Here is a 144,179-nt window from a genome sequence, read left to right as displayed (position 1 = left end):
TTCGAGGGTCACAGTTGTGTGTACGTACTGCGACACAGTACTCTGCAGGGGGGAGAGACTTCGTAGTGCTTTTGAGACTATTGTCTCAGAGCACGAGAAGACCTGCTCACTACCCAAATAAAACCCACTCTACATCTTCCTCTCTCAGCTTGCCCTTTCTTATCCGTGTGGTTGGTGTCCCCCCTTTACCCTCCTTTCCCCTCCTCTCCTAGTGTGTTGTGTATAAAAAAACAAAAAAAATATAAAATAACAACATTTTAAAAAAAATAAGGCTCTTTTCAGAGCCGCCTTTCACAGTTAAAAAATAGAAGTGAAAATAAATGAAGCAGGGCCCTTTGTATTTTTTAGAAGTCTGCGGACAGTCCCCGGACATCTAAAATTTTGGGGTGCTACCCTATCAAAACCATTGCAATTTTCTCTGGGAGGAAGTGGTGGCTCTGAAAAGAGCCTTTGGGAGGTGTTTGTGTTTCATAAATTATAAATACTCAACGCCTACTTCAAAATGGATGCTGTCATTCTAAAAAAGGTTGCAATGCATTTTATATGTTTTTAGAAAAATCTGATTGCCAGCATAAATTAGATGTACTCCATCCCTGCAAAAAATGTATGTACTACGAAACATAACATTTTCATTGTGAAAAGAGGACATGCCAAAATCTCTTAGAAAGGCACAAACAGCCTTATTGACATTGCGCCTTGCTTTCTCCCTTTGTGGACCAAATGAAGAAGAACGAAGCCACATTTGTCTCTGCACAATCCGTGATAAAATTACTTGAGAATTTGGAAACATGTCCATGACCTTCCCAAGTCCTTCTTTCATTGCAAATTACAAAGAAATTCAAGACACATGTCCTAAACTGTTCCCTCCACAATTAATCATAATTATACTTGGATGTTGCTCTGTATCCAAAGTAGCACAGAGAGGTAACAAGTCCAACCACTTAATTCTACGTACTCCATGCCAGTGTACTTCGACATGTGGAAATCCAAGATCTACAGCTACTCCACAGGTTTCTGCATGCACCTTCAACCAATGTATCCACAAGTCTCCCAAAATCCAAACAATCTGTTTTCTGAAACACACAGCCATAGCTATCTGTTCTTCTCTCAGCAAAAAGAGTATCTGAGAAACTCTCTCCTGGCACAACACACCCACTAAACTTTCCTGACCAATCCCTTTTAGTGCTCATTCTCATTTGCATGACTTCTGAACCCAAAAATCCCCGGATGTAACACCCGATGTCCCCGAACTACCGCCATGTCCGCAGACATATTGTAACATGAACAGCCCTTCTACCATTTCCAGTTGACTCTCTGTGCCATTCCCTCATTGGATGTAGCTAAGAAGTCGCATGACCATCCACCAATCACATTTAAGACCTCTACATCTAACTGCATCATCATAGATCAGCACTGCAAATGTACTGTGAATCTCTCTGAGTACAAGTGTCATATCATTGGCAAGCACCATCTAACAAGAAATACTGTACTAGTCTCCAAGATTTCTACTTGCAGCTCCATGCATATCCCTATGCATGAACACAAACTACAGGTATGCATATTTTCTGTACAGTACATGAACACATTTTCTAACTGACTTTTAGCTTGTATAATCTGTCAAATGAATCTACTGTATTTTTTTCAACTGTCACTTACAAATCTTTATACTATGTAATTTCTTTATCCACACACACACTCAAATCATGTTAAACTAACATTTTTGAAATGAAATATATAGACTACATATAGTCAAACAAAATTGCATGCACACTCTATGTTCAAATCTCAAACAATAATACTTGTGCAATTACATAATTTTTTAAAAATGTCTTTATTTATTTAATTACTTACATTTATATAGGACAAGCAGCCCATGACATTGAGGCACTATTGCTTGGAAGAGCTTAGTTACAGGAATAATGGTATTCAGTGGTACATTATAAATTTCACAAGACATAGTAAAGATATTTTGTTTGCTGCAGTTAGTCATTGCAATACAATTTGTTCATTAAGAACATATCATATGTATTCAACTGGTGCGATGTATCGTATGTAAATAAGATAGTTTTAATGGTTTTGAGGAAGGCTCTGAGGATTTCAATTAAAACATCAATGTCTAAATTAAAAACAGTGCTATATACAAACAAAATTACTAATTTGTTTCTTTTACAATTGCAGTGAAGACCATTCTTCTGAAAAGAAGCAACCGAATTTGAAGTACAAAGATCAACTAAGAAGTAACCTGTTCATTTTAGAAAAAAGTAAGTAGAAGATCACCATAATATTTGTATTATTACTCAAACACACTGTAAGGTTAATTCATGCTATTTCTGTGCCTAAAAATAGAGATTGTGCACCATTCTGTCCAAAAATCCCCATGTCTTAAACAGCGATTTACAGCCAGAATGGCCCAAAAATTCCTATTTTTCGACACACAAATTACCCAACTCAACCGCTAGAATTTAGATGTTATAGAACAAACAACTGTTTTAATTGTATAGCATTAGATATACTATTTATACTTCTCCACGCCACTAGCTTACTTTTTTTCTGTCATCTGAACCCCAGTTTAGTAACACATTAGTTCAAGAATACCCATCCCTACTAGTTGTAGTTCCCAATGCACAATCACACACCGTTACATACATCTTTATCATCTTACTCAAACACTCATGCACACAGCACACATACATTGCGGAACACCCAAACCCATACCTTTTTTTTTTCAACAGACCCTAAAGAATGCCTACCAAAAATCAACTCCGTAGAAAGCAACGCAGAAGTAGAACACATGAAAATAAAAGTGTCCAACATAAGCATCCATCTCTAGCACAATTTGTAAAAAAAAGTTGAAACAAAACAGCTAATACAGTCATTCAGTGAAACAAAAGAAGTTTCAAGTACAAAAACTTTGACTCCTCTATAAAAATGTAAACCAAACCAAAAAACAAGCTATCACTACAGATAAAACTGCTTCTTTAAATCTTGATATAGTTCAAAGTAAGCATACCAAGAAAAGTATTTTAGCCAAAATGTTCTGTCACAAAGTCCTTCGAAATCTTATAAAAACAGGAGAGAAACCAGGTTCAACGCTTAAAACCTATCGTAGGAAATTTATCTTAGAAGCGTTGATAGACAGTGCAATTCTTCTCAAAAGAAAGTTATTTATTTTAGTATTAAACAAAAGGAAACCACTAACAAAACTAATAACTAAATTACAAAAAAGACTTCTCAATAAGCGAAATATCAACAGAAAGAACTTCTTAAGTATCTGTGGAGGTGAATGGAGTCTGTCAAGTATCGGCGGAAATCATCAGTGTTAGGACGCCGTAATTATCCGGCTTCCACGGCTTCCACGAGACCTAATACTTGTGGTTCTCGTATTTGCCGACGAACGGTGGTTACGGTCCCTTTAAGACCTCGTCTGCCGGGAGCTTGGAAGTTGGCATGGAGACGATGGCATCCTCTCACATCTTTCACTTTTCCCCATACACGTTGAAAGACGTATAGTGATCATGTGACTATTATTTAAGCCACGCCTATGCGTTTTGCCGGCGCTTCTGAATCTTGTATTCTAGCGGCTTGCTTTCTCTCGTATCCAGGTTCTTGTCCCTTTTGCCTTGTTTTCCTGCTCTTCGACCTCGGACTGCCTTCGGACCCGACTTGCTTACTCCTTTGTACTTTTGCTGCCAGTCCTGCTCATCGACCTCGGATCGTCCACGGACCTGCATTGCTTACTCCTTTGTACTTTTGCTGCCAGCCCTGCTCATCGACCTCGGATCGTCCACGGACCTGCATTGCTTACTCCTTTGTACTTTTGCTGCCAGCCCTGCTCTTCGTCCTCGGACCGTCCACGGACCTGCCCTGCTACTCATTTGTACTGTCTCCCGCTTACCGTTTTTTCTCCTTCATTGGAACTCTGCACCATTGGTACACGGACTAGAGACTGTCTTTATTGTACCTTTAGGCGTCCTCGTGCCGTCGGGTTAGATTTTGCTCTTTGGACATTCAGCTTGGATCTTCACCCTGCTTCTTGATTTGCCTTCATTTCTGGATTGATTTCCTGGTCCTTTAGTTTTGGGTTTGCCACTACCTTACTTCTTATTCCTTCCTGGGGATATTCGGAGATTCAGAGATTCTGAAGAACCGCACAGGTTAGTGGTTGGTTTCTATTTTGATGTCTGCATTTTTGGCATAGAGTCGCATCTGTGTGATTATTGCTCTTATTGCAGCTGTCTGGGGGTCTTGCCTGTTCACCTTGAGAAGACATCCCGTTCCAGTATCCTGTTCCATGCGGTTCTGGATTCTTCATTGGCATTCCATCTTTCCGCCAATCAATTGTTCTGGTTGTTCATTGTACTGACTAGTTCGGTAGATTGGCGAGAAGAATTCCTCGGCTACACTATGAGGGCAAGAGCGCTACTGACATATTCAGAAGCCTTCTATATAAATGGATGCCAATGAGTCTTTGACAGCCATCATGCAATTGGTGGCGGATTTACGCAGTGAAATGGCTAATGCCCATGCTGCCACCGAAAGACGCATTGATGAGCTACAGGCTGGTTTTCAGCCCACCGGTGCTGGGGCGCCTTCGCCCGCTGTGGCATCGGGTTCTGGGCTATCTCCTGCCCGTTCTGACACTGGGCCAGTGTACATGACTGCTCAGTTTCCCTTGGCTCCACCAGAGCGGTTTCTAGGTGACCCTAAGGCCTATCGAACCTTCCTTAACCAGTGTAGGTTACACTTTCTATGTAGGCCTGCCTCGTTTCCAGATTCAACCACTAAAGCGGCCTTCTTATTGTCACACTTGGGTGGTACGGCGGCGGCGGCATGGGCCAATCCACTATTGGAAGAGGGCAGTCACCTCTTGTACAATTGTGACGCGTTGATTGAGGCTATGAGTCGGGTTTTTGATACGCGGTATGCTACGCAAGCCACCGACTTACAGTTATTGGCCTTACAGCAGGGAACTTCTACCCTGTTGGCTTACTTAGCCAAGTTTAATCAAATGGTTGCCGAAACTAGTTGGCCAGAGGAGAAGAAGGCATCCTTATTTTACAAAGGGTTGTCTGATTCCCTTAAAGATACTCTATCCACGGTACCGGTAATCCCTACAGTGTTCTTTGAATTGGTTGACTTGGTACTCCAAATTGACTCTAGACAAGCAGAGAGAAGGGGGGAACAGAGACCGCTTCCTCCTCTTACGACCGCCACGTCAAATCCTGCCACCGGGTCCTCAGAACCAATGCAAATCGGAGCATTGCGGGGACCGTTGTCAGCAGAAACAAGGGAACACAGGAAAAAGAACGGCCTTTGTTTCTATTGTGGGCCATCAGATCATTTACTACGATCATGTACTAAGAAACCTGTTAAGAAACAGGGAAACGCAAAAGCCCGGCAATAGAAGGGGTTCAGTTGCCGGGTGGTTCTTGCAGCAACCCCCTCATGTCTACACCTTACTGTTTATCCGTCACTCTTAATTCCACCTCCCTCGGTAGGCGGGTGATTCCAGTTGTTTTGGATTCAGGTGCCACGGGGAACTATATTGACGGTGATTATGCTCGAGAGCTGGGTATACAGATTGTTTCCAAAGACTACCCCGAGGTCGTGAATGCGGTCGATGGCTCAACCCTGGTTTCTGGTCTAGTGACTGAGCGTACTGCTACTTTGGTCATGAGGACGGAATGTGGGCATACTGAAGAGATCTCTTTTGACCTGATTGCCGCCCCACAGCTTAAAGTTATCCTGGGGCTTCCTTGGTTGAAACTACACAACCCCGTGGTGGATTGGCAGTCGGGGAAGTGAACTTCCTTTCAGAACATTGTGACCAGTTCTGTTTGACATCAGTTCAGAGAAACTCTAGCCCAAGCCATGCTCTCATGCATTCCGCCTCCAGGATAGGGGCTGTTCTTAACACTCAATTACCCTCAGAGTATCGAGAATATCGGGATGTCTTTGACGCAAGTGGGGCAGAAATCCTTCCACCCCACAGGCCTTTTGATTGTCCTATAGAATTGGTTCCTGGGGCCAAGATACCATCTGGTAGGATTTATTCGTTAACACCCAAGGAGGATGTAATCCTTAAGGAATACATCGACAAATCTTTAAAATCCGGCTTCATTCGGCCTTCGCGTTCTCCGGCAGCTTCCCCTCTGTTTTTTGTTCCAAAGAAGGAGGGAGACCTTCGCCCTTGTATCGACTATCGGGCCTTGAATGCTGTCACGGTCAGGAACCAATACCCGATTCCTCTGATATCAGTCTTGCTTGATCAGCTCGGCTCGGCCAAGTTCTTTTCCAAGTTAGACTTACGTGGGGCTTACAACCTTGTACGCATACGTGAAGGGGACGAATGGAAGACCGCCTTTAAAACTAAATACGGTCTATACGAATACACTGTAATGCCCTTTGGTCTAAGTAACGCCCCCGCCACTTTCCAGTTCTTCATAAATGAAGTCTTTCATGACATGTTGGATCAATATCTGATTGTTTATCTAGATGACATTCTGATTTACTCCCCCAACCATGAAACCCATGTTGTTCATGTCAGTAGAATCTTACAACGTCTGCGGGACAATCATTTATATGCTAAACTGGAAAAGTGTCTCTTCCACGTACAAGAGGTCGAGTTCCTTGGCTTTAACATCACCAACAAAGGAGTCAAGATGAGCAGATCTAAGGTCTCTGCTATTCTGGATTGGCCGGTTCCCAACAATCTGAAGGCGTTGCAATCCTTTTTAGGTTTTGCAAACTTTTATCGACGTTTTGTTCAAGACTTTTCAGCCATTGTCTGTCCCCTTACGGCTCTGACTAGCTCTAAGAGATCTTTCCATTGGAATGGGGAGGATCAGAAGGCGTTTGATTCTCTGAAGTCCGCCTTCACCTCAGCACCGGTGCTCCAGCATCCGGACCTAACCCAACCGTTCATAGTCGAGGCTGATGCTTTGGATGTTGCTTTGGGTGCTATCCTGTCCCAACATTGCCCAGATGATGCAGGTTTACATCCAGTAGCCTTTCATTCCAGAAAGTTAACGCCTTATGAAAGGAATTATACTATCACGGAGCGCGAATTGTTGGCTATCAGGGACGCCTTCTTGGTTTGGAGGCATCATTTGTTGGGTTCTCAAGTGCCTGTTCAGGTGTTCACGGATCATAGGAATCTCTTGGCTCTTCACTCAGTGAAATGCACCACTGCAGGGCATGCTCGTTGGCATGAATTCTTTTCAATGTTTGATTTCACTATTTCCTATCCTCCTGGTTCTCAGAATTCTAAAGCGGATGCTCTCTCTCGTCTACATGGACCCGCCAAATCCTCTCACGCCACTGGTGTACCTTTCTTACCCACTCAGGTGGTGTGTGGTTGCTCTTTACGTCCGTCACTTAAGTCCTTTATACAGGAATGGCTTCGAAACGATCCGCCAGAAGTAGCCAAATACAGACTGGAGATCTTAAATTCATTGCCCTATAACCAGGGTAAAATATTCCTGCCTACTCTAGGGACGCGACGTACTGCTATACAATGGTGTCATGATTCATCTCTGGCTGCTCATCCAGGTATTAGGAAGACGGTTGATCTACTAAAAAGATGGTGTTGGTGGCCATCTTTATTGCAGGATGTTACTGATTACATAAATACATGTTCGGTTTGTGCTCAGTGTAAGACATCACATGGCAAACCCGTGGGTTTGCTACAACCTATGCCTCTTCCAGATCGCCCTTGGTCCTCCATTTCCATGGATTTCGTTGTGGAACTACCTGTGGTGGAAGGTTTTGATACTATTTGGGTGGTCATCGACTATTTTACCAAAATGGCACTATTTGTACCTTGTCAAGGGATCCCTACTGCTCCTAAACTGGCAGATCTCTTTCTGCGGAACGTGTTTAAGTTGTTCGGTCTTCCTTCTATAATCATCTCCGACCGCGGTCCTCAGTTTACTTCACGCTTTTGGAGAGCCTTGTCGGCTGCTTTAGGTATTGAAGCTCGGTTTTCAAGTGCTTATCATCCTCAGACGGATGGGCAGACCGAACGTCTGAATGCTACTATGGAACAGTATATAAGATGTCTCATCTTTCAGCGTCAGGACGATTGGCTTTCGGTACTGTCTATGGCCGAATTTGCCTATAATAATTCACTCCACACTGCTACACAGGTTTCTCCTTTCTTTGCCCTTTATGGACAACATCCACGTTCCTTGCCTCTTGCCGCTGAACTGCCGGCTCACAACCCTACTGCCCTTGCCTGTGTTAGGGACATTTCCGGCACCCATGTCCAGGTTAAAAGACAGTTGTTGGAGGCTCAGAACAGGACCAAGTTTTATGCAGACCGGCATCGTACCCCCGCTCCGGTGTATCTCCCAGGCATGAATGTGTGGTTATCTACACGCAATTTACGCCTGCCTGGTCAGAGGAAGTTGCTTCCACGTTTTGTCGGGCCATATGCTATATCGCATGTCATTAACCCGGCAGTGGTGAGTTTGGTTCTCCCACGTTCGTGGAAACTTCACCCAGTATTCCACGTGTCTTTGATCAAACCATGCCATCTTGATACCCGTCTTCCCTCCCATCCTCCGCCTGTCAGGGTTCGGGGTGCTGTGGAGTATGAGGTTTCAGCGATCTTGGACACCAAGGTTCGGAACGGTAAAAGACTCTACTATGTTGACTGGAAGGGTTATGGTCCGGAGGATCGCACCTGGGAACCATATGAGAACATACATGCCCCGGTTTTGTTGTCCCGTTTTTGGAAATCTCGGAGTGTGTGGGCCTCTTTGGGGAAGGAAACTGTCAAGTATCGGCGGAAATCATCAGTGTTAGGACGCCGTAATTATCCGGCTTCCACGGCTTCCACGAGACCTAATACTTGTGGTCCTCGTATTTGCCGACGAACGGTGGTTACGGTCCCTTTAAGATCTCGTCTGCCGGGAGCTTGGAAGTTGGCATGGAGACGATGGTGTCCTCTCACGTCTTTCACTTTTCCCCGTACACGTTTAAAGACGTATAGTGATCATGTGACTATTATTTAAGCCACGCCTATGCGTTTTGCCGGCGCTTCTGAATCTTGTATTCTAGCGGCTTGCTTTCTCTCGTATCCAGGTTCTTGTCCCTTTTGCCTTGTTTTCCTGCTCTTCCACCTCGGACTGCCTTCGGATCCGACTTGCTTACTCCTTTGTACTTTTGCTGCCAGTCCTGCTCATCGACCTCGGATCGTCCACGGACCTGCATTGCTTACTCCTTTGTACTTTTGCTGCCAGCCCTGCTCATCAACCTCGGATCGTCCACGGACCTGCATTGCTTACTCCTTTGTACTTTTGCTGCCAGCCCTGCTCTTCGACCTCGGACCGTCCACGGACATGCCCTGCTACTCATTTGTACTGTCTCCCGCTTACCGTTTTTTCTCCTGCATTGGAACTCTGCACCATTGGTACACGGACTAGAGACTGTCTTTATTGTACCTTTAGGCGTCCTCGTGCCGTCGGGTTAGATTTTGCTCTTTGGACATTCAGCTTGGATCTTCACCCTGCTTCTTGCTTTGCCTTCATTTCTGGATTGATTTCCTGGTCCTTTAGTTTTGGGTTTGCCACTACCTTACTTCTTATTCCTTCCTGGGGATATTCGGAGATTCAGAGATTCTGAAGAACCGCACAGGTTAGTGGTTGGTTTCTATTTTGATGTCTGCATTTTTGGCATAGAGTCGCATCTGTGTGATTATTGCTCTTATTGCAGCTGTCTGGGGGTCTTGCCTGTTCACCTTGAGAAGACATCCCGTTCCAGTATCCTGTTCCATGCGGTTCTGGATTCTTCATTGGCATTCCATCTTTCCGCCAATCAATTGTTCTGGTTGTTCATTGTACTGACTAGTTTGGTAGATTGGCGAGAAGAATTCCTCTGCTACACTACGAGGGCAAGAGCGCTACTGACAGAGTCACTCTACGAGCACAGAACCATACTTTAATGAAGAAGCGTACAAACAAAAGCAAACAAATACAATTGCCATACATAGCAGTGGTCGAGGTTATGAAAAAGTTAATAATACCATAATGGAACAAGAAGTACTCCTTACAAAAATATGTCCTGAAAACTTAAAATTACCCCTCCATTCAACTGAATCAGAACGTCTAGTGTACAAATGGCCATGCAAATGGCCATGCACTCAATCAATATGTGAAAAGCAAAGACAAAATCAAAATTAAACTACTGCAAAATATGTATACCGGTCCAGTACACAAATACACAGGACTACAAGGACATTCATTGGCCTGCATTACAGGACCTACTTGCAAAACCACCTTCCATGATATCAAAAGGATATCAACACATCATTCAACTATATTAAATCTAGTTTATAAACTGTACTATGCTAAATGTCCTGCTTTAGCACTAGCCAATTTAAGTAACATTCTTCTACATGGTACAACAAAAGACCTACTAGAAGAAATCGACTATATCCAGAAAAAATATTTTGGAAGTAAAACCCACTTACGAATGAAATAGCTGTAAACCAAATTAGTAACAATTCTACACATGGCAACCTTTTACTACACACATACAAAAAAGGAATACTAAAATTTCAAAGTACATCAGCTGAAGTACCAAACCATGTGTGTGTATTTTGCTGCAGAACTTTTTATAAAAGTAACACAAAAACTGTAGACCTATCATACAAAATAGAAGACAATGAAGATTCTAAATGGTTTGAATTAGCTCTCTGGCTTATAGCAGAAAACAAATACGAAATAACTGACCCCTTAATACTTTGTAGTTATTGCACTACAAAACTTGACAACAACCAAACTCCTTCACGTGCTATCACAAATAATTTGGAATTATATCCACTACCAAAACCCCTTCAACAACTTAATTTATATGAGAGCATCATAATTCAAACAGTGCACCCATTTCAAACAATAATACGCCTTCAACCAAAAACTGCAAAATTACCTCCCTCTGAATTAGTGAAAGGTATTCATGGAAAAGTAGTGTATTTACCGTTAGATCTAAAAGAAAATGTGCCCACTCTAGGAGTGCAATGTCCAATGCAACAATCTTTAATTATCTTGGTAAATGGAGTACCTACAAAAGACAAAAAAATGTGGCAACAGGTGGTAGATTTACATAAAGTTAGAGAAGCCTTGCAATATCTTAAAGAGAATAATGAATATTACAAAGAAATTAATATTGAAGAAAACTTGAAGGATACAACTGAAATAATTCAAGAGACACAAGAAGCTGGTCAATTTGAGCTCCTAGATCCTGCTACAATATCAAACACTTTAGACCATTATACAATTCATCCATTGCACTCTAATGACACCATAGAAGATGCACTGGAAATGTACCAAATGCGTCAAACAAAAGGATCACCAATCAGCATATGGGAAAAAAGTATAGAAGCACATGCTTTTCCTCTACTCTTTCCTACTGGCAAAGGAGGAAGGTACGATGATAGACCTATTCAAATATCAGCATCAGAATACCACTCATTACGGATGTATTCTGAAGATCCCAGATTTAGACAAAACGTGGAATACATATTCCACCTACTCTTTGAAAGTGAACTAGCAACTTTATGTTACGGAGTTGCACACACATTAAAATCAGGATCACACTTTCAAAATATGACAGCTACACAATTATTACAAAAAGTGCAGCAAAAAGATGAGGTTTTATATCAAATATTACAAATCTATTAGCAAATATGCGTGGTACTAAAGAGTACTGGTTTCAACGTCACGGAGATGTACGTTGTATGATCAGAAACCTTGGCCCACCCACTTGGTTTGTTACATTAAGTTGTGCAGAATATGCATGGGAAGATGTACATGATTACCTACGCATATCAAACAAAAACAAAACAAACATAGATATACTAACACCTGGAGAACTTTGTTCTCTGGATCCTGTTAATGTTTCAAGATATTTTCACCATCGCTTCATTGCTATGCTACATTTTATTTGTAATAAAACGGTCCTTCCCATGGAGAAGTGCAACAATTCTTTTGGAGAAAAGAATACCAAGCCAGAGGAGCACCACATATCCACATGCTTTTATGGATTAAAGATGCTCCTAAATTTGGCCAAGACGGTGATGCCACTGTTTTACAGTTTATTGAAAAATATGTCACTTGCGAAATTCCATCGGAATCCAAAAATAGTGATCTTCATGCACAAATTTTACAATTTCAAAGACACAAATGTGGCAAATATTGTCGTCGCAAATACAAAAACAAAGGGAAATACTACACCAAATGCCGATTTAGTTTCCCTAGACCAGTTACAAATACAGGTCAAGTGAACAACCTCATGTCTTCAGTTAGACATAGTGTTAAAGGTAAGTCACCTAAAAATACATATTACATAAAAAGAAAAGAAGAATAAAAATATATCAATGATTACAATGCAATCATTGCCCACTTATGGAATGCAAACATAGATGTGCAGTACATTGCAGACAATTCTACTGCAGTTGCACAATATGTCACAGCATACTTAACCAAAGCAGAATAGACAGAGCTGCAAGACCTCTGGAATGACCTGTCATCAGATAAAACAGTGTCTCAAAAATTATACAGCTTGGGCATAAAAATGCTGTCCCATAGAGAATGTGGATCCTATGAAGCAGCTGATCATTTAACTGGTACTGCACTGTATGGTAAATCTGAAAATATAGTATAGCTAAGTCTTGGTCCAGCTAAATCTAGAAAAAGAGTTCTAAAATTATACGAAGATATAGAAACAATAGCCAAACATGATCCCAACAGCCAAGACATTTTAAAAAACAATTTATTGGACACATACTACCCAAACAGGAGTACCACTTTGGAAATCATGTGTCTATACCACATAGCCCAAAACTACACATACAAAAATAATATAAAACCTGATGAAAAAAACGATAAATACAGAGTGACAAACTGTGAAGGCAGCTTAGTAAAACTCACCAAACCAAATTGAATCAATCATATCAAATTGTCATTAAAGACTCCTCAAAATAAAGAAGTATATTACATGTCCCTGCTACAACTCTTTAAACCATGGAGAAAAGAAGAAGAAATACTAGATAAGTATGACTCATATGAAGACACTTTCAAATCAAATGAAAGCACTATAACTGATGTAAACTTTACACAGTACAAAACAATGTTGCACAATGAACAGCAACACGAAGAAGAACTCCAGGCCCAACTAGATAAGAACACTCCTGACAGTAGTCAACCTTCTGTAACAGGAAGCCAAGAACCACTGGGAGAGCCACTAATAACAAATGAGGCAGAATTAGCTGTGATAGAAGTAGAAAACACCATGTGTCAGTATGAAGATAAAGAAGACTTAACTATACCACAATCAAAACTAAACAATGAACAACATAGCATTTTTCAAAAAGTAACAAAAGAAATTGCACATGGTGTATAACATGAAAACAAAGAAAGCACCTGCCAAAATTACAAACCTATACTATTGTACGTCAGTGGTGAAGCTGGTTCTGGCAAAACATTCCTAATCAAAATCATCAGTAAGTTCCTTCAACAATTGACAAACAACAAACTGTCAGCTGTTGTCACTGCCCCCACAGGTGTAGCTGCCTTCAACATAGGTGGTGTCACTTTACACCAATTACTACTCCTGCCAGTAGAAGACCTAAACAAATTAGACTATTACAAACTTTCTACAGAAGCTGCAATGGAACTATGAAGAGTATTGAAACAAATTAAAATGCTTCTAATAGATGAAGTGAGCATGGTGTCCAACCTAATGTTGGCTTTGATTCACCTCAGATTACAAGAAGTACTCAAAACAAACTATGAAGAGCTCTTTGCAGGAAAACACATTATTGTTTTCGGAGATCTTCTTCAATTGACACCAGTAAAAGGTGAGCCTATTTTTAAAACATTAGGACACAAACTCTGCCATAAAACTGTTGGCAGCATTGGAAATGTCAGCCTTTGGCAACATTTCCAATACAGAGAATTAACAGAAAACATGCAGCAATCTGCAGATCTCACTTATGCCAACATCTTAAAAAGTATCAGAGTTGGTATACTTTCTAAAGAAGCAGAAGCAATATTGAAAACCCGGCACATTCATGCACCTTATGGTGATAATGCATGTGCTACAGATGTTATGGAACAATTAGCCCACAAAAATGTCAATTGTATGGCCTTAATGCCAACTCTTGCAAGCTGTTTCAAATTCAATGAAATAATGTTAAGTAAAGAAATGCAACCAATAATGGAAATTAGCGCCACAAGCAAACTAGATGTACATGGTATGACACTACCCATGTGTGACCAAGCCACAACACGACTAAATAGTTTAGAAAAATCAATCTCAAACACAGCAGGATTAGAAAAGATATTAAAATTATCCTTGAATTGCAGAGTAATGCTTAAACTTAACCTTGACGTGGACCAAGGACTAGTTAATGGAGCACTGGGTACAGTTGTTGGCTTTCAAACCTACCCACGTGACAACAAAATTCAGTTTGTCACTATTCTCTTTGACAAACTTTCAGAAGTAAAAAGGATAGGATGCTCAACAGCTTGATTCCTTCTCTTCAAAGACAGGTATGTACGCAGAGAACAATTTTCTCTAACTCTTGCATACGCAGTCACCATTCATAAATCACAAGGTCTTACCCTAGACAAAGCAATGATAGACATTGGTAACACAGTCTTTAAAGAAGGCATGAGCTACGTAGAACGGTCACGCTTACGTACACTTGACAGTCTATTTCTAATCAACGTTGATGCAAGCAAAGTAAACGCTGATATGCCTTGCATTTTAGAATACAATAGACTTCGCTCACTATACACCCCCCATCTAAACACATATTCTGTACCACAAAAAGTAAAACGTTGTAAAAGAAAACAGAAATGCAACAGGATGTCACTGCAAATCCTCCAAAGAGAGTAAAAGAAACTAAAACTTCATCAAGTACCACAAACATAAAAGAACCCATTAGGCAAAGTAAACCAGGTACTTCATCAAAGATGGAAGACAAACTAAAAAAAAAATCAATCAGATACAGAACTACCTGGTCCATTTAAACTCTCAAATATAGTTGGAGTAAGTTGCTACGCAAATGTAGCAATGAATATTCTTTTTCAATTGCCACCAATTGTTGACAACATTTACTTACACAGTACAGACCAATTGTGTTTGCAAATATTAGTACTTCACAGAAATGCAACAAACAATCCTGATAACACGTATAGTGTTTATGGAATAAGACAACAATTGGACTACTGTGCTGGAATGGTGAAATTCACTATAAACTCACAGGAAGATCCACAAGAATTTCTAATGTACTTAATACAAGTACTGGAAAATAAAAACATACCTATAAATGGAATCTTCCAGATTTCATACATGTGGAAACATACATGCACTCTCTGAAACAATGTGACACAAGAAGAAATCCCCAATGAACGCTTCATATATATATATATATATATATATATATATATATATATATATATATATATATATATATATATATATATATATCAATACCTAATTGTGAATCCATTCCACCATTCCATTTCAGCAACTTGTACAAAATGCAAACCATGGTAGATTATGTACTACCTTCAATTCGAATAATCGCTCCACATTATTAATACAAACACATAGTAGTACCAAAAAAAACTGCAAGCTGACTGGATTCACACATGGTCAAATATTACTTGGTTAGAAAACCTTCACAACAATAGGTATAATCTACGACGCAGGAGCCACAACCAATTCATGGCACTACAGTGCATAAATAAAAAAGAAATGTGGATGGTTTGAATGTAATGATAATACCATTACTCTAAAGCAGAGATTACCAGCAAATCTTACAAACGCTTATTTAATGTTCTTAAAACCAAAATTTGATAACTAAACTGTACTTAAACCTTAAGTAAACTTATAGTAAAAAAATATAAACTGTTAGAATATTCCAAAAGCTATCTAACTGGCCAAAGATTCTACAACAACTAATCAGATAAATGATTACCACTAAATTAGAGCAAAGAATAGACAGTTAGAATACGCCAATTGGTATCTAACTGTCCCAAAATTTAACAATATCCAAACAGATAAATCAATACCACTAAAATATATCAAAAAATAGACAGAATACGCCTACTGGTATCTAACTGCTCCAATATTTTACAATATCCAAACAAATAAATAATATGTTACTGCTCCAAAAAACTGCAACAAGCCAATGTATAAAGCATTAGCCAGAAACAACAAGTGAACACTGAAAACAAACAAACAAAAAAACTGTAGCATAACAGAAAACGTTTTTTTTAATCCAACATGGATTTTTTTTTTTCCCACAGACCCAATCATTTTAGCAACTAACACAGAAACTGAGAAAATTGCACAGTACTCTGGTTTGTAATCTACTAAATATGAGGGTCCAAAAAAATAAAATTGTTGATTATACAATGTAATAAGTCATTACAAAATACTAATACTAACATGCTATTTTCTTTTATCACAGAAATGAACAAGAAATACATGTACTCCACTTACTAAACCAAACAGCAAGTATATTATAATAAGTACAACCATCGCAGCATATCACACCCATAGTGGCTTATAACTTTGTTCCTTATAAATTTGTTTTTGACTCAAAGTTATAAGCAACTATGAGTGTGATATGCTGCGGTGGTTGTGGCCAGGTCATAGAGTCTTGGGTGCATGGCCAGATGGCCATGCACCCAAGACTCAATGCCCTGGCCACAAACACCGCAGCATATCACACCCATAGAGTCAACCATTTCAACTATGGCCTATGGAAACTTTTAATGTCCGCAGATATTATGAGTGTTCTTAGAACACTTTCAACTTGCCAGCGAACAATACGGACAGAGTCCTCAGAACACCCCCATTTTTTATTTGCAAACATTTCAGGACACTGCGAGTGTTCTTAGAACACATGCAACTTGCCAGCGAACAATACGGAGAGCGTCTTCAGGACACCCCCTATGAACATTTCAGGACACCGCAACAGTTCTTAGAACACTTTCAACTTGACAACAAACAATACGGACAGCGTCCTCAGAACACCCCCATTTTGTTTATTTGCGAACATTTGAGGACATCGTGAGTGTTCTTAGAACACATTCAACTTGCCATCGAACAATACGGACAGCGTCCTCAGGACACCCCCATTTTGTTTATTTACAAACAATTCAGGACACCACGAGTGTTCTTAGAACACATTCAAATTGCCACAGAACAATACGGACAGCATCCTCAGGACACCCCCATTTTGTTTATTTGCGAAAATTTCAGGACACCGCGAGTGTTCTTAGAACACATTCAACTTGCCATCGAACAATATGGACAGCGTCCTCAGGACACCCCCCATTTTGTTTATTTACGAACATTTCAGGATACCACGAGTGTTCTTAGAACACATTCAACTTGCCAGAGAACAATACGGACAGCGTCCTCAGGACACCCCCTAAGAACATTTCAGGACACAGCGAGTCTTCTTAGAACATTTTAAACTTGACAACGAACAAAACGGACAGCGTCCTCAGAACACCCCCATTTTGTTTATTTACGAACATTTCAGGACACTGCGAGTGTTCTTAGAACACATTCAACTTGCCAGCGAACAATACTGGCAGCGTCCTCAGAACACCCCCATTTTTTTTATTTGCAAACATTTCAGGACACCACAAGTGTTTTTAGAACACATTCAACTTGCCAGCGAACAATACGGACAGCGTCTTCAGGACACCCCCTACGAACATTTTAGGACACCTCAAGTGTTCTTAGAACACTTTCAACTTGACAACAAACAATACGGACAGCGTCCTCAGGACACCCCCATTTTGTTTATTTGCGAACATTTCAGGACATTGTGAGTGTTCTTAGAACACATTCAAATTGCCACAGAACAATACGGACAGCATCCTCAGGACACCCCCATTTTGTTTATTTGCGAACATTTCAGGACACCACGAGTGTTCTTAGAACACATTCAACTTGCCAGAGAACAATACGGACAGCGTCCTCAGAACACCCCCTACGAACATTTCAGGACACCGCAAGTGTTCTTAGAACATTTTAAACTTGACAACGAACAAAACGGACAGCGTCCTCAGAACACCCCCATTTTGTTTATTTACGAACATTTCAGGACACTGCGAGTGTTCTTAGAACACATTCAACTTGCCAGGAACAATATGGACAGCGTCCTCAGAACACCCCCATTTTTTTATTTGCGAACATTTCAGGACACCGCAAGTGTTCTTAGAACACATTCAACTTGCCAGCAAACAATACGGACAGCGTCTTCAGGACACCCCCTACGAACATTTTAGGACACCTCAAGTGTTCTTAGAACACTTTCAACTTGACAACAAACAATACGGACAGCGTCCTCAGGACACCCCCATTTTGTTTATTTGCGAACATTTCAGGACATCGTGAGTGTTCTTAGAACACATTCAAATTGCCACAGAACAATACGGACAGCTTCCTCAGGACACCCCCATTTTGTTTATTTGCGAACATTTCAGGACACCACGAGTGTTCTTAGAACACATTCAAATTGCCACGAAACAATACGGACAGCATCCTCAGGACACCCCCATTTTGTTTATTTGCAAACATTTCAGGACATACAACAATGGGGTGTTGTTTCTTCATTAAGATGTTCGGTCTGATTAATATAAGAGACATGTATTTACCACCGTAGCAATGTGGTGCTGCTATTGCTGCTATTGCAGTACTATATTGCAATTTAAGATTCATTACATCAGTATTTGTTCATCTAATGTGATGTTTGAGTTTGAATACTTTGAGCACTTGCACTTTGAATAGCTTCTGTAAATATATTGTGACTTGCTGTATAGGATCATTAAGAGAATATTTCCCTTTTAGTATGTATTAGTCACGTCTAGCAACTATAACTACGGTGGTAAATACATGTCTCTTATATTAATCAGACCGAACATCTTAATGGATATGCACTTTCATAGATAAATACAATTGCAATGGAAATTATTCTGAGCATATGAAAGCCTTATACATAGAATTGTACTAAAAGAGATATAGTTCTTCTCCACTAGAGGGCACTATGTCCCACATCTATATAGGAGAGCTCTGGTGTTTTAAGAGTTTGTTGTTGTGCCGTCTTTGGCTTTCAGAGCAACACAAACCCAGGGACGTAATGGGTTAAACTCTTGTCAAGGTTGATAAAGTTTACCCATGGTATAGAAAGGTGCACTAGCGCAATCAAACACAAGTAAATGTTTAAAGAAATTCATAATTTTAATTAGGGAAATGCAACGTGGAGCGAGGAGTTTTCTGTCCCTTTACTCGCATACTAAGATGGCACATATTTTATGGCCATTGTATTGTGTTCATAGTGAACACAATGACTATATAGTCATTCTACTATGATGGCCCGCTTGATGTAAGTTTCAATGCGGTATTTAGCGATCACGTGATCAGAGACAATGAGAGGGGGGAGGAGCTGCTCGCTCGAGTTGCTTTCCTTAAGTTTTAAATGGGTTGTGTTTACACGGATGTGGAGTTTGATCAGCCTGAGGAAGCCTGGTATATCCAGGCGGAACGCGTGGCGATTTTCCACCCTGGGGGGTGAGTGTTGTTTAAACCTGTATGCCATGGGAAGGTTTTGATGTATACCTACCCTTTATTGCATATTTTGCACAGTTGGTCGCTTGTTTTTATAATGAATAAAAACGAAGTATTTTTGTAAGAAGGTGGTTTGGTCTTGAGTGCTGGGAATATTTCTGACATATTTTGTGGTTTTTTTTGCAGTGTTACAACCCTCCATTTATATGTGTTTTTCTATATATATATATATATATATACTGAAAAAAGCTTCAGTGAAAAGAGAATGAAGGTGAGCTGATTTACGCAACAACACCCTTGAAATTCAGCAGGTGTGGTAAGTGATAACTCAGCGACCCCTGTTGCAAAGCTGATGAACACAAGCGTGATATTACAGAAGGGATTGACAATGACATACACAATGGCAGCATGTGGGACATCTAGACGGAAGGCATAGAGTTAAGATGAACATCACTTCCCACACCCAATTCATTTTAAGGGTTTGATTGTGATGAGTCATCTGCCCCTAATTCTCTCTTACGTAAAGTGTTTTCAGTAAATTATATATTTCTTTAAATATTTTAACATTTTCTCAAACTTACAAAGCACATTAAATGATTCTCCATAAAATATGTGGGGTGTTGTTTCTTCATGTAAATTATATACTATAAGAAAAGAAGAATTTATTATTTCAATGAGCTCTGTATAAATTACATTATTTGTTAATATTGAAAGAGGTGTTGTTTACCATTAGAGTTAGTGTGTTTGCCATTTCTCTTAAAATAAAAAAAGTGATGTTTGTTTATAAGAAATTATGAATTGTACAAAAAGGTATATTTGGGTGCCGTAAATATAAGCATGTTGTTTTATGTATATGTTTTTGTTGGTTGAAGGGTACAACATTTTCTATTGTCCCCTGTGCTTCTGGGTCTTGTTGATGGTAACTGTTGTCCTGGTACCTTCACACTGACCGCAGACTCTAGAGCAGCCACATTGCGGGTGAGTGCGATTTTTAGGTGTAATCATTAAAAAATAGGTATTAGGAACTTTTAGCAGATTAAATAGGGTCTGGTAAAAACCTATGAAATTCAGCAAAAAAAGTTTGTTCAAGGGACGTTATGGTTAAGTTGCACTAACAAAAACCTATGAAATTCAGTGAAAAAACTTTGTTAAAGGGATGTTATGGTTGCAAGTTAAACCCAAAAACCCCAGAAATATGCCAGTTATAGTAAGCTAAGCAACCATAACTCACGCCACCACCGTGCACTTCAAAGACTAACACCCAGGACATCACTGATGACATCACAAATGTCACTGATGACATCACATATGTAAGCCACTTATTTTTGTTTTCTGACAGTGAGAATTTGAAAGGTGCTAAATATCTACATGCTAGAATTTGAAAGGTGCTAAATATCTACATGCTAACCTTGCCCTATGTTCTTAAAGTAGGGTTTCGCTTCAGCGCACAGTGCAAATACATATGAGATTTTCTTTTCTGCAAGCTTGTTTGAAGCACTTTGGGACCAAGCATCGCCCAGAATCACCATCATGTGCTGCAGGGTGTGACTCCAGCTGATGAGCTAATCCCACAAGGGCCTCATCCTGCAATTTATATAAAACATAGAATTTCAAGCGTTGAGCGCTCCTCTCACTTTGTTTTTCGCTGGAAAATCCCCAGAATTATATCCTGTGGCAAAGCTAACAGTGGCTTTTCATTTTAAAGTGTTTTAACATTACCATGGCCAGTTGAGTTATTTGAACTCACTCAATGCGTTTCTCTTTCCAACATGGCCGCCTCCTCCACGAGCACAGGAGTGCTCTAACACCAGCTGCCTCTCTGATGGGCCTCCTTCATTTCTAAACAGCCAATCCAGGGAGCTGGTGGGCATATATATATATAGTTTTACAATTAGAATCACAAATTGTTAATATTTGTAATGTTTTAAATCGTTTACTGGTTGTTACAATGAAGGTATCTTGGAATGCCTTTCAGGAAGAGGGTAACTGAAGAGGGTGTTTCTATTGTCACGATATGTTAAGATGGGATGAACTTACATACGTGAATATTCAATTCTAGTGTATGGAAGTCACAAAGTCCCTTCGCTAATCTAAGACCTACTATTGCTGAGCATTCACTTTCCAATAAAGTCATCACAGTTCCATAGTTCATAATGCATCTACATAACTCTATATACTTGATCTGGGTCCTGTTCTCCAAGCTCTGGCTTGTATTAGTCTTTGCTGTGGCCTTATATAAATGACAGTACTGTCGCAGGCCTCTTGCTGTCAATGCATCCCTTGCGTTCCCAAGGGTTTTCTTTTGCTGGGCAAGTTTCCTAATTCCCCCAGTTTCCAAAGTGATTGCTTCATGTCGGTTGCCTTTTCCAGGGAAATATAAGAAAGATTTCTTCCACCATACTTGGGAACTACACGGTAGGCTCTTAGCTTATGCCAGTGGCCTTGCAGCTTCCACTAAGACTTGTGTCTGTCCTCACTCTCATCTTCAGGTCTTGGGAATATAATCTTCTTCTCGTTTCACTGCCTTGGAGATTTAGTACTTGTGGTGCGCTGCACACAAGGACAGGAGACACCATTGAGTGAGATCATTATTTGAGGCAGACCCTGCACCAGCGTTCTCTCTCCACTTTCCTTGCTCCTTTCCCCATAAATATCCTCACTTGCCCCCTGTCTCCCCACCATTACAATCAGCCCAACATTATACAGTACTCAATTCTCTTCAACATCTGACAAGATATAGTGCAACAGTCACCTCACTTCCTTTCTTGTCACTATCTTTCTGGCCCCTGCAAGTCTACGGGTCCATGTGCTCAGCAGGCGTCTAATACTAGCCTGGGCTCTCACCTGGTCTCTCTAACTCTGTCACTACCTTGGTTCCACCAATTTAGACTCGCTTACTCTTTGGCTCGCTTGGCGTAGCCAACACAGCTCTTGCCTCATTGGTACTACTTCTCCTCTTCCTAATATCTCTCCATTCTCATGCTGGAATTGAGTCGTAACTGTGACAACATCTGGGGATTTCGTCCTCCTTGTATACTGATATTGCAACATTAAGAGCTCTCACATGTGGATCTGTATGCTCCTCATGTTTCTATGTTGGGATTACTTATTTTATTTTGATTTAATGTGTTACAGTTTATAAATTAACTTTTCACGTAATATAAATACAAAATAAACACAATCATAATTCATCAACAATAATACTAAAATTAAGAAATGTAAAATTACATAAATGTACAGTATTTAAACAATTAACAATTAAACAATTAAGTAACTGATCACTAATAATTGTACACGTGTATGAACATTCTCATCCTAACCACTCTACAATGTGTTTGTGAATCACTCTGATTAACTCGTAATCCCAGATAGGTATGACAGTTCCTCCTTAGGTCACAAACTCCATATTATTCTGTGGGTAATAGGAAGCATACCTTCCTAATTTTATATGGTTAGTCCCACAATCCTCTCTATCTCTGGCAGACATTATACATTGAATGAGTAATTTCATATTCCTTGCATTAATGCACTGTAACCAGAATGCCATATCTATTATCGAGTCTGTGTTATGTACATACCTACCATACAGTGTATGGTAGATATTAGTCATATTCGAACATTCTGATAGTAAATGCTTTGCAGTTTCTATGGCTTCTCTGTTTTTACATATTCAACACTAACTATCAGCCCACGGTTCATGACTTACAGTACCAGTAACTGCTAATACGGGCAGATAGTCCAATTTCAGGAGAAAGATAAAATGCCTAAATCTAGGAGAAGGGCAAAGATTTAGATACAACTGCGGCTTCTTAAACGTGTACAGTATATGGGATCTAGATAGGTACTTTTTTAAACTATTTAAATGGGAATCATTTTCAAGACAGTACACAACTCTATGCATTTAATTGGTGCGTGTTTCATTTTAGTAATATCACTCCCTCTTCTCTGTGACCAGCATATCTCATCAAAAAGCATTTCCATGTTTTTTTTTTTAAGTTGCAAGTTGTAGACTCCTTAAGTGTTTCCTGATACATGGCTATTAACAGACAATTTGCAGGGTTGTTACTCATTGTAATATACAATTCTGCTTGTTTTTTTATTTTCAACACAATAAATTTAAGTGATTTAAGGTCTTATTCCAACCTGATAATGGGCATTGGGATGCAATACGGGAGAACTAAAATATCCCTTCAAAATGTGCCCTCTATAACCACCTTAAGTCAATCGATATTATAGATTCCAGTACATAGATTATCATTGGGACAAGTACTTGGGTATAGTGCTGTCGGGCACCCCAGACAGAAATCCACCATGGTCAATGGTGAAATGGTGCACCATAGCAGTAAACTGCACAGCTCTAGATATATGTGTTTGTTTACATGATGTATAGTTTGTAAGTGATTTCAATCAGGCACACATCCAAGTCTCGCCCAGCATGTAGTGCACAAATTAAACCCTTTTTTCTTTTTATCTATAAGTTCAATATTCAGAATGATATACCACTCATATCACACCCTCCTCAAAATAACCCCCAGGTTGCACTGAACCAGGAATCAGGCTAGTTGTAAAGGTAATTATTTGTTTATTTATTTAGAATTTAAAATCACAATATATTTTTAATAGGTAACAACAATCACCAATGTGGAGACTGGAACAATGAATAATATCTTTAATGGACTAGGAATGAAGTAATGAACACAAAAAGAATGCAGCAAAGAAAAGAATACTTCGGAGTTGGTTTGGAACAGATAGCACTATAGTTAGGGGTTCCCCTTGCAACACTCCTCAACCCACAAATAGTCAATTTAAATGGATGTGAGGAGAGAGCAGGTATTCAGGAATTATGCAGACCAAACAGAATATCACTCAGACCTTCCCCCCTTAAACACAAGAGAAAAACAGATTTCACTTTTCAGCTGTCAGGATGGCTTTGAAATTGGCTGAGCAAAAACACAAAATATGTTCCAAATGCTTACATTATTATAAATTCCTATGGGAGCAACTTTGAACAGATGCAAGCAAACACAAGCAATGATTTAATCGAAAGGAAACAGTTGGGATGTCAAAGGCCAAGTGGGAAATAATTTAAAGGTGATTCACACATGTAAAACCTTTCCAAATTTCAATTCACGGCAAACTTTTACTTATGCAGTTTTTGATATAACGGCTCCATCACACAAGTGGGAGTTGAAATTTCACTTCTAGCTTAAAAACTGATGGAATTATAGAGGTTTTAGTGAGAGGTGTTTTTAGAAAATAAAGACTCAAATTTGGACAAGGACTTCTGTTTAGAATCAGAAAATATGGCTTATGCTTTCATTCAAGGCTAGAGGGTTCAGGCTAGGCAACCAAGTCGGGACGAAGTAAGCTCTGAGACTGATTCATGACTTCACTAACAGATCCCCATCACCTTCCCCGGCGGCACCAGTCCTAACACTCAAAGTGGGATTCATGGATCAGAGTTACACAAATAAAGATGACTACGAAAATGGCGCTTTAGCAACTAGACAGAATAAGATAGCACTAAAGATTTTGACACTGTTACTGGCTGGGAAAGTAGGGATAGTTCAGAGATCAGAATGGAACAAGATAATGCAAGGTAAACAAAGGTTCTCTAGCGTCCTATTAATACTCACAATCCATTGGGATTTTAAGATTTTTGGACACTCACGGTTCTGGTCAATGGATTGGATCTATCAAGGAAAGACAGAAAATCTAGCGTGGGACTGGATCAACTAGGCCGGTCACCGTAACTGCACAGGATCTGCCCTTCTTGTTTTTGGGTATTTCAAATCAGCGGATGGCGAGTTCATCAGGTAAGCATTTAGGTCAGCAAGCCAGATAGTTCCAGGATGCTAGTTTCAAGATGCTTTCCCACACCACAGCGCTACACTTGGTTGTGAGGATAAGTTGAAGATTGAGTCCTAACTGAAGATGGTTGGCTACTGCTTGGCCTGGTCCTTGGCATCTGGATCTGGAAGGATGTTGAAGGCTGGATGATGAATGCTGGATCAGAGTGCTTCGCTGGAATCTGAAGAGTGAGTCCCTATGTGTTGTCAGTTGTCTCTATTTATCCATTCAAATGACATCACAAAAATGGGTGAATGGGCCAGCTTAACTAAACTCACCCCTGTGGACTGGGATTGGATCAGCCTCATCTCCGCCTTGCATCTGAGTGATTGGCTCAAACACAGGTGATGTAAAGTTTATGGTTTGGTTTTTACAATCCTTAGGAACCTCCCCTTGCCACTAGTATCAAAATCAAATTGTGTCCTAAATACATATTTATACATTAGTTACCTCCACACAAATCACACACAAGGATTCTATATTTTATTTAGTATCTGTTCATCAAAATCCGGCAGCTGTGAGATCTTGTTTCGCCTTTTGCAGCATTTTGTCCATTTCTTCATGAAAACAGTTTCCAACCTTTCTCCAAATTTCCACAAATATGTGTGTTTATCATAAGGATGTGTGTGTAAAGTTTATCAATTCTAGCATAAATACAGTTCCCATAAAATCACACATATCTCCTTTCCTGTTCAGAATATGCTACACAGTTCCACATTTTGAAATGTAGTGCCAAAATTTAGATGAACAAATCTGCCCGTTTTATATTTTTTACCATTTCTAATAACAAGTTATGAGTCTCTAAAAAATGTTCATTACATGGTCTTAGTAGCAAGTGGTCCACCTTTTGTCTCTCGCTGGAACTCAAGGAGTAGCCCCCACCATTGGGACCCTTCTGCAAGCCAAGTTTATGACCTCTTGACACATCCATTTCCTGGCCTGGAGAATCTGCCATTGTTCAGTCTCTGGCTGCAGACAAAAGTCTGTCCTACCCCACAATTATCATATGTCAGTGAGTATCTGCTGAGAGGAATGCCCTCCCCTCGGGGGAAACCTGTTTTTCCACTTCTTGCAGCCCAGCCAAGCTAATTTATTCTTGATTTGTTGACTTACAATCCAGCAGAAAACAAACTTGTTGCATCAGATGACCTGGATAAATTACATTCTTAGCTTCAACCTGTAGGATCAAAAACAACTAAGATCTCTGTTCCTTTCAGCAACAGTCCTTTTATATTTGCTAATCTGGCAGACTTTTAGTTTAATAACTTTAAAGTTCCATCCGGAGAGCCCATTTGACAGGAACTGTCATTTACAGGTAGCCCAATGTGCTGCACTCAGATTTTGACAGGAACTGTCATTCACAGGCAATCCAGTTTTGCTGGAAAAAATGGACCAACTTATGGCAAATTTTACCAATTTAAAAAACTTTGTGGAAGATCACTTAAAACTAACAACAAGATACCATTGTCCCACCTGTACTTGTCCCCCCTCACCATATCCCACTCATTTATCCCCAAACCCTCTCTATGGACCAAAACATTTTGATGACATTTCCATCCCTTCTTCACCTGATCCCAATTATGTTGAAATCCCTAATTCTCCTGTTTTTGTATTCGTTTTGCCCCACCTTCTCAGTCATAAATTGTTAATATATGTCAAATAAAGTTACTTTTTTATATTGTGTTGTAATTAGTTTCAGTTCTTTCTGTTACTTAAACCTTAAGTACACTTGTAGTAAAAAAATATAAACTGTCACAATATTCCAAAAGCTATCTAAATGCCCAAAGATGCTACGACAACTAATCAGATAAATTAATACCACTCAAATAGAGAAAAAAATAGACAGTTAGAATACGCCAATTGGTATCTAACTGTCCCAAAATTTAGAAATATCCAAACAGATAAATCAATACCACGAAATTATATCAATAAATGAACAGTTAGAATACGCCTACTGGTATCTAACTGCTCCAAAATTTTACAATATCCAAACAAATACCTAATATCTTACTGCACCCAAAAACTGGAACAATCCAATGTATAAAGCATTAGCCAGAAACAACAAGTAAACACTGAAAACAAACAAACAAACTGTAGCATAACAGAAGAAGGTTTTTTTTTAATCCAACATTGATTTTTTTTCTCCCACAGACCCAATGATTTTAGCAACAAACACAGAAACTGAGCAAATTGCACAGTACTCTGGTTTGTCATCTACTAAATATGAGGGTCAAAAAAAAGAAGAAAATGTTGATTGTACAATGTAATAAGTCTTTATAAAATACTAATACTAACATGCTATTTTCTTTTATCACATAAATGAACAAGAAAAACATGGACTCCAGTTACTAAACCAAATAGTAAGTATAACATGATAAATACAACCATCGCAGCATATCACACCCATACTGGCTTATAACATTGTTCCTTATAAATTTGTTTTTGACCCAAAGTTATAAGCCACTATGAGTGTGATATGCTGCGGTGCTTGTGGCTAGGGCATAGACTCTTGGGTGCATGGCATATGAGTGTGATGTGCTGCGGTGGTTGTGGCCAGGGCATAGAGTCTTGGGTGCATGGCCAAGTGGCCATGCACCCAACATTCTATACCCTGGCCACAACCACCGCAGCATATCACACCCATAGATTCAAGCATTGCAACCATTTTATGTCCGCGGACACAAGGAAGTTCCTAGAACTCATTCAACTTGCCAGAGGACGATACGGACAGCGTCCTCAAGACACCCCCATTTTCTTTATGTACGAACATTTCAGGACACCGCGAGTGTTCTTAGAACACTTTCAGCTTGCCAACAAACAATACAGACAACGTCTTCAGGACACCCCCATGCGAACATTCCAGGACCCCACGAGTGTTCTAAGAACACTTTCAACTTGACACCGAATCCATTCTGTTTATTTACGAACATTTCAGAACAGCCGTGTTGTTCACAGACAAATCGAACACAACAAAAGCGTCTAGCACATAAAAAAATACAACATTGCACCTATCTCATACTCCCCCACCCTCCCCAAACACTCTTACACACCAACACACTCCACTAAATACAATTTTTAAACCAAGTTTCACCTCGCTGTCCGCGGTCGTCCGCGAATGCAAGATGCCGGGCGCCACCAAAAATCTGACGCGCTCCACGCCCCACGCCCCACGCCGTCCAATCAGCGAACGCGTCGGATGTCCGCGGACATCACGCAAGCCGCTCGGCCAATCAGGGCACTGTCCGCGGAGTGAACCGGCAAGTCTGTCCGCGGAGCGAACTGAGATATCACTAATTTTTTTGCCTTACATTTTGGTCATTTTAAAAAAACTACTGGACGGATTTACACCAAATTTTCAAAAGCACGCTTTCGGGACCAAGCCGCCACTACTGCTGCAAATTTGGTGTAAATCCGTCCAGCGGTTTGGGCTGTAGGCGTGCGCAAAGTTTTTTCCCATTATGTCTATGGGAAAAAACAAAAGTTTTGGAACCCCTCCTATAACTTTGCCCCCCCTGGACCAAACCTCTCCAAACTTTGCAAAAAAAATTAGAGTAGGCCATATACTTTTTTTGCAACGTTTGGTGAGGATTCGTCCAGAAGGAGCAAAGTTATAAGCCACCAAAAATGCTCTTCCTATGGAAACACCAATTTAACCACACGTCCGCGTCCATGTAATATAGTTAGAGATATATATAGATAGATACATTAGTATGGTGCAGTATAGATGGTAGTACAGTTCATAGAAACTACTATAGCATAGATCATAATATAGTTTTCAGTGTATTCTTTTATTTAGTATGTAGTAATGAGATACCATCTACTCATTCACAACCACTCAGCAGAAAACACTGTTTCAGCATGGTATACGAACAGTACTAGTAGAAGATGTAAAGTAAATCAACAAAATGCAAATTGATCCGTTTCCTGCTGCTACGTCTCTTCAACATAACTCCAAATGTTGCTTACAGAAAGCTCTCTTGATTTGCATTAATATTGATGTTCCCCTCCACTTCTCTTTTTCTCTATATCTCTCTAACTTCTATATCACTAATTACACTCCACCTATGTATATATTTAACACAGTATTTCATTGAAGTTTAGTTTTCTTTGTCAGTTGAACCAGTTAGTTAAATGATTAAATACATATGAGTTAGTTAAGTCAGTTTAATGAAGTTAAATTATGTTTTAATGAAGTTAAATTATGTTTTTCAAAGTTATTAAAAGTTAAAAGAGACACAAAGTTCCACAAAGTAAATCATTAAATGAAACACCGATTTTACAGCCCACGTGCTCTCTTAAATCACTGGCTTATGCTGTTGTTGCAGGCCTCTTTAACATGGCAGTGCATGTAAGGATTGAAATTACGTTTTTTTGTGTAGTAATATGTCTTCATCACTGCTATTTTATTCAAATGGTTAGCTTTCGAGAGCCGTTTATCATATCTGTGACCCTCTCAAGACCACTATTATAGGTTTTGAAGCTTTTACACCTGACCAGAACCAACTTCTTGTCAAGGCCACCCCACTCACCTTGGCCAAGTTATTACCAATTTGGCCATGTTAGACATCGCCTCTATATTTAGACTTGGTAGTAATTCTGCTTTGGACTGAACATTCTTATAAGGAATGGTGGATATTGTGCTTTACAAATACTGTGGATGCTGGTCAGCCAAGGAGAACCACAGTTAGGAAATGATGCCCTTTTCAAGCAACTGCAGTTCTTCTCTTCGTGAATTAAATGTTAAATAACATGATTTTTGTAATTTTTCTTTAGGTTCTTAGTATAGCTGTGACAGAGAGGACTAGAAGCTGAAGTGCGGTAAAACAAGACAACTCCTTTTATTCAGAAAAACACGGCGGTGGAACAACTGATGTAGAAGAAAAATGTGTTGCTACAAGGGTCCACTATTCTAGCCCCGCCCCCATGTTAGATGCTGGGCTCCCAGGACACCATAGCTCGTCCCACTACTCTGGGGGCTCTGAACGACTGCCTCTTCTCTACCGCTCCCACCAACCGACCAGTGTTGGCCAACAGCCCGATGGTCTCCGTCTGAGCCCGGGCAGGCGTTCTCCAACTGGACAACCCACGGGAGTGGCAGATAAGCTTGGGGTGCCTCTGGCAGTCTGCCCGGTCTGTTTTCCCTCGTGGACCAGGGGGTGGTTTTCGGGGCAAGAGCCCATCTCTGTCTGTACACCGACCTCGGCATTCTCACCCATTGTCTGCTGGGTCCCCTTCTTCACGTCTCCCCTCATCCGATGTGTTCTTCCCCAATTTCCATGGCTACATCATTTATCAAAACCTTCCTGTTAGGGTACATGCAGCCGATGCGCCAAGAAAAACCACAATCTTCCTCCCGTGATGCTAGTTTTCCTCTACTCTTTTTGAGGGCTGGGCCTTTTATAGTCCGGTCACTTGGATAACCAAACTTTGTAACCCAACTTTGTAACCCAAACTTGTTAATAGTTTTATGACGTTGATGACATTTATGAATGCAATTTCGTATTGCTTTTAAAAAGGTACTTAAAAGTCCATCAATTAAATAATTTTAATGCACATATCTCTATTAGTGCACAGTAGGAGATTTTTTTTAGGTAAAAGAAGATGAAAGCTCTAAATAACCTTTCCTTTGTGGGTCAGTGATTTAAGATGACCAAATAGCAGCTGTGGGAGTGGTCTGCCTGCTAGCCCGGTATACTTCTTTCTACAGCTCCCATTGCTGGAGGTGGGCGCTGAAAACTGTGGGCTTCTTTGGACTTGTTAAAAGCCTATTATACTCGCGGAACATGATGTGGACGTGGCGGCAAAAGTGGTCTGCCATGGTGCAGTGGAGCGGCAGGTGTCTAAAGGAAATCAACAAGTTACTTTTTCGTCTTCCCCACAGATTGACTGCAGACTAAGAACCATTGGTGGTGAGTGACTAACTGTCTGCATAAGCTCATATTGTCAGAACTTCTAATTGAGAAAACTGCCTATCTGTTAAAACATGGTTCCCCCAATTGACCAAATCAATATAAGCTACACGCACCAAACATGCAAAGTCTCCCAAAATCAGAACTTTGGGGGTGACTGCAGGTCCCATTAAAAAAAGGATGGAAGATGCAAAGGAAAACACTTCTCTCATGAGGGTCTCCCTCCATCCCTAACGGATAACTTAATCCTGAATGCAGTGGTATCAACTTCGGAGCGCCACCTCCAAGAACTAGAAGCGTACTCTGACGAGGCATTCATGAACGCAGAATATCTTTTTCTTCTGAGCAATGTGTCATTCCGGACACACATCTTTCAAACTCTCCATCCCTGTTTGTGACAGACCCTCTAAAATATGTTTTTTTTGGAGACCATCTCTCACCTTTGCCTGTTTGGTAGTCACCATCAAATGGGTTCATAAGATCAGCCTTGTACATGTCTGTAAATATAGCCCATAATACCCCAGCCACAGACTTGCATGCCCTAAACTTCACTCTAGCTCATCTGCCAAAATCCTATGAATGTATATCAGAGGAATTTCGGGGACAGCGCGTTACCCTCAATGCAATGGCTGATAAAATGGCATTTTTGGAGGGTTTTGTCTGCAGCTGTATTAACAAAATTCCAGAAAAAGGCCACTTTCCCCGCTTCTGCGAACTTAACATCCCCCTTGATTGCCCCCTTACATAAGCCGACTTGCTCACTTCAGCAAACGGTAAATACAACAGGAGGCACAGGGAAATGGGGAAAAATGCTCCAGGTGGATATGGCGATCTGTCCTGCAAAGAGATTCATACATTATGATACTGGATACACAATAAGAGGCTGGAATTCAGGGAAATGTACCTTTCCCTTGGGCTTCATCACAGGGGGATGACAAAAACACCAAAACAAAACATGGCTCACTCCGCTTGGAAAAGAAACCCAAACATATTAAAAATCTGCCAAAACATACTATAGGGGGTTCGCGAAAATTTCAGAGAAATCTCAATGTAAGGAAAAAAAAAGCAACTCACTGCAATTGAGCCTGAACCTCACCTTTTGGTGGCAGCAGCAAAAGTCATTTGCTAATAGCTTGTCCCCTTCTCTAATCACACAGACATTCTACAGAATTATGGCATGGAATGTTGCGCAGAGCAACGGCCGTGGTAATGTTTCATTCAAAGCTTTGCATCTTTCACTTTCTGATTTTACTACACTCTCCCCTCCAGAATTACATTTGTGTTACTTCCAACCTTATCTTTTCACTTATACTCAAGTAGTTAATACCGCAGAATATAATACTTTTAATGTAATTTTTAAGGGTCCCCAGTCAGTTGACGCACCTTCTGCAGAAATCGTCAGTTGACGCACCTTCGCAGAAATCGTCAGTTGACGCACCTTCTGCAGAAATCTGTTCTCAAGCAACTTTACCTGTCATTTATTGTTTGATATAGTTAACCATTTTATTAAGCATGATTTTAAAAACCACATTTCCACAAAAAGTAAAAATACATTAAATTACAGAAACCAAAATTATGATTTTAGGTTTAAGAAAATAATTGTAGACAGCCTGCTTGAATAAGTGTGCTATCACTTAGAGGAGTGAATGTCCCTCCATATCTCTGGTCATGTGTACTATTATGTCTGTGGGCCTAGATCATTGTCTAGGGCAAGAAAACCAATCCTGGCCGGGTCTCCTGCAGTGTAGCCTCTCCGAATGATGTCTGATCGCTGCTGATTGCTTAGAGTGACATACACACCCTCCAATCCCTTGGTTACCAGTGGTGCATAACACCACTGACAGGGCTTCCTTTCTAGGGGGGCCAGAGGCTGGTTCTGGGGGGGGCCTGCCCCACCTGCCCCCCTGCTAGAGCCAGGCCTGCATACAACAATGCTGTCGAATGATAAATGTGCAGTAGCAGCAGCCATCACATGTCATGTTTCTTCTGCACGTTATTTTTTTTAAAGGCAATTTCTGGGAATTTTAAGGCCTCATTCATCTTGCTAGGCTGAATCTAAGTTGACAACTCTAAACCTTTACAAGTATGTGCATGTAAAAATTGGTGCATTTTGTGCAGACTGTTGTTGAAAGATAATTGTGCACGAGTACACATCCTCCTATACATGTACATTTTTCTCATCACATTGTGACTAGGTAACACGTTTGGGGGAGTCGGTTTGGGGTTAAACGAAATAATGAATAGTAATTATACATTTACAGCGTACATGTGTAACTTAGGATGTCTGTGCTATTGGTGATGGGCATGTCCACATGAAAGCCAGGACTTTTTTACACTAAAGCTCTCCAGCCATACAAAGTAAACACAATAAAATATGTCATAACCTTTTAATCTCAGATGCAAAACCTTGGGCTTGTCAAATGAGTACAGGTTGCCATAGGCATGGTGAGAAACTTTTATAAAGCTAGGGAGAGTGTTGTGCGAAAAATGAAATGAACACTAACCTAGATTGTTAAAGTATACAACTATTTAAGCACTGACTGAAGGGCGACAGGCCAAATGATGCCATGTGCCACGGTTAAGCCGATGATTTATATATTAAACATATTGATGCTTTGTACAACAAGCAAAAGGGTTTGTGGGAACCACAAGCACCTGGGTGCTGGGTGTTTTGTATTTGTAGTTAGACAAAATTGGTTTAGTATTTGGAGCAAGAGATATGATCAGTCATTTTCGACTTTCGGCTGCAGAGGTTCGAACCATACCGTGATGAACAGATGGTTATGCATATTTTGTGATAATATATGAGGTGACAGGTTTAGGTGACACAATATATAGCCAAGGTGAGCCGTGCGCGTGACGTGACATCAGTGAGGTGGTATTCAAGGAGCAATTGTAATTCATTTGTTTTATGCAATTTGAGTTATGTGAATGTGTCACATTGTTGGTGATTTAAAAACATTATTTAGATTGCAAGTTGCATTGCACGTTTCACAATTTAAATGCATATGAGACATTGCACATTGCATTTAACAATAAATTACAGAGTACATGATTTATGCGCCAAACGGGGGAGGAAGGAGGGAAAGAAAACAGGAGAACAAGTTGTTAGTGGTAATGTCTAATCTTGATGGGATGTGGGAGATGCTTGATGGTCTCTTGAGTGTGGTAGAGAGTTTGTGGCTTACCAGGTGGAGAGTAGTTCATGTCAAGTGTGCCAGGTCGAGCCTTCAATATTTAACTCTGCTGGATAGCGAGCTGAGAGAGGGAGGGATGGAGTAAAAGTATTAGAGATGGAGGGTCATTGTCCCTATGCAGTTAGATCAAAGGGTCCATTTGTGTGTCCGTAGAAGTGTTGAAGACCCTTGATAATGTGTGGCATAGTGCCTGGGGCACGTGTGCCTGGTAAGCCTGGTGGACGGCTGCACTGCTGGGCTCTGCGAGGTGGTGAGCTATCTCTAGAGAGGTAGCAGTGGGTTGTGGATGTGGTCATTGGGGTGTGATTAGCCAACCTCTGTTGTGCTCTAGGCTCATTTGGGCTGTCACAGGCAGTGCCTGTTTAGTAAAGACCAAAGTATGGTTGATGGAGCGCGCTGGCATCCAGAGTGAAGGATGGCGAGTGTTGGTTTAGGCAGCAGCAAGCAATTGGCTGGTCTGACCATAAGATTAAGTGTGCAGCAGCACATGGGTATGGCCCAGCTCAGGCGGTTTTGGAAATGGTAATAATGAGCCAGCTGCATGGGGGGTGGGTATTGTGTGGACATTGTGCATTGCTGGGTGAGCGGCCCATAGGAGTGAGGGGTTACAATGGGGTTGGGAGCTGCGAGCCGCTGCTTGGGCGGCATGGTGTTCCCAACGTGCTGGGCTTTGAGGATGGTGTTACATGCAATGAGGTTGGTGGCAGCAGTCTGAGTGCTGCAGGGACGTGCTAGAGTCCCAATTGAGGAAAGCCAGTGTTAGTGAGCAGTGTGGAGTGCGAATGGCTGCAAGGTGTTACAAAAACAAGTGAGGTGGGTCACTAATAAGGCCTGGCTTGTGGAGTCTATTGGTGACTGGCGAGGAGGTGACCTCAAAGGGTAGAGAGACTGATTGGGAGATTGGGAAGAGGATGGCCCCAACAGGATGAGGGGTGTGCTGGCAGGTAAATGTGAGGGGGCATGTGATGAGTGGGCATGATGGTTTGTTAAGTGAGGGAGAGGTAAGAACATGCTGTCTAGGCCAGGATGGCCTCTGCAGTCAGGATGTGTGGTCACAGTGATCTTTCGATCTTGTCCGCCATCTTGAATTGCAGTATATGTAGTAAGAGACACAAAACGCAATAGGGCATATGAATCTCGTCCTCTGATTGGTTGGGCATTGGGACGGCCCCTAATGTGATTGTGATGGTTGTATAGGTGCTCTAATGGCATAGAGTGTCATGTGTTTAAACATAATTGGCCTAAGCTTGGTGTAGAATGCAAATAATTGAAAGTTGCAATTTTTAAACAAATGGTGTTATTTGGTGAAGCAAAGGCTCCTGATAGTTTTACATGTATAGGCACCTGCGGGCTCAATGGTGCCTACAGTTCTACCTGAATCAGAGTGGGCTTGTAGCATGCTATATATATTTCGAGCATTAGGGCTATCCTACATGGAATTAAGAGCTACTTCCTGTTGCATGTATAGGATGCTGAGGCGCCAAGGGCTGTGGCCAATTAAGGCTGGTGGTATGATTGACAGTGCATTCGTTGGGCCAAAGTAATGTCTGAGGCTGCGTGGTGGTTGAGCACATGGGCTGAAGTTGAGAGTTAATTTCTGTTGCATGTATAGGATACTGGTGCGCCAAGGGGGCCTTGGTCATATTAGGCCGGTAGTATGATTGGCGGTGTATTTGTCGAGCCAAAGTATTTAACCACCACCCATCCTCAGTAATGGCTGAGGATGTGTGGTGTTGAGCAAATGGGCTGCTTCATACAAGGGATTGGGAATTGTGTCCTGTGACCCTGTGTTTCACAGTACGCTGCTATGGCTTAGAAGAGTTTTATGAACGGTGGTGACCTCAGGCTTGTTGGAGGTTGGATTTCCCAGTGGAATTTAGGTAACTAACTGGTAGGGCATGTGTTAGTACTGATAGGGGATGAGAGCTCATTAAGTGGAGCTGTGAAGATGAGTAGGTATATATAAATGGGTAATCCCTATTTTTTGTTAACGGGGGGTCAAAACTGTAAGAAGGGATTTTCTATGGAGAAAAAGTTTGTGAAAAAACAGATCGACTACCCCTCTCTTTAAGTCCTGTATGGGTCACAGGTGAAGATGAAGGTTAACCTGTACAATTTGTTAGTAAGGTTATCGCCTTTTTGGGAAGAATTGCAAAAAAATGCTGCTAGGTACAAAAAATTCTATCTTTTTAATAGTCACAAGAATACCTAAAAACGTTACAAGCTTAACAAAACATAGCAAACTTAATACATTTTCAATTAAAACATTCAGTCATCATTCATCTATTCTAACAGGGGAATACTACAACTTAAACAGCTTTGTGCATAACAGTGAGTCAAAATATGCATTAGTGACAGGGGAAAAAACATTAGGTTTTCCCTTTAGCAGTCGACATATGTTTCGGCCCTTTGTAGTGTACCACCTCTGTCAACAGTGATCACTAAGGTAAATGTTGGGCCATCTTCAGGACAAATGGTTACTTTGTGGTAGATTATTCTTGTTCCCCATTAGGCACACTAGCACATCTAAAAGGATAAATATACATATATTAATGTATAAGAATGAAATAGAAAAAGAGTTGCAATTCCCAACTGGATAGCATCAAGGCGATGGCTAGATTACACTGTTCTAGACACGCACACTAAACCCACCTATGGTCCATAGACTGAAGTTAGGACTATTGAGACTGGTCAGACTCTCGGATGTGGCCGGGTATTGCCATCTCTGGTCTTGGTTCCTATAATTAATTAGAAACGACCATTACTTAGTGTTATGTTACTTCTACTACAGGCTATTTATTAAGTGAACTAAATTGACTTACAGATTAGCAACTTCTGTGGCTTTGTTTTCAAGGTTGGTCTTTGTATTTCTGTATTTCACTTGGTACCATTCATTGGCAGGGCATGTACCGTTATTCTGGTGGTTATAGTGCTGCCTAAATCAAAGGAGAAAAAGAACTCGCTGTTGAATGGATATATTACAGCATGTTAGAATAGTCATCATTCTTTTATGACTTTATTGTTGCTGTGTTTATTTAAACATGGACTGTGGGCCGCAGGCTGTTTGCAATTAATGAAAGCCTGTGCTATAATATAGTCGGCTTTATTCTTTTATGACTTTATTGTTGCTGCGTTTATTTAAACATGGACTGTGGGCCGCAGGCTGTTTGCAATTAATGAAAGCCTGTGCTATAATATAGTCGGCTTACAAAGCGCCTTTTGCATTATTGCTTGTGAAACTCTAAAGGATATTGCCCAAAGATGCATGACATGGCTATGGTTCATTTTTCTATTTTCTATAATTATTTTAAATGTACTACTGTCACGAATTATAAAGATAGACAATGTGCAAGCATTTGGCCCCGTGTTCACCGCCTTGCAAACTGCAGCTTGACTTTTGCATGTTTATTTAAAATGCACGTGTTTCTATGACCTGTTGTAATCAGTGCCGTTCGTGTCAGATTTTACGAGCAAGCTTATCAGTCATTGTGATCACTGTGTCATGCTGACAGTGCGGTTAAGGCTTGTATAATTTAAAACTCTGAATTCATTGAAGCTGTTCTAACGCTTACCTTGATCTGTGTTGTTTATGTCCGAGTGAAAGCTGGAAGTCTGCAAGAGCGGCAAGAGCTCGTTCTGCAGAGTAATGGTGTGTTTTTGAATCGAGTCACGTGATAAGAGACCCGTATTTACCTCACATTTGTAGCCTTTGGAACGTGACTATAAGGCTGCTGGAACTTGTAGTCAAGGGCCAAAAAAGGCCATGTTTTGTATTATTGCAAATCAAATGCCGGCCGTATGAATGACACCTTTTGTAATATTGCACCTGGTAATGTGATATACTCAAGTGATTTATAACAGCTACTGGCATCATATATTAGAAAGCGCCTTTGTATTATCCGGTTGTGCCGCAATTATATTGGGTAATTTTGCACTTGCATGGCCCCCTTTCTTTTCTCCGTTTAATTCCAAAAAATAACACCTATAGATAGTGTTATCGGTATTGCAATAGTGTGTGGGGAAAAGCAGTGTTTCTATGTGTTGGTGGTCTGTTTAGTGTTACTGTGTTAAAGATCGCCCACTCCTTTTGTTATGCAGAACGCAGCCTGGCCTTCATTATCTAGCATTTGATGTGTCCACGGGCCATTGTTTTTTGGCGCCCTAGCGATATTTGTATGAGGGGAGATGTACTCTATCCTTCCTAGATTGTAGCTGAGAGTCGTCATGCACTATAGGTTGTGCTATAATTTGTTACGTGGCAGTCATGGGGTCCTATTTATACGAGTTTTGCTCCAGAGTAAGGGATCTTGATACTGGACAGCTAATTCTAGCAAGCACCCTTTTTAAAAAGGGAGCCTCCAGATATAACCACCCATCAACAAGTTAAATAGGGGTGGCTTCAAAGGAATGCATTCCATTCTATGGCAATGTTCAGGCCATATTTAACCGTATCTAAATTGTGAATCCATTTCTGCTCGCATCTTGTGAGCTCAAGATCCATATTACCTCCTCTGGGGGAGGGTTTGATGACCTGTATGACACACCATAGTAGATCTGTGCATTTATGTTGTTGTTGAATGTAATGGGCCACTAAGGGTTTATTGTCAATTTCATTCCGAATACAAGATTTGTGTTCGCAGATTCTTTGACGTACCTGTCGTTTGGTCTTCCCTATATATACTAGGTCACAAGGGCATTTTATGGCATATACAGCCCATTTGGTAAGGCAGTTGGTAAATGTCTTTAGCTGTACTAGGGTGTTGCGCAATTGGATACTTTTCATAGTGGTGGTCTGTGCACAGACTGAACATTTTCCACAGCGGTGATGCCCCACAACTGGTGGTAGGCCCCAGAGTTGTGTCTGGGTAATCACAGCCTTGGGCGCAACTACTTAAGTATAGAAACAATCTTATACAGGAAGCCCACAGACAAAAACACATTGCTCAGTTATCACAGCTTTCATCCGCTGAGTTTAAAAGAAGGACTTCCCTACGGGCAGTTTCTGCGGATTCGCAGAAACTGCACACAAGTTGAAACGTACAAAAAACATGGAAAATGTTTACAAAAAAAGATTACAAGATAGAGGCTATCCGAAAAAGACAATCCACCGGGCATATAAAAGAGCATTGCATAGTAATAGGATGACTTGCCTAGAGTCCATGCACCGGCGTAAGGAAGAGGAAAAAATAACATGTGTCAGCACATATAGTCCTATTAGTAACCATCTCAGAAAGATCATTAAAAAACACTGGCACATGATCAAAACTGAAGATTTTAATCCCCTTATGCCTCGTTTTGCCTTCAAAAGACAACGTAACATCAAAGATACCTTGGTTCACACTTACCCTGTTGCGCCCAAGGCTGTGATTACCCAGACACAACTCTGGGGCCTACCACCAGTTGTGGGGCATCACCGCTGTGGAAAATGTTCAGTCTGTGCACAGACCACCACTATGAAAAGTATCCAATTGCGCAACACCCTAGTACAGCTAAAGACATTTACCAACTGCCTTACCAAATGGGCTGTATATGCCATAAAATGCCCTTGTGACCTAGTATATATAGGGAAGACCAAACGACAGGTACGTCAAAGAATCTGCGAACACAAATCTTGTATTCGGAATGAAATTGACAATAAACCCTTAGTGGCCCATTACATTCAACAACAACATAAATGCACAGATCTACTATGGTGTGTCATACAGGTCATCAAACCCTCCCCCAGAGGAGGTAATATGGATCTTGAGCTCACAAGATGCGAGCAGAAATGGATTCACAATTTAGATACGGTTAAATATGGCCTGAACATTGCCATAGAATGGAATGCATTCCTTTGAAGCCACCCCTATTTAACTTGTTGATGGGTGGTTATATCTGGAGGCTCCCTTTTTAAAAAGGGTGCTTGCTAGAATTAGCTGTCCAGTATCAAGATCCCTTACTCTGGAGCAAAACTCGTATAAATAGGACCCCATGACTGCCACGTAACAAATTATAGCACAACCTATAGTGCATGACGACTCTCAGCTACAATCTAGGAAGGATAGAGTACATCTCCCCTCATACAAATATCGCTAGGGCGCCAAAAAACAATGGCCCGTGGACACATCAAATGCTAGATAATGAAGGCCAGGCTGCGTTCTGCATAACAAAAGGAGTGGGCGATCTTTAACACAGTAACACTAAACAGACCACCAACACATAGAAACACTGCTTTTCCCCACACACTATTGCAATACCGATAACACTATCTATAGGTGTTATTTTTTGGAATTAAACGGAGAAAAGAAAGGGGGCCATGCAAGTGCAAAATTACCCAATATAATTGCGGCACAACCGGATAATACAAAGGCGCTTTCTAATATATGATGCCAGTAGCTGTTATAAATCACTTGAGTATATCACATTACCAGGTGCAATATTACAAAAGGTGTCATTCATACGGCCGGCATTTGATTTGCAATAATACAAAACATGGCCTTTTTTGGCCCTTGACTACAAGTTCCAGCAGCCTTATAGTCACGTTCCAAAGGCTACAAATGTGAGGTAAATACGGGTCTCTTATCACGTGACTCGATTCAAAAACACACCATTACTCTGCAGAACGAGCTCTTGCCGCTCTTGCAGACTTCCAGCTTTCACTCGGACATAAACAACACAGATCAAGGTAAGCGTTAGAACAGCTTCAATGAATTCAGAGTTTTAAATTATACAAGCCTTAACCGCACTGTCAGCATGACACAGTGATCACAATGACTGATAAGCTTGCTCGTAAAATCTGACACGAACGGCACTGATTACAACAGGTCATAGAAACACGTGCATTTTAAATAAACATGCAAAAGTCAAGCTGCAGTTTGCAAGGCGGTGAACACGGGGCCAAATGCTTGCACATTGTCTATCTTTATAATTCGTGACAGTAGTACATTTAAAATAATTATAGAAAATAGAAAAATGAACCATAGCCATGTCATGCATCTTTGGGCAATATCCTTTAGAGTTTCACAAGCAATAATGCAAAAGGCGCTTTGTAAGCCGACTATATTATAGCACAGGCTTTCATTAATTGCAAACAGCCTGCGGCCCACAGTCCATGTTTAAATAAACGCAGCAACAATAAAGTCATAAAAGAATAAAGCCGACTATATTATAGCACAGGCTTTCATTAATTGCAAACAGCCTGCGGCCCACAGTCCATGTTTAAATAAACACAGCAACAATAAAGTCATAAAAGAATGATGACTATTCTAACATGCTGTAATATATCCATTCAACAGCGAGTTCTTTTTCTCCTTTGATTTAGGCAGCACTATAACCACCAGAATAACGGTACATGCCCTGCCAATGAATGGTACCAAGTGAAATACAGAAATACAAAGACCAACCTTGAAAACAAAGCCACAGAAGTTGCTAATCTGTAAGTCAATTTAGTTCACTTAATAAATAGCCTGTAGTAGAAGTAACATAACACTAAGTAATGGTCGTTTCTAATTAATTATAGGAACCAAGACCAGAGATGGCAATACCCGGCCACATCCGAGAGTCTGACCAGTCTCAATAGTCCTAACTTCAGTCTATGGACCATAGGTGGGTTTAGTGTGCGTGTCTAGAACAGTGTAATCTAGCCATCGCCTTGATGCTATCCAGTTGGGAATTGCAACTCTTTTTCTATTTCATTCTTATACATTAATATATGTATATTTATCCTTTTAGATGTGCTAGTGTGCCTAATGGGGAACAAGAATAATCTACCACAAAGTAACCATTTGTCCTGAAGATGGCCCAACATTTACCTTAGTGATCACTGTTGACAGAGGTGGTACACTACAAAGGGCCGAAACATATGTCGACTGCTAAAGGGAAAACCTAATGTTTTTTCCCCTGTCACTAATGCATATTTTGACTCACTGTTATGCACAAAGCTGTTTAAGTTGTAGTATTCCCCTGTTAGAATAGATGAATGATGACTGAATGTTTTAATTGAAAATGTATTAAGTTTGCTATGTTTTGTTAAGCTTGTAACGTTTTTAGGTATTCTTGTGACTATTAAAAAGATAGAATTTTTTGTACCTAGCAGCATTTTTTTGCAATTCTTCCCAAAAAGGCGATAACCTTACTAACAAATTGTACAGGTTAACCTTCATCTTCACCTGTGACCCATACAGGACTTAAAGAGAGGGGTAGTCGATCTGTTTTTTCACAAACTTTTTCGCTGTGAAGATGAGGCATCACAATTCTATGATTTAGTTAATTACAGAAAGACATTCAACTCATGTTCCATGTAAAGGCCTAGGTTCACAGATCTGTATTTACAAATCAGTCTTGCTTCCTTTTGTCAAAGCATCAGCTCACGGTTCCAGCCACAGGAGTCACATTTGAAAGTTTCTAGTCTGACAAATCTAACGTCCCGTTTGTTGTCCCGTTGGGGGGATTCTTGCCAGTTCGTGGCCAGTGGGCGGCCAGTGGGATTCTTGCATCTGATGAGTTAATGAGGCTCACATGAGTCTGTATCCTTGTTCTGAGTTTCCGGATGGTGCTTCCAGTATACTTCAGATTGCAGACACATATTATCACATATACAACAATTTATGAAATGGTTAATCTGGTGACAGAGTGTGTCATGGAAGTTGACAAAATTTGTATTTAGTGCATGTGGGCACAATGAACATGTTCCACATTTGTGAAAGCCAGCGATCTTTTGCTTATTGAGCCAGTTGGAGCTGGTTTGTACTAGCGGTGCCATGTAAAATGGACTACGCATGTTTTTGAGGGTTGGAGCTTTTGAGAATGAAAATTGAGGTTTTGGAGGGATCCATTTCTGGATGTCTGTATCAACGGAGAGTGTGTGCCAATGTTTGTTGAGGATATTTTGCACCTTATAGCTGTCCTGTTGAAACTGGGTGACCTATCTTATTGTCTCATCCGTGGGTTTGGTCTTGGCTTTAGGGGTGAGGAGTGTGTCTCCAGGAGGCTTGTGGCCTTAGTGATTGCTGCTTCAATTGTTTTAGCTGGTATCCTCTGCTGGTAAATCTTTCTTTTAGAAGGCAACATTTCACTTGATATGTTGGGTCCTTGTTGCAGTTTCCGCTTGCCCAACGGAATTCACCCTTTGGGATGTTATCAATAACAGACTTCCTGTGGCAGCTAGTGGCAAAAAGGACTGAATTGAACTCTTCGGTTTTCTGTATGTTGTAGTGTGTAGTCCCCAGTCATCCAATATGATTCTGAAGTCTAGAAAACTAATGGTGTGGTAACTTTGGTTGCCCGTGAGTTCAATCGCAAAGGTATTGCAGTTGAGAAAATCTGTCATGCCTGGCTGGAAACTGTGGGGAAGATGGCGGCGCCATTACTAGTCCTGTTACGTCCCTGCTGTTTGTTTTGGTAACGGTCTAGTTGTTCCAACAATGGCCGCCGCCGTGCATAAACATCCTCTCCCCCTGCAGTTCTGCGCGTTGCACTTGTTTTCCTTCGTGCGTGCGCTGCACTGGGTTTAGGCCCGGCGTAAATTGTTTCCTTTTCCTCCTGTCAGCTGGCCGCTACTCTTTTCTTAGTGGCTTCCCTGTTGTTTTCTTCTGCTCCGTCTTGCTCGGCTCCTGCCTCCGCTTACCTGGTTCTGCCTTTCAGCTTGTTGCCCTCCTCCTGCCTGGGGCTTTCTACGGCCATCGATCTGCTCCCCTCTACACTTGTGCTGCTTTGCCTCCTGGTCCTTCTCCACTCCATTGTCCTACCTTCCTTACCGTAACCGCAGATGCTGTGCCTTCCGGTCACCTGGATTTTGCAATCCTCGGATTTCAAACCGCTCCTATCTCAGTATGGTACTGAACAGCCATCTGTGAGATAGACGGAAGGTTGCTGATCAAGCTCTAGGATCGCTACAGGGTTTTTGTGCCGGTCGCCTTTTCCCTGTATTTTTGGGTCTGGCTCCCAGGGAGGCCTCTCTGTTGGGGTTTTCCTGCCAACAGGGTGGCTTCCCGAGGCGAGAGGCCCTACTTGCTACAGAAGAATGGGAAGAAAGTAAGTAAGGAAATCTGGAACCACCGGCGTCACAAGAAGTCCATAGAGGAAGTCCACCAAGAAGATACAGGTGAGGAGGAAGGGAGGGAAGAGGATTCTGACATTGACAGCAGTCTTGACATAATCTTTGAAGTCACTCATTTATTCCATTGTGCTAGACTAGATCATGAGTACATTATCAATGTATCTGTACCATTTGTATATATGTGTATTGACGTCTTGGTTTGTGAAGGCATGGACCTGTTCATAAGGATTCATGAACAGATTTGCAATCACCAGGGAATAGGTAGCTCCCATAGCGATGTTTTTGGTTTGCTTGTAATATGTCCCATTGAAAAGGAACACATTGTTGGTGAGGGAGAATTCCAGGAATTCTTTCATCATTTCCAGATGTGAGTAGAAGAATGCCCAGGCTTTAGCATAGGCATAGTCTATAGCTTTAAGGGCTAGTGCATGGTCGATTGAGGTGTACGAGTCCTTCATATCCAGAGTCAGTAGTATGTATCCTGGTTCCCAGAATATTTGTTGGAGGATTAGGAGAGTGTGTATTGTATCTCTGAGGTATGTCGGGATCTTCAAGACTTCTCTGTCTATTACGTTGTTAACATATTTTGTGATTAGTTCTGTTACCCACCCAATGCTGCTCAGGATGGGTCTTCCTTCTGTGATGCACACAAAGTCTTTGTGTACTTTGGTCAAAAAGTAAATAGTCGGCATTCCTGGGTGATCAGTCTTCAGGTATTTGTGTTTGCCTTTCATAAGGAGGGTAAGTTTATGCCATTTGGTAAATAGTTCCTTAGATAGTTTTACAATTGTGGCAGTCAGGTTGGACGGTAGTGTTTCATAGAAGTTGGGTGTTTCCTAATGTGTTGTGGCCATTTTGATGTAATGCAAACTGTCCAGTATTACAATGTTTCCTCCTTTGTTGGTTTCTTTGATAATTATGTCTGTGTACAGCACCTGTTGCCAAAAAGAGTTACAGCGTGTGCATGCTAGTGAGTGTAACTTTGTTGCTGAAAGAGATTGCACAACCCTTGAGCAACCCTTGAGCAGCTAGTTGAGAAGTTTTTATAAATTATTTATAAAAATCACTCTGATTTCTTGAAGGGCACTGTCGGTAAATATACATGTGTTGGGGCTTGCATTTACCAAAACAGTAATACTTCTCGTAACCCCCATTGGATGTCGCCCCATGGAATTATCACATTTGAAGCATGATGATGCTGCTGCACATCAAGAGATTCTGTCTACTCATTCAAGTGTCCCAGGTCACATCGCTGGAGCCCGCAGTAGGTCATCAATTCAGGGCTCTGACACTGTGGTTGACAGTAATGCTGCAGGAGTCAGAGACACCCTTTTAAAGGCTTAAAGCAAAATTTTGTTTCATTTTCAACAGTGCACATATTTATGTATTTCTGCTTAGTTTGCAGAAAAGGGTTTCTCATCAACAAAGCACAGCATTCTATTTCATGCTTACTGCTTCCTATGTGTTATAGGCAAATCTAAAAATAACCTCGGCACTGCAGATGTTTCCTGGGGCCAGCAGCACTTTTTCTTATCAACAAAGCACAGCATTCTATTTCCTGCATACTCAGCAAAATTAGAGAGTGGAGCTAGACCCAGGAAACAGCTCAAATTAATCTCAGATTATGGTTGTTTCCCATGGCATGATTCCAGCAGGTGGCTTTAGTTGATAAATAATATCCATGCGTATTTTTCTGGGGTTGTATCCTGTGTTCCGGCTCGCTAAATATAAAGACTATCTGTGTCTTCTGCTGATGTGGCTAGAAAGCTGCTCAATGAGTCACCACATTCCTGGGACTCCACAGGCCTTTTCATAGATACAAAAACAGCAGTGTTTCTTCACAGCTCTTTTGTGGGTTCAGAGCAGCAGAGGAACACATGTAAGCCACACGCAAGATGCTGTAGATGCAATAAAAACAATAGCCTGAACTTTTGTACAGGCTCTGGGATGCACAGTTTACTTATAAAGTGAACTGCCTTTCATTATACAAACTTTGAGCCACATTACGAGGTGGGCGATAAGGGATTACCGGCACCAGTAAGGGCACTGGTGCCAGTAATCCCTTACCGCCGTACTACGAGTTCCCTTTGTGGGTCGTCCCTTAACGCCTGGTTTTTCCAGGCATTAAGGACGGGACCCACAAAGGGACTCTGGATCTAATAACGGTACCGCATTATGTGGTACCGTTATAAGCGCCTTCCCCATTCCCATTGAGCCCTATGGGGGCTCAAATGGCAATGGGGAAGGGCCCTGGTGAATGGGGAATTACCGATCCCGCCAACCTTGGAATGGACCGGTAATTGCTCCATTCACCAGGGTGGAGTCGGTACGGTTTTGGAGGTAGCCATGGAGCTTATAGCTCCATGGCTACCTCTAACCTCGTAATGAGGCCCTTTGTATCAAAGGCAGTTAATATAACATTGGTATACATTTTTATATCGAAATTGATATGAAACATTTTTGATATCACATTTTTTCGGGGAACTTTACATACAAATGTTTAATAAGGATGTTATATTAAAAAATATTAATTTGATATACATTTCTATATTCAAAAATATGTTATTATGTTGATTTTTGATACATTTTTATATTCTTAATTTTTATATGAATGTTATATACATTTTATATTAAAAAGATATCAACGTTGCTATCATTTTCCACTTCCTAGCACATCGGGGCAGAACCCCTCTGTGACATCATCACTGCGTGACTGGAAAACCCTAGATACACATTTCCCATCTTCAGAGCTCACTTCGGACTCAGCACTCGACCAAGCAACACCATCGCCTGCTGATCCCATCTTTCTACAGATTTTGTATAAAATGTATATTCACTTTGGAATTGTGGAATTGTATAGGAAACATACACAAACCCACAACCACCCCCCCCCCCCCCGAAAAAAAACAATTTTTAACTTTTGCTAAAATATGGAAAAGGTGTCCTGATGTCATGTAGCCAGTAATGTCCGGAGGGTCCTTACTGGTAACTGTGCACAATTGGGTGCAGATTGGTGAAACAGTGTGGAATTTTAGAACATACGCGAAGCCACAGACCCTATCCACATTTTCACTTTTGCTGAATCAGAGGAAACGGGTGGGTGTCTAGATGTCATGTAGCCCGTAATGTCCAGAGGGCCCTAATAGGTGACTGTGATAAATCTGGTGCAGATTGGTGAAACACTGTGGAATTGTATAAGGAACATACACTAAGCCGGAGGATAACACAGAGGCAACGTGCTTGTCTTGGAAGCAAGACCACGCAGAGCAACATAGGTTCTAATCGCTGATCCACGCGTAGAAAACAAACTCAGGTTTAAGTGCATTACAAAAAAAAACATTAAAATAAATAAAGCTTCAAATCAACACATTTTCACTTTTATAAATATATATATATATATAATATTTATATGTATATATATATTACATGGCCACGGTAGTCGCCATGTAGTTATGGTTAAGTTGCTGTTTCCATAGGAAGAGCACTTTTTGGGCGGCTTATAACTTCGCTCTCCCTGGACGGATCCTCACAAAACTTTGCAAAATAAGTAGTTGGGTCACTCTGAAATTTTTCGCAAAGATTGGTGAGGATTCGTCCAGGGGGGGAAAAGTTATAGGGGGGGTCCCAAAACTTTTTTTTTCCCATAGACTGAATGGGAAAAAACTTTGCGCACGGCTACAGCCCGAACCGCTGGACGGATTTACACCAAATTTGCGGCAGGAGCGGCGGCCTGGTCCCAAAGGCGTGCTTTTGTAAATTTGGTGTAAATCTGTCCAGTAGTTTTTTTAAAAATGACCAAAATGTAAGGCAAAAAAATTAGTGATATCTGCGTTCGCTTCGCGGACGGACTTCCCTGTTCGCTCCGCGGACAGCACCCCGATTGGCCCATGGGCTTGTGTCATGTCCGCGGACATGCAACGTGTTCGCTGATTGGACGGCGAGGGGCGTGGAGCGCGTCAGATTTACTGTGGCGCCCGCCATCTTGTATTCGCAGTCGACCGCGTACAGCGCAGTGAAACGTGGATAAAAAATTGTATTTAGTGCCGTGTGTTGGTGTGTAAGAGTGTTTGGGGAGGGTGGGGGACTATGAGATAGGTTCAATGTTTTGTTTTTTTATGTGCTAGACCTTTTTGTTGCATTCGATTTGTCCGCGGAGAACACGGCTGTTCTGACATTTTGTAAATAAACTAAATGGTGGGGTGTTTAGAGGACGGAGTATGTGTCATTTTTGTTCGCAAGGAAGGTAAAAATGAGCTATGAACACTCGCGGTGTACTTAATTGTTCGTAAATACACAAACTGGGGGTGTCCTCAGGACGCTGTCCGTATTGTAATCTGTCTAGTTGAATGTGTTCTAAGAACACTCGCAGTGTCCCGAAATGGTTGCAATTACACAAAATGGGAGGGTGTTCTGAGAACGTTGTTTGTATTGTTCGTTGTCAGGGTGAAAGTGTTTTAAGAGCACTTCTTTTGTTCGCTAATAGTACAATTTCCTAGGGGCGTCAACCGACTTTTTGTCCACTAAAGAAACGATAAATCCGGCTGGTGTGCGCCGACATTATGTGATAATCCTATGACTGGCGCTATTGACCTGGCTGACTTGCTTTTGCGACACTAAATCATATCTCCCGCCCCTAAGCCTGATATTATCAAAGCATTCATATTCCCCGCCTTTCTCCGTGACGTTACAGGGTGCGTAATGAAACGCGCCCAGTCGTCTCCAGTTCTACGCCACTTTACACAGAACCCGGAAGACAACACACATTATGTCACAACACAGCGCGCCACAATTCGGAATATGAAACTGTGATTTAAAAGCAAAGAGCAAGATTGTAAATGTTGTAAAGTACATTTATTTGACATCAAATGTTTAGAGAATATTCAGCAATTTGCATTTGTCTTTGTTGTCGATCCGCAAAAGTTCATGTTGAGACACGCGATGTTCCTTTGCGGTACAGAGAGTGTTAGATCAGCTTACAACTCAGTGCGCCACAATTCGGAATATGAAACTGTGGTTTAAAAGTAAACAGCAGGATTGTACATTTGGTAAAGTATATTTATTTCACATGAAATGTTTAGTGAATATTCAGCGATTTGCTATTGCCTCTGCTGTCGATCAGGAAAAGTTTATTTGGAGCCACGCGTTGTTCCTTTGCGGTAGATAGGCTGTTGGTTTATGATAAAAGCAGTAAATGGTCGCTCTGATAATCGGAAGGTTGCTCCAACAACGAGCCATTAGACCACCCTATTGGTTGGTATGTTGTTTGTAGCCGCTAGTACTGCATAAGGGCATATTGGTCCTTGGCGATTGTCCCATAAAATGGTGAGGGTCATGAAGTTGCATATTTGGACTTGCACCTGGCAGTTGAAGACCCCATCTGCAGGAGTCTGTAAATCGTGACATAGACAAAATGGGGCCACGTACGTGTTTTAAAAAACATAAATTAGTCTCACCAGCCGATCTTCATTAAAAATCATCATTTTATTTATTAGGGCGTGAAACTATTTGCTATCGAAGATAGTGCAACAGAGTATGTTAATAATAAAATAATAATATTTTCCCATTCATATAGCGCTAAGAACCGTGAGGTATGTAAGCGGTGCTTATTATTAACCACGGTGTGTGGTGCTCATTTATCAACCACGGAAGGATGAAAGGCTGAGTTTCGCCTTGCCGGGATTCAAACTTGCGTTAGCAAGCTGTGCACGGATGTCAAAGCGAGCGCTGTACTCGCTGTGCCACTTGACAGGCTACAGTGAAGTGGCACAGCGAGTAGAGCGCTTGACCGCCTATAGACCGGTTAAATTATTTCTATTAACCCACCCTGTGTCGTCTGCCTTTTTCAGAGCCCTCTAAACGACAGGGGATCAATTCGGCGGTGATAGTGCGCGGTAGAAAACATTATGCCACTTTCAACGAACAAGTTCAACTTGAGCGGTCTTTAATGCTACGCTATTGTAATTATATTTGGTATAAAGTAATCTAAAGGGTTACTTACAGTACAATTGCAATTTCCATTGTCTACGAGTGGTGCAGTCCCAAAATACGACTCTGCGTGTGCCAACGATCTTTCGTATAGTGATATAATATGTAAAAGTGGTTTCGTTTCAGAAATTTCATCTTTATCTTCTCTTACGTTTTAGCAACACTCCTTCAAGAGAAGTCTTTCATCACAATGTCTGTCTGTCAAGGTCAAAACACAATACAACCTTATAGTCCGCTTCGTGAGCCTCTCCGGGGCCCGAGAAAAAAATGGAAGCAGCTGACCTTCACTGTGAACGAGCATAAATTCTTACTTTGCAACATTGTGTGTAAAGCCATCTGTAGAAGTTGTGGAAGCAGCTGACCTTCACTGTGAACGAGCATAAATTCTTACTTTGCAACATTCTGTGTAAAGCCATCTGTAGAAGTTGGTTTTTGCACGCCATGTTTGTATATTGTTTGCGTGATATTAAAAAAACTTTGTTAAAGGGACGTTATGGTTAAGTTGCGCTATTAAAAACCTATGAAATTCAGTGAAAAAACTTTGTTAAAGGAACGTTATGGCTCAAAGTAAAACCGAAAAACTCCTGAAATTCGCCAGTTATGGTAACATAAGGAACCATAACTCGCGCCACCGTGCACTGCTAAAACTAACACCCAGGACATCAAAGATGACATCACAAATGTCATTGATGACATAACTGATGACATCACATGGCTGGCTCTCCCTTTTTATCCTTTACTGACATATCGAAGCCACATAGTTTTCTTCAGTAACAGTCAGGAAGTAAAAATTGAAAAGGTACTATATTTGTAGACTTAGGGTCTTCTCACATCATATGAAACATGTACATAGCGGAAGATACAGGCTTGAAAGAGAGCAATCCTTTCTGTGCATGAAGATAATCATTATGGTTATCAGCACTTTCTCATAGTTTTATTTTTATTACTCTACCTTCCCTCTATATGCTCATATTTGTATATATTATACTCACTCTCCATAGAGTGAATGGGAAAAAAATGTTGGTCACGCATACAGCCCAAACCGCTGGACGGATTTCCACCAAATTTGGACCAGGAGCAGCGGCTTGGTCCCGAAAGCGTGCTTTTGCAAATTTGGTGAAAATACGTCCAGTAGTTTTTTTTAAAATGACCAAAAAGTAGGTAAAAAAAAATTAGTGATATCTGTGTTCGGTTTGCGGATACACTTCCCTGTTCGCTCCGCGGAAAGTGTCCTGATTGGCCAATCGTCTTGCGTGATGTTCGCGGACATGCAAAGTGTTCGCTGATTGGACGGCGTGGAGCGTGAAGCGCGTCAGATTTTTCGGTACCGCCCGCCATATTGGATTCGCGGACGTCCCCGGACAGCGCGGTGAAACTTTGTTCAAAATGTGTATTTTGTAGAGTGTGTTGGTGTGTAGGAGTGTTTGGGGAGGGTGGGAGTGTATGAGATAGGATGAAAGTTGTGTTTTTTCTGTGTTAGACGTTCTTTTTGTGTTCGATTTGTTTGCGGCCATCACGGGTGTTCTGAAATGTTCTAAATAAACTGACTAGGGGGTGTTCTAAGGAGTCAATATGTGTCCGTTTTGTTCGCAAGCAAAGTGAAACTGTTCTAAGAACACTCGCGGTGTCCGGGGAGTGTTCGTAGGTGGTGTCCTGAGGACGCTGTCCGTATTGTTCTCTGTCAAGTTGAATGTGTTCTAAGAACACGCGCGGTGTCCTGAAATGTTCGCAAATAAACAAAATGGGGGTGTTCTGAAGACGTTTTTGAGAACACTCCCGGTGTCCTGAAATGTTTGTAGGGGTTGTTCTGAGGACGCTGTCCGTATTGTTCTCTGTCAAGTTGAATGTGTTCTAAGAACACTCGCGGTGTCCTGAAATGTTCGCAAATAAACAAAATGGGGGTGTTCTGAAGACGCTTCTAAGAACACTCGCGGTGTCCGGGGAGTGTTCGTAGCGGGTGTCCTGAGGACGCTGTCCGTATTGTTCTGTGTCAAGTTGAATGTGTCCTAAGAACACTTGCGGTGTCCTGAAATGTTCGCAAATAAACAAAATGGGGGTGTTCTGAAGACGCTTCTAAGAACACTCGCGGTGTCCGGGGAGTGTTCGTAGGGGGTGTCCTGAGGACGCTGTCCGTATTGTTCTCTGTCAAGTTGAATGTGTCCTAAGAACACTCGCGGTGTACTGAAATGTTCGCAAATAAACAAGATGGTGGTGTTCTGAAGACGCTTCTAAGAACACTCGCGGTGTCCGGGGAGTGTTCGTAGGGGGGGTCCTGAGGACGCTGTCCGTATTGTTCTCTGTCAAGTTGAATGTGTCCTAAGAACACTCGCGGTGTCCTGAAATGTTCGCAAATAAACACAATGGGGGTGTTCTGAAGACGCTTCTAAGAACACTCGCGGTGTCCGGGGAGTGTTCGTAGGGGGTGTCCTGAGGACGCTGTCTGTATTGTTCTTTGTCAAGTTGAATGTGTCCTAAGAACACTCGCGGTGTCCTGAAATGTTCGCAAATAAACAAGATGGTGGTGTTCTGGAGACGCTTCTAACAACACTCCCGGTGTCCAGGGAGTGTTCGTAGGGGGTGTCCTGAGGACGCTGTCCGTATTGTTCTTTGTCAAGTTGAATGTGTCCTAAGAACACTCGCGGTGTCCTGAAATGTTCGCAAATAAACAAGATGGTGGTGTTCTGAAGACGCTTCTAAGAACACTCCCGGTGTCCTGGAATGTTCGTAGGGGGTGTCCTGAAAACGGTGTCCGTATTGTTCGCTGGCAAGTTCAAAGTGTTCTAAGAACACTCACATTGTTCGCGTACATTAAAAGTTTCCCATAGATCATAGTTGAAATGTTTGACTCTATGGATGTGATATGCTGCGGTGGTTGTTGCCAGGGCATAGAGTCTTGGGTGCATGGCCATTTGGCCATGCACCCAAGACTCTATGCCCTGGCAACATCCACCGCAGCATATCACATTCATATTTGCTTATAACTTTGGGTGAAAAACAAATGTATAAGGAACAAAGGTATTAGATACAATGGATGTGATATGCTGCTATGGTAGTCCTTATTATTGTATACTTACAGTTTGGTCTAGTAATAGGAGTCCATGTTTTTCTTCTTCATTTCTGTGATAAAAGAAAATAGCATGTTAGTATTAGTATTTTGTAATGACTTATTACATGGTATAAGCAATATACTTTTATTTTTTTTTCGACCCTCATATTTAGTAGAGTACAAATCAGAGTACTGTGCAATTTGCTCAGTTTCTGTATTTGTTGCTAAAATCATTGGGTCTGTGGGAGAAAAAAAAAATCCATGTTGGATTAAAAAAAAACCTTTTTCTGTTATGCTACAGTTTATTTGTTTGTTTGTTTTCAGTGTTCACTTTTTGTTTCTGGCTAATGCTTTATACTTTGCTTTGTTGTATTTTTTTTGGAGCAGTAACAGATTCTTCATTTGTTTTGATATTATAAAATTTTGGAGCAGTTAGATACCAATTGGCGTATTCTAACTGTCTATTTTTTTAATATATTTTAGTGGTTTTGATTTACCTATTTGGATATTGTTAAATTTTGGGACAGTTAGATACAAATTGGCGTATTCTAACTGTGTATTTTTTGGCCTAATTTAGTGGTATTCATTTATCTGATTAGTTGTTGTAGAATCTTTGAGCTGTTAGATAGCTTTTGGAGTATTCTAACAGTTTATATTATTTTAACACAAATTTATAATTTTGGGACAGTTAGATACCAATTGGCGTATTCTAACTGTGTATTTTTTGGTCTAATTTAGTGGTATTCATTTATCTGATTAGTTGTTGTAGAATCTTTGAGCAGTTAGATAGCTTTTGGAGTATTCTAACAGTTTATATTTTTGTAACACAAATTTACTTAAAGGTTTAAATACAGTTTATTTATCAAATTTTGGTTTTAAGAACATCAAATAAGCGTTTGTAAGATTTGCTGGTAATCTCTGCTTTAGAGTAATGGTACTATCATTACATTCAAACCATCCACATTTCTTTTTTATGTATGCAGTGTAGTGCCCTGAATTGGTTGTGGCTCCTGCGTGGTAGATTATACCTATTGTTGTGAAGGTTTTCTTACCAAGTGATATTTGACCATGTGTGAATCCAGTCAGCTTGCAGTTGTTTTTGGTACCATCTGCATTGTAACGTAGAAGCATTATTATTACGTATTTACTATGTGTTTGTATTACTAACGTGGAGCGATTATCTGAATTGCAGGTAGAGCATAATCTACCATGGTTTGCATTTTGTACAAGTTGCTGAAATGGAATGGATTCACAATTTGGTATTGATATATATATGAAGCGTTCATTGGGGATTTCTTCTTGTGTCACATTGTTGCAGAGAGTGCATGTATGTTTCCACATGTATGAAATCTGAAAGATTTCATTTATAGGTATGTTTTTGTTTTCCAGTACTTGTAGTAAATACATTAGAAATTCTTGTGGATCTTCCTGTGAGTTTATAGTGAATTTCACCATTCCAGCACAGTAGTCCAATTGTCGTCTTATTCCAAAAACACTATATGTGTTGTCAGGATTGTTTGCTGCATTTCTGTGAAGTACTAACATTTGCAAACACAATGGGTCTGTACTGTGTGAGTAAATGTTGTCAACAATTGGTGGTAATTGAAATAGAATATTCATTGCTACATTTGCATAGCAACTTACACCAACTATATTTGAGAATTTAAATGGTCCAGGTAGTTCTGTATCTAACTGTTTTTTTTGGAGTTTGTCTTCCTTCTTTAAAGAATTACCTGGTTTACTTTCTCTAATTGATTCTTTTTTGTTTGTGGTACTTGATGAAGTATTAGTTTCTTTTAATCTCTTTGGAGGATTTGCAGTGACGTCCTGTTGCATTTCTGTTTGATTTAGTTTTCTTTTACAACGTTTTAGTTTTTGTGGAACAGAATATGTGTTTAGATGGGGAGTGTATAGTGAGCGAAGTCTATTATATTCTAAAATGCAAGGAATATCAGTGTTTACTTTACTTGCATCAAAGTTGATTAGAAATAGACCGTCAAGTGTACGTAAGCGTGATAGTGCTACGTAGCTCATGCCTTCTTTAAAGACTGTGTTACCAATATCTATCATTGCTTTGTCTAGGGTAAGACCTTGTGATTTATGAATTGTGACTGCGTATGCAAGAGTTAGAGAAAATTGTTCTCTGCGAACATACATATCTTTGAAGAGAAGGAATCTAGCTGTTGAGCGTCCTATCCGTTTTACTTCTGAAAGTTTGTCAAAGAGTATATTGACAAACTGAATTTTGTTGTCACGTGGGTATGTTTGAAAGCCAACAACTGTACCCAGTGCTCCATTAACTAGTCCTTGGTCCACGTCAAGGTTACGTTTAAGCATTACTTTGCAATTTAAGGATAATTTTAACATCTTTTCTAAGTGCTCTCGTGCGCAGTACGTCCATTACAAAAAGGTTATGCGAAGTCGAAAATTCTCTCCTGAAACCGCATTGAAATCTGCTGAGTATTTGTTTATCTTCCACCCACCTTTGCATTTCGTTAAGTAGGAGGGAGGCAAACAACTTCCCAGACACATCCAGCATGGATAGTAGTCTATAATTACTAGGATCTGTACGGTTGCCTTTTTTATACACCGGGATCAAAATAGCCTTTTGCCAAGATCGTGGAATTTCCCCCCGAGCAAATACCTTATTAAAAAGTACAGAGAATAACTCTGCCCAAAAAGACGGGTTACTTTTTACTACCACATTCGCTAGCCCGTTGGGTCCGGGGGCTCTGGAAGATTTAAGGGTAACAATTTTGTTAAGTATTACCCCAGGTGAAACATCAAAGGGTTGAGTGATCTGCGGTTTCCCCGTAGGCCAGCTAACCGGCCCCTCTACTTCCAGATTACGGTTTAGAAGAAATTGCTCCCATACTTTCTTACTTATTGGGTTAGCAACTGAGCCTTTGGCCTTAGTTCTATTTTCATTTAAGAGTGCCCAGATGCTTCGGGAGTTTCTGGTGCAGATTGTTTCAATGAGTCGCCGATAGCAGCCGTTCCTCTCCGCTGATTTGATGCTCTTCACCTCCGACCTATATCGATTTTTAATTGATCTTAGTTTCTGTTGGTATAGGGTTTCAGAGAGATTCTGACCTTTTATGCTACGTATCGTTCTTCTTAGTCCTCTCTTGGCATCTCTAATCTTCCCGTTATATGGGAGAGGATCATTTCCTTCTTTCATAACATATCTCTTTTTGGTTGCTGCGTGTTGGCCTGAAAAACCTGATATCCACTCTTCTATTTCATTAGCAGACATATCCAGGAAATCCCTTCCGCTCTTTTCTGTGTCCCACTTTAGCACTTCTGATGCCGCTTTAACATTCTTCTCAGACCAAATAATTCTGTTTCCTGCACCATTAGTTGCGATACTCCCGATGTTGAGCTTGGGAGTGTCCGGTGTCGTAGTCCTGAATGAGCATAATATTGCCGCATGGTCACTCCAGCTATTGGGCTTTACCCACATGTCAGCCACTCGAGTTTGCATCCGGGGGCACATAAATATATAGTCCAATGTGCTCCATGATGATCCATTGGTCCAGGTGTGCTTCCCCGGCCTATCTCCCATGGTGCGACCGTTGATCATAGCCAGGTCCCAAGCATCAAAAAATTGTAACCACCTTAGACCTTCCTTTTCTCTCTTTCCATGGGTCATCTTACATCTGGCGCTGAGATCTGGGTTAGTGGAAATAGTAGTTACATCTTCCATGTGGCAATTAAAATCCCCCGCTATCATGACTGCAGCATTATTTGGTCCCATTGCCCAGGTGGACAGTAAGTCTGCAATAGCCTCTTGAAGATCGTCTCTTACCTCTGCGCCAGGGGGATTGTAGAGATTGATAAGCAGGAGCTTACCATTTCCCTTGTCTTGAGGATAAGTTACCTCTACGGCCAACAATTGGTCCTCAGTTCGGCATTGAATTTTGCGTGACAGCATGTAGTTTGCAATCCCCGTAAGTAAGCCGCCAAACGGGCGTCCTTTGCTTCCCCGGTGTGCCGGTGTTTGGTGTATAACATAGCCATCAAAGAAGAGGGGTTCCCGGGCCCAGGTCTCTTGTAGGCATATAAAGCTATGCTGGAATAGAAGATCTGCCGATCCCTCTGCCCTGAGTAGATGAGAGAAGCCTCTGCAATTCCAAGATATTAATGATAGGCTTCAATGCTTGTGCACCAGCTGCGGCAGTGTCTCCAATAGGGACTTGATTGCTTGTTGTACTTCGGCCAGAAGAGGGTTTTCCCCTACCATCTGGCCGGAGCCTTTTTCCAGGTTCGGGGTTATATCAGGGATTTCAGGAATTACTGTGAGATCTTTCTCCTGCAGGTCCACGTCAATAGCGATGTCCACAGCTTTCAGCTCTTCCTCATGTTTTCTGAGTAGTTGTGCGGTGTTCAGGAACACGCAGTGTAGAGCAGAGACATTAGGATTGGGGCCCGATAGTGGCTCAACAAATAGGAAATCCTCTGATTTCAATACTCGGAGTTGAGGGATATGATATAACCTGGTCAGTAGCTCCGATCGTGCCAGCCAGGAGTGGTTATCCCTTGGATATAGGTTCTTTATAAGGCAGATGCGATTCGTATGGTTGATCTGAGTATCCTTCATTTTCTTTGGCAATATAGGTTCCAATGGTTCTCTTAATGACCGTCTCACATATGAGGTATCATGTTGAGTTATTATACTTGCTTCGCACTCAATTTCAGAGATCTCCCTGGCAGAGAGATCGAGGTTCTCCTCATTTTGCTTCACTTTGGGTTTCAACCAATCCGCGAGGGGGCCTTTTTTCTCTGCCATTCGAACCGCTGCTCTCCTCATCGTTTTCCGGGCTTTTTTAGAGCGAGTCTCCCTCGCCGGGCCACTTCTCCCCGAAAGCGGCAAAGAACCTATTATGGGGGGGCAGTTTTTATGAGCCTTTTTTGCCAGTCTCCGTTGTTTCCGTGTGAGGGGGCCCCGAGGACTATGGTTCTGCTCCCGCTCTGCTTCCTCGATGAGTACCTCTTCAATCGAGATATTAGCCTCCAGTTCCTCCTGTACCACCCTTTCCTCTCTCTCCTCTGCCTTGTCTTCCATCTCCTTTGCAATTTGAAGGGCTTCTGCTAACTTTTCTTCCGTATCCTCTTTTGGTGAGTTCTTCAATTCCAGTGCTAATGAGATGGCGTTGGAATTCTCCAGGATGCGTCCCGTCATCTGAAGCAGGATTTTTAGAGCAAATTGGAGGGCACCCACGGACGTTTGCAGCTCAGCTAGTTGAATAGAGCCAGATATAGGTCCCGTATCCCCCATCGTCTCATTGTCTGGCTCATCTTCCATTGAAGCCATTGCAAGATTCGGGGAGATGGATAGACGCTCGCGGTAACCTGTCGCGTTGTATTCCCCCACTGCAGGATTCCCACTATTATCTTTCAGGGTCGGTGAACCACTTGGAATAGTCTGTGGGGTGTAAGATTGCATTTCTCTTTGTATTGTCAAACACAAGTCCAAGAGGGAGTTATTGTCAATATCGTCAAACTTAGAAGAATTGATGGAATGACTGACCCTGGTCACTTGCACCAGCCCCTCACTTTGCACAGGCTCTTCATCAATTGTAGTGGAGTTTATCTCAGGTGGTGGATTCACCGGAAAAAACTTAGTGATGGCACCTTGTGCTGCCGAGAGTTCATAATTGGCGTTCTTCCTTCGTTTGCCCCCTTTTTTATTAGGCTCCTTGGGCTCTTTCTGAGTTTGTGTCTTATTATTCCTCAGATTATATATAGAGTGTGGCGCTCTCTTCCCCCGCTGCATCATGATTATTCTGGCGCCTTAATGAGCTTGGGGAATTCGTGGGGTCTGCCAATTATAGATAGCTGCACAATTTATTGCAAATAGACAACTCGCTCGTTTCCTTTCCCCTTTCAATATATAAACTCACATCAATGCCCAGCAAGCCATATAGCATTAGTGAGGTTTCCACAATCTTGAGGCTGCTCCGTTTTTATCCCACAGGCAGCTCAGTCAATGGGCTGCCCTAGCAAAAGGCACATATATCTATGCCCAGCAAGCCCTGTTCAAAGACCCCTTCTTCCACCAGGCCCAGTGACCCCTTCACTTACGTGTACCCTCGTAGGCCGCTGGACTTGATGTTGTCCAACGCTGTCCTTCTATTACACTGCCCCCAATGGGGGCTGCCTCCTCACACTCGGGATCCCGCTCCCAATGCAGAGTGCCGTGTGCAGTGTGCCATGTGTGCTATATTCTTCCTTCCGCTTTATGCCCGCGGGCCCCTCGTCCAGATACGGCGGGTGCCGCGGGTACCGCAGGGAAGAGTCCCCACCGTCCACACAGCCCGCACAGTCCGCACGGTTAGCAGAGGTAACTCGCCGAACTCACGGACCGCTCCCCGTCTCTCGCGTCTCTCTCTTCGCGCTCGCGCTCGCCTCGCCTCGCTAGTTTGAGGAAAGGACCCGCACGCTGTTCACGCTCGTGTCAAGCCGCACCTCCTCCTCTGCGTCTACGTCCTGAGGCCGCTTCCGACACAGCAACCGACAAGTGGTAAGATCCTCAGCTATGCAGGTGAATGGCATCACTGGCATCAGTAAACACTACCATAAGTTAGATCTGCAGATTGGCACATGTTTTCTGTTAATTCTCTGTATTGGAAATGTTGCCAAAGGTTGACATTTCCAATGCTGCCAACAGTTTTACGGCAGAGTTTGTGCCCTAATGTTTTCAAAATAGGTTCACCTTTTACTGGTGTTAATTGAAGCAGATCTCCAAAAACAATAATGTGTTTTCCTGCAAAGAGCTCTTCATAGTCTGTTTTGAGTACTTCTTGTAATCTGAGGTGAATCAAAGCTAACATCAGGTTGGAGACCATGCTCACTTCATCTATTAGTAGCATTTTCATTTGTTTCAATACTCTGCGTAATTCCATTGCAGCTTCTGCAGAAAGTTTGTAATAGTCTAATTTGTTCTGGTGTTCTACTGGTAATAGTAGTAATCGGTGTAATGTAACACCACCTATGTTGTAAGCAGCTAATCCTGTAGGGGCAGTGAAAACAGCTGACAGTTTGTTGTTTGTCAATTGTTGAAGGAACTTACTAATGATTTTGATTAGGAATGTTTTGCCAGAACCAGCTTCACCACTGACGTACAGTAGTATAGGTTTATAATTATGTCAGGAACATTCTTTATTTTCATGTTTTACACCATGTGCAATTTGTTTTGTTACTTCTTGAAAAATGCTACTTTGCTCATTGTTTAGTTTTGATTGTAGTATAGTTAAGTCTTCCTTATCTTCATACTGACACATGATGTTTTCTACTTCTATCATAGCTAATTCTGCCTCATTTGTTATTAGTGGTTTTCCCAGTGGTTCTTGGCTTCCTGTTACAGAAGGTTGACTACTGTCAGGAGTATCCTTATCTAGTTGGGCTTGGAGTTCTTCTTCATGTTGCTGTTCATTGTGCAACATTGTTTTGTACTGTGTAAAGTTTACATCAGTTATAGTGCTTTCATTTGCTTTGAAAGCATCCTCGTATGAGTCATAGTTATCTAGTAATTGTTCTTCTTTTCTCCATGGTTTGAAGAGTTGTAGCAGGGACATGTAATATACTTCTTTATGTTGAGGAGTCTTCAATGACAATTTGATATGATTAATTAAATTTGGTTTAGTGAGTTTAACTAAGCTGCCTTCACAGTCTGTCACTCTATATTTACCTTTTTTTTCATCGGGTTTCATATTATTTTTGTATGTGTAGTTTTGGGCTATTTGGTATAGGCACATGTTTTCCAAAGTATTACTTCTGTTTGGGTAGTATGTGTCCAATAAATTGTTTTTTAAAATGTCTTGGCTGTTGGGATCATGTTTGGCTATTGTTTCTATATCTTCATATGATTTTAGAACTCTTTTTCTAGATTTAGCTGGACCAAGACTTAGCCATACTATATTTTCAGATTTACCATACAATGAAGTATCAGTTAAACGATCAGCTGCTTCATAAGATCCACATTCTCTATGGGTGAGCATTTTTATGCCCAAGCTGTATAATTTCTGAGATACTGTTTTATCTGATGACAGGTCATTCCAGAGGTCTTGGAGCTCTGTCTTTTCTGTTTTAGTTAAGTATGCTGTGACATATCGTGCATATCGTGCAACTGCAGTAGAATTGTCTGCAATGTACTGCACATCTATGTTTGCATTCCATAAGTGGACAATGATTGCATTATAATCATTGATATATTTTTCTTCTTCTTTTCTTTTTATGTAATATGTATTTTTAGGCGACTTTCCTTTAACAGTATGTCTAACTGAAGACATGAGGTTGTTTACTTGACCTGTATTTGTAACTGGTCTAGGGAAACCAAATCGACATTTGGTGTAGTATTTGCCTTTGTTTTTGTATTTGCGACGACAATATTTTCCACATTTGTGTCTTTGAAATTGTAAAGTTTGTGCACGAAGATCACTATTTGTGGCTTCTGATGGAATTTCACAAGTGACATATTTTTCAATAAACTGTAAAACAGTGGCATCACTGTCTTGACCAAATTTAGGAGCATCTTTAATCCATAAAAGCATGTGGTGCTCCTCTGGCTTGGTATTCTTTTCTCCAAAAGAAGTGTTGCACTTCTCCAAGGGGAGGAACAGTTTTATTACAAATAAAATGTACCATAGCAATGAAGCGATGGTGAAAATATCTTGAAACATTAACAGGATCCAAAGAACAAAGTTCTCCAGGTGTTAGAATATCTATGTTTGTTTTGTTTTTATTTGATATGCGTAGGAAATCATGTAAATCTTCCCATGAATATTCTGCACAACTTAATGTAACAAACCAAGTGGGTGGGCCAAGGTTTCTGATCATACAACGTACATCTCCATGACGTCGAAACCAGTACTCTTTAGTACCACGCATATTTGCTAATAGATTTGTAATATTTGATTGTAAAACCTCATCCTTTTGTTGCACTTTCTCTAATAATTGTGTAGCTGTCATATTTTGAAAGTGTGATCCTGATTTTAATATGTGTGCAACTCCGTAACATAAAGTTGCTAGTTCACTTTCAAAGAGTAGGTGGAATATGTATTACACATTTTGTCTAAATCTGGGATCTTCAGAATACATCCGTAATGAGCGGTATTCTGAAGCTGATATTTGAATAGGTCTATCATCATACCTTCCTCCTTTGCCAGTAGGAAAGAGTAGAGGAAAAGCACGTGCTTCTATACTTTTTTCCCATATACTGATTGGCTATCCTTTTGTTTGACGCATTTGGTAAGTTTCTAGTACATCTTGTACGGTGTCATTACAGTGCAAAGGATGAATTGTATAATGGTCTAAAGTATTTGATATTGTAGCAGGATCTAGTAGCTCAAATTGACCAGCTTCTTGTGTTTCTTGAATTATTTCAGTTGTATCTTTGAAGTTTTCTTCAATATTAATTTCTTTGTAATATTCATTATTCTCTTTAAGATATTGGAAGGCTTGTCTAACTTTATATAAATCTACCAGCTGTTGCCATATTGTTTTGTCTTTTATAGGTACTCCATTTACTAATATAATTAAAGATTGCTGCATTGGACGTTGCACTCCTAGAGTATGCACATTTTCTTTTAGATTTAATGGTAAATAAACTACTTTTCCACGAATGCCTTTTACCAATTCAGAGGGAGGTAATTTTGCTGTTTTTGGTTGAAGGCGTATTATTGCTTGAAATGGGTGTACTGTTTGAATTATGATGCTCTCATATAAATTAAGTTGTTGTAGAGGTTTTGGTACTGGGTATAATTCCAAATTATTTGTGATAGAACGTGAAGGAGTTTGGTTGTTGTCAAGTTTTGTAGTGCAATAACTGCAAAGTATTAGGGGCTCAGTTATTTCATATTTGTTTTCTGCTAGAAGGTAGAGAGCTAATTCAAACCATTTAGAATCTTCATTGTCTTCTATTTTGTATGATAGGTCCACAGTTTTTGTGTTACATTTATAAAAAATTCTACTGCAACATACACATACATGGTTTGGTACTTCAGCTGATGTACTTTTAAATTTTAGTATTTCTTTTTTGTATGTTTTTAGCAAAAGGTTGCCATGTGTAGAATTGTTGCTTAATTGGTTTAAAGCTATTTCATTCTGTAAATGGCTTTCCCTTCCAAAATATTTTTTCTGGATATAGTGAATTTCTTCAAGTAGGTCTTTTGCTGTACCATGTAGAAGGATGTTATTTAACTTTGCTAGTGCTAAAGCAGGACTTTTAGCATAGTACAGTTTATAGACTAGATTTCTTATAGTTGAATGATGTGTTGATATCCTTTTGATATCATGCAAAGTGGTTTTACGAGTAGGTCCTGTAATGCAGGCCAATGAATGTCCTTGTAGTCCTGTATACTTGCACACTGGACAGGTATCTATATTTTGCAGTAATTTAATTTTGATTTTGTCTTTGCTTTTTACATATTTATTGAGGAATTGGTGTAAAGATTTGAAACATTGTTTGGGAATGTTACACATTGACGTGCATGGCCATTTGTACACTAGACGTTCTGATTCAGTTGAATGGAGGGGTAATTCTAAGTTTTCAGGGCATATTTTTGTAAGGAGTACTTCTTGTTCCATTATGGTATTATTCACTTTTTCATAACCTCGACCACTGCTATTCAGGGGCGTTGCTAGGGGGGGGCTAAGGGGGCTATAGCCCCTGATCTTTTGGTTGTAGCCCCGGATAGAATCTCAGGAGCTACAGCCAAAAGACTAGCTAGCCCCCAGTCCCAACAGTTCCAACATCAGCATAGCCCCGGGTCTTTTCCAGACCTAGCAACTCCCCTGCTGCTATTTATGGCAATTGTATTCGTTTGCTTTTGTTTGTACGCTTCTTCATTAAAATATGGTTCTGTGCTCGTAGTGTGATTCCATTCACCTCCGCAGATACTTAAGAAGTTCTTTCTGTTGACATTTCGCTTATTGAGAAGCCTTTTTTGTTATTTAGTTATTAGTTTTGTTAGTGGTTTCATTTTGTTTAACAGTAAAATAAATACATTTCTTTTGAGAAGAATTGCACTGTCCATCAATGCTTCCAAGATTAATTTCCTACGATAGGTTTTAAGCTTTGAACCTGATTTCTCTCCTTTTTTATAAGATTTTGAAGGACTTTGTGACGGTATATTTTGGCTAAAATACTTTTCTTGGTATGCTTACTTTGCACTATAATAAAATTTGAATAAGTAGTTTTATCTGTAGTGATAGCTGATTTTCTGTTAATTGTTTTTTGGTTTGTTTTACATTTTGATAGAGGAAGCGAAGTTGTTGTACTTGAAACTTCTTGTGTTTCACTAAATGATTGTATTAGCTGTTTTGTTTCAACTTTTTTTACAAATTCTGCTAGAGATGGATGCTTATGTTGGACTCCTTTATTTTCATTTGCTCTAATTTTGCGTTGCTTTCTACGGAGTTGTCTTTTGGTAGGCATTCTTTAGGGTCTGTTGAAAAAAATAAAGAAGATATGGGTTGGGGTGTTCTGGAATGTATGTGTGCTGTGTGCATGAGTGTTTGAGTAAGATGATAAAGATGTATGTAATGGTGTGTGATTGTGCATTGGGAACTAAAACTAGTAGGGATAGGTATTCTTGAATTTATGTGTCACTAAACTGGGGTTCAGATGACAAAAAAAAAGTAAGCTAGTGGTGTGGAAAAGTACAAATAGTAAGTCTAATGTATACAATTAAAACAGTTGTTTGTTCTATAATATGAAAATTGTAGTGGTTCAGTTGGCTAATTTGTGTGTCCAAAAATAGAAATTTGTGGGCCATTCTGGTTGTAAATCGCTGTTTACGACATGGAAATGTTTGGACAAAATGGTACAAAATCTCTATTTTAAGAAACCAAAATAGCAGGTATTAATGTTATAGTATATTTGATTAATAATATAAATATTATGGTGATATTTTACTTACTTTTTTGTTTTAAATTAACAGGTAACTTCTTAGTTTTTCTTTCTTCTTCGAATTCGGCTGCTTCTTTTCAGGAAACTGGTCTTCACTGCAACTGTAAAAGCTTCAAATTAGTAACTTTGTTTGTATATAGCACTGTTTTTAATTTAGATATTGATTTTTTTAATTGAAATCCTCAGTGCCTTCTGTAAAACCATTAAACTGATTTATTTACATAAGATACATTGCATCAGTTCAGTACATGTGATATGTTCTTAATGAACAAATTGTATTGAATGACTAACTGTAGCAAAAATAAAATATCTTTACTATGTCTTGTGAAATTTATAATATATTAGTGAATACCACTATTTCTGTAAGTAAACTGTTCTAGGTAATAGCGCCTCAATGTCATGTCTAATTTAAAGTAATTAAGTAAATAAATAAATAAAAACAAAAAATATGAAATTGTGTAAGTATTTTTATAAAGGTTTAAACATAGATTGTGTTTGCATGCAATTATGATTGAATATATGTGGTCTATATATTTCATTTAAAAAATGTTAGTTTAACATGATTTGAGTGTGTGTGTATAAAAAAAGTAAAAAGTATAAAGGTGTATAAGTGATAGTTGATTTTAGGAAATTGAAAAAAGTACAGTAAATTCATTTTACAGATTTTACAAGGTAAAAGTCTGTTTGAAAATGTGTTCATCTACCATAGCTCTCAACTCACACGCTTTTGGCGGGTGTCACATGCCTTGTAAAGGGCAGACTCACCCGCCAAGCCTCCTGCACGCCCATTCATTCCAATGGGCGTCTCACCCGCCAAAAACAAAATCGGGTGATTTCACCCGCCTGTAAAACAAAAATGGTTGAGAGCTATGTCATCTACTATACAGAAAATATGCATACCTGAAGTTTGTGTTCATGCATATGGATATGCATGGAGCTGCAAGTAGAAATCTTGAAGACTTGTACAGTATTTGTGGTAGATGCTGCTTGCCAATGATATGACACTTGTACTCAGAGAGATTCAGAGTACATTTGCAGTGCTGATCTATGATGATGCAGTTAGATGTAGAGGTCTTGAATGCGATTAGTGCATGGTCATGTGATTTTTGAGGTACATCCAATGAGGGAATGGCAGAGAGAGTGTAGTGGAAATGGTAGAAGGGCTGTTCATGTTACGATATGTCCGCGGACATGGCGGTAGTTCCCGGACATCGGGAGTTACATCCGGGGATTTTTGGGTTCAGAAGTCATGCAAATGAGAATAAGCACTGAAAGGGATTGGTCAGGAAAGTTTGGTGGGTGTGTTGTGCCAGGAGAGATTTTCTGAGATACTCTTTTTGCTGAGAGAACAAAAGATAGCTATGGCTGTGTGTTTCAGAAAACAGATTGTTTAGATTTTAGGAGAATCGTGGATACATTGGTTGAAGGTGCATGCAGAAAGCTGTGGAGTAGCTGTAGATCTTGGATTCCCACATGTGGAAGTACACTGGCATGGAGTACGTGGAATGAAGTCGTTGGACTTTCTACCTCTCTGTGCTACTTTGGAGACAGAGCAACATCTAGACATAATTGTAATTCATTGTGGAGGGAACAGTTTAGGGCATGTGACTGGAATTTTTTTGCAATTTGCTATGAAAGAAGGACTGAGGAAGGTTATGGACATGTTTCCTAATTCTCAAGTGATATTTTCACGGATTGCGCAGAGACAAATGTGGCTTCGTTCTTCTTCATTTGGTCCACAAATGGAAAAAGCAAGGCGCAATGTTAATAAGGCTGTTTGTGGCTTTCTAAGAGATTTTGGCATGTCTTCTTTTCACAATGAAAATATTATGTTTTGTAGTACATACATTTTTCGCAGAGATTGAGTCCATCTTACTTATGCTGGCAATCAGATTTTTCTGAGAAATGTACAAAATGCATTGCGACCTTTTTTGGAATTACAACAACGATTTTGAAGTAGATGTTAAGCATTTACAATTTTTGACTTACAAACACCACCCAAAGGCTCTTTTCAGAGCCACCACTTCTTTCCAGAGAAAATTACAATGTTTGTGATGGAGTAGTAACCCAATTTTTTTAATGTTCGCGAACTGTCCACGAACTTCTAAAAAATACAAAGAGCCCTGCTTCATTTATTTTCACTTCTATTTTTTAACTGGGAAAGGCGGCTCTGAAAAGAGCCTTATTTTTTTTTTTATTTTTGTAATTTTGTATTTTTTTTGGTTTTTCAAACACGACACACTAGGAGAGGAGGGTAAAGGAGGGTAAAGGGGGGGACACCAACCACAGGGATAAGAAAGGGCAAGCTAAGAGAGGAAGATGTAGAGTGGGTTGTATTTGGGTAGTGAGCAGGTCTTCTCGTGCTCTGAGACGATAGTCTCAAAAGCACTCCAAAGTCGCTCCCCCCTGCAGAGTACTGTGTCACAGTACATACATACAACTGTGACCCTCGAAAGGTAAGGGTCATCAGCATTCTGTATGGCCTGTGAGGCAGCTTGAGAAAGACGCTGTCCCACAGAGGTGGTCCTTGTGGTGACAGGATCAGAAACAGAGGATGAAGTAAAGGAAATCAACCTGCTACGTTCTTCGCAAGGTACAACCCTGCGAATAGCCCCATAGTGAAATGACCTCAGGTGTCGCTTCATAGTAGTGGTCCCAAAGCTGTAGTTACCGTGCTTCCCGCGACTGAGTATCATTTTGCACTCATTGCAGGTAACATGGTTCGCACAAGCCTTAGGACCGTTCCCATGAATGGTAAATAACCGCCACACCCAAGACTCACGCCTAGTGCGGGTAGTAGGGATTTCCTCTACCTCATTCTCATCATCCTCTCCTTCCTCCTCCGCATCCTCAGTCCTGTTCCCCTCTTCAGGCCCTTGGGGAGGTGGTGGTGGTGGAGGGGGTGGTGGTGGTGCTTTGGTGCAGCACCAAGTGGCAGTTCAGCAGCCAAGGATGCCATGTCGATGATGGTGTAGTCTGCAGGTGGCAGCAAAAATCACTGTGTTCTGAAGAATAGCCAGAAACACAATGGGAATAAGCTCTTGGGTGTGGTCGTTTATAGGGGTGCTTGTGCACGGTCCGCGGACATGCGCACTGTGCGCGGACAGATCGAACACAAAAAAAGGATCGAAAAGTTTCAAAAGGTATATAGAAACTCAAGATTGCTATGTGGGACTTGTGGCATGGTGAGATTTTATTGAAAAATATTATGGATTAACTGAAAATGTACTTTTAAATTGTTCGGGGACACGAACAGTGTCCGCATTTCAGGACACACAATGAGCGTGGGCGCGGTCATATGATCTGTTTGCGAACTAGTCTGCGAAGGAAGCGCCTGTCCGCAGGACACCAAGTGCACGGAGATTGGTTAGCGCATGCGCATTGATGTCCTACGGACACTGTTCGGGTTCTGAAGTAATTAAAAGTGCGTCACACGTGAAACGAATATTTCAGGACACCGCGTGCATTCTTAGAACAGTTTAAACTTGGTAGCGAAGAGTAAGAACAGATATGGTGTGCTTCAGGACACGTGTAATTTAGTTTATGTACGAACATTTCAGGAGACCAATTGTGTTCTTAGAACACTTTCAATTGGGTAGCGAACACTACGAACAGTTGTACTGTTGTTCAGGACACATCATTTTGTTTATTCACGAACATTTCAGGACACCAATTGTGTTCTTAGGACAGTTTTAAGTTGATAGCGAACATTACGGACAGATATAGAGTTCTTTAGAACACTTTAATTTTTGTTTCTTTACGAACATTTTAGGACACTACGAGTGTTCTTAGAACATTTTGAACTTGCATGAGAACATTACGGACAGATGTAGTGTCATCAGGACAGTTACATTTTCGTTTCTTTACGAACATTTACGAACAACCGCGGTGTCCGTGGACACCTAAATTGGTTTTATTACAAGGAACTGAAAGTAATTACAACACAATATAATAAAGTAACTTTATTAACATATATAAACAATTTATGACTGAGAAGGTGGGGCAGAAACGGAAACAAAAACAGGAAAATTAGGGTTTTCAATATTAGTGGGATCAGGTGAAGAAGGGATGGAAAGCTCATCAAAACGTTGTGGTCCATGGAGAGACTTTGGGGATAAATGAATGGCATATGGTGAGGGGGGACAAGTACAGGTGGGACAATGGTATGTTGTTGGTGGTTTTAGGTGATCTTCCACAAAGTTCTTTAAATCCATAAAATTTGCCATAAGTTGGTCCATTTTGTGGGTAATGTGTTCAAGAGTGTTATCCACCACTTCTTTTTCTTTGGAAGTTGCAATTTTTGTAGGGTCTGTAAAAAAAAAATGTATATGTTGAATGTATACAAAATAATATTTATCAATTGGTTTATACAGTAAAGTGTGTACCATTAGGTGGACTATCTTCTAACATTTCGTCTCGTGGGAAATGGTCCTCTAGCCAGTCCAGAGTACTACACATTTCTGTGAGAAAACAAAGAAGTAATATGTTTTTTTTTTCTAATATAGAAAGTTTATAAATATATGAGTAAAAAGAAGTGCACTTACTATGTCTGGTGAGATATGTAATCAGTAGTGTATACGTCTGGTCTTGCTGTTGGTTGTGGAGCGTCTGTGAGGTAATTATGGTGGAAGCCACTTTATCTTTTTTTGGTATATTCCATTTTAAAACATATTGTATTTACATGAATGGTTAGTGTGTTACATATATGGGTAACATTTTTTAAGTATTACTACATATACTTTGTATGTGTGCTGCTTTGTGAATTTGTTAAATGTTCCTATGTTATGATATAACTATTACACATCATACCTCCCCAGAGTTTTTAGGTGGTGGTACTGTTCTCCAAACATGTCCGCGAACATTAAATAAGTTCGCGGACATCAAGTTCATAAGAAGAGATCTAGTCAGTTCCATATGACATGTATATAAAGTGAAAGTCATTATTGTTAAGTTGTGCTACTAAAAAACTATGAAATTCAGTGAAAGACTTTGTTAAAGGGACGTTATGGTTAAGTTGCGCTACTAAAAACCTATGAAATTCAGTGAAAAAAACTTTGTTAAAGGGACGTTATGGTTAAGTTGCGCTACTAAAAACCTATGAAATTCAGTGAAAAAACTTTGTTAAAGGGACGTTATGGTTCAAAGTAAAACCGAAAAACCCCTGAAATTCGGCAGTTATGGTAAGATAAGCAACCATAACTCGCGCCACCGTGCACTGCTAACACTAACACCCAGGACATCAAAGATGACATCACAAATGTCATTGATGACATCACGATGACATCACATGGCTGGCTCTCCCTTTTTTCCTTTACTGACATATCTAAGCCACATAGTTTTCTTCAGTAACAGTCAGGAAGTAAAAATTGAAAAGGTACTATATTTGTAGACTTAGGGTCAAGTCATATCATATGAAACATAAATATAGCGGAAGACACAGGCTTGAAAGAGAGCAATCCTTTCTGTGCATGAAGATAATCATTAGAGTTATCAGCACTTTCTCATAGTTTTATTTTCATTACTATACCTTCCCTGTATATGCTCATATTTGTATACTTTGTACTCACACTCCTTTACTTAGGGTTCACTGACATCATTTGATACACATACAAACAGTAAGTAGCAGCTTTGAAACAGAGCAATCATTTCTCTGCATACAGATAATCAGTTAGGTTATGAACTATTTCTGCTACTACTTCTGCTTTTTTGCTTACTTCTCTGTCCCTGTATATACTCATATTTGTATATGTTGTTGTCTCTTTGTGTTTTGTCTGTAATAATGTAATTATGTATTAAGTGGGTTTTATTAGCTACTTATTACATGCTTCACAGTACGCAAAACTCTAATAAGAAAGCAGTTATCATTTCATTATTCTACATGGCAAGATTATGAATATTGCACCTTCATCATGTATACTGCACCCACTGCCTAAGTTTCTGCATGAGTTGCTTAGTATACTGGATAGAACTTCATAATAGAATGCTATTTATATCAATGCATTGCTTAATGGACTAATTAGCTCATGATATGCATTCAAATGATCCTTGACACTTCTTGGTCAACATTATAAGAATCCCTCCTACAGAGTTTTCATGAAAAGTAAATGCACATGTGATGTCATCAGTGATGTCATCAATGACATTTGTGATGTCATCTTTGATGTCCTGGGTGTTAGTGTTAGCAGTGCACGGTGGCGCGAGTTATGGTTGCTTATCTTACCATAACTGCCGAATTTCAGGGGTTTTTCGGTTTTACTTTGAACAATAACGTCCCTTTAACAAAGTTTTTTCACTGAATTTCATAGGTTTTTAGTAGCGCAGCTTAACCATAACGTCCCTTTAACAAAGTTTTTTTCACTGAATATAGATATATATATATATATATATATATATATATATATATATATATATATATATATATATATATATATAGATAGATGAGTATGGTGCAGTATAGATGGTAGTACAGTTCATAGAAAATACTATAGTATAGATCATAATATAGTTTTCAGTGTATTCTTTTATTTAGTATGTAGTAATGAGATACCACCTACTCATTCACAACCACTCAGCAGAAAGCACTGTTTCAGCATGGTATACGAACAGTACTAGTAGGAGATGCAAAGTAAATCAACAAAATGCAAATTGATCCATTTCCTGCTGCTGCGTCTCTTCATCATAACTCCAAATGTTGCTTACAGAAAGCTCTCTTGATTTGCATTAATATTGATGTTCCCCTCCACTTCTCTTTTTCTCTATATCTCTCTAACTTCTATATCACTAATTACACTCCACCTATGTATATATTTTTCACAGTATTTCATTGAAGTTTAGTTTTCTTTGTCAGTTGAACCAGTTAGTAAAATGATTAAATACATATGAGTTAGTTAAGTCAGTTTAATGAAGTTACATTATGTTTTAATGAAGTTAAAATATGTTTTTCAAAGATGTTAAAAGTTAAAAGAGACACAAAGTTCCACAAAGTAAATAATTAAATGAAACACAGATTTTACAGTCCCCCTGCTCTCTTAAATCACTGGCTTATGCTGTTGTTGCAGGCCTCTTTAACATGGCAGTGCATGTAAGGATTGAAATTACGTTTTTTTGTGTGGTAATATGTCTTCATTACTGCTATTTTATTCAAATGGTTAGCTTTTGAGAACCGTTTATCATATCTGTGACCCTCTCAAGACCACGATTATAGGTTCTGCAGCTTTTACACCTGACCAGAACCAACTTCTTGTCAAGGCCACCCCACTCACCTTGGCCAAGTTATTACCAATTTGGCCATGTTAGACATCGCCTCTATATTTAGACTTGGTAGTAATTCTGCTTTGGACTGAACATTCTTATAAGGAATGGTGGATATTGTGCTTTACAAATACTGTGGATGCTGGTCAGCCAAGGAGAACCACCGTTAGGGAAGGATGCCCTTTTCAAGCAACTGCAGTTCTTCTCTTCGTGAATTAAATGTTAAATAACATGATTTTTGTAATTTTTCTTTAGGTTCTTAGTATAGTTGTGACAGAGAGGACTAGAAGCTGAAGTGCGGTAAAACAAGACAACTCCTTTTATTCAGAAAAACACGGCGGTGGAACAACTGATGTAGAAGAAAAATGTGTTGCTACAAGGGTCCACTATTCTAGCCCCGCCCCCCATGTTACACGCCGGGCTCCCAGGGCACAATAGCTCGTCCTGCTACTCTGGGGGCTCTGAACGACTGCCTCTTCTCTATCGCTCCCACCAATCGACCAGTGTTGGCCAACAGCCCGATGGTCTCCGTCTGAACCTGGGCAGGCGCTCTCCAACTGGACAACCCGCGGGAGTGGCAGATAAGCTTGGGCTGCCTCTGGCAGCCTGCCGGGTCTGTTTTCCCTCGTGGACCAGGGGGTGGTTTTCTGGGCAAGAGCCCATCTCTGTCCGTACACCGACCTCGGTATTCTCACCCATTGTCTGCTGGGTCCCCTTCTTCCCGTCTCCCCTCATCCGATGTGTTCTTCCCCGATTTCCATGGCTACATCATTTATCAAAACCTTCCTGTTAGGGTACATCCGACTGATGCTCCAAGAAAAACCACCATCTTCCTCCCGTGATGCTAGTTTTCCTCTACTCTTTTTGAGGGCTGGGCCTTTTATAGTCCGATCACTTGGATAACCAAACTTTGTAAACCAAACTTGTTAATAGTTTTATTACGTTGATGAGGCGCATATAACCTTAGAAAAACCTGATTTTCCAGAGTGTGTCCACATAAATGTATCCAGGTAATTTTTCTCACCAATAATCAACATTTATGAATGCAATTTCGTATTGCTTTTAAAAAGGTACTTAAAAGTCCATCAATTAAATAATTTTAATGCACATATCTCTATTAGTGCACAGTAGGAGATTTTTTTTAGGTAAAAGAAGATGAAAGCTCTAAATAACCTTTCCTTTGTGGGTCAGTGATTTAAGATGACCAAATAGCAGCTGTGGGAGTGGTCTGCCTGCTAGCCCGGTATACTTCTTTCTACAGCTCCCATTGCTGGAGGTGGGCGCTGAAAACTGTGGGCTTCTTTGGACTTGTTTAAAGCCTATTATACTCGCGGAACATGATGTGGACGTGGCGGCAAAAGTGGTCTGCCATGGTGCAGTGGAGCGGCAGGTGTCTAAAGGAAATCAACAAGTTACTTTTTCGTCTTCCCCACAGATTGACTGCAGACTAAGAACCATTGGTGGTGAGTGACTAGCTGTCTGCATAAACTTGTATTGTCAGAACTTCTAATTGGGAAAACTGCATATCTGTTAAAACATGGTTCCCCCAATTGACCAAATCAATATAAGCTACACGCACCAAACATGCAAAGTCTCCCAAAATCAGAACTTTGGGGGTGACTGCAGGTCCCATTTGAAAAAGGATGGAAGATGCAAAGGAAAACACTTCTCTCATGAGGGTCTCCCTCCATCCCTAACGGATAACTTAATCCTGAATGCAGTGGTATCAACTTCGGAGCGCCACCTCCAAGAACTAGAAGCGTACTCTGACGAGGCATTCATGAACGCAGAATATCTTTTTATTCTGAGCAATGTGTCATTCCGGACACACATCTTTCAAACTCTCCATCCCTGTTTGTGACAGACCCTCTAAAATATGTTTTTTTTGGAGACCATCTCTCACCTTTGCCTGTTCGGTAGTCACCATGAAATGGGTTCATAAGATCAGCCTTGTACATGTCTGTAAATATAGCCCATAATACCCCAGCCACAGACTTGCATGCCCTAAACTTCACTCTAGCTCATCTGCCAAAATCCTATGAATGTATATCAGAGGAATTTCGGGGACAGCGCGTTACCCTCAATGCAGTGGCTGATAAAATGGCATTTTTGGAGGATTTTGTCTGCAGCTGTATTAACAAAATTCCCGAAAAAGGCCACTTTCCCCACTTCTGCGAACTTAACATCCCCCTTGATTGCCCCCTTACATAAGCCGACATGCTCACTTAAGCAAACGGTAAATACAACAGGAGGCACAGGGAAATGGGGAAAAATGCTCCAGGTGGATATGGCGATCTGTCCTGCAAAGAGATTCATACATTATGATACTGGATACACAATAAGAGGCTGGAATTCAGGGAAATGTACCTTTCCCTTGGGCTTCATCACAGGGGGATGACAAAAACACCAAAACAAAACATGGCTCACTCCGCTTGGAAAAGAAACCCAAAAATATTAAAAATCTGCCAAAACATACTACAGGGGGTTCGCAAAAATTTCAGAGAAATCTCAATGTAAGGGAAAAAAAAGCAACTCACTGCAATTGAGCCTGAACCTCACCTTTTGGTGGCAGCAGCAAAAGTCATTTGCTAATAGCTTGTCCCCTTCTCTAATCACACAGACATTCTACAGAATTATGGCATGGAATGTTGCGCAGAGCAACGGCCGTGGTAATGTTTCATTCAAAGCCTTGCATCTTTCACTTTCTGATTTTACTACACTCTCCCCTCCAGAATTACATTTGTGTTACTTCCAACCTTATCTTTTCACTTATACTCAAGTAGTTAATACCGCAGAATATAATAATTTTAATGTAATTTGTAAGGGTCCCCAGTCAGTTGACGCACATTCTGCAGAAATCGTCAGTTGACGCACTTTCTGCAGAAATCGTCAGTTGACGTACCTTCTGCAGAAATCGTCAGTTGACGCACCTTCTGCAGAAATCTGTTCTCAAGCAACTTTACCTGTCATTTATTGTTTGATATAGTTAACCATTTTATTAGGCATGATTTGAAAAACCACAACAGTTCCACAAAAAATAAACATACATTAAATTACAGAAACCAAAATTATGATTTTAGGTTTGAGAAAATAATTGTAGGCGGCCTGCTTGAATAAGTGTGCTATCACTTAGAGGAGTGAATATCCCTCCATATCTCTGGTCATGTGTACTATTAAGTCTGTGGGCCTAGATCATTGTCTAGGGCAAGAAAACCAATCCTGGCCGGGTCTCCTGCAGTGTAGCCTCTCCGAATGATGTCTGATCGCTGCTGATTGCTTAGAGTGACATACACCCTCCAATCCCTTGGTTACCAGTGGTGCATAACACCACTGACAGGGCTTCCTTTCTAGGGGGGCCAGAGGCTGGTTCTGGGGGGGGCCTGCCCCACCTGCCCCCCTGCTAGAGCCAGGCCTGCATGCAACAATGCTGTCGGATGATAAATGTGCAGTAGCAGCAACCATCACATGTCATGTTTCTTCTGCACGTTATTTTTTTTAAAGCCAACCTTTCTGGGAATTTTAAGGCCTCATTCATCTTGCTAGGCTGAAAACTAAGTTTACAACTCTAAACCTTTACAAGTATGTGCATGTAAAAATTGGTGAATTTTGTGCAGAATGTTGTTGAGAGATAATTGTGCACGAGTACACATCCTCCTATACATGTAAATGTTTTTCATCGCATTATGACCAGGTAACACGTTTGGGGCAGGCGGTTTGGGGTTAAACGAAATAATTAATAGTAATTATACATTTACAGCGTACATGTGTAACTTAGGATGTCTGAGCTATTGGTGTTGGGCATGTCCACATGAAAGCCAGGACTTTTTTACACTAAAGCTCTCCAGCCATACAAAATAAACACAATAAAATATGCCATAACCTTTTAATCTCAGATGCAAAACCTTGGGCTTGTCAAATGAGTACAGGTTGCCATAGGCATGGTGAGAAACTTTTATAAAGCTAGGGAGAGTGTTGTGCGAAAAATGAAATGAACACTAACCTAGATTGTTAAAGTATACAACTATTTAAGCACTGACTAAAGGGCGACAGGCCAAATGATGTCATGTGCCACGGTAAAGCCGATGATTTATGTATTAAACATATTGATGCTTTGTACAACAAGCAAAAGGGTTTGTGGGAACCACAAGCACCTGGGTGCTTTGGTGTTTTGTATTTGTAGTTAGACAAAATTGGTTTAGTATGTGGAGCAAGAGATATGATCAGTCCTTTTCGACTTTCGGCTGCAGGGGCTCGAACCATACCGTGATGAACAGATGGTTATGCATATTTTGTGATACTATATGAGGTGACAGGTTTAGGTGACACAATATATAGCCAAGGTGAGCCGTGCGTGTGACGTGACATCAGTGAGGTGGTATTCAAGGAGCAATTGTAATTCATTTGTTTTATGCAATTTGAGTTATGTGAATGTGTCACATTGTTGGTGATTTAAAAACATTATTTAGATTGCAAGTTGCATTGCACGTTTCACAATTTAAATGCATATGAGACATTGCACATTGCATTTAATAATAAATTACATAGTACATGATTTATGCGCCAAACGGGGGAGGAAGGAGGGAAAGAAAACAGGAGAACAAGTTGTTAGTGGTAATGTCTAATCTTGATGGGATGTGGGAGATGCTTGGTGGTCTCTTGAGTGTGGTAGAGAGTTTGTGGCTTACCAGGTAGAGAGTAGTTCATGTCAAGTGTGCCAGGTCGAGCCTTCAATATTTAACTCTGCTGGATAGCGAGCTGAGAGAGGGAGGGATGGAGTAAAAGTATTAGAGGTGGAGGGTCATTGTCACTATGCAGTTAGATCAAAGGGTCCAGTTGTGTGTCCGTAGAAGTGTTGAAGACCCTTGATAATGTGTGGCATAGTGCCTGGGGCACGTGTACCTGGTAAGCCTGGTGGACGGCTGCAGTGCTGGGCTCTGCGTGGTGGTGAGCTATCACTAGAGAGATAGCGGTGGGTTGTGGATGTGGTCATTGGGGTGTGATTAGCCAACCTCTGGTGAGCTGTAGGCTCATTTGGGCTGCCACAGGCAGTGCCTGTTTAGTAAAGACCAAAGTATGGTTGATGGGGTGCGCTGGCATCCAGAGTGAAGGATGGCGAGTGTTGGTTTAGGCAGCAGCAAGCAATTGGCTAGTCTGACCATAAGATTACGTGTGCAGCAGCACATGGGTATGGCCCAGCTCAGGCGGTTTTGGAAATGGTAATAATGAGCCAGCTGCATGGGGGGTGGGTATTGTGTGGGCATTGTGCATTGCTGGGTGAGCGGCCCATAGGAGTGAGGGGTTACAATGGGGTTGGGAGCTGCGAGCCGCTGCTTGGGCAGCTTGGTGTTCCCAACGTGTTGGGCTTTGAGGATGGTGTTACATGCAATGAGGTTGGTGGCAGCAGTCTGAGTGCTGCAGGGACGTGCTAGAGTCCCAATTGAGGAAAGCCAGTGTTAGTGAGCAGTGTGGAGTGCGAATGGCTGCAAGGTGTTACAAAAACAAGTGAGGTGGGTCACTAATAAGGCCTGGCTTCTGGAGTCTATTGGTGAAGGGCGAGGAGGTGACCTCAAAGGGTAGGGAGACTGATTGGGAGATTGGGAAGAGGATGGCCCCAACAGGATGAGGGGTGTGCTGGCAGGTAAATGTGAGGGGGCATGTGATGAGTGGGCATGACGGTTTGTTAAGTGAGGGTGAGGTAAGAACATACTGTCTAGGCCAGGATGGCCTCTGCAGTCAGGATGTGCGGTCACTGTGATCTTTCGATCTTGTCCGCCATCTTGAATTCCAGTATATGTAGTAAGAAACACACAACGCAATAGGGCATATAAATCTCGTCCTCTGATTGGTTGGGCATTGGGACGGCCCCTAATGTATTGTGATGGTTGTATAGGTGCTCTAGTGGCATAGAGTGTCATGTGTTTAAACATAATTGGCCTAAGCTTGGTGTAGAATGCAAATAATTGAAAGTTGCAATTTTGAAACAAATGGTGTTATTTGGTGAAGCAAAGGCTCCTGATAGTTTGACATGTATAGGCACCTACGGGCTCAATGGTGCCTACAGTTCTACCTTAATCAGAGTGGGCTTGTAGCATGCTATATATATTTCGAGCATTAGGGCTATCCTACATGGAATTAAGAGCTACTTCCTGTTACATGTATAGGATGCTGAGGCGCCAAGGGCTGTGGCCAATTAAGTGCATTCGTTGGGCCAAAGTAATGTCTGAGGATGCGTGGTGGTTGAGCACATGGGCTGAAGTTGAGAGTTAATTTCTGTTGCATGTATAGGATACTGGTGCGCCAAGGGGGCCTTGGCCATATTAGGCCGGTAGTATGATTGGCTGTGTATTTGTCAAGCCAAAGTATTTAACCACCACCCATCCTCAGTAATGGCTGAGGATGTGTGGTGTTGAGCACATGGGCTGATTCATACAAGGGATTGGGAATTGTGTCCTGTGACCCTGTGTTTCACAGTACGCTGCTATGGCTTAGAATAGTGTTATGAGCGGTGGTGACCTCAGGCTTGCTGGAGGTTGGATTTCCCAGTGGAATGTAGGTAACTAACTGGTAGGGCATGTGTTAGTACTGATAGGGGATGAGAGCTCATTAAGTGGAGCTGTGAAGATGAGGCATCACAATTCTATGATTTAGTTAATTACAGAAAGACATTCAACTCATGTTCCATATAAAGGCTTAGGTTCACAGATCTGTATTTACAAATCAGTCTTGCTTCCTTTTGTCAAAGCATCAGCTCACGGTTCCAGCCACAGGAGTCACATTTGTCAGTTTCTAGTCTGACAAACCTAATGTCTTGTTTGTTGTCCCTTTGGGGGGATTCTTGCCAGTGGGTGGCCAGTGGGCGGCCAGTGGGTTTCTTGCATCTGATGAGTTAATAAGGCTCACATGAGTCTGTATCCTTGTTCTGAGTTTCCGGATGGTGCTTCCAGTATACTTCAGATTGCAGACACATATTATCACATATACAACAAATTTCGTTTTACAATTCATGAAATGGTTAATCTGGTGACAGAGTGTGTCATTGAAGTTGACAAACTTTGTATTTAGTGCATGTGTGCAAAATGAACATGTTCCACATTAGTGAAAGCCAGCGATCTTTGCTTATTGAGCCAGTTGGAGCTGGTTTGTACTAGTGGTGCCATGTAAGATGGACTAAGCATGTTTTTGAGGGATGGAGCTTTTGAGAATGAAAATTGAGGTTTTGGAGGGATCCCTTTCTGGATGTCTGTATCAACGGAGAGTGCGTGCCAATGTTTGTTGAGGATATTTTGCACCTTATAGCTGTCCTGTTGAAACCGGGTGACCTATCTTATTGTCTCATCCATGGGTTTGGTCTTGGCTTTAGGGCTGAGGAGTGTGTCTCCAGGAGGGCCTGTGGCCTTAGTGATTGCTGCTTCAATTGCTTTAGCTGGTATCCTCTGTTGGTAAATCTTTCTTTTAGAAGGCAACATTTCACTTGATATGTTGGGTCCTTGTTGCAGTTTCCGCTTGCCCAACGGAATTCACCCTTTGGGATGTTATCAATAACAGACTTCCTGTGGCAGCTAGTGGCAAAAAGGACTGAATTGAACTCTTTCGGTTTTCTGTATGTTGTAGTGTGTAGTCCCCAGTCATCCAATATGATTCTGAAGTCTAGAAAACTAATAGTGTGGTAACTTTGGTTGCCCGTGTGTTCAATCGCAAAGGTATTGAGGTTGAGATAATCTGTCATGCCTGGGTGGAAACTGTGGGGAAGATGACGACGCCATTACTAGTCCCGTTACGTTCCTGCTGTTTGTTTTGGTAACGGTCTAGTTGTTTCAACAATGGCCGCCGCCGTGCATAAACATCCTCTCCCCCTGCAGTTCTGCGCATTGCACTTGTTTTCCTTCGTGCGTGCGCTGCACTGGGTTTCGGCCCGGTTTTAATTTTTTCCTTTTCCTCCTGTCAGCTGGCTGCTATTCTTTTCTTAGTGGCTTCCTTGTTGTTTTCTTCTGCTCCGTCTTGCTCAGCTCCTGCCTCCGCTTACCTGGTTCTGCCTTTCAGCTTGTTGCTCTCCTCCTGCCTGGGGCTTTCTACGGCCATCGATCTTCTCCTCTCTACGCTTGTGCTGCTTTGCCTCCTGGTCCTTCTCCACTCCATTGTCCTACCTTCCTTACCGTAAACGCAGCTGCTGTGGCTTCTGGTCACCTGGATTTTGCAACCCTCGGATTGCAGACCGCTCCTACCTCGGTACGGTACCGAAGAGCCATCTGTGAGATAGACGGAAGGTTGCTGATCAAGCTGTAGGATCGCTACAGGGTTTTTGTGCCGGTCGGCTTTTCCCTGTATTTTTGGGTCTGGCTCCCGGGGAGGCCTCTCTGTTGGGGTTTTCCTGACAACAGGATGGCTTCCCGAGGCGAGAGGCCTTACTTGCTACAGAATAAGGGGAAGAAAGTAAGTAATGAAATCTGGAACCCCCGGCGTCACAAGAAGTTCATAGAGGAAGACCACCAAGAATATACAGGTGAACTGGAAGGGAGGGAAGAGGATTCTGACATTGACAGCAGTCTTGACATAATCTTTGAAGTCACTCATTTATTCCATTGTGCTAGACTAGATCATGAGTACATTATCAATGTATGTGTACCATTTGTATATATGTGTATTGACGTCTTGGTTTGTGAAGGCATGGACCTGTTTATAAGGATTCATGAACAGATTTGCAATCACCAGGGAATAGGTAGCTCCCATAGCGATGTTTTTGGTTTGCTTGTAATATGTCCCATTGAAAAGGAACACATTGTTGGTGAGGGAGAATTCCAGGAATTCTTTTGTCATTTCCAGATGTGAGTAGAAGGATGCCAAGGCTTTAGCATAGGCATAGTCTATAGCTTTCAGGGCTAGTGCATGGTTGATTGAGGTGTACGAGTCCTTCATATCCAGAGTCACTAGTAGGTATCCTGGTTCCCAGAATATTTGTTGGAAGATTAGGAGAGTGTGTATTGTATCTCTGAGGTATGTCGGGATCTTCAAGACTTCTCTGTCTATTAGGTTGTTAACGTATTTTGTGATTGGTTCTGTTACCCACCCAATGCTGCTCAGAATGGGTCTTCCTTCTGTGATGCACACAAAGTCTTTGTGTACTTTGGTCAAAAAGTAAATAGTCGGCATTCCTGGGTGATCAGTCTTCAGGTATTTGTGTTTGCCTTTCATAAGGAGGCTAAGTTTATGCCATTTGGTAAATAGTTCCTTAGATAGTTTTACAATTGTGGCAGTCAGGTTGGACGGTAGTGTTTCATAGCAGTTGGGTGTTTCCTAATGTGTTGTGGCCATTTTGATGTAATGCAAACTGTCCAGAATTACAATGTTTCCTCCTTTGTTGGTTTCTTCGATAATTATGTTTGTGTACAGCACCTGTTGCCAAAAAGAGTTACAGCGTGTGCGTGCTAGTGAGTGTAACTTTGTTGCTGAAAGAGATTGCACAACCCTTGAGCAGCTAGTTGAGAAGTTTTCATAGAGTTTATTTATGGTTTGTTTTCAATATTTTGATTATAAAAATCCCTCTGAATTCTTGAAGGGCACTGTCTGTAAATATACATGTGTTGGGGCTTGCATTTACCAAAACAGTTACTTCTCGTAACCCCGATTGGCTGTCGCCCCATGGAATGATCACATTTGAAGCCTGATGATGCTGCTGCACATCCAGAGATTCTGTCTACTCATTCAAGTGTCCCAGGTCAAATCGCTGGAACCCGCAGTAGGTCATCAATTCAGGGCTCTGACACTGTGGTTGACAGTAATGCTGCAGGAGTCAGAGACACCCTTTTAAAGGCTTAAAGCACAATTTTGTTTCATTATCAACAGTGCACATATTTATGTATTTCTGCTTAGTTTGCAGAAAAGGGTTTCTCATCAACAAAGCACAGCATTCTATTTCATGCTTACTGCTTCCTATGCGTTATAGGCAAATCTAAAAATAACCTTGGCACTGCAGATGTTTCCTGGGGCCAGCAGCACTTTTTCTTATCAACAAAGCACAGCATTCTATTTCCTGCTTACTCAGCAAAATTAGAGAGTGGGGCTAGACCCAGGAAACAGCTCAAATTAATCTCAGATTACGGTTGTTTCCCATGGCCGGATTCCACCAGGTGGCTTTAGTTGATAAATAATATCCATGCATATTTTTCTGGGGTTGTATCCTGTATTCCGGCGCGCTAAATATAAAGACTATCTGTGTCTTCTGCTGATGTGGCTAGAAAGCTGCTCAATGAGTCACCACATTCCTGGGACTCCACAGGCCTTTTCATAGATACAAAAACAGCAGTGTTGCTTCACAGCTCTTTCATGGGTTCAGAGCAGCAGAGGAACACATGTAAGCCACACGCAAGATGCTGTAGATGCAATAAAAACAATAGCCTGAACTTTTGGACAGGCTCTGGGATGCACAGTTTACTTATAAAGCGAACTGCCTTTCATTATACACACTTTGAGCCACATTACGAGGTGAGCAGTAAGGGATTACCGGCACCAGTAAGGGCACTGGTGCCAGTAATCCCTTACCGCCCTACTACGAGTTCCCTTTGTGGGTCGCCCCTTAATGCCTGGTTTTTCCAGACATTAAGGACGGGACCCGCAAAGGGACTCTGGAGCTAATAACGGTACTGCAATATGTGGTACCGTTATTAGCGCCTTCCCCATTCCCATTGAGCCCTATGGGGGCTCAAATGGGAATGGGGAAGGGCCCTGGTGAATGGGGAATTACCGGTCCCGCCAACCTTGGAATGGACCGGTAATTGCTCCATTCACCAGCGTGGAGTCAGTAGGGTTTTGGAGGCAGCCATGGAGCTCATAGCTCCATGGCTACCTCTAACCTCGTAATGAGGCCCTTTGTATCAAAGGCAGTACATATAACATTGGTATACATTTTTATATCAAAATTGATATGAAACATTTTTGATATCACATTTTTTGGGGGAACTTTACATACAAATGTTTAATAAGGATGTTATATTAAAACATATTAATTTGATATACATTTCTATATTCAAAAATATGTTATATTGATTTTTTATACATTTTTATATTCTTGATTTTTATATTAATGTTATATACATTTTATATTAAAAAGATATCAACATTGCTATCATTTTCCACTTCCTAGTACATCGGGGCAGAACCCCTCTGTGACGTCATCACTGTGTGACTGGAAAACCCTAGATGCACATTTCCCATCTTCAGAGCTCACTTCGCTCTCAGCACTCGACCAAGCAACACCATCGCCTGCTGATCCCATCTTTCTACAGATTTTGTATAAAATGTATATTCACTTTGGAATTGTGGAATTGTATTGGAAACATACACAAACCCACAACCACCCCCCACCAAAAAAAAAACAATTTTCAACTAAAATACGGAAAAGGTGTCCTGATGTCATGTAGCCAGTAATGTCCGGAGGGTCCTTACTGGTAACTGTGCACAATTGGGTGCAGATTGGTAAAACAGTGTGGAATTTTATAAGGCCAGGGTCTCCAACCAGTAGATCATGAGCTACTGGTAGCTCTCCTGGGGCTTCACAGTAGCTCTTTGCATCAGAAAACAAAATTCGCATTTTGAGTTTATTTTGGTGTCTGAAGTCCCTGTGACTCTTCCCCTGCTGCCTTAATCTCCTCTCCTTGCAAATCAAACAGTTACAAGCTGTGTGCACAGTGAGAGGAGGGGCTGCATCAGGGCTTGAAGGGCTCGGGGTAGTGTCACAACAAAGAGTCAACTATCAAAAAAACATATAAATGGGAAATGTGTGTTGTGGCCATTGTCAACAAGAAGTGCAAATGATGGGTGATTAAAAAGGGAAGGGGTGCATAAAATCTGCATGCCATGTGAAACAAAGCTGAGGCTGTGATTGTTTCAGTCCCACTGTTTTTCTTTAGATTTATTTTGGTTAGCATTGCTTTGCATTCTGGTGATTGTAGGCTTTCAATCAGAATGGGGAAAATAAAGCTACAGGTGTAATAGTTTTTTGGCCAGTGTGGATGTGTGTGCGCTTGTTTGTAGAAAAAAGACAATTGGTGCCCCCGCTTGCAAGAGAAAAGTACATCTAGCATTAGGTGTTGATGTTTATGGTGAAACTCTGCATTTGTTTTTATTGAAGATCCATAAATCCAGTAGTACCCCCACTGTATAAAAGGTTAAGATGGAATTTGCTGTGATATGGATTAGCCCATCTCTATGTATGTCCCAATATATGAATTCAACAGTTAACAGCAATTTTACACTTATGTAAATGTGGAAAACTACTAGCGGACTGCATTGTGGTGCTTGCCACTACATTTATAAAAACTAAAAAGGAATGTAAAGTCACATGTGCCATTAATGTCAGGACTTAACAAAACATGATTTGAGAGTTCTGTGTCAGCCTTTGTAGTACGAAACAAGAATAAAAATTAAGTAATTGGGTGGGAAAAGTGAGCAGTGGTTTGTATGTATATGATTTGATATGCATAGGATTGATATAGTTTATACCTACTTACTAAGATAGAGAGCACTGTAAAAAACATGATGGTGAATGCAGGAAGAGACCACTAAGGAGAGTCATGGGATGGGAGAACAATTAATAGGCTTGATCCCATTTGGCTATGTACACAAATGGGGAGATCTACAGAGATCTGTGGGGAACCTGCATGAATATGTTCAAATTCTGTGAGGGTTTTCAGCCTTTCAATAATGGGTTGAAATGGCACAATTTAGGAGCAATATTTGTCCTACAGAAATGGGAAACACACCATCCAATGTACAAGTAATTCTCTAACACATGTAAAATTCCCATATATCTGAGGGAGCTGCATGTGCAATCTAGGCATGGCCCATTGGTCATGCACCAGAATGACCTGCATGATTCCTGCATGGACAATAGGTGATACTGTGATCTGTTCTCTGTGTTATTGCCTCCTTCATAAAGGGCAGATGGGTGTCAGGTCACTACCCATTATGAATTAGTCACCCCTCGCTACAACCATACTCTATTTGCTCAACATTTATATGTAATGATTTGTATTTTGGCTGCTTGGGTTGTTATGTGATTTGTGCAGGTTTCAAGTCATCGCTATAAAACTGAATGTTATTTTAGCCCTGTGATTTACACATTTTACAATATAAATTGATCACATGTTTTCCACATGTACATTTTTTCAATCTTGCCAATTATTTTGATATAAAAACATGAAAGGGTAGTCAACAAAGTAGGCTTTGGCCTACTTTTCCTTGGCTGAATTGTCTGACTTATCATGTGAGTAAACTGCATGAATTGGGGATATGCTAAACTAGCAGAGGATTTTATTTTGACAAAGCAAAATATGGTATATGCTGATTTCTTTTAATTTTAATAGCATAATACATTGATTGAACTACTCCTCAGATTTATTTGGCACATGCAGCCCCAAAAAAGACACACACTACCCTTGTTGAAATCCTGAAGCCAGATGCGGATGCACCATCCAACAAAAAGGCAAAAGATGCCCATTTCCATCGAGAGTGGGAAACCATTTTCTTTGTCCAGCATAAAAAGAAAATGTCCTACTTTAATCTACAGTGCCTAATTTACTGTGGGAAAAAAAGGTTGATAGGCATTTTGCAATAATACACACAAACTATGAAAATAATGTTCCCAAGGGAGGCTCTCAGTGATCCTAAAAAGTTGGTAAACTAAATGCTGCAGTGCACATTTTGTTACAGAGTCATCCTTCAAAGTGGCTAATTATTTTATGAAAAACAAATGTACTTTTGCAAATGGTGCAATTGTGTAGGACGCACAGACTCCAGTGACAGCCTGTTAAAGGTTTTAAAAATGTCCTGAATTTATGTCTGCCATGTCAGGTGTGCAGTTAGGTGCAAACACTATGGCAAGTAGGGTAACTGCACTATGATTGTCTGGCTCTGCAATTATCTCCTTTTCAGATGAACTTCCTGAAATCAAAACTTTGATCCCATCTGACGGCATCTGAGTGCTGTGCTGTTTCAAGCAGCGCACCAAATTACTGAGCACTAGCTTTCTCAGTGAATGTCCCAATTAGTTTCCTACATTCTGGTATTTTTTGACAATTTGCAGGAGACAGCTACTAATAAAAAAATAATGTAATAAAGATGTTTTTGAAGTTGTTATTATGATAAATTCACATTATACCTTGTTTGATATAAAAAACAAATAAATGGAACAAAATAATCTTGGTACATGTTTTTTACTCATGCACATCACCACGCCAATAGCTCTCGCCAGTAGCTCCCACTTATTGTCCGTTAACTACAAGTAGCTCTTGCCAACGTAAAGGTTGGAGACCCCTGGTATAAGGAACATACGCGAAGCCACAGACCCACATCCACATTTTCACTTTTGCTGAATCAGAGGAAACGGGTGGGTGTCTAGATGTCATGTAGCCAGTAATGTCCAGAGGGCCCTAATAGGTGACTGTGATAAATCTGGTGCAGATTGGTGAAACAGTGTGGAATTGTATAAGGAACATACACTAAGCTGGAGGATAACACAGAGGCAACGTGCTTGTCTTGGAAGCAAGACCACGCAGAGCAACATAGGTTCTAATCGCTGATCCACGCGTAGAAAACAAACTCAGGTTTAAGCGCATTACAAAAAAAACATTAAAATAAATAAAGCTTCAAATCAACACATTTTCACTTTTATATATATATATTATATTTATATGTATATATATAGATATATATATATAGCTAGATAAATGAGTATGGTGCAGTATAGATGGTAGTACAGTTCATAGAAAATACTATAGTATAGATCATAATATAGTTTTCAGTCTATTCTTTTATTTAGTTTGTAGTAATGAGATACCACCTACTCATTCACAACCACTCAGCAGAAAGCACTGTTTCAGCATGGTATACGAACAGTACTAGTAGGAGATGCAAAGTAAATCAGCAAAATGCAAATTGATCCATTTCCTGCTGCTACGTCTCTTCATCATAACTCCAAATGTTGCTTACAGAAAGCTCTCTTGATTTGCATTAATATTGATGTTCCCCTCCACTTCTCTTTTTCTCTATATCTTTCTAACTTCTATATCACTAATTACACTCCACCTATGTATATATTAATCACAGTATTTTATTGAAGTTTAGTTTTCTTTGTCAGTTGAACCAGTTAGTAAAATGATTAAATACATATGAGTTAGTTAAGTCAGTTTAATGAAGTTAAATTATGTTTTAATGAAGTTAAACTATGTTTTTCAAAGATGTTAAAAGTTAAAAGAGACACAAAGTTCCACAAAGTAAATAATTAAATGAAACACAGATTTTACAGTCCACCTGCTCTCTTAAATCACTGGCTTATGCTGTTGTTGCAGGCCTCTTTAACGTGGCAGTGCATGTAAGGATTGAAATTACGTTTTTTTGTGTAGTGATATTTCTTCATCACTGCTATTTTATTCAAATGTGTAGCTTTCGAGAGCCGTTTATCATATCTGTGACCCTCTCAAGACCACGATTATAGGTTCTGCAGCTTTTACACCTGACCAGAACCAACTTCTTGTCAAGGCCACCCCACTCACCTTGGCCAAGTTATTACCAATTTGGCCATGTTAGTCATCGCCTCTATATTTAGACTTGGTAGTAATTCTGCTTTGGACTGAACATTCTTATAAGGAATGGTGGATATTGTGCTTTACAAATACTGTGGATGCTGGTCAGCCAAGGAGAACAACCGTTAGGGAATGATGCCCTTTTCAAGCAACTGCAGTTCTTCTCTTCGTGAATTAAATCTTAAATAACATGATTTTTGTAATTTTTCTTTAGGTTCTTAGTATAGTTGTGACAGAGAGGACTAGAAGCTGAAGTGCGGTAAAACAAGACAACTCCTTTGATCCAGAAAAACACAGCGGTGGAACAACTAATGTAGAAGAAAAATGTGTTGCTACAAGGGTCCACTATTCTAGCCCCGCCCCCCATGTTAGACGCCGGGCTCCCAGGACACCATAGCTAGTCCCACTACTCTGGGGGTTCTGAACGACTGCCTCTCCTCTACCGCTCCCACCAACCGACCAGTGTTGGCCAACAGCCCGATGGCTTCCGTCTGAACCCGGGCAGGCGCTCTCCAACTGGACAACCCGCGGGAGTGGCAGATAAGCTTTGGGTGCCTCTGGCAGCCTGCCGGGTCTTTTTTCCCTCGTGGACCAGGGGGTGGTTTTCTGGGCAAGAGCCCATCTCTGTCCATACACCGACCTCGGCATTCTCACCCATTGTCTGCTGGGTCCCCTTCTTCCCATCTCCCCTCATCCGATGTGTCCTCCGATTTCCACGGCTACATCATTTATCAAAACCTCCCTGTTAGGGTACATCCAGCTGATGCTCCAAGAAAAACCACCATCTTCCTCCCGTGATGCTAGTTTTCCTCTACTCTTTTTGGGGGCTGGGCCTTTTATAGTCCGATCACTTGGATAACCAAACTTTGTAACCCAAACTTGTTAATAGTTTTATGACGTTGATGAGGCGCATATAACCTTAGAAAAACCTGATTTTCCAGAGTGTGTCCACATAAATGTATCCAGGTAATTTTTCTCACCAATAATCAACATTTATGAATGCAATTTCGTATTGCTTTTAAAAAGGTATTTAAAAGTCCATCAATGAAATCATTTTAATGCACATATCTCTATTAGTGCACAGTAGGAGATTTGTTTTTAGGTGAAAGAAGATGAAAGCTCTAAATAACCTTTTCTTTGTGGGTCAGTGATTTAAGATGACCAAATAGCAGCGGTGGGAGTGGTCTGCCTGCTAGCCCGGTATACTTCTTTCTACAGCTCCCATTGCTGGAGGTGGGCGCTGAAAACTGTGGGCTTCTTTGGACTTGTTAAAAGCCCATTATACTCGCGGAACATGATGTGGACGTGGCGGCAAAAGTGGTCTGCCATGGTGCAGTGGAGCGACAGGTGTCTAAAGGAAATCAACAAGTGACTTTTTTGTCTTCCCCACAGATTGACTGCAGACTAAGAACCATTGGTGGTGAGTGACTAACTGTCTGCATAAGCTCGTATTGTCAGAACTTCTAATTGAGAAAACTGCCTATCTGTTAAAACATGGTTCCCCCAATTGACCAAATCAATATAAGCTACACGCACCAAACATGCAAAGTCTCCCAAAATCAGGACTTTGGGGGTGACTCCAGGTCCCATTAAAAAAATGATGGAAGATGCAAAGGAAAACACTTCTATCATGAGAGTCTCCCTCCATCCCTAACGGATAACTTAATCCTGAATGCAGTGGTATCAACTTCGGAGCGCCACCTCCAAGAACTAGAAGCGTACTCTGAAGAGGCATTCATGAACGCAGAATATCTTTTTCTTCTGAGCAATGTGTCATTCCGGACACACATCTTTCAAACTCTCCATCCCTGTTTGTGACAGACCCTCTAAAATATGTGTTTTATGGGGACCATCTCTCACCTTTGCCTGTTCCGTAGTCACCATCAAATGGGTTCATAAGATCAGCCTTGTACATGTCTGTAAATATAGCCCATAATACCCCAGCCACAGACTTGCATGCCCTAAACTTCACTCTAGCTCATCTGCCAAAATCCTATGAATGTATATCAGAGGAATTTCGGGGACAGCGCGTTACCCTCAATGCAATGGCTGATAAAATGGCATTTTTGGAGGGTTTTGTCTGCAGGTGTATTAACAAAATTCCAGAAAAAGGCCACTTTCCCCGCTTCTGCGAACTTAACATCCCCCTTGATTGCCCCCCTACATAAGCCGACATGCTCACTTCAGCAAACGGTATATACAACAGGAGGCACAGGGAAATGGGGAAAAATGCTCCAGGTGGATATGGCGATCTGTCCTGCAAAGAGATTCGTACATTATGATACTGGATACACTATAAATGTACCTTTCCCTTGGGCATCATCACAGGTGGATGACAAAAACACCAAAACAAAACATGGCTCACTCCGCTTGGAAAAGAAACCCAAAAATATAAAGAATCTGCCAAAACATACTACAGGGGGTTCGCGAAAATTTCAGAGAAATCTCAATGTAAGGGAAAAAAAAGCAACTCACTGCCTTTGGTGCCTGACGTTGAGGAAGACCCCAATGTGCTGCCTCAACCTTAAAAGTGGTTGTGGAAGTGGTGAAGATAGCAACTTTACAGTGTTCACCACGGAAGGCAAAGTGTAATAGCACAAAACAGGAACATCCTTGCAGCCACAGGCAAAGGCTCAATTAAGTTCTTTTTGAAACCACTTCCTGAAATACCAGAGGAACTAAGCCTGAGTGATCTCTCAGTTTACTGAGACATAATCTACGAGCAAGCTGGATTGGATAGCATTATTGTCTCCGATTTACTAATACCCATCTATGCTGCCTCTACCTTGGAACTAGAAGAAAAGTCTCTGGCCCTAAAACCCTTGAAACCGATTTGTCTTCCATGTTCTGCTCCTCCTTTAGAGTCTTATGATCTTACATGCAGATTAGAAAATAATAAACAAATTGATACTCAGTTGAGCCACATGGATAATAACATTGGAGCAGGACATCAAGGCAAATGAGCTAAAACGAAAACTACACTGTTCCCACGGCTCTCTCAAAAAGCTGTGGGAAAAAAAAATATTTGCCTTTCTGGACTCTTGAGGAGAAAAGAATGACGATTAACCAAACTGAGACGACCTTGTGCAGTGGTGTGCCAGGAATCTGGAAATAAACAATCAGTCCATTATATCCCTCTTTAAGGTAATACCTTGTAACCAGAGCTATGATGGAGGAAAGCCTGTTTGGCATGACCTGGCAGAGGCGACAAAAGAGACTCTGCCAACTTATCTGTGCAATAGCATCTGGAGCATTCCAAGTGCTGTATGGGATGACCAAATACATGATCTCAGGTGCAAATAACCAGACAAACCAAAGAATATGGCAAAATACTACTTTATTTATCAGTTCAATACAGTAGGAAAACCTGGCAAACAAACAGATTGTAGCTCACACACTCTCAACACATTTCCATTACAGAAACAGTGTTATACCTTGATGTACGTCAGCTATGATGTCATCCTATGTGGCAAACAGTAAAAAAACTATTGGTGGGATGGATTGGCTAAGGAAACATATATACCTTTGGCTTGTATAAGTGTTAGTATCATCATTGGCTGCCCCTTATCTGGTAGGCATGCCTTAAACACTGTCTAACTAAGTAAGATACAGATAATAGCATAATACCAGCAGCGGATAGGCTTTTGCAACAATGTATAGTTCACCATCACTTAGGCCCTCATGAGTGGTTGGCACTCTCTACCAACCGTGGACATTCAGCTCATTAGCAGCACATAAGCAACGAAACAGGGATGAAACCCAAGTATTGCATCCACCCACTTAAAAATGCCAATTACATGATACAACCCCAATGGCAAGTATCTAAATGAACACATGTCCGTCACATACACACAATGGGTGTAAGTGAATGTCAAAACCCATATCATGACATGCATGAAACCAATGAGATGATACCACACATCGAAGTTTGATGAAAAAAATGTATTAAAAGCAACATGAATGGAATTAAAATCAAACAAACGACAATGGGAATTAAAAACGAAAAACAGCATGTCTGTAATATAATTAAAAACAACAAATCATAATCCAAAGGAAAGGTGTCCAAAGTCATAGTTCAAAAAATGAAATCCAAGGGAAAAACAAAAGTGAAAACCATTGCTCCATGAGGAAATCCAAACAAAAAAGTAGAATCCAACAGTGAACTATATACAGATGAACAATCCAGGGTCCATGATCCCAACTGAAGAAATTAAACCTATCAAAAACTCCTACCTAATAAAAAAAACTATATACAAAAATGTGGTCCATTGTCCTAAAGGTCCAAAATAAAGAAAAAACCAAAGGAAACCTAACACTATCTAACTATTTACAAGGGCAGCGGGCTAGTCCGACGGCTCACTTTTGGATGTCCCGGGCCAGGGCATCATCGAACTCCTGCTCAATATCCCAGAGGCGGTCCTCTTCCATGGCCCCGAGGGTTCGCAGGGACGATGACATCTGGAACTCCAGGTCCCTGCAAATGGCCTCGAGGCACTTGGCCCGCCTCAGGGTCCTACGCATGGAGTTCTCCGCCCTGACCATCGTGAGCCGTGCCTCTTCCGCCCGCTGCCGCTCCGCATCTATCGCATGGCCCAACCGCTGCCACACGGAAGACACTTCCCGTCCAGGATCCTCCTGCCCTCTGGCCGATGCCTGCCCCTCCGATGATGAAGGCCCTGAGCCATCATGGCTCCCATCTTGTTGCTGCTGCTGCTCTGCTGCTGCCTGTGCCCTGGCTCCTGCTGCCTGCACATCCTCCTCCAGCTGGGGTGCAGTTGTGGAGGTGGCCACCCCTGCTGGACGTCTGACTCCCGACTGTGGCAGGGATCTGTTGTCCACCAGCCTGGCCGCAGGGTCAGAGGCAGCTCCACAGGGCACCCAGGTGATACATGGGTGGGAAGATGGCATGGAGGATGACTGGGGCATAAGGGGTTCAGTTGAGGAGGGGGTCGGAACAAGGTCCAGGAAACGGAGGAATCCGGCCCTGGTGAGCTGTCCCAGTGGGTCACCGCGGTCAACGAGCCATGCGAGAAGACGTGCAGTCTCCTCATGAAAAGACTGCAGGTCACCTCGCATGGCACGTTGACGCAACGCCACCCCACCCAGGACAGGCTCAACCTGGTGCCGGATAGCCACATCCGCAGGGAGAGGAAGGCCAGTTGGTGTAAGCCAATCCCCTCCCTAAGAACGGGTCTGAACGTAGGCATCCCTGCTGGTGCAAGATGATGCAGTGACAGGATCAGGGACAGGATTGCACACAGGCACCTCCGCGGCGGCCTGTGCTGCCTCCTGTCCCTGGTCCTGCACTGCACCACTAGCACCAATGGAATCCCCACCTCCAGACCCTGTCACTGTCCCTTGCACAGCCTCCTCCTCCACCAAACCCCCCACCAACCTGGATGACTCCATGCCATCTTCCTCCGTCGGGCCCTGTGGGGTCTCAGCTGCCCCTTCTGCTGCCGAGGAGTCCAACTTCGACCTCCGCCTCTTGGACCTCCCCTCGGCAGCTGCGGCCTGGGACGCGGCACCAGACTCCTCACTCCCCGAGGAGATGACAACCTGGGAGGGGAGCCGGGCCTTGCGTCTCCGGCTGGCGGTGCGGTCCCTGCCGCTGTGCTCCACAGCACCGTCTCTGCCCTCTTCATCAGTTGACGCTGCAGACAGGGGGAAATAAAAGACAGGCATCAGGGCACTGTACAATGGACTCATACACACATGACAGTTCCACATGAGTGGCATTGTCAAACTTCAGACATGGCATCACAATCCCCAACAAACATGTCATTTTGACTCACACCCATGAGCTATTCCACAGCCATATTGCAACTGCCAGTGCCATCCATACACATACAACAGCATGAGCAGCCAAAGGTGAGACAGACATCACATGAAACACAGGGAGTGCACTACACATGCACACACGCCACCACACTTACATGCATGTGTACACCTCCGCCAACTGTCGCAGTGTTGAGATCGGCATCCATGTCACATCTGCAAATCAGTTTTCCACATATCACTCTCACATGCATCCATGTTGCATCACTGTTGCACCCTTGTCAAATAGACACACATGCACATGTACACGGAGCACATACAAGCAGCTGGAACCAACATCTATGTGTGACACCACAACCATGCCAACTGACATACACAGTAATCCAAACATGTGTACTCACACATCTGCAATTGGCTTGCATGCTTACCCACACATACACCAGCCATGTGTCTCACACATGAAAGGACTTGCATGTGTCTGCCTCAAAGCCCTGTACATACACATCCATACATGGCCCTAGAAAAACAAATGTACAACCTGCACACTACTGGCACACCACCACACGCACAGCTTCCAATCAGTATGTATTTACACTTACCGCTCGACTCCAGACGGGTCTGCCTCTCAAGGACCTGGACGTGGAGCGCTGGGCATATGCGTTCCAGGACCCTCATCTGATGTTCCGACAGGTGGCCCCGGCACCCCTTAGCATCCGCTGCCTTCAAGAGGCACCGGGCCTTGTTGAGGGTCCTGGACCTGAAGTCCTCCCAGCGCTTCTTGACATGTTGGAAGTCGCGGACTGCCACCCCCTACGCGTTGATGGCAGTCACGATGTCCGTCCAGATCCGAGTCAGTCCTTCCGTGTCGGCGCGGGAACATCCGAAGAGGGCATCATACTGCCCCAGGACTTGCTCCACCAGCACACCGACTTCGGTGGCAGTGAAGCTGTTGGCCCTCTGCCTCTCTGGCTGGGGGTTTCCAGTGGTGCCAGATGGTGTAGTGCCCGACATGGCAACCCCAGAGTCAGGAGTGGGTGGGTAACTGGGTCCTGGGGCTGGGCTGTGGAGTGATGGTATCCCAGTCGGGAGTCTTCTGTTCCAGCAGGGGTGGCCACAGCAACTGCACCCTGGCTGATGTGCAGGCAGCAAATAGCAGGGCACGTGGGCAGCAGGCAGTCAGGCAGCATCAGATGGCAGGTGGGAGCGTGCTCGGGGCTCTGGGGGGCAGTGATTCAGCCTTTTGGGCAGGAGCGTGGTCTTCCGTGTGTGAACGCGTGGCCAAATTGATACGGAGTGATTTGGCACATGAAAAATGTGCACGTCAGCGTGTGATTCGAGGAAAGGCCCCTAGCGCGTAAGCACGTCAGCACTCGAACGCGCTTTCATCGGACCAAAGGCCCTTCAAGCGTAAGCGCCTCTGTGACGTGATGCACGCGGGCGTGCACGGCCGTTTCCCTCGTGACGTTAGCATAATGGTTCAGCGCACGTGAAAAACTGCACGTCCGCGTGTGAATGCGTGTAATCCGAGGAAAGGGCCCATGTGCGTAACTGACGTGACGCGCGCAGGCGTTTCCATCAGCACGGGTTAAAGGTGAGCGGGGGCAGCAGTTCGCTGTACGTGCCTTTCGTGGAGACCGACGTGTGTTGCTGCTTCCTGTTGTTTTGCGTGCCATCACAACTTCACAGCTATCAAGGACGTATCTCTTCTTTTGGCGGGGGTATTAGCTACGCATGTTTTTCTGCATCACGCTAGTCAGACGGTGAGTCGCACACGCTATTTTTCCCACTGCGGGTGCCCCTGCGTATCGCACCCATTTTCGAGGTCATAGTAGCCTGCGTTATTCATGTTACTGGGTGCCACCAGATACTGCGGGAGGTTGATTCCACGCACGTAGGCTGCAGGGATGCGTGCACGGTTTAACTGCAGTTTTGGGGTGCCTGAGCATTGCGTGACCCGTCACTACATCACCGGGGTCACATACAGCCTTGCAGGTGCAGGGGGGCTGTTCACATCTTGCTTCCCACCCCCTTCACCCCAATTGCCCAGGTCAATTGTGCTGTACACCTCCCATTGGCACTACTCCATTTGTGCCGGCACTACTCCATCTGTGCCATGGTTGGGAGGCCAGCAAAGGTGAGGGGCGCCTCAGCTGGGCGTACTCCTCGTGGCGGGCGTGGTCGGGGACGTGGCCGTGGTGACCAGGGAGTAGGGGGACTCCAGGGTGTCCAGGGCGGCCACAGAGGGGGAAGAGGCAGGGGTACGCCACTTGAGCACAATGTTGTGCCATGTGTCGGTGCAGTCATGCCACCACCCCCTGTGGTTCCGGGAGATGCAGCTTCTGCAACTGGCACTGGCCCCCGTGTGACCCGGCAGTCCGTTCCATCGACTCCCACAGGCCCAAGGGTAGTGGTAGCTGCAGGTGCAGCTGTGGACACCGCCGCCCCGGCTCAGGGTCTGCCAGCACAGGCTGCGTTGGCACTTGAGGAGCCCTTGGAAGATTTACAACAGGCCAGGAGGGAAACCGTAGGGGCATGCAGGGCTGCTCTGACCAAGACACGTGTCCCTGGGGCAGTTATGTCATCTGCTGCCCCGAACAGCCGGGTGTTGGCAAGTGCAGGGGCAGATGCACCCAACAACACCCCGGTTGTGAGTCTGCCAACCAGGACCATTGCAATCAATGACCCTGCCACAGCGGATGTTGCTGCGCAGGGTCCATTAGAGAGCACCCAGCTGCCACTGACACAAGTCAGGCCTTTGGTCGTCCCTCCACCTGCCACTCCCTTGGCTCAATCCACTGAACCCACTGGCCATACTGGTCAGGGCGGCATTAGCCAGCCAGGGTCTGCGCCACAGTCCAAGAGGAGGAAGGTTGCACCTGCAGCACAGGCTGGGACCCCACACACAGCCACGACCTCCTGCACATCGAGGAAGAAGCCTTTCTGCAAGCAGGAACTGGACTTTCTCGTGGACTACGTGCGGGGCCACAGCCGTGACATGATAGTGGGTGCCAATAGTCAGACTACGGCTGCCCACCGTGACACCCACTGGAAGCATGTTGCGGAACATGTCAGTTCATTCGGCCATGAGATGCGCACGGCGCAAGAGTGCAAAAAGCATTGGAATGACCTCAAATGCAGCACTAAGGCTAAGCGTGCCTCAAATTACAACTTGACTCTGGTGACTGGCGGTGGGCCTGCACCAGAGGAGGAAGGGTTCACTCCGCATGAGTCACTCGTTGCAGAGTTCATACCACCTGAATCGGTCGAAGGAGTGGGAGAGATGCTGGACTTTGATGCCCAGTCCAGTGAGTGTTGATTCGTGTTTGTTGAGGACGTGTGTGTTTTACTTGTGGGATGTGTTGTGCATGACTGCCACTACATGTGACGTGTACATGGTTCTGATGTGTAAGTAATGCAATGCTTCCGTGATGCATGTCTGCTCTGCTGGATGGTGGACATGTGGAGCAGACGGGGACTGTCCGCATCACCACTATTGCACCCTACTCACATGCTGGTTACCAGTATACCCCTCCGGTCCATGTTCCAGATCACTGGCCCTTCTGCATATGGCGTGGGGTGACCTTCCTCTCAGCCCAGGCACAATGTCATAGCATGACTGATGTGCATGTGTCCTCTGCCTGCATGCGGGTACTCCATGTAGGCATGCTCCCTTGCCCCTCCTCTGCCACTCTTCACCCCAGTTGCACCTTTGCAGTGGTCTGCTTCAATCTTGCCATTGTGTACTTTCCTGTGTACATGCTAACGTCCAGCTTACAATCTGCCAGACATATGCTGTGTGGTACAGCCTTAGTACTTGATGCAGGGTATCTCAATTTTACTGTGCATAGGTCAGATGCCCCGCAGGGACATGAGTGCCCATTCATGCTCCATGTGCATTGCACGCATGCCCCTATGTGTCCTTGACTGGATGATCACTGTAATACAAGTGCTGGGTGACATACATTGCATGTCATCTCATCAGCCTTCCCATGTCAACTGTGGCTCAGTACTGCGTTGCACACATGTTTAGGGGCTGACAATCTGTGTGGGTCACAGGCCTCAGCCTGTTTAATGGCCAATGACTATGTCCGACTGTTGTAGTGTCTTCTTCACACGTGGGCGGCCTCCAGAGTTTTCATCATGTGTCCTGCTTACTGTCCCATCATCATTTGCAGTGTTGTCACTTGAATCACATTAAGCTGTTGATGCCAGTCAACACTGCCTGTCAATACGCAGGTCTATGGTCAGCCTTTTGATACCATGCTAGGGATCCCTGCTTTTGTACTTGGGTGGAGGGGTGCTTTGCTTGTAGATATGCTACCCATTGAATGCACAGTGCACGTGATGCCTGAATTTGACCATGCACTGCCTTCACATTTCCTGACACACACCATGGAGTCCTTGTTGTACATGTAGGTAGTGAGTGACATACACATTTGCTGCACTGCATAGACCCACTTCTATGCAAACTGCCACCTTTCAACATGTCTGATCACAGAAGCAATTCAAAGTTGACCCAGCATGCATGCCAGGTTCTATTTTGTGTGTCACTTATCTGCCTGGTGTGTTTGTTGTCGGTGTGTGTGTGTGTTGTGTGCTTCTGACATGTGTAGTGACCTTTTTTCTCTCTATTTTTCAGGTGATGACGCAATGGAGGCGGAGGATGGTGTTGTCATGCCAGACACAGGGTTGTTACCACTACATCAACCCGGCACAAGTGGGGGTCGTGGGGTGGTAGGCCATGAAAACCCCCAAGTGCTACACTCCATCTTGTCTCTGGCTGCCTTTGAGTCCAGCCCTGATGACGACTCTGACATCCATGTCGAGTTGGATGAGCATCAAGTCCATGTGTCAGGGGTGAGTGATTCTGATGTGGACACTCCTCTGTCCGCAATACCTGCACTGAGGGGTCAGACAGTCTTGGTTCCTCTGCCCGTGGTGGATCGTGACGCAGGGTCACCCTCCACACCAGTCACTGATGTGCCTGGGACATCACGTCGACGGGGGCATGTAGTCGTGCAGCAGCGGGGGGTGCCAACACAGCAAAGACACCCGGTCCTTGGGTCCCGCAGGGGTCAAGCCCAGCAACGCAGTCGCCACGCCCAACCGCAGTATACTGAGTGGGAGCAAGACATGACTGTCAATTCAGAACTGCTGGGGGCATCAATGGAGAACATCGCTGAGAGCATGGAGCGTGTGGCCCGATCTGTGCTCCCCCCTGCTAGGCATGTGCTTCTCCAGCAGCAGGCGGCACGGTCCATGGCCCGCTCGCTCAGGCTGGGCATGGCGGCCTCAGACAGGGCACGCCAGGCTGAAATGTCGTCTCTGCGTCAAGCAATTGCTGCTCACGCAGAAGCGCACATGGATGCCCTGAGGGAGGAGTATGCTTCCCTCAAATCCACTCTGGGTGTCCTTATGATGTCCCAGAGGCAGCGGGCAGAGGAGAGGTTTGCACAGCTTGAGCGTACCATCTCGGCTGAGCTACAGGCTTGCTGGGAGGTGCAGCGGTTATCCAGACAGGCCTTGCAGGAGGAACTCTGTGTTACATGTGCTACCTTTCAAGAGAAAGCACGTGTATCACGTGAGGTTCTGCATGCAGACCTACGTCACATCGCCACACAGAACCAGGCTCACCCGTCCGGCAGACTTGCTGCCGTCGAGGGGTAAGCTGCGGCTAGGCGTGGCCAGGCTACTGTGCCACGTCCTCCTTTCCAGGATGAGCCAGACTCGGACGACCATCTATCTCCCACACAGGTCGGGCTGTGCAGGCGTTGAGCCCATGGAGTTTTTTTTTTTGGCTCAGCATCATCGCATGTGGGTGTTGAGCAGCACCCTGTACCTCTCCCGTCCTGGGTGCCTCCCCTCCCCCCCCGGGTCGTATGTGGCCATTTTTGATTTTTCTTTTAGTTTAATTAGTTAAGTTTCTGTTTGATAGTTAGTTTAATTATGTAATGTAGGTTTTTCATAGTTAGTGTAATTAGTTAATATAGTTTAAAATTGCTTGTCTATTGTGCTTTCATGTGACGGTGCGGTGCTTTGTGGCTTTTGAAAGCATCCACTGTCTGTTCTAGCTGGGCCCTTCAGGCTTGTCTTGTGTATGTGTTTGCTGCTTGGGGTCCTTGACTCACATATGCACTCCTGCCTCCCTTATCCATGGGCTCGCAAGGATGGTTCGGTGTAACAGCCTATTACACAAGGGCTTTGGACTGTCATATCTGTGGCATGTCTGGTGCTGTGTAACTTGTGTTAACACCCCTAGTGGGGATGAATGCAGTGTTATTGAACACTGTTCTGCTTTTGCTAGATGGGGTGTTTCATGATTAATGTGTACATTCATTGCTATGCATTGTGTAGTATGTTTCTGATCTTTACTGTACGCGTGCTTGTTGCAATTCATGCCGTAGATAGTGTGTTCCACACTTTGGATGTGAAAGACGGACTGATGGTGTGATTTCTGATGTACGTCTCTGACATGGTCCAGTAATGAGATGCCTGAAGAGACACACACAAATGACTCTAAAGCATTAATCATGTGTTTCATGCCCTTTCTGCAGGGGGATGAGCCTCCAGACCACCTTTGCCAACAGACATGGCCCATTGGATGTCTGGATTCTGGACACGTTTGTTGGTGCCCACATGCACATGTGTGCGCAAGCAGAGGCACAGGGATTGCAGACATACATCCTAGAACTGCTGACATGTTCCAAGGAACTCCAGGCAAGGTGAGCAGCACAGGGGGGCCACAACACAGCAAAGCTTCCACCAGGCCAGTTGCACATGCAGGCTTAGTAGCAGCACTGAGGGTGAGCTTGGTCGAATATTGGTGTTGAAGCACACAATACAGCTCAGATGTGTTGGTGGACTGATGGCTAGTTGATTTTAAGGCTGTCTGGGGCACCTGCAGGGGCAGTGGCACATATCCTCCGGTCCACCATGGGCCATTGAGGCACTTGTATCACCCATGCTGCCTTCCGAGACATGGAAAGGAGCAGCTCACAGGGACATACAGCAAGGGACAGACTCGGGTGCAGTGCATTTCATTTCCATGTACATTTTGAAACATGCACTGCCTGTTTTTTTACGGTCATGGTGGGACATGACTTTTTCTGAAGTCATACCTTGCTATATGCCTCTGTCTGCTTACCCAGGGAACATTGCATGTTGTGTGAATCGTGACACATTGGTGTTCCATTTGCCACGCACCCACCGGCGCCTGACTTACTGCATTGACTGTGTATGAACCATCACAGGGGGAATGTTACGTATGGGTATGAAGCATCCACACCAGTTTGTAGAGTAGTTTGTTGCTATGGGGCATATTTGGTGTTTGTGTGTTATGGGCACGCACAGATTATTAACTGTGGCTCTCTTTGCAGCATTGAAGTGCTCCTGTAACCAGACCTGAGAGTGCGCAGGCAGAAGGCCAGCACTCAAATCCAAAGCTGAGTGTCTTGTTGTTTTTCTTTCAAACTGCTCTACATAGGCTTGCTGGGGGGTGCACTGTTGCATGGATGAATGTGTAATTCAATTTGGTATGTTTTTTTTCCATAATCACCCCGAGTCCTATCCAATTCTAAACCCTGTACCCTCTACCTGGTGTTCCTGCTTCCCGTACCTATCCAACCAACGTTCACTAACCCTCTTTCCCCGCTGGGGTTGCGGATGCCTGTGAGCCCCAAGCTAGCCGGCGCCAAAACCCTAGAGGGGGTGGTTGGTTCGTGCCACTCCTGCGCCTGGACTCCGGAAGGCCCTGACAATGATGTACAAGTTTGTTATGATTGTGTATGTGTTAATGCAAGTACTCCATTTTAGTGCATTCCCTACTTTCACGTGTCATTCATACTCCCCTCTCCTGCTCCTCATTCCAGTTATCCAGTATGCCAACGGCTGTCCCAACTGCATATCCCTGACCCTCCTTCCCCACCAGGGTCTCAGAGGCCTGTGTGAGTTTGACCTTGCAGGCACCCAGGCCACATCCGTTTGTGGTGCATCATTGTATGCTATGTACCACACATGGCTCACATCCTGTTGTGACATTGTTTTACTGTGCTTCCTTGGTTGTTACATCATTGTGATAGTACTTGGACTTTGTGAGGTACTGCTACTTCAAGTCATCTACTGGAGGCTGTTCAGGTTCGTTTTTCTGCCTTGGATTTTGTGTCTTTGCAAATGAAGGTGGACTCTGAGGGTGCAGGCAACTTTTGACACACAAGGTGGGAGATGGTGACGAAGGGGAATGGTGATCCTGTGGCCAGGTGAAATTGAGGGTTGAAGGTTCCATGACCCAGGTGCAGTTGTTCAGTGGGTCATGGTCATTTGTGAGGGAGGGGGGGTGTTTTGTTGTTGATAGTTGCCTTGCCCTGCAGTGTGATGGGAACCCTGACATTGTAATTGTGGTGTCCTATGTACATGATGTGTTCTGCTGATCAATGCATGTTCAGGTGTTGTATTTACCTTTCAGGTGTGAGGGGATAGTTGTGGTTTGACATGCTGGGGTGTACACATGGTGAATGTTCACATGTGATGTGTAGAGGACACTGATGGTCAATTGATTGCACATGCATATGTTGAATGCATGTCCTTGCTGACCCACACACTTGCACTATGATGCACTACATGTACAACCACCCTTCGATATCCACATGTACACTCTGTTTGCCTTCTGCTGCCCCTGTAGCACATGTTCTGTGACCAATTATGGATCCTGTACATGCCTATTTTGCTTTTTGATGTGGTTTGTCGCTTAGATGTGATGCTCAGGGTGTGCATCACACACAATGGCTGTTCACTGTGCTGTGCGCTGAGCAGTGTGTTGCAGGAGTTGGACACAGCACACAGAAGCTGCAGTGTTGATTTTGCAATGCACAATGTGCATATAGACAGGCATTCTTTGTTATGTTGCGGCTACTACTTTTGTGATGCATTTGGGAATGACTTATTTTGGGTGGGAGGTTGTTGGTCAGTCATTTCATCTGATTCCATGTCCGGCATCATTGTCTGATGCCAATTTACATTTTTCACAAGAGAATGTGTACCTTATTGGTACTGTGTTGGTGTATGGCTATTGCTTGCCATGTCATGTTGTGGTTTGGGAGGGTTTGAGTGACATAACAGTGATGGTCATGGCCTGTTTTGCAGGTGTGTGTGATTCACACCTTGCATATCAGGGTCAGCCGCTTCTTGAAGCAACAAACTGGGGGTAGATCTCTCTCCGCGGCAGGGGCCTCCCTCTGGAACGGCCTTCCTGTCTCCCTGTAACTTTAGGAGAACCATCTCCACTTCAGGAAGCACCTCAACACCTTCCTCTTTGCTTCTGCTTTCTCTCTCCCTCTCCCTTGCTAATTTCTTCACTGAAATTGCACTGAATCTGCAAGTGGGCCACTCTCACTGACCTCGGTCCCTGGCCCAGCCACTCTCCACTTGCACTGCCTCCCTGGCAACCCCTGCACTGCGGGACTGTCTCTGTATCACTACAGCCCCCCCTTCACAGCACTTGTCAGCACTTACCTTTGCACTTGCCACCAGCTGGCCTATTTATTTTTTATTCTACTTACCCTGTACTGCACCCCCCCTCCCCTTCCCCTTGCACTTTTCCCTTCCACCTACCCCTGCACTTGCGCAATCTAAATGACACCTGGCCTAGTAGGATCGTTGTCTGTCTTCCCTTGTTCCCCCCTCCCTGCCTCGTTGCGCCCTGGAACACTTGTGTATAGGCGTGTTACAAATGCCATATCATATCATATCATATCATATATCATATGTGTGCCTTTTGGTCACACAGGATAGCTTGTGTTTAAGTAGCTAGGGATGCACACAATGTGGCACTTTCATGGCAACAATCTCAGGGTGGTAAGGTTGTGACAGTTGACTGTCTCTTTGTCATCATCGATTGTCACCTGGTATGTGCCAGGCCTGTGTGCACTCCGCAGGGGTGGGAGTTTAGGTGGAAAATGTGGCCACAAGCTGGGTCCGGGCTTCCTCGCCACGTGCCCTATCCCCTCCCATGGGCAGCGCCTGTGCCTGTGGTTGGAGATGTGGGGGCACCATCATGTCCACCGGTACGCCCTGCCGTGTTGCAACATTGTGCAGGACACCTGCTGCCACAATGATCCTGCACACTACTGGGGGTGCACAGAGTAGCTGCCCGCCAGATCGGTCAAGGGAGTGGAAGCGTGACTTGAGCACTCTGAATGTGCGCTTCACTATGGCCCTGGTTGCAATATGGGCCACGTTGTATCTTACCTGGGGTGGTGTGGTGGGGTTCCGGATTGGCGTCATCATGTGGTTGCTCAGAGGGTAGGCACTGTCCCCTGGGGAGGTGATAATAGTTGAAATTATTAGGGTTTGGGTATTTGTCTGTGTGTGACTTGCATGCATGTGCACAGGCATTTGTATTCAACTAGGAGCCATGTGTCACCATGCTGGCCAGCTCCAGGGCCCGGCTCAGGGCGGACATTCTGTATATGAAACTGTCATGGGTGGAGCCAGGGTAGCTTGCATAGACAGAGGTGATGATTCCCTTTGCATCGCATACCACCTGTACGTTGATGGAATGCCAGTGCTTGCGGTTTCGGTAGATGTGCTCAGTGGCCCTAGGTGGATGTAGGGCCACATGGGTGCAATCTATGGCACCGAGCACTTTGGGGGAAGTGTGCCACCCTGTAAAAATCCAGGACCACGGCCTGCCTTTCTGCGGGTGTTCTGGGCATGTATCTGTGCGTGCGGACTGAGGGGCGCGCTGTCATGAGGACTGAGGGGCGCGCTGTCATGATTGCCAAGACCTGGTGTAGGCAGCGTGACTGCGTGGCCTGTGAGACCCCCCCCCCCACTATGGCAGTGGTCCGCTGAAATGACCCAGTGGCCAAAAAATGCAGGACATTGAGCACCTTCTCCAAGGGGCTCAATGCTTGGGAGCAAAGGGTGGGGGATGTAAGGTCATCTTCCCACTCCCTGACCAGGTCTAGGATGATGTGGGGTGGAAACCTAAACCTGCCGTAGACCTGGTCGTTAGGTATCCCAAAAAGGCTTGTCCGTGGTGAGAAAATGCGTGTCCTGGCTATTCTCCTCCTCCTGCGGTGTCCCACGATCAGTGCTGCGACAAATGGGGCATTCATCGTAGCTGTATATACATGTTTGTTGTTTGCGCGCACTTTTGTACTGTGCACGGGGACGCTTCTGCCTGCCTTCGTGTGGCGGACGCGTTGACGCCTGTGCGCGTCTTTTGCTGTGCGCGGGTTTCCCGTATTCGAATCCATGAATACGGGTTGTTCGCGTGCGTGTGGGCGTTCCGTGTAGTTCCCTGCAGTACTTCCCCAGTTACGCCTTCTTTTTCACGCGTTGTTCCCCATTTCGCGTGTTACGCCCACTGTTCCGCCCACTTTTGTTGTGTGCGCCGCGCTATGTGCGCTTTTGCTGTGCGCGTAGCTCATGCCGTTTGATGACATGTGTGCCTGTGTGCGACATGCATGGATTTGGCGCACAACCAGCGGGAAACTAGCGCAGCGCCTTCCTTGTATCGCACGCTTGATTTCTCACGCTTGCGCCTCCTTGCGCCTGCTTGCGCTGGGATTTTCGGCGCATGTTTGCTCCATGAATCGACACCAACATTTTTTCCTGATTGTATGTGGTGCCATTGATTGCTCCCATGTTGCCTCCACGCCCCACAAGCGTCTGAACACCTGTACAGGGACAGGAACCAGTGACAATAGGCTAATATACAGATGTGTGTGATGCAGCAAACATGATTTTGAAAGTAAATGCAACTCTCCAGGATCACACAGTGACAGTAATATCGAATGCCACTTTGTAATGGCTTCTTTCAAAAAGGTAGCAGGTGCCCCTCTCCAGAAAGAACATGCATGATTACCTGTTCTGTGGTTTTGTCCCACTTTGAGAGTTCCCACCCATCGCCTTTTGCTCACTGTACCTTTCACAGATGGGAAATATACATTTGCATATCAGTCTTTGTCCCGCCCAGATCTTTAGTTTTGTAGATCTTGGCACACCAGCCCTTTTCCCCTTCTTGCCTGCCCACTTTGTCCTTGGAAACCAACTTCTATGGTAGGATGATTCTGGGTTAATTTAAGAGCCTTGCAATTGCTCTCATAGGGCTGCATGCTGATTGGGGTTCGTTTTCCGGGTTGCATATGTTCTTGAGTGTGGTGGTTCACATTTTTGGCGTATCTGATTTGATGTGCACGTTTCTGCTGCAAAGCCATGCGCATGAGTGTATTTGTACTCATTTGGCATTCATCTGACAGATGTGCTCCTAACGTGTATCATGTGATATGTGCCGTTATCTCTTTGCACATTGCTGCACATTGCACATTTGTGGGTGTTTTTATGTAGATATGTTCAGTGCACTGAGATGGGCAATGGTGCAGGCACATCTTTATGCTACCACGCAGCTCAGTTAGATGCACATCATTTTGAGAATCTGGACCGAGGGCCCGATTCTCATAATGGTGCAGTGAGGGTATTAAATAGCACGACTCACTGCGCCATATCTTGATGCCCGGGCACCACTGCTATTCTAATGTGGGCCTATGCGTCTTCCTAAAGCACGACAGTGCTTTCCCTGTAATCCACCTGTTTCTAATGGAAACAGGCGGATTGCAGAATCTCAGCAGCATTTTCGTTAAATAACGAGGGAATCGTTATTTAACGAAAATGCTGCCGAGATTAAAACAAAAAAGCATGTGCTGTTTGGGTGTGTGAATCGTGACAGGTGGGTCCTGCACTGCATTTATTTATCTTTTTTTGCAGACGAGTGCATACTGTCATCTATAGTAGAACCATGGATGGCAGTATGCACTCTTCTGCAAACTAAGATGCAGTGCAGGACCCACCTGTCACCATCTGCACACCCAAACAGTTGTGTGCTTCTTGTGGCATTGCTCCTGTGCATGTGTTTCTTGTGGCACTCCTCCTGTACGACACCAATTTAGTACCGTACTTCGGCACCAATTTCAGGCAGTTCTGAAATTGGAGGAATGCCACAAGAATACCCATGCAAAAGGAGAGATAACGAAAGTGTCGGTTGCTAGGTCGGTTTTCAGCCCTTCCCAGCAACCGGCACCCATATTCCAAAAGTGGTGCAATCATTTCGCTGCACTACACATCCCCAAAACTGACCATATTTCACAAGCCAGAAGACTTGTCCACTGGCTCCCATTCAAGGAAAGAATCAACTTTAAAATCCTCACTCTCACACACAAGTGCATCAATCACACAGCACCCCCCTACCTATCTGAAACTATAACTAAAAACTCTTCCATCCGTCCCAGAAGAAGCCATCACGCCAACCAACTCCAAGTACCCACTGTAAAAAGAGCCAAAGCCGGCGGCATTGGCTTCCCACACATAGCTCCTAAGCTCTGGAACGCCCTCCCTAACTCACTCAGAGCAGAACCTTCTCTGTATTCCTTTCGCAAATCTCTCAAAACCACCCTATTCAACTAACTCCATCCTCCTTCACCCACACCAGCTCGCAGACGTCTGTTACGAAATGTGTCTGACACGAAATGTGCCTTGTAATGAAAATTGCTTTGTAACCATCTTCCTTCCACGGTAACCAGATTATGTATGTCCTCATGTAACAGCGCCACGATGCCCCCGGGCTGACGTGCGCTTTAAATAAATCCGAATAAATAAATAAATAAAGAAATAAATTCCGACTTCAGAAGATTGCGCCACCTTCAGAATAGGTCGTAATTACCGAAAATGTCGTTAGCACTTTTTACAACATTTTCGGTAATTAACACCAACTTGAGAATCGGGCCCTGAGTCTCCAGCTGCTTCCCCATCTAGATCTTCCTTGATTCATCCTCAAATGGCCAGACGCAATGTATAGTAGGTATCTTTGACTCTCCATCACCTACCTTGAAGGACATAAATAAGAGTTGTCATTAAATGAATAATGTCCTCTCTTAAATGTCAAAGTAAATCTTAAGTAGCAAGTTACAGTTTTTTCCACATTCATGCACCAAGCAACTCCATTGTGTTTATAGTTGCAAAGGTAATGTATGGGGGGCGCATTTGAAATTAGTGCAATTGAATGCACTAAAGGACAGTGTTGCTGATGTGTTTTCAAACTCTCAGGTAAAGCTGGACCAAACATGTGTATACAATAGCATTGGAGTCCACACAGGGAAGCAATGAAGTTACAGCATCCTTGATTAATATTTCATTAATATTTCTTTAAATGCCTTCATCTGTTTGCCGTTTAATGGATTTTCTGAGCTACAGAAGCAGTTTATCATTCTAAGAATATAATTTGCATATGTTGTCGGCAAATATACAATACCCCGTAAATACATCTGAATTCCAGATAGTAATTTGTTTTCAGCACACCCACGCAGTGACAACTACTCCAGGCTGCCTCTCATAGAGATGGCGTAGGCACTTTCTGGAGATGCATGCACCAATTATTTTGTTTAGTCATCATTTATTAGTCTGAACAATGTTGTGCTACTGCAGAATTGAGTTCAAAATTGCTATTAAAAAACTTTCTCAGACATTTTATCCCCTGTACGAAGATATTCAGTAAGAAACGGATTCTCATTCCTGTAAACAGCTTCAACATGCATGTACTTACTGACTCCTTCAAGCAAAGTAGTACCATCATCTTATTTTGAATTGGTTTCAAGAAAGGCAAATTAGCTTGAATTAGAAAAAAAAATAATGACTTCTTAACAATAGCTTTTTTTGTGTTTGCTGCTACAACAGATTACTCTATTATTCAACTTAATGGTACTGTGTGTGCAGGTGTTGCAAGAATGTAAGGTTGAATCATAGAGTTCTAATACACGTGGAATAAATATGGCACTTCTTCATTTTAGCCTATGTCAACCTTTAGTTCAGCATGGCGTCCAGGGCTGCCAAATGAATGACAAATTGCTGCCTCACTTTTTGCTCCCAGGAAGTATTGAATGTTGCCCCTCTAGTTCTGTATTAGAACTCTGTGGGCTGAATCCACCCTGCTGAGTCTCGAACTTGGGCCTGTGGGTCCCAACGAGATTCAAAAAGTGGACATTCCACTCACTGATCTACTAGCTGATACATGTTATGGCGTTACTGGCACGACAGCCCAAGTTATTTGCTCGAGCGAACTGATGTCCTATAACGAGGGTGCTGCAATGTTACCCCCATTCCAGCCCTTGGAACGGGGTGATAATGCGATTAGCACCCCGGGTAATGGCTTTGGTAACCCAGGGTGTTAAAAATAAAAAAAGGATGTTCATTCATTGAACGGGATGCTGCGCGTGTCCCGTTCAATGAATGAAACTCGTTTGCTAAATTGGCTGCCATGGTAATGGAAGGCGGGGCTCTGGAGCCCCTCTTCCATCAGCACGGCGGCCGGGAAGAGGGAGAGGTGGTGAGGCGGTGGTGGATGCTGCTGCTGCAACACTCAAATAAGTGGGACGGGGGTGGGGGGTTGGAAAATAGGAAACAAAAGGAACCGGAGCGAGCAAAGTGAACCTATAGGTCCTTTAAGACGAAGTAACGCTCTACAGGGTGGATAATGATGGAGAAATCAAGAAGTTGACAAAGATGTTAGCTGTTTTAATAACAATTATCTAAAACAGGGAGTACAACAGACATCATCGGATGTCATGCAGTAAGATCTCACAGTATTTCACAAAAAAACACACTTATATACTAAAATCTTGTCATCATTGACATCATACTACGTGGTAAATTAAGAAAACTTATGTGGGACTATGATTGGGTAACAGGAAACATCTAGTTATACTTTGTATGGAGGTTGGTGTTGTGATTGGGTCTCTACTGTCAGGTGGACAACTCTGCCCACCCCTAGTGCAAGTCATTGGATTTCTAAACTATAGGGCTCTTTGATACGTGGCCCTTTATAATTGGTTGGCACGCTTGTACCCTTCTGGAATATTCCACTCGGTGGCCGCATGTAAGCTGCTACCACAGGTGCTGGTGGGTCAGACTTGACCATGCCTCCCCACCCAATTAGCCCATCATCTATCATCACTCAAGCTGTCTGCCATGAGAATAGTCGTTTGAACTTGGCCTTGCAAGTATGACTGCTCCTGGGAATAAAAGGGAGTGTGAGCATGGCCTTATCTTCTGGTCTCGGTGTAGCTTGCCCAAAGTCTATTTTTATCTGACCATGTGACTGGAGACCACGTTTTGAGCTCCTTTGTTGTATTTAATACCATTTAATGAAAAAAACTTGGCACTCATTGTCCTTCCACCGCACCTTAATAGGAGCTCAGCCCTCGCCTTCTCGTTCATTTTATCTTTCCATTATAGCTAACCAGTTTCTTGGCTGCCCCAATCCTTGACACTGGGCCTGGCAGACCTTCTCGATTCTCCTTCCATCTCCAGACAGGCTTATTCCGCTGCTCCACACTTCAAGTCCTATTTTCAGTTTGCTACAATACGATGTGGAACTTCCACATTCCTATGCATATATTTACCTGGGTGGCACCACCTGCACTATTCACTACGTATAGCCAGCCTTCAAAAATACTTAATTTACTTACTGTGTTACTTACTGTGTCTGTACAATTATAAAATGGTTTTAACTTTCTTCCGTGCTTTATACGTGCAATATTTATTTCGCATATGAAAGTTTACTCGATTCTTAACTTCGTCATCAGATTCTATATGGTCTATCTACCTTCTTACTTATCATCTCTTCTCAGGCGTGTCACTTTGCTTCATGTGACATCACCAGTCTCTTCTTTCATCCATCTTCAAATGCTCTTCAGGGATCATTCCCAAGAGGCTGTCAGCTTTTCGTGGATACATAAAGAATGTTTTTCTTAATGGATACTTTTCTTCGAAGGCTTTTTGTGTTATAGGCATCATTACAGGTGTCACCTTTGTCACTATTTCTGGTTCCCAACAGATAGGCAAGTTGGGGGCCGGATTTGCGGTACAGGCTTTTGGCTTCTCCTCTACAGAAGGAGGGGAAGGAAGATGGTGCTGTTGCATGGTGGATGCAGCCGGCGGTTCCCTGGAACACAGGCTGGGAATATAAATTTCAGTCCGCGATCCGAGGAACCTGATTGGCTGTGCCCCATGCCCCGGTTACTAAATATTTATGGGGTACCCTGTCATGAGAAGAGAGGCAATAGAGTGGGGTTTGATTTGGTGGAATAAATGCAATACTCTTTCTATATTACAGACGTTTCATGTTGAATTAGAACCATTTTCAATTGCTATTTGCTAGAATGTTCTATTAATTAGAAGAATCTAGAAATCAGAATTTCCGAACAGTTTACTAATCCTCACAGCAACGTTGGACGGTTTAAACAAGAACTGACGGATCACTCAACCAACCTAGGTTGGAAACCCCATCAACTAGATTCCCACTGCTAACATACCGTTCACCGCAAAATGACTACAGTATTTCCTGTATAGACTGCTCCTGCACTACCTTGAAGCACAATTAATTCTTACGATGCACAGTCCAAGGATATCTCAGCAAGAATGGGCAAGGAAGCCACTACAATGTCTATTTGTGATACCCTAAAAAGGAAATGGCATATTAGGCTTGGATAAACTTCCCAAAAATGTATATGTGCTAGTGTACACTTTTTAAGTGTAGCTTTGTCCATTCCACTGGAGCAAGATGTGTTTCTGGCACCCATGATTCCCATACAAACTACGTTGGAAACCCCATATTGCACCACAGCTGTGAGAGATGTTTGATTGGCGTGCCTAACAGACACACACATCAAGCCTCTTTAATCAGTACCAGAGTCAACTACAACTGTGGAAGTCAGCAGGCTCCTGTTGCTGGCACCACCCAAACAAGCTGGAAAGGGTGGTGTGCCACAGGCAGACAGGAGCCCTCCAACAACATTATGTTGCATGGAGGGGCTTTCCACCTTTATTTCAGGGACTCCATTATCCGGGTGGAGCTGGACTATGTAGTAGTAGTGGGCAACCTGAGTAGGTGTATGGCTCTCCACCCCTTTGCCTCCTGCAAGGCATTTAGAAAAGAGAGGAATGAGGCAGAAAAGTGGAGGTCCTTGCTTTGGAGGTAGGCTCACACAAACATGATAGCGACAGCGGTCTTTGGGAAATTGGAGAACTTTACAAAATGCTATGTGGGGGACCTTAAGAACTTTAGTATGTGGCTTGACCCTGTGAAAGAGCCTGACAGCCTTAGTGAGTGATTGCACCATTTTAAAGAGCTTGAGAAAGTTAGTGGGTGCCTGCACCCTGGGAAAGAGCCTGAACACCTTAGTGGGTAGCTGCACCATGTGAAAGAGCCCAATAACTTTAGGTGGCTGCACCCTGTGGGAGAACATGCCAAATGACAAATCTGGACAAGTGTGTGATCAGGATTCCAGAACATTACAGCACCATATTCAACATCATGGCTTGTGTAAGACAGCAGCATGTCAGGAACCCTCGTTTCGAGTCACTTATAAAGCTGTCAATTTCCCAACCACTCTCTTCATGAAACCACTCACTCCACAATTTAGTGTCAGACTACCTAATAAATAATTTTGATCATGATCAGCCAAGTTAGGGTTTTAGCTATGCGTCATTATAACTCCATAGGCTTCTGTAATGAAGTGCTTGTTAATTTTTTATAAATGTCAATTGTTCAACAGACAGTACTGCAAATCATCTCCAGGGTATAATAGACAATGGTTCGGGCTGCACAATACACTCTCACAGACTGCACACAGGTGGGGCTGCTCAGTGTTTCTACAACATGTTTCTCTGGCCAGATGGACCACTTGCTGTAGCAATACAGTAATGAGTCATAACCACTTCCCACAGGTGAAGTGCCCAGAAGATAGGCTTCAAGCAACTGTGTGGGCGATGGTCTGTTGTCTGTTCCTGTTGATGTCCCATCTGTATAAAACATGCCCATGTCACAGTTGAGGGTGACCCACAGATTCTCCTTCATGTACTTTGTGCCTCTGCTGCTCACAAAGCTTTCATTGTGTATCAGTGAAGTACTGCAAGTTGATTCTGCAATCATCCATGAGCCAGAGACCCCCGGCAGAGATGGCACAATTTTGGCTGATGATTTTATTTCCTGCTACAGGATTTCATTCTCTAATCGATGTTGCAAGCACTGCAGCAAGGCATCCTTGAATTCTGCACAGTGTCTTCCCATTGTGATTATTGTTTGACTTCTCACCTGAGACATGTGGACAGAAATAGTCTTGTTTTGCTTAGAAATATGTATCCAAAAATAAAGCCAACAGGAATGCAATGTGCAAATTACATGCAAAGGTGCACAATGTGTGCACTTGGGACAGAGGCAGTGTTGCAGAACTCTTGTTCATTTACAGTAAGTAGACATTATCGTAGCGCTATGGTCACGCACGGGTCTTGGAAGCAAGACCACGCTGAGCAACACAGGTTTGAATCCCGGATCCGCACAGTTATAAATAACCCGACTTGCAGGATGTGAAGGTACATGGCTTAGTAGGATCGTTCCACCCTCATCCCCTTGCCTTGTTGCACCCTGAGACATGCATCTGTATATACATATAATAAATGACCTATAAAAAGAAAAGAAAAAGTTGCCTTTCAATCTAGACACCAATGTATCAAAAAGCAAGGTTGAAAGCTGGTCCCTCGCCAGCTATGTTACATCTACACCACAAGGCATGGGTGCTCGCCATGTTGGTCAAGTTGAACTCAAGCAGGCACAATAGATGGAAGATTTCATTCAGGGATGTGTTCTGAAGGCCAATCTGCTTAGTGGCCTCCTTGAAATGTCATAGTTGAGATCAGACATTAGACAGCAGGTGCCACTGACACAGTGTTACAAATACCCCATCTAGAGATCTGCACTACTCACATAGCCTGTTTAACATCCACAAAGTAAAGTTATAATGTGTAGTCCCTGAGGTCTTCAGGATGTGCGTTGGCAACTTGTGGTGAATTGGCAGTTGTCACAGTGCATTTTTGGAATGGCAAGCACAGTTGAAAATGGAGCTGATCTTCTGGGCCACAGCAACCATTTAGTCCAGAAGCTCACAATTGCTGTTTAAACGTCTGATCACAAGGTGACGTACAAGAGCAGAGCAAGGAACATTAATTGTCTTTCCAACTCACAAGAAGGCAATGCCATTTAATCCATTGTGTGTCTCATCAAAACCAAAATGCAAACGTAGTGGCCTTTGCCACTGTTTGTCCACCTGCTTCAAATTCTCTCAGATGTCATCTCCTCCATGGCTTCAGACCTGAAACATTTGCATTTACACGTTTGCTTGATGCTGTATTGTATGGACCTTCTGTACATTTACTCTGGTAACCCTCTTGTAGGAAGGAAACAAAAATCCAGTGTTCTTCAATGAAGATGTAGTTAATGCTCCAACCACTAGTCCATACGTCCATGCTGACATGGGCGTTTTTCCCCCGTGGGGTACCCACTCCACTGTAGACATACCCTTACTGCACAATTCCTGTATCTCTTTGCAAGAGAAAAAACATAGGTCAGGAACTTCCAAGCAGTTATGAACTTTTACCATAAAGCACCAGAATATAGGGGTTTCCACCAAAAATGGGAAGGGCAAGATAACATTTACCAACATTATAGCATCAATCAGGCTCTGTCTGTCATGGAATCGTACAAAAATGTCGACCTGGGAATTGCGACGGCCGAAAATGCTGACTTTTTTTTTTTAACTCCCACTTACACCACATATGTATATGTGGTGTAAAGGCTTAAAAAAAAGAAAAAGTCAGCCTTTTCGGCTGTCGCAGTGATCACATAGATGCGTCTGTCATGGAACATGTGATATGTTAGGCCATGTTCAAATGCTCCCTCAATACTTCCCTGTCACAGAGGGAAATCATTGCTATGCACCACTGTAGTACAGGAGACAGAGCTTGGTGTTCTAATCCCAGACACTGATACAGCTGAAATATTTTCAGAGGTAATTGTGCACACTGGTCGAGGTATCCTGATTGTCTGATAGTATGGGGAGGGAGGCACCTCCGATGTGTTGACTTCTTCCCATGCCTGTAAGTGGTGCCATTGCAGGTGGGACCACATAAGTGTGGAACAAAAGTCTGTCACTGCTTTCCCTCAACACATCATTTTCTGGCACAGTGTGCAAGTGGACAGATTAAGATGCTGGTTATTCTTTGTGACATATTGCCAAACCTTTTTACTTCCATAGTGGGCTAGCATAAAGGCTGTGTTGAGGTGAGTATGATGTGCCTGGAGTTGGCAGTGCTGGTAGTTTTCTAGATGCCAACTAATAATGTCATCTGCTTATGATCTGCAATGGGAACGCTGTTTTTCAAAGAGATTGTGTGCATGTGGGGGGTGACCTTAATGCAATTGTGGTGTCATTCTTATATTCTGCCTCAGTACAACAGTGATGAAAGCTTCTTCCCGTCTGGACTCGGATGGAGTATAATCTTTGTCTTGAATATCATCCATTTTGTCATCATTATTTTCTGACCCAGTGGATGAGGGCGATGGAGATAGATCAACTACTCTGTTGCTCGTTCTTGTTCTTTAGTTGATAATATCTTAACAGTTTTTAAACCCTTCCTTGATGAGATATTTCCTAGCGCGCAAGGCCGAAACTCCATACCTATTATTGGTGGTGATATTAATGTAAAAACAGGGAATGGCCCTCCACCAAATCTCTTTGATGATATGGAAAACAGGCTGCATGGCGGGTCCAAATGTGCATGATCCCCAAATGTGTGCACAGGGCTTTCGCTATTTTCCAGGCTATATGATTGGGGCCCATGATCCAGCAATGGTCGAGTCGCCAATGATAGTCCAGGGAAATACATTTTTTTTGTTTCCCAGGGAAATTCTTCTATCAACTATTTTTGTTTTCCGGTAGGACATTGGAACCTAACTGAGGACTTTTTTGTCATGTAGCATATCTAATTAGTGACCATCATACATTAGCTCTAAAATTCGAGTGACAAAAGTGAATGGTACCAATAATGCACATTTGAACATGATAGGGGTGTGTTCCATGACAAGTTCACTCTACAAAAGATGATTATCATGGATAACCTTCAAATAATCCTAGGTTTTATAGCACCATTGGATAATGTTGGGAAAATGATGCTTAACTTCAATGCACACACCATAAGTACATGGAGCAAACGTTGGATCTATTTGTATAAAATTGGGTAGTGCCTGCGGCACTGGTTGGTTTAACAAGGCCTGCAGTGGCGCGAAGAAGATATTCATTTTGTTACTAAAATACTTTCAACACCTAAACCGCTAATTATTGGATCTATCAATTACAAGAATAGCATTGCAGAAAGGAATTTAGAATTAGACCGGGAGGAAAGTAACTCTAAGACATTTTGGGAGTTGGAAACATCTGGACCTGCCCATAAAAGAACAAAGACAGGTCTGGCAATCATGATACAAGAAAAGGATTGGACCAACCATTTCCCGGCTCTATACATTGCGATTGGTAGCCAGGAGCAGCAGGGGTCCCCCCATACGGTATTCCCGTGCCCTACAGTCTGCAAAACATGCCATGTTCTAACTCCTAGTAATCTGGTGTTCTCGATACAGGACATATCAGAGGCTATATGTAAACAAACGATATTTTGCAGCCCTGGGCCAGATGGAATTCTTACAGAATTGTTTCAGGCTGAAGTTGAGCAGGGGGCACCTATTCTAACTATTGACTTTAATGCCATCATTAGGTCCGAAATGTTTCCAAAGTCATGGAAACTGGCCATCATCCAGCCTTTGTAAAAAAAAGTTGATAGGCCAAATTGGAAATCCTAAGGCCCCATCTCTTTACTGGATTCTCGTTTTAAAATGTTTGGTCAAGCTCTACTGGGAAATTAGAAGACTGGGTTATCTTCATAAAAGTACAGAAAAAAGCTATCAACTGACTTCCAATATGGCCAGTTGATAGCTTTTTTCTGTACTTTTATGAAGATATTTTGTTACCTATGTTCTAAATTGACAATTCTTTCTATATATAAAAGTGCAAATGTTATGAAATTTGACTGATTTACTTCAGCTTGTAAGGTGTGCAGGGGACGGGAGTGTCTTTAAGTTTAGACACTTTTTGTTTTATGTTTAACACATGCTCCAGTGTCAGGGCGTGTATTCCTCCCCAGCACCCAGAATTGTAATAAAATCTCTCTAAATAGTTATTTAGTTTTTGAGTAATTAGGTGTGCTCTGATACATACTTCTTTTTATTTTTATGATGGACATATTCTTTCCGAAGTCCTACTCAGCTTTCGTCCAAGTGTAGGTACCCGCGAGGAGGCCTTGAATTTGTACCTTCTATTTAGAAATTCCCTCTAAATGAAAAGGGAACTTATTTATCTGCCCTTTATGCACTTGAGCACAGCATTTATAAGGCTGTTCAGCAGAAGCTGTGGACTATGCTCAGGTCGTTAAACTGGCCACCTGAAATTTTCAAAGTATTGGGCATGTTACACCAGGATACAGCAGAATGTGTTAAGAGTGGGAAAGCGGGACACTGAACAGAGTATTTTGAAGTAAAGGCAGGGGTCCATCATGGTTGTGTACTGGCCTCTTTGTTTTTTTGGTGTGGGCCTAAATGATATTTTGAATGAAAATGGGGTGGACGTGCCTAAATTAGGTGAGTCCGTGTTCCCTGTATTGGCCTATGCAGATGATATGGTGGCTACTAGCCGGGACCCCACATGCTCTTCAAAAATTAATCACAGCCTACATCCAACCGCGGGGAAATCCTAATGAGGAATTGGGTCTAAATCACCCAAGCAATTGTGCCGCACAGCTGTATCAGAACAGCACAAAGATATTACTCAACTGGATGTCAGAGTATTTCTAATGTGATGGATATAAAAAGACACAAGAGACCACTTTGATTAAGATAACTACCAATGGGTTGTGCTCATATTGACATTAAGGCAGGGACGTCATTTCACCGAAATGCCAGGGGTAGTGGAAGTGACATCACACGACCCTTGACCTCTGATGACATTTTACCCCACCCCAAAGTGACATCACAGGAAGTGATGGAGTATGACCTTTCACCATTTGACAAAAGAGGAAGTGGCTTCACATAGTATTGTTCCTAAATACAATACGAAAAATATGGTTATGATATCACTGTAATGTGATATACATTTCATACAAAAATGGATAACCATATGTATCGTTGATATCAGTTTGTATAGGTCCACATAAACACATTACTGTGAATGCAAGCAGACTTCCAAGGCCAAATGATAATGATTTTTATAATATAGCACTCACACTTAAGCGCATTATAGAGAACAAATATACATACAATATCACCCAACCTGTGTTGGTAGTGTAGGGTATTTTGCGGAGATTTGGGGCCTGACGGTATTTTCTTACCGCCGAAAAATAACTTAGCAACAATCACTCCTTGTATTCAGATTGGGCCATGTACAACAATAATACAGTGGACATGCATTATTTCAGCACACAGACATGCGTATTTGGTATGCGTGGTTGGTATGCGTGGTTGGTGGTATTTTGGTGAGCATAATTCCCTTGTTTTATTTGTGGCCCCAATATCCAGAACCCCTTATTTTTGTTTAGATTTTTCGTGTAATCACTAGAGAGACCTCAGGCTTGCATTTCAGGAACACCACATTTTCATTTTTAGTGTGCCACTATGGGCAATTTCTCTCTGTCTTATCTACGGCAGCGAGCTATCATGTGGTATTTTCACTATCTTATATACGGTAGTGAACTATGTCCCGGGCCTCCCTTTTTGCCGACTCATAGACCTCCGACAAACTACAACACACACAGTTAGTTATAATTGCTCATACTGAATTACATTGTGCACACGGCTGCAGCAAATTTGATGTTTAGCTACCTTGAAAATGACAATTGCACTGTCTAAACATCTCCCCACATCATCAGCACTGTATTGGTAAGTATAAAACACACCACCCGTCTGCTTTCAAATATTTTTGTGTATTATAAATGTTGCATTTAAACACGATCTCACTCTTTACAGAAATAAATAAAATAGCACAGTAACAGCATTGTCTGTGATACACTGAAAAGAGAGTGGCGGAGACAAGAACTCAATTTGCAACATTAAACATGTGAGTAAAGCACAGGAATCTCCTTTCCTACACTGACTGAATATTCTCGTACACACTCAGCCCCCACACTTCTGTAATTACCTTATCTGTTCAGCATGAGTTTTCTTCAGCTGTTCTCTTTCTGAATTTGGCTCCCTTGAAGATTAACCCCAGTGAAAACAAGCGTCTTTCGTTCTCAAACCGGGGTTATTGCCTGGAATTCTCAGCTTTTGCAGCAGGAATGCTTCAGCCAGGAAACAGGTCCTTCTCCCAGCTCTGCCAAATCTCGATTGTTCTCCCCCTCTCCTCAAGCTCCCCCAGCAAAACTCTAATCACTGCCTCTAGCATGATACTTGCTATGACGCTGCTCCAATCAGAATCAATCATGCCATCTCCTCCCTCACTACACAATGGCTCATTTCTACAGTAACCATTTGTAACCAACTGATTTCCTGTTCCTTCGAGCCCTTTGCTTCCTGTAGTTATGTGGACAGAGCAGCAGAGAAAAAGAAAAAAAATGAATGTGCGTTTAAAAGTTCACTTTCAGAGTAGGCCTAGTTCTGCAGTGGAGACACATTTTTATTAGTGGGTTATGTTAAATGCAGTTTTATTAGTCAGGTTAGTTATTAATAAGGTTAGTTATTAATTTTCAAATGTGTCTCTTGCACCATAAGCATTTCAGGTGAAAAATAGTGTGCATTTTTGAATGTGCACGTGTGCTTTTGACTGTAAAAATAGATTTGCATCTTATATGTTAAAATCGTTTTTGACTGAACAGCCTGTCTTTACTTATATGTCCATGTTAATCTGGCAACACATATAGCAATGCACCACACCCATGTGGTGGTGCTGCATCAAAAAAAAATTGCTACCTGTGCAGTAGTGCTGTACTCTGTGCTGTAACACGCCAAATATCCTTACATATACCCTCGTTTTGTTTTTAGAACTTGGCTACGATCCAAGCCAATTCCTAAAAACAACTTGTTCTTTTTTTTTTTTTTAAATGCATGTGTATTGGGATATCTTTCTCTTCCTGACGTAGCTAGTAAAATCAGTAACATTTTCATTTTTACTGATAGCACAATCAACCATCCACCCATGATTAGCACCAGGACAGCCAATTCCACTATTGAGCGTTCCCCCCAGGTTCCCCAATTAAATCTTTCCACTTCTATTATCCCCAGATTACTAATTGTAATATTGTTCTTTCTCAAATTCATTTTTATAACATGTCTTTCTTTGTGATTCAATAAATATTCCACATCCGGATCTATTGGAAAAGTATCCCTTTGAAAAAAATCGATATTTTCCACTTGGCTTTCCCAAACATCATTTGTTACATGAAACAATGTTAACCCCCCAATTGACACAATTGTATCCTTTGGAACCTGTAAATAAAAAACATTATATTTCACCTGTTTAACCACGTATGTTCCATGGTTTAAATGTACTACCGTCATGTTCTTTAAACAGGTGCTGACCAACCATTTACCTCTGACCATCTTAGCCTGTGCCATTTCTTCACTCCCCATATTGCTAATAATCACTTCACATCCCTCTGATATACTTGGGTCAGATTTCAAACCACAAATAGCATCTGTGGCATCAGGAACAAACGGTTTACCTGGACACATATAATTTTGTTCTTTACATTTTACACATGTTTCCAGGTTTGGTATTAAATAAACTTCAGGTTCCCATGACTGAAATGCCACCACTTCTGGAGTCTTAATCTTAATAAATTTGTCCTCTTGCCAAAATCCCACGTTGTGTACCCACTTCGTTTGGTAAATAAGTTCAGGGGCTACATATGGGATGCATAGCAAAAATCCGATCTCTAGTCTTTCCAAGTCCACATATAACGGCATTGCATTACCCATTTCAAATGCAATTTTTACCTGTATTATATCAATTTCCCTCCTGGTCAATCTTTCTATCATTTGACGAATAATATCCTGCGAAACAAAATACAAGGGGATATGTCCTTGAATCAATTGTGAAACTGCCGTTTGAACTTCTCTCATATAATTCGTTAATAGTCTATCAACAGGACTCATTATGTTCAATATTTCATTTAAAGTTCTGTCATGCTTAAGTATTATTTTAGTCGCCCGTTGCATTACATCCGCTTGTTCATTTAGAATGATTGCAGTTTCATTTATGAATCTTACTTGTTCATCCAGTCCCCCTCTAATTCCATCTAATGTTTTTTTGTATTATTTCTAGGTCAATACTCAGTTGTTGCGCTTTAGTACTCAGTGTTCCTACCGAAATAGAATTGGCTGTTGATATTGTGGTACCTATTATGGCTCCAACTATAGACATTACCAATGATATCGTGAGCATCACTGCACCTCTCTTTCCTCTCTTCTTCTTAATGTCTGCTGAATTCACGAATGTTTTTTCCAATTGCATTAATATATCTCTTATTGACTGCTTAGTGTCCTCTTTTCTTATTTCCAGCCACTCTTTAGTCTGTTCAATCTTAATTCCGGTATTGTTCAATTGTTTTTCAACCAAAATCTCAGGATTCAATGGTATGTATATATTTTGGAAAATCATCCTTCTATCACTCATGATGAATCCTGGCGCCTCTTCCACCGCGATACCAGATGCTGGTCCAGGTTCAATGACAACCTGTGCTTCTGAATTCTTGAAGATCCCTCCAAATATCATCATCATTAACCATATCATCGGTATCATCTTCAATGCTGATCGCTTTGCAGCCTTGGTCTTCACCCCTCTTTGGGGCTTTCCCGGAATCCGTCCACGTGGGCTCCAGGACTCCATCGTCTCCCGTGGGCTTTGATCCCGGAACCTCCGACCAAATAATGTTCATTTTCTAAATCAAATAGAAAATAAACAAATTAAGTACATAGCACAATACTAACTTCACCCTTTTGCCAAAAATAAAACATGCTTGGTAAAAATATTTCGTTTTTTTTTTTTTCTGAAATTAAACACAAGTTAAAAAGAAAACAAGCACATATAAAACAGCATTCAATATTTAATACATTTTCTCTCTGCACACCAACCATGAGCTTCCATTATATATATTTATTTATTTATTTTATATTATATATTTTTATATATATTACAGTGTTTATGTGCCATTATAACAATCAACTTTTTAACTTCTTTGTCACTGCCTCCTGATTGTACCCATTTATTTTCTCTTTTTGTGTTCAAGGGACTTTATCTGTTTCTACATGCTCAAGCTGCCTGATCTCATGTCTGGGATGGCATGGTTTGATTTGATTTACATGGACAAACTGCTCTATTGCCGTTTCACCTTCATTTTTCAAAATTTTAAAAACTACAGGAGATTCCTTATCTATAATTCGAAATGGCCCCTGCCAGGCTGCTAGAAATTTAGAATTTTTCTGTTTACTTTTTCCAAAATGAAACTTGTACACCTGATCCCCTACACGGTATTCCTTTACTGATGTCTTTTTGTCATAATAAGACTTTGCACTGTCAGCAGCTCTTTCCAGATTTCTCTGCACAAAAGCAAATGCATGTTGCAAATGCCTCCTCAGTTCATCAATATATTCATGAACTGTGGATGCACTCACAAGTGTCTGCTCATGTGTTCTGTATAGTAGGTGTTGTGGTAACACCATTTTCCTACCTGTCAAGACCTCATGGGGGCTAACACCTGTTGCTTTGGCAGGAGTTGATCTGATTGCCATCAAAACCAAAGGTAAACGTAAATCCCAGCTGGAACCTGCTTCTGCCACAAATTTCTTTAAAATATCCACAACAGACCTATTGCTTCTTTCAACTGTACCTGAAGACGCTGCCCGATATGCGATATGTAGTTTCCTTTTCACACCTAGTATTTGCCATACCTTACTCATTAGAGTACTTGTGAAATGACTTCCTCTGTCTGACTCAATTCTTTGTGGCAACCCAAACCTTGAGAACACATGGTTCACCAGCAATGTGGCTGCTGTTTGCGCACTACAATCTGGTGCAGGAATGCATTCAATCCACTTCGACATCAAACATACCACACTCAAAATATAACGGTTTCCCCTGCTCGACCTTTTTAAAGGACCTACATAGTCTATTTGCAAATCTGACCATGGGAGAGTTAGGCCTCTTTTCATCAATGGTGCTCTATGCATTGGTGAAGCAGGTTTAAATTGGGCGCATACTAGACATCCTCTAGTATATAATTCCACATCTTGGGACATATGTGGCCAGTAAGCATAATCTTTTAGTATTTCTAATGTTTTTTGTGAACCTCTATGGCCTGCAGTTATGGCATTATGTGCATGGTGTAGCATTAGTCCTCTGAATGAAAGGGGTACTACCCACTGTATTTGTCCTGTTATGGACTCTCTAATCATGAGTCCATCCTGTAATCTAATTCGTGTTTTGTTCTTTAATAGCACCCTCAACTCTTCTTTTCCCATACAATCATTTTCTGTTAAAGAATTTTGTGCAGGATCTATCAAATGATTATAATAGATTCCCAAAATTCGATCATTCTTTTGTGCCTCAATCAAATCTTGGTCTGGCGTGTCATGACTCCACTGCACCACCGGTTGATCTACCTCCTTTGGTGCTTTAGAACGTGTCACTGCATCAATTTGTATTTCACCCATTAAATAATCAATAGGTAGCAATTCTCCCATCACAGCCCCAATCTTAGCCAGGTGGTCTGCCTTATCATTTCCCTCCTTATCCTCTCCTGGTGTTTTTAAATGCCCACGAATTTTTCTCCAGTATATTGTTAAATTATTCTCTGACACCAATTTGTCTATGGCTTGTATCATTTTTCCATGTTTAAGTGGCTTTTTGTTGTATGTAACCATGCCTCTTGCTTTCCAACCAGGCAAATACTCCACAAAGCTATTCCGTGCATAGTCAGAATCAGTCACCAGGACAATTTCACTGAACTTTTTATCAACTGCAGTAGCAATTGCTTTATAAATGGCTGCCAATTCCGCCACCTGACTGCTCCTATCTCCAATCCTCATCCCTATACTGGGGACGCCTTCACATTTCAACCAGACATTTCCTATTCCTGCCACTAACTGTTTATTACTGTCATTTTCAATGTGAAAAGCACAACCATCCACATATACAGTTGGCAAATCCTTGCATGTTTTTTCATCAAAAGCTTTGTGTGGTGATTGTTCAAATTCCTGCAAACTAGTTTCCACTTCCATTTCATTTGGTATTTGTTCAGCTGCACAGTCATGTAAGTCAGCTAACCCTTGAGCAATTGGGTTCTTTTTATTTTGTCCATATCTCACTTCTACGGGAAAACCTTGTATTGCCAGCGTCCATGAAGTTATTCTGGATTGCGCTAGATTACCTGATCTAATTCTTTTACTCTCTAAAAATTGCAAAGGTTGATGATTTGTTTCAATAATCACCTTTTCTCCCTGAACAATGGGGCGGAAATGTTGTAGCGCCCACACAGTGGTTAATAGGGCCTTTTCACATTCATTAAATTTCATTTCAACTTGGGAAAATGCCTTACTTGCATATGCAATGGTTTTGTGATTCAAATCATGTTTTTGTGATAACACTGCTGACATACAATGTTCAGAAAAACCTATTTCTATAAAGAAATCCCTGTCCTTTATGGGGTATGCTAAACATGGTGCCTTTACAAGACATCCTTTAATTTAGCCACTGCATCAGACTGCTCTTTTTCCCATTTCCAGGGAGTATTCAGTTTAAGCAGTTTAGTCAATGGTTGAGTGATTTCTGCATAATTTTCAATGAACTTTCTGTTATAGCCTGTCATCCCTAATAAACTTTTTACTCCTTTCACATGTTTAGATTCTTTTAATCTTTGTATGGCCTCTATTTTCTTCTTTTGTGGATTTAGCCCATGTTCAGTCACTTCATGCCCTAGAAAGTTCACTTTTTTCTTGCACCATTGTGCTTTTTGCAAAGATACTTTGGCGCCTGCTTTCTGCAATTGGCCAAGTACATGTCTTATTTCATCAAAATGGCTTTTCAGGCTTTCATTTTTTATCAGGACATCGTCCAAATAAACTATTGTTCCTCTTTCCGCTGCATCCGGCATGGCCTTTCTCAAAAATATGCCAAATTCACTCCCACTATTGATGTACCCGAAGGGAGCTCTAAGCCAGGCATATTGAGTCCTGTCAAATGTAAAGGAAAATAAATGTTGTATCTCCTCTGCCAATGGCACGCACCAATATCCAGAGGTGAGATCTAATATGGTAAATACATTTGAACCATGTACCTGAGCTAGGCCCTGATCAATGAATGGCAGTGGCCATCTAGATACTGGTACTCTTTTATTTAACTCTCTCAAGTCTGCACATAGCCGCCATTGACCATTTGGCTTTAACACACCTAAAATAGGTGTATTGGATGTGCTATGAATGGGCCTGATGATTCCCCGCGATTCCAAATTTTTAATAATCTCTGCCAATGATTCTAAACATGCCAGCGGTAGTCTATACTGGCGTACAAACACTGGATTCTTCTGCTACACCCTTCTGGTAGTGTGGCCACATGTAAATCAGTTAAACCACAATCATAAGCATCTTTTGCAAATACATCCTTAAACTCCATAAATATCTCCCTCAGATTGTCCCTATCCTCATTGCTTTCACACGCATCCGCTAAGGAGATCTGCTCTTCTACCATTTTGGAAAATTCTGGAAAATCTTCTGGTAAGGGAATCTCGGCGCTTTCCTCTAACTGTGTGGCTGTGTCTTTTTGTAAAGCTGCCACTTTTAAATATTTTGGCATATCAGCTTCCACTTCAATGGGCTGATTTTCTGTTTCATTGTCATTTAAATTAAATATTATGCAATCCTCTTGATGGCAGCACACTGTCTCATTTGAATCATAAGGATACACAGAATGCATTTTAAATATTCCTTTTGGCTGAGAGTCCAGGTGTTCTGGCAACTCACCCTTGGCATCTACATACTTTTCAGGAATATTTCCAATCACTATGTTATTTAAATCTGCCGTATAATGTGATTTTTGTATGGCCTTTCCGAATGGGGAGTTTTCCTCTAAATGAATATCCTGACAACCTTTATTATTTACCATAATTTTTACAGATCCTTCACCAATATCTACCAATGGAATGTATTCATAATCCAGGCCTTGCTGTTTTATGGATTCATTCAGGCATACAAATGCATCAGAGCCTTTCATCTGCTGCCATTTTTGCATTTCAGTGTTATTGCAAACTGTTTTGTAAATGCAGGAATAATAGTATCTTTCCTCATTTGTAATTCGATTGCATTAGGACATTAGGCTGACCTGATTTCCATTACTGTGGCTGAGGGTTCTTTAGATTTAGGTCTAGTATCTTTCATTTTATCACTTTCTCTACCCTGACAATAGAGTAACTCATATAGTTTTGTGCTTTGATGTACAATCCACTCAAGGGACTTGTCACGGTCAAATTCACGGACCAATTGGGATATGATGTCTTTCTGTAGCCCATAGAAGTATGCAGTTTTAAACTCATTGGAATTTGAGTCAAAAGATACATCAAAGCGAGAAAATGCTCTTTTTAAGTCTTGTAAAAATTGGCGAGGGGATGTATTAGGTCCAGCAGTAATTGTGTAAGCGACTTTCTTTGCCTCCTGCAATGACTGAAAAGGAGAAAAATGACGCCTAATTTCTTTTTCAAACTCCAACCAGGTCATATTCTGCTGTTCATTTAATCCCCTTATGATGCTGGCCGTCGGGGCATCTAAAGTTAAATGAAAATATTGTCTGTACTGTTCCTTAGGTATCTGGAGTGCTTTAAAAATGTCTTGCACCGCTTTTAAGTGATCCTCAATGCAGCATTCACCTCATTTTTTAAATGGTTTGATCAGGGCTTTAATGGATTTCATTATTTTTATGGGGTTACTTGTTGCAATGCATGGAATTGCACTATTTTGTGATTCAATCCTGTTTTCAGGTGTATGAGATTGGTGGCTGCCCCCAATGGGAGTATCAAATCCCCCAAGGGCGCTGCAACCAAGCTCAGTAACCGGCCCAGTCACTGGAGCACTAGCTCTTTGGGCAGAGCTAGAATTCACCTCCACTCCATTGAATGTGGTACCCTGCCGCCTCTCCTGGGACCTGGGAATGCACATTTGCTGTTCTAAGTCCTTACACTTTTTAAGGAGTCTGTTTGCTTCATTTTGCAAATAGTTGTTTTCATCACTCATCTTATTAATCACCTCCTGCATGTCGCACATTTGCATTTGGCATTCATTGAACTCTTTATTTCTCTTGTCTCTTTCTTGAAACATTTTAATCATTTCTTGTTCTGCACTCTGGAGATCACATTCTTTTTCACAATGTTCTTTTTGTAAAATCTGCATTTCTGAAACAACCTCATCTTTATCCTGTCTAATGTGGTCCACTAAGGCTTTTAAGTGTACCAATTCTTGCTCACTATCCTCAAATTGTTTCTTGCTTTTGGATAACTGAGCATCAAAGTATCTGCATTTTAATTGCATGTCTTTTTGGCATACATCCAATTCTGCTCTTAACATTTCCTGATTTTTCCCCATCTAATTCAGTCTTTAACCTGTTAATTAGCTGAGTATCATTCTCCTGCATTTGCAGGGACTTATTCAAAATAAACCATATTTTGCCGCATAGCCGTATTAAACAGTCTTTCTCTGCACTTTTATCGGCTGCATTCAATAATCTTGTAAGGCAGACCTGAATTATGCTGCCTTCTGCAAAAATATTGTCTAGTTTTTCTTTCTGCACCTCACCCTGAATGCGTTCACGCCATTCTAACGTGCTGTTCGACGACCAAGTCCCATGTGCAAACAACTTTGCCTCTAAATATTGCACTAGGTCTGAGAATGTGGTTTCCCTTTGTGACATTCTGAAATTCGTTTTTAGTGGCACACTGCTATTATAAAATGGGTTCCCTTTAATGTGCAAATGGCAGTGTGAGACACGCTTGCCACGCCCAGTAGGTACTCTATGATCACTTTCCCGGCCTGCAACGCACCATAAATATGTAGGGTATTTTGTGGAGATTTGGGGCCTGACGGTATTTTCTTACCGCCGAAAAATAACTTAGCAACAATCACTCCTTGTATTCAGATTGGGCCATGTACAACAATAATACAGTGGACATGCATTATTTCAGCACACAGACATGCGTATTTGGTATGCGTGGTTGGTATGCGTGGTTGGTGGTATTTTGGTGAGCATAATTCCCTTGTTTTATTTGTGGCCCCAATATCCAGAACCCCTTATTTTTGTTTAGATTTTTCGTGTAATCACTAGAGAGACCTCAGGCTTGCATTTCAGGAACAGCACATTTTCATTTTTAGTGTGCCACTATGGGCAATTTCTCTCTGTCTTATCTACGGCAGCGAGCTATCATGTGGTATTTTCACTATCTTATATACGGTAGTGAACTATGTCCCGGGCCTCCCTTTTTGCCGACTCATAGACCTCCGACAAACTACAACACACACAGTTAGTTATAATTGCTCATACTGAATTACATTGTGCACACGGCTGCAGCAAATTTGATGTTTAGCTACCTTGAAAATGACAATTGCACTGTCTAAACATCTCCCCACATCATCAGCACTGTATTGGTAAATATAAAACACACCACCCGTCTGCTTTCAAATATTTTTGTGTATTATAAAAGTTGCATTTAAACACGATCTCACTCTTTACAGAAATAAATAAAATAGCACAGTAACAGCATTGTCTGTGATACACTGAAAAGAGAGTGGCGGAGACAAGAACTCAATTTGCAACATTAAACATGTGAGTAAAGCACAGGAATCTCCTTTCCTACACTGACTGAATATTCTCGTACACACTCAGCCCCCACACTTCTGTAATTACCTTATCTGTTCAGCATGAGTTTTCTTCAGCTGTTCTCTTTCTGAATTTGGCTCCCTTGAAGATTAACCCCAGTGAAAACAAGCGTCTTTCGTTCTCAAACCGGGGTTATTGCCTGGAATTCTCAGCTTTTGCAGCAGGAATGCTTCAGCCAGGAAACAGGTCCTTCTCCCAGCTCTGCCAAATCTCGATTGTTCTCCCCCTCTCCTCAAGCTCCCCCAGCAAAACTCTAATCACTGCCTCTAGCATGATACTTGCTATGACGCTGCTCCAATCAGAATCAATCATGCCATCTCCTCCCTCACTACACAATGGCTCATTCTACAGTAACCATTTGTAACCAACTGATTTCCTGTTCCTTCGAGCCCTTTGCTTCCTGTAGTTATGTGGACAGAGCAGCAGAGAAAAAGAAAAAAAATGAATGTGCGTTTAAAAGTTCACTTTCAGAGTAGGCCTAATTCTGCAGTGGAGACACATTTTTATTAGTGGGTTATGTTAAATGCAGTTTTATTAGTCAGGTTAGTTATTAATAAGGTTAGTTATTAATTTTCAAATGTGTCTCTTGCACCATAGGCATTTCAGGTGAAAAATAGTGTGCATTTTTGAATGTGCACGTGTGCTTTTAACTGTAAAAATAGATTTGCATCTTATATGTTAAAATCGTTTTTGACTGAATAGCCTGTCTTTACATATATGTCCATGTTAATCTGGCAACACATATAGCAATGCACCACACCCATGTGGTAGTGCTGCATCAAAAAAAAATTGCTACCTGTGCAGTAGTGCTGTACTCTGTGCTGTAACACGCCAAATATCCTTACATATACCCTCGTTTTGTTTTTAGAACTTGGCTACGATCCAAGCCAATTCCTAAAAACAACTTGTTCTTTTTTTTTTTTTTTTATAAATGCATGTGTATTGGGATATCTTTCTCTTCCTGACGTAGCTAGTAAAATCATTAACATTTTCATTTTTACTGATAGCACAATCAACCATCCACCCATGATTAGCACCAGGACAGCCAAACCCACTATTGAGCGTTCCCCCCAGGTTCCCCAATTAAATCTTTCCACTTCTATTATCCCCAGATTACTAATTGTAATATTGTTCTTTCTCAAATTCATTTTTATAACATGTCTTTCTTTGTGATTCAATAAATATTCCACATCCGGATCTATTGGAAAAGTATCCCTTTGAAAAAAATCGATATTTTCCACTTGGCTTTCCCAAACATCATTTGTTACATGAAACAATGTTAACCCCCCAATTGACACAATTGTATCCTTTGGAACCTGTAAATAAAAAACATTATATTTCACCTGTTTAACCACGTATGTTCCATGGTTTAAATGTACTACCGTCATGTTCTTTAAACAGGTGCTGACCAACCATTTACCTCTGACCATCTTAGCCTGTGCCATTTCTTCACTCCCCATATTGCTAATAATCACTTCACATCCCTCTGATATACTTGGGTCAGATTTCAAACCACAAATAGCATCTGTGGCATCAGGAACAAACGGTTTACCTGGACACATATAATTTTGTTCTTTAAATTTTACACATGTTTCCAGGTTTGGTATTAAATAAACTTCAGGTTCCCATGACTGAAATGCCACTTCTGGAGTCTTAATCTTAATAAATTTGTCCTCTTGCCAAAATCCCACGTTGTGTACCCACTTTGTTTGGTAAATAAGTTCAGGGGCTACATATCCGATCTCTAGTCTTTCCAAGTCCACATATAACGGCATTGCATTACCCATTTCAAATGCAATTTTTACCTGTATTATATCAATTTCCCTCCTGGTCAATCTTTCTATCATTTGACGAATAATATCCTACGAAACAAAATACAAGGGGATATGTCCTTGAATCAATTGTGAAACTGCCGTTTGAACTTCTCTCATATAATTCGTTAATAGTCTATCAACAGGACTCATTATGTTCAATATTTCATTTAAAGTTCTGTCATGCTTAAGTATTATTTTAGTCGCCCGTTGCATTACATCCGCTTGTTCATTTAGAATGTTTGCAGTTTCATTTATGAATCTTACTTGTTCATCCAGTCCCCCTCTAATTCCATCTAATGTTTTTTTGTATTATTTCTAGGTCAATACTCAGTTGTTGCGCTTTAGTACTCAGTGTTCCTACCGAAATAGAATTGGCTGTTGATATTGTGGTACCTATTATGGCTCCAACTATAGACATTACCAATGATATCGTGAGCATCACCGCACCTCTCTTTCCTCTCTTCTTCTTAATGTCTGCTGAATTCACGAATGTTTTTTCCAATTGCATTAATATATCTCTTATTGACTGCTTAGTGTCCTCTTTTCTTATTTCCAGCCACTCTTTAGTCTGTTCAATCTTAATTCTGGTATTGTTCAAGTGTTTTTCAACCAAAATCTCAGGATTCAATGGTATGTATATATTTTGGAAAATCATCCTTCTATCACTCATGATGAATCCTGGTGCCTCTTCCACCGCGATACCAGATGCTGGTCCAGGTTCAATGACAACCTGTGCTTCTGAATTCTTGAAGATCCCTCCAAATATCATCATCATTAACCATATCATCGGTATCATCTTCAATGCTGATCGCTTTGCAGCCTTGGTCTTCACCCCTCTTTGGGGCTTTCCCAGAATCCGTCCACGTGGGCTCCAGGACTCCATCGTCTCCCGTGGGCTTTGATCCCGGAACCTCCGACCAAATAATGTTAATTTTCTAAATCAAATAGAAAATAAACAAATTAAGTACATAGCACAATACTAACTTCACCCTTTTGCCAAAAATAAAACATGCTTGGTAAAAATATTTCGTTTTTTTTTTCTTTTTCTGAAATTAAACACAAGTTAAAAAGAAAACAAGCACATATAAAACAGCATTCAATATTTAATACATGTTCTCTCTGCACACCAACCATGAGCTTCCATTATATATATTTATTTATTTGTTTTATATTATATATTTTTATATATATTACAGTGTTTATGTGCCATTATAACAATCAACTTTTTAACTTCTTTGTCACTGCCTCCTGATTGTACCCATTTATTTTCTCTTTTTGTGTTCAAGGGACTTTATCTGTTTCTACATGCTCAAGCTGCCTGATCTCATGTCTGGGATGGCATGGTTTGATTTGATTTACATGGACAAACTGCTCTATTGCCGTTTCACCTTCATTTTTCAAAATTTTATAAACTACAGGAGAGACCTTATCTATAATTCGAAATGGCCCCTGCCAGGCTGCTAGAAATTTAGAATTTTTCTGTTTACTTTTTCCAAAATGAAACTTGTACACCTGATCCCCTACACTGTATTCCTTTACTGATGTCTTTTTGTCATAATAAGACTTTGCACTGTCAGCAGCTCTTTCCAGATTTCTCTGCACAAAAGCAAATGCATGTTGCAAATGCCTCCTCAGTTCATCAATATATTCATGAACTGTGGATGCACTCACAAGTGTCTGCTCATGTGTTATGTATAGTAGGTGTTGTGGTAACACCATTTTCCTACCTGTCAAGACCTCATGGGGGCTAACACCTGTTGCTTTGGCAGGAGTTGATCTGATTGCCATCAAAACCAAAGGTAAACGTAAATCCCAGCTGGAACCTGCTTCTGCCACAAATTTCTTTAAAATATCCACAACAGACCTATTGCTTCTTTCAACTGTACCTGAAGACGCTGCCCGATATGCGATATGTAGTTTCCTTTTCACACCTAGTATTTGTCATACCTTACTCATTAGAGTACTTGTGAAATGACTTCCTCTGTCTGACTCAATTCTTTGTGGCAACCCAAACCTTGAGAACACATGGTTCACCAGCAATGTGGCTGCTGTTTGCGCACTACAATCTGGTGCAGGAATGCATTCAATCCACTTCGACATCAAACATACCACACTCAAAATATAACGGTTTCCCCTGCTCGACCTTTTTAAAGGACCTACATAGTCTATTTGCAAATCTGACCATGGGAGAGTTAGGCCTCTTTTCATCAATGGTGCTCTATGCATTGGTGAAGCAGGTTTAAATTGGGCGCATACTAGACATCCTCTAGTATATAATTCCACATCTTGGGACATATGTGGCCAGTAAGCATAATCTTTTAGTATTTCTAATGTTTTTTGTGAACCTCTATGGCCTGCAGTTATGGCATCATGTGCATGGTGTAGCATTAGTCCTCTGAATGAAAGGGGTACTACCCACTGTATTTGTCCTGTTATGGACTCTCTAATCATGAGTCTATCCTGTAATCTAATTCGTGTTTTGTTCTTTAATAGCACCCTCAACTCTTCTTTTCCCATACAATCATTTTCTGTTAAAGAATTTTGTTCAGGATCTATCAAATGATTATAATAGATTCCCAAAATTCGATCATTCTTTTGTGCCTCAATCAAATCTTGGTCTGGCGTGTCATGACTCCACTGCACCACCGGTTGATCTACCTCCTTTGGTGCTTTAGAACGTGTCACTGCATCAATTTGTATTTCACCCATTAAATAATCAATAGGTAGCAATTCTTCCATCACAGCCCCAATCTTAGCCAGGTGGTCTGCCTTATCATTTCTCTCCTTATCCTCTCCTGGTGTTTTTAAATGCCCACGAATTTTTCTCCAGTATATTGTTAAATTATTCTCTGACACCAATTTGTCTATGGCTTGTATCATTTTTCCATGTTTAAGTGGCTTTTTGTTGTATGTAACCATGCCTCTTGCTTTCCAACCAGGCAAATACTCCACAAAGCTATTCCGTGCATAGTCAGAATCAGTCACCAGGACAATTTCACTGAACTTTTTATCAACTGCAGTAGCAATTGCTTTATAAATGGCTGCCAATTCCGCCACCTGACTGCTCCTATCTCCAATCCTCATCCCTATACTGGGGACGCCTTCACATTTCAACCAGACATTTCCTATTCCTGCCACTAACTGTTTATTACTGTCATTTTCAATGTGAAAAGCACAACCATCCACATATACAGTTGGCAAATCCTTGCATGTTTTTTCATCAAAAGCTTTGTGTGGTGATTGTTCAAATTCCTGCAAACTAGTTTCCACTTCCATTTCATTTGGTATTTGTTCAGCTGCACAGTCATGTAAGTCAGCTAACCCTTGAGCAATTGGGTTCTTTTTATTTTGTCCATATCTCACTTCTACGGGAAAACCTTGTAATGCCAGCGTCCATGAAGTGATTCTGGATTGCGCTAGATTACCTGATCTAATTCTTTTACTCTCTAAAAATTGCAAAGGTTGATGATTTGTTTCAATAATCACCTTTTCTCCCTGAACAATGGGGCGGAAATGTTGTAGCGCCCACACAGTGGTTAATAGGGCCTTTTCACATTCATTAAATTTCATTTCAACTTGGGAAAATGCCTTACTTGCATATGCAATGGTTTTGTGATTCAAATCATGTTTTTGTGATAACACTGCTGACATACAATGTTCAGAAAAACCTATTTCTATAAAGAAATCCCTGTCCTATGCTAAACATGGTGCCTTTACAAGACATCCTTTAATTTAGCCACTGCATCAGACTGCTCTTTTTCCCATTTCCAGGGAGTATTCAGTTTAAGCAGTTTAGTCAGTGGTTGAGTGATTTCTGCATAATTTTCAATGAACTTTCTGTTATAGCCTGTCATCCCTAATAAACTTTTTACTCCTTTCACATTTTTAGGATCTTTTAATCTTTGTATGGCCTCTATTTTCTTCTTTTGTGGATTTAGCCCATGTTCAGTCACTTCATGCCCTAGAAAGTTCACTTTTTTCTTGCACCATTGTGCTTTTTGCAAAGATACTTTGGCGCCTGCTTTCTGCAATTGGCCAAGTACATGTCTTATTTCATCAAAATGGCTTTTCAGGCTTTCATTTTTTATAAGGACATCGTCCACATAAACTATTGTTCCTCTTTCCGCTGCATCCGGCATGGCCTTTCTCAAAAATATGCCAAATTCACTCCCACTATTGATGTACCCGAAGGGAGCTCTAAGCCAGGCATATTGAGTCCTGTCAAATGTAAAGGAAAATAAATGTTGTATCTCCTCTGCCAATGGCACGCACCAATATCCAGAGGTGAGATCTAATGTGGTAAATACATTTGAACCATGTACCTGAGCTAGGCCCTGATCAATGAATGGCAGTGGCCATCTAGATACTGGTACTCTTTTATTTAACTCTCTCAAGTCTGCACATAGCCGCCATTGACCATTTGGCTTTAACACACCTAAAATAGGTGTATTGGATGTGCTATGAATGGGCCTGATGATTCCCCGTGATTCCAAATTTTTAATAATCTCTGCCAATGATTCTAAACATGCCAGCGGTAGTCTATACTGGCGTACAAACACTGGATTTCTGCTACACCCTTCTGGTAGTGTGGCCACATGTAAATCAGTTAAACCACAATCATAAGCATCTTTTGCAAATACATCCTTAAACTCCATAAATATCTCCCTCAGATTGTCCCTATCCTCATTGCTTTCACACGCATCCGCTAAGGAGATCTGCTCTTCTACCATTTTGGAAAATTCTGGAAAATCTTCTGGTAAGGGAATCTCGGCGCTTTCCTCTAACTGTGTGGCTGTGTCTTTTTGTAAAGCTGCCACTTTTAAATATTTTGGCATATCAGCTTCCACTTCAATGGGCTGATTTTCTGTTTCATTTTCATTTAAATTAAATATTATGCAATCCTCTTGATGGCAGCACACTGTCTCATTTGAATCATAAGGATACACAGAATTAATTTTAAATATTCCTTTGTGCTGAGAGTCCAGGTGTTCTGGCAACTCACCCTTGGCATCTACATACTTTTCAGGAATATTTCCAATCACCATGTTATTTAAATCTGCCGTATAATGTGATTTTTGTATGGCCATTCCTAATGGGGAGTTTTCCTCTAAATGAATATCCTGACAACCTTTATTATTTACCATAATTTTTACAGATCCTTCACCAATATCTACCAATGGAATGTATTCATAATCCAGGCCTTGCTGTTTTATGGATTCATTCAGGCATACAAATGCATCAGAGCCTTTCATCTGCTGTCCATTTTTGCATTTCAGGCCCACCTCGAAGGCACTGTACACGGTGCCTATCTCTAGCCTGTATACGCCATCGAGCATAGGGCTAGATCCCCTGCCCATCTCCTCTGGGGCAAGCATACTGCCCCTTACAGCAACCTTTTTTCCACTGCTCCAGCCAGCAACCTGAACTGCTTCAAGCCTTCACTGAACCCTGTTTTTGCAGTACGGTCTAACACAAACTACTTTCACATTGTGTTGTGCCTTATGGTCGCTTAGAGACCACTGTGACATTGTGTTGTGCCTTATGGTCGCTTAGAGACCACTGTGACATTGTGTTGTGCCTTAAGGTTGCTTAGAGACCACTGTGACATTGTGTTGTGCCTTATGGTCGCTTAGAGACCACTGTGACATTGTGTAGTGCCTCATGGTGTGTATTAGCACTGTGTATTAGAACTGTGTATTAGCACTGTGTACTAGCATTTCTCTGATTCTCTGCGTCAGTACCCTCACTGCAGCACCATTGTGCACTTACATTGCGTACTAGCTTCTCTCTGATGATTTTGTGCGCCAATTCCCTCTAAATTCAGATATGATAACCTGGACCTTCCTCATTATGTTCCCATTCTGCCTGGTCCCCCATGACACCCCTTGTACAGGGCCACACTTTCGCTTACACCCCAATGGCCTCAGCAGACTAGCCTGCCCCAGACATTATCCCATACCCTGCCCCACCCCCTTCCTACCCAACATCAACCCCTTCCAACCTACCTCCTCCATCGACTCTCATCGCACAGCAGACACCTCCAGCCCCCAAGAAGCATCACAAATTACTCCCATCGGCCAATCCACTATCACGAACCTCACTACCAGCAAATCCTATCCCTGCTCAGGCTTATCGAGACTCACCCGACTCAGATCCAGAACACACACACCCGTATCCTTCCTCAATCTAGGCAACAAACAAAATATAACCTTAACCAAATCTGCCCCTTCCTGCACACGCCCTACACTTCCGTGAGACCAGATATCACACGGCCTGAACGCACCCTCCCCCCGCACCCACATCAAAAAATCACGCATCACCACCGAAACCATCAAAGGTGCACTCATCAATGCGAGATCTGTAGTCGCCCATGCCCTAGACATAGCCGACATTATTTCCTTCAATGATCTCGACTTCATAGCTATTACAGAGACATGGCTCCACCCAGCGTCTGGCCCCTCTCTATCACTTGCTATACCCAATGACTATACCATCTACCGTGCAGACAGACAAACAGCTAAAGTTGGTGGAGTAGCCATTATTGCAAAAAGCTCCATCAACATAAGACACATACAAAACCAATCACTGCCATCAGCGGAACTACTCACCCTCAAACTACACACAACGCACACAAGCACTATCACCATCCACCTCATTTACAGACCGCCAGGCCCTATACTATCCTTTAATGACGACATAGCCCTTTTACTCTCTGACAATATCAAACCTAACTCTCGACTACTCATCCTAGGAGACTTTAATCTAGGTCTCAATGATGAGAAAGATGACAAAGCTCACACTGTCGCCAACACAATTTCAGAATTAGGACTCACCCACCATATCACACAACCCACACACAACAAAGGCCGCATCCTTGACTGGATAGCTGACCTCAACTGCAACACTACCATCCTTTCCAACACTCCATGCGCTTGGACTGATCACCACCTTATTACCTTCACCATCAACAAAGGCACTCAAACACCAGGGCCTTCCTCCAATGCCCCACCCACACTCACAAGAAACAACAAAAATATCACACTAGAGAAACTCCTCCCGTTACTCCAACCCATCATCGACTTCTCACCCACCATGACCAACCCTACTGAACTAGTAGAGTTATACAACACAACTATCCTTAAGGCCATAAACACCATAGCACCACTCAAGCTTCGGAAAGCCAAACCACGAGCACACCTCAATTCTTGGTTCACCCCCAAACTAAAAACACTCCGCAAATCCAAAAGACAAGCTGAATTAGCATGGAAACAGTCACCATCCACTATTAATAAGACATCTTACGCACTGGCATCGAACATCTATAAATCAGCCATCATCCAGTCTAAAAAAAACATGTACAATGAAAGAATCAGCAACGCCAAATCTAATACCAAAGAGCTATTCAATATCCTGAGAGAACTCGAATCACCCTCCCCCACTCCAGACACTTGTAACAAAGACATCCACTGGTGCACGAGCATCCAGGAAGCACTCCTAGGCAAAATTGCCACACTACAAGCCAAAATCCTGACAAAGAAAGAAAGCCTCACCCTCACTGATAACATCACCCCCTCTACACACCCCCACACCACCCCCCAAAATGATGACAATAACCTCTTTGAGTTTTCCACCATAACCATCAAAGAGGTTGAAGAAATAATCTACTCTCTTAAACCGTCCAAATGCCAAGGCGATACCTGCCCAGCCCCAGTCATTAAAGATGCAGCCAAACAACTTGCTCCCTTCATCACTTCCCTCATCAACTCATCTTTCACCTCCAACATAGTGCCCAACAACCTCAAGGACTCCTGGGTTCTTCCTTTACTTAAGAAGCCCACCCTTGACCCTAATGTCCCCACCAACTACAGACCCATTACGACCGTACCCTTCCTACTAAAAATCCTCGACAGAGCTGCCTATCTTCAGATACAGAACCACCTTGAGAAAAATAACTTACTAGGACTCAGACAATCAGGATTCCGCCCCAAACACGGCACTGAGACCGCCCTGATTGACCTTAAGATACAGATGGACAACATTAAAGACAATGGTAAACTAGCCATCCTTCTCCTTCTTGACTTATCGGCCGCCTTCGACCTGGTCAACCACGACATCCTCTGCAAACATCTATCCTCAGCAGCCAAATTTTCAGATAACGCCAACGCATGGATCCATTCCTTCCTTAACAACAGATCCATGAGAGTCTACGCACCCACAGCCTCTGCCATCCCAGCCCCAGTCACTTGCGGTGTCCCCCAGGGCTCCTGCGTCTCCCCCACTCTATATAATGTGTTCACGAAACCCCTCTTTGACATATTGGACCGCTTGGGTGTCATCTACACCAACTACGCAGATGACACCCAAATACTGATCCCTTTAACAGGCGACTACTCCACCGACCTCACTGCTCTCAACAACATTTATTCCATTATCCAAGAATGGATGGCCAAGCGTGGCCTATGCCTCAATGACGACAAGACCGAACTTCTTCTCCTAGGTTCCCAACCCAGACTTAATAAACTCGACAAACTCTATCAAGCATTCACTATAGACGGCAATAACATCATCGTCTCTAACAGCGTCAAAACCCTAGGAATCTACCTCGACTCCTCCCTCACACTGTCAAGACAGATCAATTCCATATCATCAGCCACTGCTTACACCTGTAAACTCATCAATGCCAGCAGACCTTACCTCTCACCATCCAACTGCATCACCTTAGCCAGAGCGCTAGTCCTTTCCAAAGTTGACTACTGCAATGCGTTATACTTGGGAACCAGTCAGAAAAACATCAACAAACTACAAGTCATACAAAACAACGCCTTGCGAGCAGCCCTGAACATACCCAAACATGAACACATTTCGGACGCCAGACGCACCTGCCATTGGCTATCCATACCACAAAGAATTGAATATAAAACCATCTCACTCACACACAAATGCCTAGCTAACCAAGCACCCAGATACCTATCCGACAATCTCAATCACCACACCCCAGCGCGCCCTACCAGATCAGCTCAAACACATTGCTTAAATATCCCAAGATTTAAGCTCCAAAAAGCAGGTGGCTCCAGCTTCCCCGTGCTTGCCTCCAAACTTTGGAATTCACTTCCACTCGAGCTGAGATCAGAACCTTCCTTTCACAGATTTAGACACAACACCAAAATTTGGCTTCTATCCAAAGAAACGTAAACTGCCTAGCCCTACCTTACTAGCATGCACCAAGACTGTAAATTTGTAAATATGTAATCGGTTTGTACATTTCTGTTGTATTATTCTTGTTGTATTCATCGCAAGCGCCTGGATGCCCTAGGGCCAGGCGGCGCTATACAAATAATAAACTAAACTAAACTAAATTGCAAACTGTTTTGTAAATGCAGGAATGATAGTATCTTTCCTCATTTGTAATTCGATTGCATAAGGACATTTTGGCTGACCTGATTTCCATTACTGTGGCTGAGGGTTCTTTAGATTTAGGTCTAGTATCTTTCATTTTATCACTTTCTCTACCCTGACAATAGAGTACCTCATATAGTTTTGTGCTTTGATGTACAATCCATTCAAGGGACTTGTCACGGTCAAATTCACGGACCAATTGGGATATGATGTCTTTCTGTAGCCCATAGAAGTATGCAGTTTTAAACTCATTGGAATTTGAGTCAAAAGATACATCAAAGCGAGAAAATGCTCTTTTTAAGTCTTGTAAAAATTGGCGAGGGGATGTATTAGGTCCAGCAGTAATTGTGTAAGCGACTTTCTTTGCCTCCTGCAATGACTGAAAAGGAGAAAAATGACGCCTAATTTCTTTTTCAAACTCCAACCAGGTCATATTCTGCTGTTCATTTAATCCCCTTATGATGCTGGCCGTCGGGGCATCTAAAGTTAAATGAAAATATTGTCTGTACTGTTCCTTAGGTATCTGGAGTGCTTTAAAAATGTCATGCACCGCTTCTAAGTGATCCTCAATGCAGCATTCACCTCATTTTTTAAATGGTTTGATCAGGGCTTTAATGGATTTCATTATTTTTATGGGGCTACTTGTTGCAATGCATGGAATTGCACTATTTTGTGATTCAATCCTGTTTTCAGGTGTATGAGATTGGTGGCTGCCCCCAATGGGAGTATCAAATCCCCCAAGGGCGCTGCAACCAAGTTCAGTCACCGGCCCAGTCACTGGAGCACTAGCTCTTTGGGCAGAGCTAGAATTCACCTCCACTCCATTGAATGTGGTACCCTGCCGCCTCTCCTGGGACCTGGGAATGCACATTTGCTGTTCTAAGTCCTTACACTTTTTAAGGAGTCTGTTTGCTTCATTTTGCAAATAGTTGTTTTCATCACTCATCTTATTAATCACCTCCTGCATGTCGCACATTTGCATTTGGCATTCATTGAACTCTTTATTTCTCTTGTCTCTTTCTTGAATCATTTTAATCATTTCTTGTTCTGCACTCTGGAGATCACATTCTTTTTCACAATGTTCTTTTTGTAAAATCTGCATTTCTGAAACAACCTCATCTTTATCCTGTCTGTTGTGGTCCACTAAGGCTTTTAAGTGTACCAATTCTTGCTCACTATCCTCAAATTGTTTCTTGCTTTTGGATAACTGAGCATCAAAGTCTCTGCATTTTAATTGCATGTCTTTTTGGCATACATCCAATTCTGCTCTTAACATTTCCTGATTTTTCCCCATCTAATTCAGTCTTTAACCTGTTAATTAGCTGAGTATCATTCTCCTGCATTTGCAGGGACTTATTCAAAATAAACCATATTTTGCTGCATAGCCGTATCAAACAGTCTTTCTCTGCACTTTTATCGGCTGCATTCAATAATCTTGTAAGGCAGACCTGAATTATGCTGCCTTCTGCAAAAATATTGTCTAGTTTTTCTTTCTGCACCTCACCCTGAATGCGTTCACGCCATTCTAACGTGCTGTTCGACGACCAAGTCCCATGTGCAAACAACTTTGCCTCTAAATATTGCACTAGGTCTGAGAATGTGGTTTCCCTTTGTGACATTCTGAAATTCGTTTTTAGTGGCACACTGCTATTATAAAATGGGTTCCCTTTAATGTGCAAATGGCAGTGTGAGACACGCTTGCCACGCCCAGTAAGTACTCTATGATCACTTTCCCGGCCTGCAATGCACCATAAATATGTAGGGTATTTTGAGGAGATTTGGGGCCTGACGGTATTTTCTTACCGCCGAAAAATAACTTAGCAACAATCACTCCTTGTATTCAGATTGGGCCATGTACAACAATAATACAGTGGACATGCATTATTTCAGCACACAGACATGCGTATTTGGTATGCGTGGTTGGTATGCGTGGTTGGTGGTATTTTGGTGAGCATAATTCCCTTGTTTTATTTGTGGCCCCAATATCCAGAACCCCTTATTTTTTTTTTAGATTTTTCGTGTAATCACTAGAGAGACCTCAGGCTTGCATTTCAGGAACACCACATTTTCATTTTTAGTGTGCCACTATGGGCAATTTCTCTCTGTCTTATCTACGGCAGCGAGCTACCATGTGGTATTTTCACTATCTTATATACGGTAGTGAACTATGTCCCGGGCCTCCCTTTTTGCCGACTCATAGACCTCCGACAAACTACAACACACACAGTTAGTTATAATTGCTCATACTGAATTACATTGTGCACACGGCTGCAGCAAATTTGATGTTTAGCTACCTTGAAAATGACAATTGCACTGTCTAAACATCTCCCCACATCATCAGCACTGTATTGGTAAATATAAAACACACCACCCGTCTGCTTTCAAATATTTTTGTGTATTATAAAAGTTGCATTTAAACACGATCTCACTCTTTACAGAAATAAATAAAATAGCACAGTAACAGCATTGTCTGTGATACACTGAAAAGAGAGTGGCGGAGACAAGAACTCAATTTGCAACATTAAACATGTGAGTAAAGCACAGGAATCTCCTTTCCTACACTGACTGAATATTCTCAGACACACTCAGCCCCCACACTTCTGTAATTACCTTATCTGTTCAGCATGAGTTTTCTTCAGCTGTTCTCTTTCTGAATTTGGCTACCTTGAAGATTAACCCCAGTGAAAACAAGCGTCTTTCGTTCTCAAACCGGCGTTATTGCCTGGAATTCTCAGCTTTTGCAGCAGGAATGCTTCAGCCAGGAAACAGGTCCTTCTCCCAGCTCTGCCAAATCTCGATTGTTCTCCCCCTCTCCTCAAGCTCCCCCAGCAAAACTCTAATCACTGCCTCTAGCATGATACTTGCTATGACGCTGCTCCAATCAGAATCAATCATGCCATCTCCTCCCTCACTACACAATGGCTCATTTCTACAGTAACCATTTGTAACCAACTGATTTCCTGTTCCTTCGAGCCCTTTGCTTCCTGTAGTTATGTGGACAGAGTAGCAGAGAAAAAGAAAAAAAATGAATGTGCGTTTAAAAGTTCACTTTCAGAGTAGGCCTAATTCTGCAGTGGAGACACATTTTTATTAGTGGGTTATGTTAAATGCAGTTTTATTAGTCAGGTTAGTTATTAATAAGGTTAGTTATTAATTTTCAAATGTGTCTCTTGCACCCTAGTCATTTCAGGTGAAAAATAGTGTGCATTTTTGAATGTGCACGTGTGCTTTTAAATGTAAAAATAGATTGGCATTTTATATGTTAAAATCGTTTTTGACTGAATAGCCTGTCTTTACTTATATGTCCATGTTAATCTGGCAACACATATAGCAATGCACCACACCCATGTGGTGGTGCTGCATCAAAAAAAATTGCTACCTGTGCAGTAGTGCTGTACTCTGTGCTGTAACACGCCAAATATCCTTACAGTAGTCATTTGTCAACCTCAGAAGGATGAAAGGCTGAGTTTGCCTTGCCATGATTTCAACCAGAAACCTGCAGATCCCACACACTTTGCAGCAGCGAACGCTCAACCCACTGAGCTATCTTACCAGCTATAGCTATTTTACCGGCTATAGTAAAATAGACAATTACATGTCTGAATGTTGTCAAAGTCAGAAAGCAAATTACACTCTGTAGTGGATATCCTTAAACTGGTAACTCAGATTTAACTGAAAGCCGGTTCATCTGCAGGTCTGGTGCAAAGTTGGCCATATGTCAGGCCTGCTTAGATCTACTTATCAGGCTTCAGAGGTTGGCAAAATACACACCATTGGGTGGGTTCATAACTGTATATTAAAGAATTTAGAGTAGTACAGGGAAAGCAGCTCAATAACACGCCATCCCATACTTTTGGCACTTGTTACGTCATACATGCAAATAAACATGCTGAACAGCATGCCATGTAGATAGGAAAATAGACACATTACAAAAAAGCATTAATTGTGGCACAATAAACTCAAGGGCCACTTTATGTGCTATGTTAAATAA

The sequence above is a fragment of the Ambystoma mexicanum genome, chromosome 4q, assembly GCF_040938575.1.
Source record: "Ambystoma mexicanum isolate Mex_15411 chromosome 4q, UKY_AmexF1_1, whole genome shotgun sequence".
In the NCBI taxonomy this organism is placed as follows: Eukaryota; Metazoa; Chordata; class Amphibia; order Caudata; family Ambystomatidae; genus Ambystoma; species Ambystoma mexicanum.
Note: the sequence above shows the minus strand (reverse complement) of the source record.